The sequence below is a fragment of the Phyllobates terribilis genome, unplaced genomic scaffold (genome assembly GCF_046119375.1).
Source record: "Phyllobates terribilis strain yellow unplaced genomic scaffold, ASM4611937v1 Scaffold_13__5_contigs__length_258822181, whole genome shotgun sequence".
Classification (NCBI taxonomy): domain Eukaryota; kingdom Metazoa; phylum Chordata; class Amphibia; order Anura; family Dendrobatidae; genus Phyllobates; species Phyllobates terribilis.
In genome coordinates, this window is record NW_027362773.1 from 30,238,951 (window position 1) to 30,383,129 (window position 144,179).

The following is a 144,179-nucleotide window of genomic DNA, read 5'->3' on the forward strand; positions in this document are numbered from 1 at the left end:
ATGATCCAAGGCTACCAGTTCCAACGGTTGCCGGGTGACGATGGACTGCAGGGGAGTCTTCTGGCTGGCCCGGTCCTTCCTTCTCAGATTGCACGGGCCACAGTCTCTGCACCACTTCTCGATGGTTCCCCTCATGCCTACCCAGTGGAACCGCTCGCGCAGCAGGAACTCCAGCTTTTTCCACCCGAAGTGTCCAGCTCCGTCGTGGTATGCCTCCATCACCATGGCTGCGTCTCTTCGTGGCACCACTACTTGCCAGAGTAGTTCATGCGTCCGGGAGTTGACCATTCTGCGGCACAACTTCCCCTTGTAAAGGAATAGTCGACTCTTCTCCGCCCATAGTTGTTTGGCTTCCTCCGGAGCGTCTGGTTCAAGGCGAGCCTCCGGCCGAGTCAGCATCTCCTTCACCAGTCGGACGGCAGGGTCGCTGTCTTGCGTTTCCGCCCAGTTGTAGTGGGGTAAGGGGTTCAACGTAGCAGCCTGCTTACCCCTTACCCGGTGGGAATACTGGATAGTCCCATGACGGTGGAACGCAGGGAGTTCAACTTCTTCCAGTCCCTCCGGATCTTCTCCTTCGTCCGGCAGGTTGGGCATCCTGGACAGGGCATCCGCGTTAGTATTGGAGCGTCCTGCCCGGTATTTGATTGTGAACTCGTAGTTGGACAGACGGGCCATCCACCTCTGCTCCAGGGCACCGAGTCTTGCCGTGTCCAGGTGTGTCAACGGGTTGTTATCCGTGTATACGGTGAACCGGGAAGAAGCGAGGTAATGCCTAAAGCGCTCGGTGACTGCCCATACCACGGCCAGGAACTCTAGCTTAAATGAGCTGTAATTCTCGGGGTTCCTTTCGGTGGGTCGCAGTTTTCGGCTGGCATAGGAGATTACTCGTTCTCTCCCCTGCTGAATCTGGGACAGTACGGCTCCTAGCCCGATGTTACTGGCGTCGGTGTAGAGGATGAAGGGCTGGCTATAGTCCGGGTACGCCAAGATTTCATCCCCCGTGAGGGCCATCTTCAGCTGGCGGAAGGACTCTTCTTCTAGCTCTTCCCATTTGAAGGGCGGCTTCTGGTTCTTGGCCTTTCGGGACTGGCCTATCAGGAGGTCCTGCATAGGCGCTGCCTTTTTGGTGAAACCGGGAATAAACCTTCGGTAGTAGCCTACCAACCCTAGGAACTGCCGCACTTCTTTTACGCTGGAGGGGCTTGGCCATCCCTTAATTGCGGTGATCTTATCGGGGTCGGGAGCCACTCCGTCAGCGCTCACCACGTGTCCCAGGTATTGCACCTTTGGTTTCAGGAGGTGACACTTGGAGGGTTTCACCTTTAGGCCGTAACTCGCCAGAGCTTCGAACACCTCCGCCAGGTGTTTCAGGTGGTCCTCATAAGTTTTGGAGTATACGATGACATCGTCCAGGTACAACAGGACCGTCTCGAAGTTTCTGTGGCCCAGACAGCACTCCATTAATCGTTGGAAGGTTCCTGGGGCGTTGCAGAGTCCGAACGGCATGCAGGTGAACTCGCTAAGTCCCATCGGGGTGGTGAATGCGGTCTTCTCCCGGTCCGCCTCTGCTACAGGAACCTGCCAGTACCCGCTAGTGAGATCCAAGGTAGAGAAGAAGTTAGCAGATCTTAAAGCAGCCAATGACTCCTCTATCCTTGGTAAGGGGTACGCATCCTTGTGTGTGATACGGTTGATTTTCCGGTAATCTACACACATCCTCATGGTGTTGTCTTTCTTTTTGACTAAAACTAGTGGGGCTGCCCAGGGGCTACAGCTATCCCTGATTACCCCAGCCTCCTTCATGTCTCTAAGCATCCCCTTGGCGTGTTGGTAATGTGCAGGGGGTACGGGTCGATACCTCTCTTTTATGGGAGGATGATCTCCCGTGGGGATGCGGTGTTCTACCCCCTTGACTCGCCCGAAGTCTAACGGGTGTTTACTAAACACTCTCTCATACTCTTGAACCACCCGATAGACTCCTTCTTTCTGATGTGAGGGAGTGGAATCAGTACCCAAATGTAGTTGCTGACACCAGTCCTCCATGTCTTTCTTAGAGCCGTTACCTTCCTCCGGGTGAGATGGAGGCAAGGGTTCCACAGATTGTATAGAATTTTGATTAGTGGTATATAATTTGGCTAGCGTGGCATACCGGGGCAGGTACACTTCCCTCTCCCCGATATTTATTATGCGAATGGGCACCCTCCCATGGCGTACATTGACCACCCCCCGTGCTGTCAAAATGGTGGGCCTACTGTCTGAGTAAACTGGTTCTACCATTGCCTGGTAATCTCTACCTCTCAGACCAATAGCTGCCCGGCACCAAATCATCATTTCACTTTTTGGGGGCATGGCAATAGGAAAAGGGTCACACATTCTTACGCTACCAATCTCACCGCCGGAGAGTTCCACTTGTTGCCGTTGCATCAGTGCCCGGATCTCTTTCTGGAGCACCCGCTGCTCGCCGGAGCTGGCGTTCTTGGCAACCTGCTGTAAAAGGAAAATCACCTCTGCAAGACAATTTTCAATTACGTTAGTTCCTAGAGTTATTTTTGGGTGACTCTCATGTTTATCAATATCTACAATGATCAGTCCCTGTGCGGCCAGTTCGACTCTACCGATTTTGAGGGTCACCTCTTTAAATCCGATCTGTGGCACGGGCTGGCCATTGCTGGCGATGATACTCAAGTCGTCGTCAGGGTAGCGGGTAATATCCGAGTCATTCCAGTACTGCTTGAAGAGCACGTACGGGATGGTGGTGACCTGTGACCCGGTATCCAGTAGGGCACTCATGGGAATGCCATCCAGTACCACAGGCAAGACTGGACGTCCTCCCACATATCTGTCGCGCCAGTTCGATGGGCCTGGTGATCTTTTTCCTGGGGGTTGGCCCTCTACCCCAGGTTGTGCCCGTTTAAAGAACAGTACCTTTCCATATGTCCGGGTTGATTGCAGCGGCGGCAGATGGGTCGTCCGTCCTCGCTGTATCGGTCACTGGGTCTTCCTCTGGCCGGTGGGGTCCTCCTTGGTCGACGCCACGGGATGTCCTCCGGTCCGGATGCCAGCTGGATCTTCCCTGGGGTGGAAACCTGTAAAGACTGCACAGTTCGGGTTAGCGCAGCAACGCTCTTAGCTAGCTCTTGGACCTGATGGTGTAGGTCTGGAGCCGGGTCATTGTCCAAAGCCTGCGCATCAGCTCCCACAGGCCCTGCCGACAAGGGCGCCGCCTCCTGGTGGTAAGTGATAGCTGGGCGCCTGTGGGTAACAACGCCACCCGGTGCTGGTTCTCGGAGCACCCGGATAGCTCTATCCTTGAACTGTGCAAAGTCCAGATGGGGATCCTGTAAGGCCATTGCCCGCAACTGGGTTCGGTGGGCATTGCAATATAAACCCTCTATAAATTGTTCAGTCAATAGCCTGTCCTCGTTTCCCACCCCATCAGGGTCGGTCTGCTTTATGGCCCTCAGGGCCTCTTGTAGGTTTAGTGCATAGTCCCTTATACTCTCATGCGCTCGCTGCTTGCACCCGTAGAATCTAAGCTTAATCTCGGCTGAGGTGCGGGTATCAAAGGTGTCCTTCAGCCGGGTTAGTATCCCTGCGACAGTCTTCCTCCCAGGTGGCCAGGATTTTACTTCCCTTTTGGCTGCCCCGGTTAGTTGGGCCAACAGGATGCTCACTTTTTGCTCTTCTGTGAGGGGGTACACCTGGAAGAGGCTATCCAGCTTTTCTCTAAAGTCATGCAGGGTATGTGACTCCCCTGAGTACTGGGGTAGCCAAGCTGCTCCCGGGATATAGGGCATGGTGAAGGGCATAACTGCAGCAGCGGTAGCGCTGGCGGGGGTTGAGGCAGTGAAGCTCTCCTCCGTATCCGACATCTTCCTCCCCCCTAGTGGACCGTGGCCTACCTTGCGATGATCCTCTTCCGTAGGCCGCGGCTCCGCAGTGGATCGTCAGGGTTGAGGACCTTCCGTCGCGCTCCTGTGACGTCGGCGTCTGCTGGGCTCCTTCCAGGACCTTACGCAACGTCCGGACGTGAGGCGGGGCTTCAGTTCTCGCGCGCTTTCGGAGTCCACGCCCCTCTTCTTCCCCCGCGGCGTCCTCAAGATGGCGTCCAATGGCGGGAAAACTCCACGGATGGCGGGAAGAAGGTCGAAGATGGCGCCGGATGGCGGGAAAACTTCGCGGATGGCGGGAAGAAGGTAGAAGATGGCGCCGGATGGCGGGAAACCTTCACCACTGGTAAGTTTGAACAGTCTTTGCTTTTCAGGCACGCAGTACCCGGTGGTTGCGGGCACGAAATCCTGCCGACTACGCCAAAGTTGACACGCCCCTGGGCCTGTGTCGCGCTGCGTTGCGCACGCGGGAGCCTACCCGGAGCCGGATCAGTGGAGGGTTGTAGTCTCGTGGCGGTGACCCGGTCCGTGCCCAGGGAGTCAAACTAGACGGCAGTCTATTAGTAGTAAATAGTTGATGACTACGCCACCCGTTGAGTGCAGCCAGGAAGCTGCTGCTGCAGGGCAGACCGCTGAGGCCGGTGGTAGGATTGTGCAGCGTGATAGTATAACCCCCAACGGGAGGGGTATGGCCTCAGGGCAGCCGACGTGGATGATGGGGGTAGCAGGAACCACTCAGAGACGGTACGGTGTAGTTCAGGGTCTTTACTGGTAACAACGACAGACCCTCCCGGAGTACTTGCTAGCAAACGGGGCCTGGTCAGTCTTTGAGCAGATGGGATCTCCCCTGGCCAGGCGTAGTTGTAGGCCTCCCAAACTGACTGTACTCTTCTGGCTACCTTGCTAGAAGCTGATGTAAGTAGCCCACGTCCCTGAGTGTACCGTGTGGTGCTTACCCGTATGGCCGGTGACTCGGGGCCTTCTAATGGCTTCCGCTCCACGATGGCGCTGCTGGTCCCACGCGTGTGACCGTGCCTTCGGGCTTCTGGGCCAGAGGACCTGAAATCCCCTGCCTGACGGATTCTGCTGCTGGGTAGGAGTTAGTCCCCACAGCCTCGGACTCCGGGTCCGGTAAAGAATCTTCTTAGTCAGGGCGAGCTCTGCAGCTGCCAGCCCCTGACTCCTTGTAACTCTGCTGTTTCCTATGCTGCTTCTTGTCTCCACTCTCCTTGTCTGACTCTCCCTGCCTCAGCCCCGGGTTTATACAGGGGAAGTTCTTCCCCTCCCAAGACTGGGCAGGAGGTGTGGCATGCACAGGATCCCTGACCAAAGGACCTCCCACCTGCTCTCAGACATAACATTACATTACTGTGGAAAACCAGACCCCTGGGGTGCCACATTAGCAGATGGTTGTAACTAGAAGGAATATTTCCTATTGTCTGTATATAGAGAGGAAGGGATGGGGGAAGACATAGGTATTTGAAATGCCACAACTTGGCTCATTGTCCATTCACAGACAACATCTTTTAAATGGACCATTCCTGATCATCTTGGAAAAATGAGCCTATGGTCAGGACAAGTTTTTGCATTGCCATATTTTGTGAGCTTTCATTTTTCTATATTTCTGCCGACAGAGTCATGTGAGGGCTTATTTTTTGGAGGACGAGTTGCCGTTTATTTTGGCAACATTTTTGGGCACATCACATTTTTTTATTGTTTTCTATTCCAATTGTTGAGATGCAAAATGAACAAAAATCAGCAATTCAGGAATTTTTTTTGTGAGTATTTTAATGCCGTTCACTGTGTGATAAAAGTGATAGGGCAGCTTTATTCTTCAGGTCAGTACGATTATCTCGATATCACATTTATGTCTTGTGTTTATTTTTTGCAGCTTTCACACAATAAAAACAATGGCACAGTTTTATAGATCGGTCCAAATATGTGTACTTTGTTTATTCTTGTTTTCAAATTAATATATGTATCTATCGGTATAATATTTTTTTATGTTCTGAAGGTAAAGAGTGGTCACAACAAATATTAATTTCAAACTTTTCTTTTGTTCATTCACTACATTTTTTAATTGCTAAAATAAACTATTAACTCTTATTTTTGAACTCTGCTCAATTTTTTCCCCACACCTGCCTAAAACTTTTGTACAATATTTATATGTCCTTCGGTCATTTAATAGTGGAAACTTTAAATTTTACCAGTTTTTTTTCTTAGAAATTTTACTTAAAAGGGTTGTCTACTTATGGACAACCCCTTCCTATACACTATAGTGCCCCATGAAAAAAAAAACAAAAAAACTGCCGATTGTTATGTGACATGGTTATATCACATTAACTTTTTTTCTTTCATTTTACATCGGGGACTTTAGAGTTTAATGAAGCATAATTCAGTGGTGGACAAACCACTTTAATATGACAGGTTTTTATTCTTATAGATTGAATACCTTACTTTTTCATCAGTTGTTAAGTACATTTAGATTAGTTGTAACTTTTTTGTTACAACTACTTTTTTTTTTTGTTACAACTACTTTTGTTACAACTACTAGTAGTTTTTGTTACAACTACTTTTTTTTGTTACAACTACTTTTTTGTAAAGTGCAAAGATGATCTGTTGCTATATCTTTCCTTTTATTTGTATTTTCCTTTCCCTTCCCCTCCCCTAATCTTCCTTCTTCTTTCCCTTCCCTTATTAACCTGATCTTATTTCTTTCCTATTTCTTACTTTCCCTTTATACTCTTACCCCCCCTTTTCCCTTAACTGATTTCTCTCTTATCCCTTCCTTTCTTATCCTCCCTCCATCACCCTTGATTTTCCATGTTACAATCCTCTCTCCCCTTGTGAAGTTTATATTCAGAAATTAATACGTAAATGTAAATTTTGTTATTATTACCCCCCCAACCCCTCTTATATTGTAAAAAATACCTCAATAAAAAGAAAAGAAAAAGTAAAGTGCCACAAAAATGCAAGCACAAATCCAGTCTAACAATTTTTTCTATCAATGCTTTCCAATTCCTAGAACCTGGCATGGACATTAGCTCCGTTTCATATATTACAGGAAAAATTGATTATGCATTCCACTGCCACATGACCCAGATATGTGAGTGGGGGGAGGGTGACTGGTAACTATGGAAAGGTGCTGTATGCAAGACACATATCAGTATTGATAGGTTCAGCAGGAAAAACATGTAGGCTCAAAATGGAGAGCAGAGGACAAAACAGGATTTGTGAAATGTGCTTTTTGTTAAGAGCAATAGTCAGCTTCTAACCCCGGAAATGTGAGTTCCAACTTTTTTCTACCAAAAGTCATGTCTCCAAATTCTATTAACCTGCAGATAAGGGGTTAATCTATATATTAATAGCATTCTAAAGCCGTATGGCCGCTGCACTGAATGAATTTTATTCGTCAGGCAGCCTCCGGCTTTCAGTCAGAGGCGCAGCCGACAAGGATTCAGTTATCGCTCAGTATACAGTGAGCGGCAGCTGTAAGCACGCCCCGACACTGACTGTTAGTCGGCTCAGCTGCTGAGACTGTCAGTGCCAGGGTGCGGTTACAGCTGCTGCTTACTATGTACTGTGATTGAAGCTGCACCAGTCGTGCCTCTATGACTGAAAACTGGCGGCTCCTGGGAGAAATAAAGTTCCATTTCCTCCGGTAGCCGTTCTTTGAGTATGTTGGCTGGGCAACTTTAGAACTCTCTTGACCTGCAGTTTAACCCCAAATCTGCAGGTTAATATAATTTGGGGGCATGACAGGTTCCTTTTAATCTTATTTATTAGAGATGAGAGAATATATTAGACTGGAATTTAATTCTCGAAATTTACAAAAATCGGCATTCGCCAAAATGCAGACTTTTTAAAATTCGTTTACACACGGATTCATCAAAATGGCAGCTGCTGACCATAATTTTTCTGAACTGTAAAGGGCCATCAAAAGCTTAAAAAGAAAAAAAATACTTATACTCACCTTACCGCTCACCTCTCTGGCCGCTTTGCTCCTCACCATCACCTGTCCAGTTCTCATTGCTTCTTTTGATTCCCACCGCTAGCTCTGAAATCTCTGTGCTTTTCACACTGAGCCAGAACTTCCAGCCATGATGAGGCCTGGAATGGTTCTGAGCATGCGTGTGCAATGTCGTGACCTTTCGCATGATTGAGCAGAGCCCTCCTGGACCTCATCACAGTTGGATGTCATTGCTCAGTTTCAGAGACCTTTATTATTTTAGTGCGAGTGATGGGGATTTCAGTGCAAGTGGCATGGATCTGACCGATGTTGGTAAGGCACGGAGGAGATGGAGAGGTGAGTGGTAAGGTGAATATAAGGCTTTCTTTATTTTTATACATATTATGTTTATTATGGTATGGGATCTGGAGAGACCCCAGAGCATTACAAGGGACATTAAATTCACAGAGAGTGTGAATTGAATTACCTGGGAAAACGCTCAGTCAAATTGCAATTTTTAACTCATTCGCTCATCTCTATTTTTTATTAGAATTCTTGTACCCATATTCTCCATTGAGACCTCCAAAACACTACCCCTTTCAGTAAAGACCACTGGATTACCCATATAAAGTTTTCTGTAACATGATTTCCATTCCTTATAGACTTAATAAATTAACCTCTTCTTAAAGGGAACAATCCCTGTAGATTTGAGTGGTTGTCTTCTTAGGTCACGTGCACACATTGAGTATTTGGTGAGTTTTTTACCTCAGTATTTGTATGCCAAAACCAGGAGTGGGTAAAAATGCAGTAGTGGTGAAGTGTTTCTATTATACTTTTCTCTGATTGTTCCTCTTCTTGTTTTAGATGACAAACACTGGGGTAAAAAACTCACCAAATACTCAACGTGTGCTTGTGGCCTTACAGAGGTTTTACTGTATATGGCATCATGAATGGTGATATTTTGGCAATTGCAGTCTCTATTATGGTTGTTATTGCGTTCTTGTTACTGAAGATTGGTAGATGATTGCCACTAAGGTCACCTTCCTGTCACTTTGTTGTCAAATATTTTTCTAACAAGAGACAGAAGAAGCAGAAGAATCTTGTAATTTGAGCCAGTCAAATACCTTTAGTAGATTTGTCGTGCTGGGATTGGCATAGACATGTGGTCTGAGAAATTTTACACTTGACCGGGCAGACCTGCGTTGCTCGTAAGCAGGGGGTGGTCCAGAGACATTTTGCCATTTCTTCATGTGAAATAAACAAATTAATTAATCTTCTAAAGTGAGTGGTGGCACCTGTTTTCTTCTTTGGAGTAAGCAGGGGGTGGACATAACATATCTCCAACCTGTATGTCTACATAACAGCTTAGTAGGTTTAGGTGCCCACTGGCACTCTACAAGAAGTAGACAGCTGCCTACTGTCAGGTTGCTTGCAAGGGATTGAGCTCAAAAGTTTAATAACTCACAATTTCTCGCTGCCATTACACAAGGACCATCTGCAATCTGTGTGTGCCTCTGTAGAAAGTAATTGATTTCTTATAAAGTTTAACATATACATTTGATTTTTCTTGAGGGGATAGTATGTCAAGACTTGAGGGTCTTCATTGTTTTAAAAGGGGAGAAAGGATTAAACTGGTTGAATTTAAACCTTTCTTGGCAGAAGAGAAAAGATTCAATAGAGGCAGCACGGTGGCTCAGTGGTTAGCACTGCAGCCTTGCAGAGCTAGGGTACTGGGTTCAAATCCCACCAAGGACAACATCTGCAAGGAGTTTGTATGTTCTCATCGTGTTTGCGTGGGTTTCCTCCGGGTTCTCCGGTTTCCTCCCACACTACAAAGACATACAGATATTAGGGAATCTAGATTGTGAGCCTTAATGGGGACAGTGCCCATAACGTCTGTAAATTATCTGAATTGTAAAGCGCTGTGGAATATGTTGGCGCTATATAAATAATAATAAAAAAAAAGATTATTATTATTTTATTCTTAGGTGATAAAGGTCACCAGAGGTCCTCTACACCAGTGCTACCTGAAGAAAAATTAAGCAGTACACAGTGTCCATTTCAGTCAGTGGGTTGTCTGGGTAATGCAAGGAAATGCTAGATCCTCTGGAGCAAGGGAGTCTCTTTGTACTTGCTCTCCACTTTGGCTAATCATTGAGGGTCCTAATTAGGGGTTCATAGCCGTTCTTTATGACACTGATTAACAATACCACATCTATAAGCATCTGGGAAATTAATAATTGGTTCCTTACATCCACTGTCTAATTTTCCTGATCTTCGGGTAAAGTCCCTGCACCTTTGTAGGACTTGTGAACTGCATAGGTTCTTCCCAACCATTATGATTAGAGATATGGCCTACTCAGGAGTGTAGCTGGATGGGCTTCATCACCATATGCCGCAGGTGCTAGGTGCGTGCGAACATGCAACTTTGTCTGGTCCAGGATGCCCAGCTAGGGATAAGGACAACTAATCTTTGGCTTCAACCAAACATTGTGACTCATACTCTCTCCTGGGAACCCACAGTAACTGCTTGCTCTGTCTTTATGGTACATCCTCCATTGATTTTGTCTAAATTATTTGATAGTATATGGGTCATATAAATTTTAGGAATGTAATTGCTTGGTCAGCATTTGGAAAGTGAGTTGTACGCTCTCAGACAGAACAAGGATCAGCTTCTTAGACAATCGTCTAACCGGCTGATGAGTCATCCACAAAAGCATACTTGCCAACATTTGGTGATATTTGTGAGGGACGTGTCACGTGTCTGAGTGTGGTGCTCAATGCATCTTGGCATACATTTTTCCCCTAAGCACACCCCTTTTTCCAGGCTTTTCCCTCTCCTCCTTCTCCCTTAATATGTGTTTGGACGTTAGGACTCCATCTGACGAATTACAAACAGGAAACTGACTTCTGGGAGATTTTGGGAGGCTTTGGTGTACCGCTGAGAGTTTTCCTAGTGGCTTTTCCCTTTTTCTGGAGCTTTGCCGATGTTTCAGGAGATTTAGCCAGTGTGGATAGAAGTCCTAAGAGCCTTTGCTCCTCGTTAAGACTCTTCAGCATTCGGAAACAGCAGAATAGCCGTGATGGTAACCAACTATAGCAATTCGACAAGACTAACCTCAAAATCCTCAAGAATTTGCAAAGGAATGATAAGTGGTGTGAGAATGAAAATGAAAGTAAAACTACAGTGCTGTCATCATCTTGAGCCCAGGAGAGTAAAACAGTGTGTGAGGAATCCCTGCTGTGTTATTTGAAGGGCATTCAGTGAGCGAGTACAATTCTCCCTTCCCTCCCTCCATGTAGAGGAAGAGGTAGTCACGTGGGGATTTACGAAGTAGAGGAAAGGTCGATCCTCCTTATAAATCCACATACAAAGAAGACAGAAGCGGCTCTTGTCACCCTGCTGGGACTTTTATCCGATTTCGGTACCAGAATATTTCCTTGCAATGCAGTGAGCAGTCGGAATAACTAAGTATTAGGTTTTATTTCCGCAGGCTCCGTGATGGTGCGCCTAGAACCTCATTATTGTCAGCAGACCTGTAACTCATTGATCTGTAACCACATGTCAATACAAGGACAGGATGGTTGACACAGGGTCACTCCATGAGAGCTGATAGCTGATGTTACACTACAAGCAAAAATTGACTCTGCATAAATAAACCTAGGTCAACGAGACTACTGCTGCCGATGTGGAAGAGTAAATCTAAAGGGCCCTATTCGATGGTTGATGGTTCGGACCATCATTTGGCTGGCCGCTATCTTTCACAATTCCTCCATACCCAGGAAATGTCACTCTACTAAGTCTAAGAGCTCTATGAGAGAGCCGCTGCCAGACATCTCTGGTGGTGGCTTATCTTCACTACAACAAAAGCGTCAGCAGTCCGAAATCGGTTAGGCCGGATCATTATCTCCACCGACATCATTTGTTGGGGGGAGAGTCAGGAGGCCCCCATGCACCTTAAACTGCCATATCAGCCCACCGACTTCAGTGGATTCTTTAGTCTAATGTGTATGGAGGCCTTAAATTGCTTTTTATGTGATGAGAAAATGGTTGTCTTTGTGAAATTGGAGAGTGGTTAAAAGAAATAGGGTGCGACCCACAGGAAACCCACTGATTTTAAGGGGCACTGTGCAATTCTTTATTTTCACTTTGGTGGCCCTGCAAGAAAATTGAACACTTGCTGCCAGGTTTTTACACACATTATAGCTGATTTCTATGAGTCCCAGTAGGTGGACAATTTATGATCAGCTTATTTTTCACTTACACTTGTAACAAGTACGGTATGTATTATACAATGCAGGGAACCCCTTTAAAAACGTACTTCAGTCAAATTAGATTTTAAGAATTTGTCAGAAGTACAATACTTTAGCCCAATACCCCATACCTGCATTATACAGTATTTTTCTTTGTTTCAGTATTTTCAGAGTCTTTCTTCTGAATTTCTGCAGTGACTAGGCTTCACCTTGCTGCTTCTTGACCTGTAACATGGCTAGTCTTCTATATGTAGGGTAATAACTGAGCCATCAGAATATACAAAAGTGGATACTGAAAGGACAGAGGTTTGTTGCAAGTAGTTTTATTTGACTCTTTTGTTTTACTCTTTAATAGAAAAATGTATCCTGATTACAGATGAGCAAAATAAATTTTCAGGACCCTAGTCCAGCATCCATGTCGGGTTCTCCATGACAGCCGGACTTGGATCCTGCTGACTTATTTGGCCGGCACTAGAATACCTTCATCCTGGGTGCCTTTGCAAGGTCTCTGGTGTACTAGTGACAGGTTCTCCAGAGTTAGAGATGTTTCTTGTAACCACTCTCCTCTCTGGACTAGACAACCACTTTCTTGCTACCTAAAAGGTATCAGCTTAGCAAACTCACAGGATCCAGGTCCTGCTGCTACGGTGTACCGACATGGATACCAGACAAGTGTACTGCAAATATTTTTGCTTATCTCTAATCTTAATAGTATTTGAAGCTTTAGACTTATATTGCATGATGGTATTCAAGTGGCTGTGGAAGGTTAGGAAAAAGGGTCCACCTTTTTCCCACAAAGTGCCACCTTTGCCCATGGGCTGTGTCTGGTATTGCAGCTCATCCCCATTTAAGTGCATGGTGAGCAATTACAATTCCAGTCACAGTGTTGGATTGATTGGCAGTGTTTATGGAGTTAAAGCGCCACTTCAGTATTTTTTTATTTTACCGAGTGGTGCTTCTAATCTATGTTCTCTGCACTTAGTCTTATTTTTCACCATTCCCTTTGACCTCCAGCAGTTTTGACCTGTCAGATCGCTTCAGTGTTTGCTGGAGCAAGCCGGAGATAACTTTTCAATGTAAGCTGTAGGGATTCACGAGCTCGGGTAGCTGCTAGGAACACGAAGCCACAGGGTTTTGATTTAAAAAGATGGAATAATGTTTATCTTCAATGATTTGAACAGGAGCTGGAGAGCAAAAGAGAGTATTAGGCCCTTAACTGGTGATAAATGGTAAATTAATAATTAGTACTTGCTCACCTGGTAAAGTTGTGTAATTGAAGGGAGGGGGGGTGGCAGGGCCGGTGTATTGTGGGCTGGAACTGAGTTCTCTTTGCCCTGAAACCCCTTTTCTAAACAGGAATTTGAGTATAGTGTGTTGTGCTGTGGAGTGCGTTCTTTACCCACTTGTAGTATGGGAGTCATGTTACCTCCCCATCGATGGGACCGATTCTGGCTACAGACAAGACAGGAGACCTTGGGTCCGGGTTAGCAAGTTCAACTTTACTGTGCAATTCGGTTATACACGGCTGCAGCATACAGATTGAGACAGAGTCCTTTCTTGGTGATGTTCCCTTTGTACTGTGGACTATCAGTCCTTGTCTCCATTCTGCTCTGCCTATTCCTAGTCCAACTTCTTCTGCTGACCCCAGGGACTTCCTACCGGACATAACAGCTTACCTAAGGCTCACCAACCTTCTCTTCATCTGCGACCCAGCTGACATCTTCCTCACAGGGGAGACAGGGGTATGACTCTCAATACCTCTTCTGGACCTTAGGCCCAAGCCTGTCCCGGTGTCCAGACAAAGCTCCAGATGTGCCCTCATGCTGTATGGAGATTTGCCACTGACAGCACCCTTCCAGCTCTGCTGCATCTACTTTCTCAGAACCTGCTATCACTGTGATGTCTAGCCTTCCTTCTAAACACCACTCTGAACTTGAAATTGACTGAGTCCTAGACTCGACTAACCTGGAAAAAACCTTTTCTATAAAAACTCCTCTAACCCCTTCCAACTAGTGGGCTAATCCCAACTGTTAACTATCTACTTCCTGTGTAGTGCAAACTGTACCCCTATGTTCTCTATGGTTTCCCTAGTGGACAGACCTCCTGCATTCACAGGGATGGCCTTAAGGCAAAGCCTAGAGGAGAACCGAAACACAAAATGGCCATATGGATAAAATACAACTTTTTTTTATCACACCAATAAATAATCACACATCAACATATCATGTGTCCTGGATCCTTCTTGTGGGCTTCTACCTGCAGCGCAGAAAAACCACTCAACACTCCACCCCAGTATCTTTACTGGTTGCACAGTGCCAAAACAAAAACATAAGCATAAAATCCCTAGCCTTGTCCAGGCATTAACTAAACAATACAGACCCTGGCTACTCATACATGGCTGAGCTAGTCCCAGTTTGGCCACACAAGACAGCTATCGTCCATAGCAACTAGTAATACTTGCAGTTTGGTGCCCATGACCTGTGCAGTTTCTTTTTAGAGAGATTCTGACTTGTCTCTCTTCAGCTCCAACACAGCTCACTCTGCTCAGCTTCTCCAGCTGACTGACCAATGAAGATGTGACGCTCGCAGCCCTGCCCTGGGAGATGGGGGTACTCGGAGCCGGGTCAGATGTTTGGCGGGTTGTAGCCGTGGCCTGGACCCGGTCCGTGCCCAGGGAAGTCACATTAAAAAGGGTGGTACGGGCTATCAGGATTGAGTGGTTGCTATCGACTACGCCACCTGTGGTACCTGGTGAAGGCCACCAGCGCTGCTGCAGTCCTCTGAGGCAGGATGTTGTGGCAGCCGACGTTGATACTACTCCCCACAGGCGGAGCAGGGCCTCAGGGCAGAAACGAGGATGGAGGGAGTTGTAGTGTAGGAGGTCAGGTGCTGCGTGGTGCGGTGCATTGCAGAAATAAAGAGTCTGGAGGCCACAGGGGTTGACTTCCAGGGTTTTTACTCACGGTGGAGAGTACAGCTGCAAGGCTTCTCCCTGCTCCTCACGGAGTTCTGCGGTCACCAGGGACGGGGGTCCGGCAACCTCCGAGTAATTCAAGTGCTTAATCAGGGCCCCGCACCAGAGTGTTCCTAGACTTCAGACTGAGTCCTCTCCTATCTGTGTGTGTGTAGATAGGCCGGGTCTCCCTCTGGACTACGCTCAGAAAAAGGGTACGGGTGGCGGCTCCGCTCCTTCCGTTACCCGTTGGGATCGTCTGGGCCTGCCGGGCTTCCCTGACTAGGACGTGGAGTAGCAAAGTCAGGTGTCAGGGGGCCGGTACCCCTCTTGCAGCCGGAATCCCTCTGACTAGGCCAGAATAGCGAGGACAGGTGACGTATACCGCTCCGTCTGCATCCCCCTGGGATCCTTGTGCGGTGGAGCTACACTCCTAAGCTCCAGGCCTTCTTGGGTATGGTCCTTGACCGGGTTGAGACATACGTTAACTCCAACCTGCCCCTCGACTCAAGGCCAGAGTATGAGAGCCGTGTCTCCATCCACTGCAGGTTCATCCAGAAGCCACGTTCAGGGATGGAGATCACAATCAAAGAACCATGAGCCCAAGATGGCTGTTTATTAAATATGGAATATTGAGTGTAAACTAAATGTGCGTCCTCCACCCTCACCCACTACATGGTTCCCCCTATCTCTTGGTTCCCCAGTCTCCCATTTTCCAGTAGGGGCAGCACACTAGTGCCTACTAGCCCCCTCTGGTGGGAGAAGTGTGGTGTTGGATGTGGAGGGTGGGTCCTGACCATTGCACCGTTCTTACCTCGAAGGAGGAACACCACACCCCATTAAAGAGGTGCAGCATCCCTGTGGCGGTCGAACCCTCAGGGTCGCCACAAAGACATGGCCTGGTTCTACTCATAGCTGTCCTGGTACACCTAAACAGAACCTATATGCTAGGAATTAACCCTAGCCTACCTGGCTTTCCTACAAAGCCTATGAGAGCCTCAGTCTTGCTCTCATAGACTTACACTGAGAGCCTGTGACCATTACCTCACAAGATGTTGCCACAGGACTGGAGCGGCACCAATAAAAGGTGGAAGACACAGGCAGATGAGTATATTACTACGGTCAGGGACCACTCCAGCACTGAAAAAAAAAAAAGTGTAGTGGTGTTATAGAAGACTTCCTCAAAACTTGTACAAAGACAAATGGGGCATTTTAGCTAAGTAATTGCTCAACACTAGTGTGCTAGTTTCTACTGATGCTGTAAAATCTGGAATTTATAAACTACAGATTTCTTAGAGTCAGATTTCCTGTTCTTAAGCAGGTGGAGAACTTCATGTAGACTTTGTACTAACAACTAAGGTCTCTTCCACATCAACAGTTTTCCTCAATGCATTTCATTAAGAGAAACACGACAGGATAGAGTTCAAGTATTTCTCCCATGGACTTCTCATGCTGTGCTCCAGAGAGACCTTTCTGTCAGTATGAGATATAAATCTTGGTACTATGTTCTGATTTTCTGCCATCTTCGGGTAACATTTGTATGTTCTGTTATTCGATATCAGGACACATGCACAGAACCAAGAATGGGGTACACTTTGAGATGGGACTAATGATATATTTTTGGGAGAGTTGGCATCACTAAAATAGTAGCTTCGTTGGTTTTTTTAAATTACTGATCATCCTGTGTAAAGTTTGAAATTTTTATAATATACTCAATTACCTTATTTTGCCTCCTTCTCTCCAATCAATCCCAATGTTGTAGTGTTGTTTTAGCTGTTTTACCTGCAACTTCCTCCCTAATCATACTTTACTTACAATCTGTGCTAGCAACTTTCCGCTTGTCAGACAGGGAACCTCCGATACTCTGTAAATAGTATATGGATTCTTACTAAACAGCAGTTGAAAAGATATTTCTAAGAAGCTTGAACTAGGTGGTTAAATTAGCACTGCAACATGGTGTTAGGGAAAGGAGGCAAAATAAGTTATTGAAGCCTATTACAAAAATTCATATCTTTTTAAAGGCTGAAAGAAAAAAAGTTTAGTTACTCTTTAATGTGTGACATTATGTTACCTTCCCCTATGGCCAGTTTCCTTTGTACTAGTCCCTGTGTTAACCTGGTCAAACGCTGACACTTTCACCCAAGACCTTTTAAAGGATAGCTCCAGTACTTTTATACAATTGACCCATCATGTAGGATATCAAATCAATCCATCACTCCGGTCTGGTGGCGGATGGATGTTAGCAGTTGCGGAGCTGAAAGGCACTGCTCCATCAACTATAGTGGCCACTGACAGGTACTGCAGATCGAATTGAGGCAGTTTGAGACTCCTCTCAAACGAAATGTCACAGATTAAGTAAAAAAAACACTTAGCAGGATAGGGAGAAGTGTGGAGTATTTTATAATAGAGCTAATGACATAAGTGCTTAAGGTGTAAAAATAGATATTGAGAAAGGACATTTTAGGTATAGGACTACCCCTTCATTGATTGCTTTGATAATCTTCAAGAAACCTGAGCTGTCATTTTGAAATATATTTTCAAATTAAGCTTTTGTTCAAGCTTTAAAAAACCCCAGATCATTGCATGAAGGTTCTCATGACTTTAATTTACAGAAGTACCTAGTGCAACAATTTGGCTACTTGCTTTTTTACAATATAAATGTGGACATATGAGAATTCCGAACTTGAATTTTGAGTATTTTTTGGCTGTAAAGTTTTGTTTAGGCGAGTTTTTGAGTCAATCACCCTAATTTAAACTTTTTAGTGTTCTGGGGTATGTAAACTAAGTAGATTCTTCCATTCTTCAGATTCTTAAAGAAATATAGAGTGTTAAAGGTTGTTTTTCAAGTTTTTTTTTTTTAATATCTTACTACTGTTAAAAGTGCAGCTGAAAGTAGATCTGTCACCAGATTTTTCAATATAAACAGCATAGATTACCCCATATATTTTTAGACCTGATGACACTGGTGTACTTGCTATTAAACATATCAGAATACCTGTATAATCCTTTTAAAAGTATTACTGAATGAAATTGTGAACATTCCAGACAAAATTGCTAAAAATCCATGAAATGAGTAAGGCCTTGCACCAATATGTGCAGTCATAAGTGGAGACGTGGAGGTTATACCCTGGATACAGTGTGAACTAAAACAGGAGGCTCATCGTGTCTCATGGGCAATGTAGCTGGGCTTATGATCTACTGACAGCTGTACAGACTGAAGTTCAATAGCCTGATTTGGGTGAAAGTGTCAGTTTTAACAAGATTAATCAGTTCCAAGATTTAGTTAATAAGAAAGACTTTTTTGCCTGAACTAACCCTTCTATGAGCTGTATTGTGTATTTTATTGACATCTAGTGGAACTTAGCAGCATTACAGCACTAAATGGCAACTCTAGAACGAAGTGTCTGCAGTGCTTTACAGCTCTTCTACATACTACCACCCAGACCCTGTGTACAAACATAAATCAATGGACAAAGTACCTTGTGAACAGAGGCATAGTATCACAGAACAACTTAAAGAGAGCCTGACATGACATTCATGCAGCCCAAACCTTGGGTAGCAAGAATCAGACACTGTATTATTACTATGTTGTAATCTGAAACGGTTGATAAAAAAGCAAGACAGGAGAAGATGCGATGCCTTGATGATGTTATAAATACCATGGATGGTAAGAAGAACAAACTGATACATTTTGGAACAAATCAATCCAGACATGCTGAAGCAAGGATCACCAAACTACGACTTGCCTACTTTGGAGTCATTATGCGAAGAGAACAATCACTAGAAAAGGATATCATGGTTGGAGGAATAGAAAGCACAAAATCAAAGAGGAAAACCAGCAACCCGATGGCTTGGTACTATCAAGATAACGGCGGAGAAGACCCTGGTGGACTTATCTAGGCTTGCAGAAGATTGATCTTCCAACAGATTGTTTCATTCATCAAGTCTTCATGGCTCGAGATCAAGCCAAAGGTTGCAAAAAATAATTCTGAAACGATGCAGCGTTTCAAAGAAAATATACTTAGATACTTAGTAAAACATGGAATATACATCTCGGATGACTGGTTCAAAAGGCCAGGACCCGGCAACATTTCTCCGGCCCACTGTCTTACTCTTGATAGGTCTCTCCTGATTAGTGGTGAGTGACAGTGTGGCAAATCTGGGATGTTCATGGGCGGAGCCGATTTTTTGGTGCAAACAAGCCGGAACCCCGAACACGAACCCGAATTTGAAATGCCAAACAAATTCGCTCAACACTACTCCTGATACACACACTGGGAAGAGACCTGCCATTCTAGGGCTGAGGGGCAGAGAAAAACTGAGAAAGGGATGAGGGCTGGCCTCTTGGACTAACTAACAAATAAAAATGCACTCTGTAACGCTATAGCATGCAAACATGAAATATCTGAAATTGGAATTGTATTACTACTCTAGAAAATAGGAAAAAACTAAGATACTTAGCGCTTAAATTGGCCAATTCATGTACACCTAGCAGACATGATAAGGCGATCCTCTTTGCTGGGAACCTAACCTAATGTGATTCCTCTCCTGGGCTGATAGTCTAAATTTATATGGGTAAGTAGTATCCTGCTTTGATTAAAACCAACATAGGCTGATGGGTGGAGTGCTTGGTCAGAGAGCCTGTAGCATCGGCGTCTCTGCCCCCTGCTAGGCAGAGACGCCGTCCCTCTCACCTTCCCGCTCCTGGCGTGGTGTCCTCCAGCGCTCCTCTCCCCGCTGCTGCCGGCGCGTGCTCCTACCCCGGTACTGTGCTTAGGGCGCGTCCTAGGGAGTCCCCGGCCAATAGCCGGAGGACCTCACATATATAAGGCACCTCCTCCAAAATGGAGGTGCCCGAGCAAAGTTGTTGCACAGTTACTTATCTCTGCTTCAGCCCTCAGGTTCTGCTGCTAGCCTGACTCCTCATCCTGCCTGCCAGCCTGTTATCTGCCCATTACCTGCCGAGCCTGCCAGCCCGCTCTCCTGGAGTTCTCACCTGACACCTGCCTGTTACCTGCCTTGTCTGACAGCCCGCTCACCTCGGAGCACCCGCCTGCTACCTGCTGTGCCCGTCAGCTTTTGTAACAATATAACTATCTTCCCTTTATGGGAGGTACTTTCTTAAACGTTGCAGATTAAATAGTACAAATGTATAAAACTTTAAGAGACATTATGCATGCATGGAAGACATTAAAGAGACATTATGCACGTAGACGGATTGGTAGAAAAGTAGAAAAAGAGTCAGTTCAGCAGCAAGAGGGACCTGTCCCAAACCCTCAACGTGGGCCCTGGGGAGGCTGCAGGGCATGGAGATCCCGAGTTGAACCTCCGGTAGAGCCACTCCAGACAGGTTTTGCTTCTGAGGTCTGAGGTAGTAGTAGATGCGGTTTTGCATAAAACCAATAGGGAGCACCTAAATAGATGCATAAACTATATACAAGATGTAGAAGAGTCTGTCTACTGCCAGTGTCCGCAGGGACAAATGTCTCTTTTAAACGGGAGGGAAAAATAACATATTTAACAAAACTGACAACATGTTAAACATAGAGGTGCAACCTCTGGGGCTGCTCAGTCCAGGTATCCCCACTTGGGAAAAGGCTCGTTTTTCCCTACGGAGCCTGACCGGTCCTCTTGTGGCAGGCGCGTGGGGGTCTCTCCCTGAAACACCCTGTGGACGTCCAGGGCGTACCAGCCACGCACCCCGTGGTGGCGGGTGTATGTCACCAGATCACACGGGTAGAGGTTTCGACCAGGGTGTCCCTTCTTCAATTGTGGCTCGACGTCCCGCCGGCTGACGAAGACGTCCTGCTCAAACTGGGGACCCCGTATGAAGCCCCATCCCGCCTCCTGGTGGAAGCGGACTATCAGCCGTTCCTCCTGGGGGCTTGGATGGGCGGCCTCCTCCTGGCGGGCCCTTGACTTTGCAGCTTTGGCGCGCACCTCCAGACGTTCGCAGCGGACTCTCCTCTCCCACCGTTCCTTATCGAGTTGGAGGAGCTCCCTTTTACAGAACTCCTTCCTCCTCTGCGCTTCAGCCCGGGTCTCCTGGGGGAAGCCTATCAGGTCGCCCCCCTGGTTATCCCAGGCCATCTCTTCCGCCGCCGGGCAGGCGACCGGGGGCGCAGGTAGCGGCGACAGCAAGGGTTGCTGCAGGTCCTCTGCTGGTGCGGACCAGTCCGGGTTGGGGCTGATGGTCTCCCCTGTGAAGGCGGGTTGTAGACCAGGAGTCGGGAGGCATAGCAGACCTCTGCTGGTGGCAGTTACTTGGGCCTCCCGCTCCGGAGCTAGGGGCTGCTCCCACACGACAGCGCCCGGGGACAGGGGTGCTGGCATCAGATCCAGGAGGGCCTCCGTGGGCCCGGCGCTCGGGACAGGGGTTTGCTTCTTACCCGATCCTGGGCTACACGCGGCCTCCGGGGTTTCCTCTGCCTGGGTTGCGGTCCTCGTAGTTAGGGCTGCAGAGCCCTGGCGGCGGGCCCGGATTTTGCTGAGCACCTCTCCCCACCGCTCCGCGGCGGCTTGTCGTTGAGCCTCTGCGACCCTCCGGGTCAAGTCCTGTGCCTCTCCACGGAGGAACTCGGCCTCCTCTGGGGTCAAGTGGATTCCTGTTACACCGAGCGGGATAGCAGCTCATGGGCCAGCATCGGAGGGTTCCTCATGCGCTGCGTCCATCTTCGCTGCCAGGTGTGGTGTGTCTCGGATTGTTGTGGCCACACCTTGTTGTTGCTTTTGTCTCCTCCTACTTTCGGGGCGGCTCCAGGGCGGCTGGCCGACGGGCACTCCCAGGGACATCCCATCCGCTTTGACGGACATCACCTTGCGGACTGTCTCTGCTGAAGGGGGCGGTCTGCACTTTTGGCACCATGGGGAAGCCTGGCCCACGATGGGAGGTGCTGGGTGGCTGTCTTTTTTGCACATAATGGCATCCGTTCTTCTTGGGCGGCGCCACTAGGAATGTAAAACGACAGTCTGTTGTAAAGGGCGCGCAGTACCCGGTAGCAATGGGGACAACTTCTTCCGTTGCTGCGGGCACACAATCCTGCCGACTACGCCAGGTCTGTGACGCCTCGCTCTCCCGCTCGCTAACCCTACCCTGAGAGATGGGGGGTACTCGGAACCGGGCCTCCTGGTGGAGGGTGGATGCAGTCGTGGCCTAGGCAAGGCCAGTGCCCAGGGTTGTCACAGTAAAAATAAAGGGCTAGGAGGGATGATGGTAATCGAGTGGATATAATGACTACGCCACCTGTGGTTTCTGGTGATCCTCCACCAGCGCTGCGTTCAGTCCTCTGAGGCGGGATGTCGTGGCAGCAGCAGATGGTACTACTCCCCACAGGCGGAGCAGGTCCTCAGGGCAGAGAAGAGGAGAACAGGGGAGTAGTAGTGGGTGGTGTGGTGAGGTGTGGTGCCATGCTGAAATAAGGAACCGGAGGCATTGGATGCAGTCTTCCAAACTTTACTCACGTTGTTAGGTGTCAGCTGCAAGGCTTCTCCTTGCTCCTCACGGCGCGCTGCAGCCACCAGGAAGGGGTTCAGCACACTCCGGGTAGTTCGGGTGCATCAATCAGGACCCCCGCACCAGAGTGTTCCTAGACTTTCCCACTAGTTCCTCTCCTGTCCGTATGTGGTGCGTGTTACAAGGCTGGGTCTCCCTCTGGCTATACACAGAACAAGGGTACGGCTGGCGACTCCGCTCCGTCCGTTACCCGGTGGGATCCTCTAAGCCTCCGGGCTTTTCCGATTGAGACGTGAAATAGCAAAGACAGATATCGGGGGCCGCTACCCCTCTTGCAGCAGGAGTCCCTCTGACTAGGCCAGAATGAAGGTAGCAGGTGGCGTATGCTGCTCCGTCCACATCCCCCTGGGATCCTTTTGCCTGTGGAGCTTTTCTCCTCTACTCCCCTCCAGGCCTTCTTAGGTAGGGACCTTGACCGGGTAGAGACAGCGGTTAACTCTAGCCTGCTCCTCGTCTCAAGGCCAGAGCACGAGGACCGTGTATCTCCAATCAGCTGCAGGTTCTAAAAGAAAGCCACGTTCAGTGATGAAGATGACAATCAAAAGACCTTGAACCTTAGATGGCCGTTATTTAAATATGAATTAGTAAGTGCAACCTAAAGGTGCGTCCTCCACCCTCACCCACTACATGGTTCCCCCTATCTTTGGTTCCCTCCATCTCCTCTATCCCGGCTGGGGCAGCACTATGGTGCCTTTAAGCCCCCCTCAGGACAGGAGTGGTGTAGTGTTGAATGGATGGCTGAGTCCTGAGAGATGCTCCATCCTTACCTCGGAGAGGAGATACCACACCTCGGTCTGAGGTGCAGTACCCCTGTGGCGACTGAACCCTCAGGAGCGCCACAAATGCATTCACCAGGAAATGTCATTTTAACATTTTACAACCTTATCTGGCCTTGTGGTGTGTGAGATATCATCAGACACATCGTGTTCCATTTATGAAGGAGGGACTCTGAAAGTCACAAAGCCTATTTTTATAGGGTCATTAGGCGGCCTTTACTATTCTTAAAGGGCCAGCAGTCGGCCCTCACTATTCTTAGAGAGCCATCAGTCGGCTATGTTTTATTGTTCCCATTACTAAAGAGTGGGTCTCCTTTACTGTTACTGCATATGCAGTGAGTGGCAGGGTTGCCCAAAATTTGGATGTGACTTGCCCCCTGGGCCGTGGGGCACTCGGATCCGGGCAGTAGGGGAACGATGGGAGTAGTTGTGGCAACCCGGTTCCGTGGCTCAGGGTGGTCAGACCAGTGGTAGTCCGTTATGTGCTGATGATAATGTCCGACTAGCCACCCATGGATTGCGGTTATTAGGAAGCGCCGCTGCATGCAGACCGCTGGGGCTGATGAGGTGTGCAGCTAGGGTAGTGTGACTCCCCACGGGAAGAGTGCGGCCCCAGGGCAGTATAATGGATGGTGGGAGTGATGGTAGTGAGAATCCCAGTGCTGATAGTGCTGGAGGAGCAAGGAGCACACAGACAACAGGTTGCAGTCCAGGGTCTTTACTAGAACAGGTAAATTGACCCACAAACAGTCCCAGCTAGGAGGGGACCTGGATGTCTGAGAGCAAAGGGGAAATTGGCCCTGGTCAGGGTGAGGGTATAGGCCTACCGTGCTTTCTGCGCTCCTTCTGGCTATCTCCTCGTTATAGGGTAACAGCCCACGTTTCCGAGCTTTCCGTATATTCTCGCCTGTATGACCTGCGACGTGGGTTACTTTCTGCTCCCAGCCTTGTACGGCTTTACTGGTCCCTTCTGTTGTGGCAGAGCCTCCAGGCTTCTTAGGCCAAGGAATATACAGTCCCCTGCGAACTGGTTATCTGCTGGAGGATGTAGAATCCTCCCAGCCTCAGACACCAAAGTCTGGTAAAGTTTAGTCCGTTATCTGCCAAGACAGGCTCTCTTCGCCTCTTGTCTCTGGCTTATGGCTCTCCTCCTGCCACACTTCCTCTTAGGTGCAGTGCAACTGTCTGTCCCTGTTCTGCTCTGGGACAAGTCTCAGTGCTGAGACAGGCCATCAAGTTCTCTCTAACCCTGCCCCCAGCACCAGCTTTTATAGGGGCAGCCTGCTCCCCCTACTGGCCTGAGACAGGAGGTACTGCATGCTAATGTTCCCCTGACTAGAGAACCTCCCCCTTGCTCTCAGACACAGCTTTAATTACACTTGTGGCATCCAGGCCAGGGTGACACATTCTCCCCTAGTGAAATTTAGTACTCCGGGACTAAACAGTAACAAGAACAATATGCATGACCATAAAACATTAGTATACAAGCGACGCACAGATTGAGTTCTTAAGGTCACAGTGTGGCCTGTGACCGGGTGTCCATATCACCAGCACACCGGGGAGCCTTAACCAGGTGGGGGTCTGTCCTACCCCAAGTCCTTTACAGTCTTAGTTCATTCCTGGGTTAGGCTCCGAACGCAGTCCATACAAGGTCCCGGTTATAAAAAGTCCATAACCTTTGAGTCCTTACGATAGCTGCAAGAAACTGAAACACAGAATTACCAAACATGCATGTAACTTTGCAAACAATTCAACATTTGGCAACAGGGTTATTTACAATCTTAGCGCGCTCTATATTTTCCAGCGAGCGGGTATCTGTCCCTTTGTGCTCCTGGTTGATCTACGTAGCCCACTGTCTGGTGGTGGACCAACCTGGCTTTCCCCACTAGCGTTAGGGGTACAGCTATCAGCTGGGTGTACAGGTAGGGCAGGCAGCTGTCTGCGGGTCCTTTGGCTTACCGCAGGCATGGCAGGCTCACTGTCAGCAGAGGGTTGACTCTCCTGGGCTGCTGGTACAGGCTCTTCTGCCTCTGGAACCGCTTGCTCCTCTTCACCTTCCGGCTCTGGTGTTGGTTGCTGCTGTGCCGGTTGCAGGAAATGCAGGACGGGTACCACTATGGCATCGTTTATGCGAGTCCAGGACTGAGGGAACTCTCCGAGAACGGTGCTGATCATTTCTTCCTTGTCCTCTGCGGGTTCAAGGTCACTCTGATCCTCTTCTGCACTACGGAGTTGCTCGGGGCACCTTTTGAGGTGGTCTCTGGAGACGACACTAGTGGTTTCTCCTCCGTCCTTGGTGATTACGCACACCTTTGGGTTGTCGTGGTCAGACTGCAGTACGGTGTAGGGTTCCCTTTCCCACTGGTCGTCCAACTTATGTAGCCTTCTCTTCCGCTTCAGGACTTGCTCACCAGGTTCTAGGGGACCAGCAGGGGCGTGTTGATTGAAGAGTTTTTCTTGCCTCTCTCTCACCTGGGCCAGGCTCTTCTCCACACTCTCCTGTACCTTCTTGTACTGCAGTTGCCTTTCCGTATCCCAGTCCGCATCCGGGGAGGTGTCCTCAGGTATTAGGACTCCCATCTCCAGGTCTACGGGTAGCTTACCTGGTCTGGCTCGCATCAGGTAAGCCGGGGTGCAGTTTGTAGCATTCACCGGGATATGATTGTATAAGTCTATCAGATCCGGCAGTTTTTCTGGCCACAGGCTGCGTTCCTCCAGGGGCAACGTCTTCAAGAGATCAATGACTATATTGTTCATCTTCTCACACATCCCGTTGGTTTGTGGATGGTAAGGCGTTGTACGAATCTTCTTACAGCCATAGAGGTTGCAGAACTCCTGGAAGATTTCAGCCTCGAACGCTGGGCCCTGGTCTGTCAGGACCTGCTCCGGATACCCGTGTGGACGGCAGAAATATTGCTGGAAGGCTCTGGCCGCTGTTTGGGCTGTCAAGTCCTTTACCGGGACCACCACTAGAAAACGGGAATAGTGGTCCACGATTGTCAGGGCATAGATGTATCCAGACCGGCTTGGAGCCAATTTGACGTGGTCCAGAGCTACCAGCTCAAGAGGCTGCGTGGTGACAATGGGCCTCAAGGGTGTCTTCTGGCTGGTGCGGTCCTTCCTCCTCAGGTGACAAGGGCCACAGTCTCTGCACCATTTTTCTACAGCTCCTCTCATGCCGACCCAAAAGAACCTTCCTCTTAGCAGGAACTCCAATTTCTTCCAACCGAAGTGTCCCGCTCTGTCATGGTAAGCCCCCAGGACCATAGCTGCATCCCGCCTTGGGACCACGACTTGCCAGGTCAGCTCGTGCGTCCGGTGGTTAACAATCCTTCTGCACAACTTGCCTTCGTAGAGGAACAGCTTGCTCTTCTCCTTCCATAGCTGCTTGGCTTCCTCTGGGGCATCTGGATCTAGGCGGGCGTCTTCCCGGGTCAGCAGATCTTTCACCAGGCGGACTGCAGGGTCACTATCTTGGGTCTCGGCCCAGCTGTGGTGAGGTAGGGGATTGATCATCACAGTTGTTAGATCCTCCTCCTTCACGCGGTGGGAGTATTGAGCGGCTCCATACCGGTGAAACGCGGGGAGTTCTACCTCCTCCAGCTCTTCTGGGTCTTCGTCACCTTCAGGTAAGTGAGGCATCCTCGATAGGGCGTCAGCGTTGGCATTGGTTTTGCCGGCCCGGTATTTGATCACGAAGTCATAGTTGGAGAGACGGGCCATCCACCGCTGTTCTAGGGCACCCAGTCTTGCATTGTCCAGGTGTGTCAACGGGTTGTTGTCCGTGTACACGGTGAACTTTGCGGAGGCCAGGTAATGCTTGAAGCGTTCCGTCACGGCCCACACCACTGCCAAGAATTCTAGCCTGAAGGAGCTGTAATTCTCCGGGTTCCTCTCGGTGGGCCTCAGCTTCCGACTGGCGTATGCGATCACCCGTTCTCTGCCCTGTTGGTTTTGGGACAGTACGGCTCCCAGTCCCACATTACTGGCGTCTGTGTGGAGAATGAAAGGCTGGCCATAATCGGGGTAGGCCAGGATCTCATCCCCCGTGAGGGCCATCTTCAACTGGCGGAAGGACTCCTCTTCCGGTTTATCCCACTTGAAGGGTGGCTTTTGACTTCTGGACTTAGACTGTCCGATCAGGAGGTCCTGCATAGGAGCTGCCATCTTAGTGAACCCGGGGATGAACCTTCGGTAGTAGCCTACCAACCCGAGAAACTGTCTCACCTCTTTGATGTTCGAGGGGCTTGGCCAGCTCTTGATTGCCGTGACTTTGTCAGGGTCGGGGGCCACTCCTTCCGCGCTTACCACGTGCCCTAGGTACTGGACCTTTGGTTTCAGCAGGTGACACTTCGATAGTTTCACCTTCAGGCCGTAGCCTGCCAGGGCTTCGAACACCTCGGCCAGGTGCTTTAGATGGTCCTCGTAGGTCTTCGAATAGACGATCACATCGTCCAGGTAAAGGAGGACCGTCTCGAAGTTTCGGTGCCCTAGACAGCATTCCATCAGCCGCTGGAAGGTCCCTGGTGCGTTGCAGAGCCCAAAGGGCATACAGTTGAACTCACTCAGTCCCATCGGGGTGGTGAAGGCAGTCTTCTCCTTGTCAGCCTCTGCCACAGGAACCTGCCAGTACCCGCTAGTAAGGTCCAAAGTAGAAAAGAAGTTAGCTGATTTTAGTGCGGCTAAAGACTCCTCTATTCTAGGCAGCGGATATGCGTCTTTGTGGGTGATACGGTTGATTTGTCTATAATCCACGCACATTCTCATGGTGCCGTCTTTCTTTTTGACCAGAACCAAGGGGGCTGCCCAGGGGCTACAGCTGTCTCTAATGACCCCAGCTTCTTTCATCTCTCTTAGCATGCCTTTGCGTTCTGATAATGTGCAGGGGGTACAGGTCTGTGCCTCTCTTTTATTGGTGGGTGGCTCCCGGTGGGGATGTGATGTTCTATCCCCTTTACTCTGCCGAAGTCTAGCGGGTGCTTACTAAAGACTCTCTCGTACTCCTGTACCACCCGGTAGACTCCTTGTTTTTGGTGCAGGGGAGTGGAATCAGCACCCACATGGAGTTTCTGGCACCAGTCCTCCTTTTGTTCCTGGGAGCCATTACCCTCCGCCTGAGGAGATGGAGGCAAGGGTTCCACGGCCCTGATAGCTTTGTGTTCGACCACAAACAGCTTGGCGAGTGTAGCGTACCTGGGTAAGTGTACCTCCCTCTCCCCAATGTTGAGGATGCGAACGGGCACCCTCCCATGACGGACATCAACCACCCCCCGGGCTGTCAAAATGGTGGGCCTGCTGTCTGAGTACACGGGTTCTACCATGGCTTGGTAGTCTCTACCTCTCAACCCGATTGCAGTCCGACACCAGATCATCATTTCACTTTTGGGAGGCATGGAAATGGGGAATGGGTCACTCAGTCTTACGCTACCGATCTCACCACCAGACAGTTCTACCTGCTGCCGTCTCATCAGGGCTTTTATCTCCTTGTTGAGGACTCTCTGTTGGCTGGAACTAGCATTCACCGCCACCTGTTGTAAGATTACAATTACCTCTGAAAGACAATTTTCAATTACGTTAGTACCCACAGTTATTTTAGGGTGACTTTCACGACGGTCAATGTCCACAATAATCACTCCCTGTGCCGGCAGTTCAACTTTACCAATTTTAATGGTCATCTCCTTGAACCCCATCTGCGGCACGGGTAAGCCATTACTGGCGATGATGCTCAAGTTACTGTCTGGATACCGTGTGATATCAGCATCAGTCCAATACTGCTTAAAAAGTACATAAGGGATAGTGGTTACTTGTGACCCAGTATCCAGCAAGGCGCTCATGGGGATACCGTCCAGCACCACGGGTAAAACCGGGCGCCCCCCAACGTACTTATCACGCCAATTATAAGGGCCTGGTGATCTTATGCCTGGGGGTTGGCCCTCTGCCCCAGGTTGGACCCGTTTAAATTACAGTACCTGGAAATGTGTCCGGGCTGGTTGCATCGACGGCAAATGGGCTGTCCATCCTCTGTGTAGCGGTCTGTGGGCCTCCCTCGGAACGACGGGATCCTCCTCTGTCGACGCCACGGGACATCCTCCGGACTTGAAGCCAGCTCGATGGGTCTTGACGGGTCCACTTGCAACGCCTGGACGGTCCTGGTCAACGCCGCAACGCTCTTGGTCAGCTCCTGGACTTGGTGGTGCAGGTCTTTCAACGGGGCTTGGTTCAGGGCCTGTGCATCAGCCCCCACGGGGTCCATAGAGGAGGGCGCCGCCTCCTGGTGGTATGTGAGAGCAGGGTGCCGGGGGTTTATAGCGCCACTGGTTGCAGATTCACGGATCACCCTTATGGCCCTGTCCTTAAATTGGGCAAAGGTCAGGTCGGGGTTCTGAAAGAACATGAGGCGCAGCTGGGCACTGTGGGCGCTGGACAGCAGACCTTCTATGAATTGTTCTGTTAGTAGTTTATCCGTTTCCTGCACACTGCCAGGGTCAGTTTGTTGAATAGCCCTCAAGGCTTCCTGCAGATTTAGGGCATAGTCTCTGATGCTGTCCTGTGCCCGCTGCTTACATCCATAGAACCTCATTTTAATTTCAGCGGAGGTACGTGTGTCAAAGGTACCCCGCAGCCGGGCCAGAATACCCTTCACAGTCCTTTTCTCCTCAGTGGGCCATGATTTTACCTCCCTCTGGGCTGCGCCAGTTAACTGCCCTGTTAATATGCTGACCTTCTGTTCCTCTGTCAGGGGGTAAACCTGGAACAAACTGTACAGCCTTTCCTTAAAGTCAGTTAGTGCATGGGGCTCCCCTGAGTACTTGGGCAGCCAGGCCGCTCCAGGGATGTAGGGCAGGGAAAAGGGCATCACCGCTGCTGCAGCTGCGTTGGTGGTAGTGGGGGCCTCTGTGTCCGACATCTTCCTCCCCCCTAGTCAAGCGTGGCCTACCTTCCGACGATCCTCTTCTGTAGGCCGCTGCTCCGCTGCTGCTGCTATGGACGAGGACCTGGCGTCGCGTCCTGATGACATCAGCGTCGCTCTCTCTCCCTTCCAGGACCTTGCGCAGCGTCGGTGCGTGGGGCGGAGCTTCGAATCTCGCGCGGTTTCGACGTCCATGCCCCTCTTCTTCCCGCACGGCGTCCTGAAGATGGCGTCCGATGGCGGGAAACAGCTGCGGATGGCGGGAAGACGGCAGAAGACAGCGGGAAACGGTCCAAGATGGCGTCTGATGGCGGGAATCGGCACCGGATGGCGGGAAACGACTCCGGACGGCGGGGAACTTCGCCACAGGTAAGTACAAAAGTCTCTTTCAGGCACGCAGTACCCGGTGGTTGCGGGCACGAAATCCTGCTGACTACGCCAAAGCTGACTCGCCCCCTGGGCCGTGGGGCACTCGGATCCGGGCAGTAGGGGAACGATGGGAGTAGTAGTGGCAACCCGGTTCCGTGGCTCAGGGTGGTCAGGCCAGTGGTAGTCCGTTATGTGCTGATGATAATGTCCGACTACGCCACCCGTGGATTGCGGTTATTAGGAACCGCCGCTGCATGCAGAGCGCTGGGGCTGATGAGGTGTGCAGCTAGGGTAGTGTGACTCCCCACGGGAAGAGTGCGGCCCCCGGGCAGTATAATGGATGGTGGGAGTGATGGTAGTGAGAATCCCAGTGCTGATAGTGCTGGAGGAGCAAGGAGCACACAGACAACAGGTTGCAGTCCAGGGTCTTTACTAGAACAGGTAAATTGACCCACAAACAGTCCCAGCTAGGAGGGGACCTGGATGTCTGAGAGCAAAGGGGAAATTGGCCCTGGTCAGGGTGAGGGTATAGGCTTACCGTGCTTTCTGCGCTCCTTCTGGCTATCTCCTCGTTATAGGGTAACAGCCCACGTTTCCGAGCTTTCCGTGTATTCTCGCCTGTATGGCCTGCGACGTGGGTTCCTTTCTGCTCCCAGCCTTGTACGGCTTTACTGGTCCCTTCTGTTGTGGCAGAGCCTCCAGGCTTCTTAGGCCAAGGAATATACAGTCCCCTGCGAACTGGTTATCTGCTGGAGGATGTAGAATCCTCCCAGCCTCAGACACCAAAGTCTGGTAAAGTTTAGTCCGTTATCTGCCAAGAAAGGCTCTCTTCGCCTCTTGTCTCTGGCTTGTGGCTCTCCTCCTGCCACACTTCCTCTTAGGTGCAGTGCAACTGTCTGTCCCTGTTGTGCTCTGGGACAAGTCTCAGTGCTGAGACAGGCCATCAAGTTCTCTCTAACCCTGCCCCCAGCACCAGCTTTTATAGGGGCAGCCTGCTCCCCCTACTGGCCTGAGACAGGAGGTACTGCATGCTAATGTTCCCCTGACTAGAGAACCTCCCCCTTGCTCTCAGACACAGCTTTAATTACACTTGTGGCATCCAGGCCAGGGTGACACAGATGCACCCCAATAACCCTTTGAAGAGACTTAGAGGAGGGTCTCCTGAAAACAATGCTCCAATTATTAGGAAGTAGGTCTCCCATTGTGTTTGCCTATGCAGTGAATGCAAGGGTTGCCAAAAATTTGGAGGCACTCCAATGCCCCTTGGAAGAGACATGGAGGTCAGAGGGCCTCCTGAAAACAATTTTCCCATTATTAGGAAGTGGGTCTACCATTGTGTTTGCCTATACAGTGAATGCAAGGGTTGCCAAAAATTTGGAGGCACTCCAATGCCCCTTGGAAGAGACATGGAAGTCAGAGGGCCTCCTGAAAACAATGTTCCCATTATTAGGAAGTGGGTCTCCCATAGTGTTGGCCTATGCAGTGAATGCAAGGGCTGCCAAAAATTGGGAGGCACTCCAATGCCCCTTGGAAGAGACGTGGAGGAGGGCCTCATAAAAAGGGGTCTCCTATACTTGTAATGCCCATGTACTAAGTGTATGGGCTGACAAACATTTACCCCTGGGGGGTATACATGAACATACTGTTTAAATTTTTTTTTACAGGCATCATAAACACCCTTTAAAAAAATTATGTGGGTGTTGCACCACGGACCACGTTCACCCTGGTGATATGGTGGTGGAGGATGAGCATAAGGAGGAGGAAAAGAGCAAATAGTCAAAATCAGGAAGCATATACCTATGTGTGGGTGTGAAGAGGTGCATGGGAATACACCTCTCAAAATAAGACACTGTATTTGAGTTTATGTTACGCTGCTATCATTCGGTGCTGTTGAGAAGTCTGGCCCAATCCAGCCCTTGTTCAATTTTATAAGAGTCAGCCTGTCAGCATTTTCAGTTGACAGGTGGATGCGCTTATCAATTATAATTCTACCAGTGGCACTAAAAACCCACTCTGATAAAACGCTGGCGGCAGGGCAGGCCAGGACCTCCAAGACTTAGAGAGCCAGTTCATTCCACATATCCAGCTTGGATACCCAATAATTATAAGGCACAGAGGAATCACGGAAGACGTTGGTATGGTCGGCAAGGTACTGCCTCAGCATCTTCCCAAACTTTGAACTCCTTGTGAGAGTACCCCGCGCCTCAGGGCTTGTGCGATGGGAGGGGCTGAGAAAATTTTCCCAGAACTTTGACAGTGTTCCCCTGCCTCCGCTGGATTGAAGTTGTGTCTCCATCACCTGTACTCCTTGGTTGTCCAACGGACTGTGACCTCTGCCGCCAGCGTCTTCAGATGGGAATTTTTTTAATAGTTACGCAACAAGGGCCTTCTGGTGCTGCCCCATTTTTGTAGACCTGTCCGCCTCAGGAATAAAAGATATAAAGTTCTCCTTGTTGCATGGGTCTAGAAGTGTCACCAACCAGTAATGACTGTCACCCAAAATTTTGAGAACGCGAGGGTCATGGGAAAGGCAGCGTAACATAAACTTAGCCATGCGTGGCAGACTGCTAACAGGCAAGACTTCCGTGTCCTCACCAAGAGGATGACTGAACATGCTCTCCTCCTCCTCCTCCTCCTCTCTGTCCTCGGGACATCCACGCTGAACAGACGGTATGACAGTTGTGCAGGTAGTACCATCTATAGCGCATGAAACTAGCTCCTGTTCTTCCTCCTCCTGCTCCTCTTCCTCATTGTCACCCAATCCACGTTGGGATGAGATGAGGCTGGGCTGTGTGTAATTACCCTGTATGGTTCCTTGCTCCATCTCATCATGCTCCGCCTGCAATGCATCCTCTTTGATTGTGAGCAGAGAGCATTTCAGAAGACTGAGAAGCGGGATGGTGACGCTAAATATGGCGTCATCGCCGCTCACCATCCTGGTGGAGTCCTCAAAGTTTTGGAGGATGGTACAAATGTCTGACATCCATGTCCACTCCTGAGGTCTTAAGTGTGAAGTCTGAACTGAATACTGACGGCCTTGTTGATGCTGGTACTCAGCAACTGACCTCTTCTGCCCACAAATCCTTCCCAACATCTGCAGTGTAGAGTTTCGACGCGTGGGGACATCACACACCAGTCTGTGAGCCGGAAGCTGCAAACGCTGCTGAAACATGCCAAGGGTGGTGGAAGCTGTAGGTGACTTTCTAAATAGGGCACACAGGTGGCGTACTTTAACAAGCAGATCCGGCAGCTCCGGATAGGATTTGAGAAACCGCTGAACCACGAGGTTAAGCACATGGGCCAGGCATGGTACGTGTGTGAGCTCGCCTCGCCTCCTAGCCGCCACCAGATTCCGGCCATTGTCACACACGACCATGCCTGGCTGTAGGTTCAGCGGTGTGAGCCACAGATCTGCCTGCTCTTTCAGAGCTGTCCACAATTCTTCAGCATTGTGCGGTTTGTCACCTAAGCATATTAGCTTCAGCACAGCCTGTTGCCGCTTGGCCGAGGCAGTGATGCAGTGCTTCCAGCTTGTGACTGATGTGGTCATTTTGGAGATGGAGGCTGAAGAGGTGGAGGAGGATGAGGTGCAGGAGCTGTAAACTGTGGGGGCTACTCTGATTGACCTAGCGCCCACAATCCTTGGCGTCGGGAGGATATGTTCCGTCCCAAGGTCCGACTGGGTCCCGGCTTCCACTATGTTAACCCAGTGTGCCATCAGCGAGATGTACCATCCCTGCCCACAAGCACTTGTCCATATGTCCGTGGTTAGGTGGACTTTTCGGGTAACTGCGTTGTTGAGGGCACGGCTAATGTTTTGGGACACGTGCTTGTGTAATGCGGGGACGGCACACCGGGAGAAATAGTGCCGGCTGGGGGCCGAGTACCGAGGGACGGCCGCCACCATCAGGTTGCAGAATGCTTCCGTCTCCACGAGCCTAAAAGGCAACATTTTGAGCGCAAACTGTCGTGAAATGTGAGAATTTAGTAGTGTGGCCTGTGGGGCGTTGGCTGTGTATTTGCGCTTGCGTTCCAAGGACTGGGGTATGGAAAACTGAACGCTGCGCTGGGACAAGGACGTGGACGTGCTTCCTGATGCTGCTACTTGAGAGTGTGCAACGACAGGTGCAGGGCAGGAGGCATCTTTGCATGCACCATGGACAGGGGATTGTTGCCACCCACAGACACTGTTCCTGGACCCTGGGGTTCGGCCCACAAAGTCGGGTGCTTTGCTGCCATGTGCCTGATCATGCTGGTGGTGGTCAAGCTGCTAGTTTTGCCACCCCTGCCACCTGGCAGGTGGTGCAAATGGCCTTTTTGGGATTATCGGCAGAGTCTGTAAAAAACAACCAGACTCGGGAAGACCTAATAGTTGTACTGGCAACTTCCTTCGTGTTGTTGTTACGGGGAACGGTTGCCTGCCTTCTGTCTATGACCACCACACTGCTTCTTCCTGCCTGTTGGGGTGCTCTGCCTCCCTCCCCCTGTGTGCTGCTGTCCTCGCTCTCCATGTTCTCCTGCCAGGTTGGGTCAGTTAACTATATCATCCACCACCTCGTCTTCCACTTCCGCACCATGGTCCTCCTCTTGACTTTCTGGCAATTGTGTCTCATCATCGTCCACCTCCTGTGACACTTTCCCACCGTCGCCTTCATGTGACCGTGGCTGCTCAAATATTTGGGCATCGTTACATGCGATCTCCTCTTGCCCCGCTTCAAGTGGACCGGGCTAGAGGCCCGAATCTATAAATGGAAAAGTGAACAGCTTTTCAGATTGTCCAAGTGTGGGATCAGCTGTCTCCGGGCACTTGGCGTGGTGGGAGGAAGGAGGATCAGGTTGAAGAATATGCAGTCCAGACTCACGGTAACTGAGACTTGACCATGTGGAAGACAGGGTGGTGGTGGTGGCTAAGTGACTGGAAGCATTATCCGCTATCCAACCAACAACCTTTTGACACTGCTCTGGGTTCAATAGTGGTGTGCTGCGGTCCCCTAAGAATTGGGACAGGAAGGTCGGACGAGAAGATGTAGGTGTTTGTTGTGGCACAATTTCAGCTTGCCCACGGCCTCGGCCTCTGTATGCACCATCACCATCACGTCCAGTTCCCTTTCCCTTGCCACGTGCCTTGCCCATTTTAAATGGAGGACAATATCTTCCACGCTCACTACAAATGGCTGAATTTGGAGCGAAGTTATATGTAATCCGTGTGATGGAGAAACCACAGTTTTAAATACCTGGCCTGTAGGTAACAATTTTGAACAGCAAACCGGTGCCAAAAACTTTGCTGACACACTGAAAAAAAATTAGAATGGAGGCCAGAAATGGCAGAATTTTCAGAAAACATATGTGATCTGGGTGACAGAAAAACCACAGTTTTAAATACTTGGCCTGTAGGTAACTATATTGAACAGCAAACCGGTGCCAAAAACTTTGCTGACACACCGATAAAAAATTAGAATGGAGTCCAGAAATGACAGAATTTTCAGAAAACGTATATGTGATCAGTGTGACAGACAAACCACAGTTTTAAATACCTGGCCTTTAGGTAACTATTTTGAACAGCAAACCGGTGCCAAAAACTTTGCTGACACACTGAAAAAAAATTAGAATGGAGGCCAGAAATGGCAGAATTTTCAGAAAACATATGTGATCTGTGTGACGGAAAAACCACAGTTTTAAATACTTGGCCTGTAGGTAACTATATTGAACAGCAAACCGGTGCCAAAAACTTTGCTGACACACCGAAAAAAAATTAGAATGGAGGCCAGAAATGGTAGAATGTTCTGAAAACGTATATGTTATACGTGTGACGGACAAACCACAGTTTTAAATACCTGGCCTGTAGGTAACTATTTTGAAAAGCAAACCGGTGCAAAAAACTTTGCTGACACACTGAAAAAAAATTAGAATGGAGGCCAGAAATGGCAGAATTTTCAGAAAACGTATTTGTGATCTGTGTGACGGAAAAACCACAGTTTTAAATACTTGGCCTGTAGGTAACTATTTTGAAAAGCAAACCGGTGCAAAAAACTTTGCTGGCACACTGAAAACAAATTAGAATGGAGGCCAGAAATGGCAGAATTTTCAGAAAACGTATATGTGATCCATGTGACGGAGAAACCACAGTTTTAAATACCTGGCCTGTAGGTAACTATTTTGAACAGCAAACCGGTGTCAAAAACGTTGCTGACACACCAAAAAAAAAATTGATTGGAGACCAAAAATGGCAGTATTTTCAGCGCAATTATATGTGATGCGTATGACGGACAAACCACAGTTTTAAATAGCTAGATTTTTAGCGTTGTAATATGGAAAGGACCTGACTGTGCCAACAAGCAAAGGGCGCAGAAAAACGGTGTTCTCTGGATTGCTTTTTAAGCAAATATTGATTAAGATCCCCAAAAAATTATTCCTGGCCCCTGAGACCTGGCCCTATGTCTAGAAATGTCTAACAGCAGCAGAAGGCAGAACTGGAATGGAGCCTCTTGTGCTATATGCACTGCAGTCTGCTGTATACACTGCCTGCCTATATACACTGTCTGCCTGATATCTCTGCAGATGGATTAGTCTTCAGAAGGACTGTTTGTTGAGATGGATATGTGTAATGTACTTGTTTTCTCCCTACACTACCTAATACACAACCAAATATCTCCCTAGCTCAGCAGCACCTCTCCCTACACTGCCTGATTGCGGAGTAGACTGACGAGCAAAGCGGCACTAGGTCTGATATAGACCTGATGACGCTGTGCGGCCAGCCAATCACTGTAATGCCACAACCAACATGGCTGCAGCATTACAGTGAGTGGCAGGCAATCCCTGCATGCTGATTGGCGCTCTAAAGAGAGCCAAACATGCAATCATGCAGGGAGGAGACCCGAGCATCCGCCCGAGCGTCTCGCAAGTACTCGGCGAGCTCCGAGCATCTCGAGTACTGAGATGCTCGGGCAAGTACCGAGTACTTGCGAGTATGCTCACTCATCACTAGTAGCCATCTCTATATATAACTAACAAATAAAGTTGCACTCTGTAACGCTATAGCATGCAAGCATGAAATACATGAAATTGGAATTACAATACTGCTCTAGAAAATAGGAAAAGACGAAGATACTTAGCACATAAATTGGCCAACTAGGCTCTGTGACCTAGCACTCCACCCATCAGCCTATGGCGGTTTATTTACCATGTTCACTATATGATAAAAATGATCTGGCAATATGATTCTCAATGTCAGTATCATTACGGAGACACTAAACGTGTATAATTTTTTTTATTTAAGTGGCTAAAAAAATGTGGAAATTTGTAAAGCAAAAAAAAATTTTTGCTTGGGTTACCATTTACCAAGACGTGTAACGTTTTAAATTTTTGGTTGATGACCCTGAGTGAGGGCTTGTTTTTTACATTCTGAGCTGACTTTTTTTATACCATTTTGGGGTAGATGCAATGTTTTGATCGCCTCTCATTGTGTTTTCTTGCAGTGTTGCAGTAGTGATGTACAGTACAGACCAAACGTTTGGACACACCTTCTCATTTAAAGATTGTTCTGTATTTTCATGACTATGAAAATTGTACATTCACACAAAACTATGAATTAACACATGTGGAATTATATACTTAACAAAAAAGTGTGAAACAACTGAGAATATGTCTTATATTCTAGGTTCTTCAAAGTAGCCACCTTTTGCTTTGATGACTGCTTTCCACACTCTTGGCATTCTGCTGTCTGCTTTATCTTAGCTGGTTATCAAAAATACAGGGGCGCTCACGCCATTTTTTTAAAAAATGATTTAAATAAATAATTTTAGAAAACAGCATGGGTTATCCCCATTTTTGATAACCAGCCAGGGTAAAGCAGACAGCTGCTGGCTGGTATTCTCAGGCTAGGAAGTTCCATGGATATTTGGCCCTCCACAGCCTAAAAAAGCAGCCCGCAGCCGCCCCAGTAAAGGTACAACCTTTAGATGCGCCAATTCTGGTGCTTTGCTCTTCCCGCTTGCCCTGGTGCGTTGGCAAGTGGCATTTGATGCCAGCTGTGTAATGTCAAGCCCAAAGGTTAGTAATGGGGAGATGTCTATGAGACACCCCCATTACTAACCTGGTAAGTGAATAGTTAAAAAAACCACAGACACACAGGCAAAAATATTTTATTTGAATAAAGACTCCCCCACACTTCCTAGTTTAGCCATTTATTAATTAAAAATAGATCCAGGAAGTTCCGACTGTAATCCAATAGTGAAATGTCCCACGATGCCCATCGAATCTCATGGAATCTTGTTGTGGTAAAGTTCTCAGAACGAGACTTCATAGTTCACTCTCATTCAGTGGCAGGCATGGAAATTCTCATGCTCCTGCCTGCCGCTGACCGTGAGTAACCCTCGTTCTGTTGCAACACCTGGAGGCTGTGAACTAAAGTTACCAGAGTTCACAGCCTCCAGATGTTCCAGCAACTGGAAACTCCATTAATCTTAAAGTCTCCTTTAAAGGCTACCTTAAGGTTTTTGGGCCTCACAGCTGCTGGGAGACCCGGTGGCTGTGAACTCTGGTAACCCTAAAGGGCCTCAGTTCAATTCCATAGTTCACAGCGATCGGTTCTCATGAGGGCAGTGTGAGTGCCGGACTGATGAATGCCGAGTGCCGGACTCACGGTCGCTTGTCAGTCCGCCACTCGCGCTGCCCTCGTGAGAACCAGCCGCTGTGAACTGAGATAACCTTACTGACGTCATCTCAGTTCACAGCAGCCAAGTCTCGCGGAACACAGTGCGAGACCAGGCAGTGACTGCTGCTCCAGTCTATGGAGCTGCATTCTCTGCACGGAGCTCCATAGACTGGATAAAGAAGACTGAGATAGTTGTGGGACATCCATATTATGGTGGACCCTGTGGATTATTATTTTTTTTATCATTTTTTTTTAATAAATGGTAGAAAGATGGAAATTGTTGGGGAGTTTTTTCTCAAATAAAGATTTTTTTCAGTGTGTTTTCTTCTATATTTACTTACTAGGTTAGTAATGGGGGTGCCTGATAGATGCCTGTCCATTACTAACCTATGGGCTTGATGTCTGCGGACATTACACAGCTGACATCAAACCCACATTCCCATTACCCCAATTGCTACTGTCCCAGGGCAATCGGGAAGAGCTGATGCTAAGTGCCAGAATTGGCGAATCTAATGGATGCGCCATTTCTGGAGCGGCTGAGGGCTGATCTTATTAGGCTGGGAAGGGGCCAATATCCATGAACCATCCCAGCCTATTAATATCAGCCTCCAGCTGTCTGCTTTGCCACGTCATTTTTTGGGGTTCGCTCCATTTTTAATAACCGGCAAAGCCAAAACAGACAGCTGATGTGCAATACAAGACAGTAGTAATCATTATTAAGCGCTGGATCTGATCTGCTCAGGATGCCCACAAATGCCCTTATTTTTCTTACATCAGCTGTGGGGGCATCATACTGTACAGAGGTTGTGGAGGCATCATACCGTGTAGGGAGGGATTGTAGAGGTATCATACTGTGTTAGAGTAACTGTGGGGGCATTATACTGTGCGGGGAGATTATTATTATGATTTGCTTAAATAGCACCATCATATTCCAGGGCGCTTTACAGACATTATCATCACTGTCCCCAATGGGCTCACAAACAAAATTCCCTATCAGTAGGTCTTTAAAGTGTGGGAGGAAACCAGAAAACTCAAAGGAAACCCACGCAACATACAAACTCCTTGCAGATGTTGTCCTTGGTGGGACTTGAACACAGGATCCTATCTCTGCAAAAAAACAATGCTAACCATTGAACCACTGTGCTGTGTGTGGGTGGAAATACTATATTGTGTACTGTATGATGTGTGCGGCTGTGGATGCATTATAGTGTATGAGACTGTAGAGGCATCAAACTGTATAGGGAGGGGTCTGTAGGGGTATCATACTGTGCGGAGGCACTATACTGTATGTGGAGGGGTCTGTGGAGGCATCATACCATACAGGGGCTGTGAAGGCTTACCGCATGGGAAAGGGGCTATCATACTATGCCGCTGGCCACAAATGACCCTATTGAGCCTCGTTCTCAAAATGTTCTGAGAGCAAGGCTCAATAGTGTTACTCGCGGCCACTGGCAGGCAGGAGCGTGAGAATTTCTGTGCCTGCCGCTCAATGGGAGTGAACTATGAATTTTCGTTCTGATAACGTTCTCACAACGAGTCTCCATAGGATTCGATGAGCATCGTGGAACATTTCACTCTTGGAATACAGTCGGAAATTCCTTGATTTATTTTTAATTAAGAAAAGGGTAAACAAGGAAGTGTGGGAGAGTCTTTATTCAGATAAAGTATTTTTTTCCTTTGTGTCTGTGTTTTTTTAAGTATTCACCCAGATATCCAGAGCACAGGTTGGTCCCCACGATGAACTAAAGACAACAAGGGAGACAAACACAGGGGGAAAAAACTTAGCTTGAGCTGACTTCAGAGAGATTACACCAAACAAGCGTCCTCCAAGCATCAGAAAGGAAGTAAGCAGACTGCAATAGCTACAAGCCTTCACAAGGGAACATGTGAATATCACCGACACCTCCCTGCAGCAAATTGAAAGTATTTAAACACCCAGGCCAGGGTGTCAATCAGAGCAGGAGGGAGGTAGCCGCTGGGTCCTAAAGTAAGACAGATTTAAGAAGGCTGGGAATATTCCCCCATGATGAAGTGGTCATTTATACAAGCGAAACATGCGTAGGGGATGTGGGGAATTTTCTCACCAGGTTGACGGTCCCATAGGCGTCCATCTCCAACTGCTGGGTATGTTCATGAGTCCAATTATTTAATATGTATTCTCCCTTGAGCCTATTGATAACTACCAAGATGTACTAGGTACTATACCTTCCCTTTGGCTCAGGGTTTAACTTATGGACTCATTAGATACTATCAGTATGTACTATGTATAGGAATGCCCTTGTGGCATAGTCACTATTCATGATATCACATTGTAATTGGCGCCACTGGCTACTCACAGCTTGAGGTCTGTGTTGATCACATTTTTGTGCATAAATGTTATATGGCTGTTTTTTGTTCCTGATTTTAATCTGTGTATGCAATAAAATTTGAATAATCGTTCTAAACTATTGAAGGCTCCATTTTTCTCTTTGGTATAAATTATGGCATGTATATGGAGTTGTTTTTGGGGGACAAAAGGGGCACTGTTCCCACTTTTGAACCTCTAATCATGATGTTTGTGATCGAAATGGGTTGTTGTATAAGATTTAAGAAGGCGTCTGTAATTCCAAACGAAGTGACATTCTGCAACCAGCTGCAGAACGACTGTCTGCTACATCTGACACACCTGTGACACTCAGAGCAGAACAAAAAGCTTGCTTGTCACGTGGATATCGTGTGGTCTAAATTGCTTTGCTAAAGCAACTATGGTTTCCTAAGGAGTTATGGAGTTACTATACGCCCTAGCTGTACATCGTGTATATTTCCGAGATCCCTTAACTGGACCGGACGCCTTTCAAAGTCTCTATCCATTCTGGCCTCACAGGGTGGGGAGATACATAGAATAGTTAGTAGGAAACACATAGCAAAGCTGTGTTTGGTCTTAACGTGTATCAGGGGCACAGCTGGATCTGATGGCCCCAGAACCACCTTCCTAAGAAGTTATGACCCATCTGGAGTTTTGGAGTTTTTAGCTTCCAGAGGCACAGGGAGAGGACTTAAGTTCAGCCCAGAGGGCAGGAGGGGAGTGACCCAAAAGGGGATAAAATCTAGTGTAATGCCATGTGGTCTCTCTGTCTGATGCATGCGGTCCACTTCGAATGGGGGGTCACGTCGAGTAACATGCTGTGAAGGACCTGCGACCGAGCTGGAAGCCGATGCCCTTGAGGCCCAGCACACACATGGTCAGACATCACACCGGTAAATGACATGATCCATCTGCTTACATCTGTTGTACTTCACTTGTATTTGCATATCTGATGATTGTATATGTATAACCATCTTGTATACAGGGTATTGTCTAGTGTGCCCTTAAGGTGATTAAATATATAATTTAACCTTGGGCTGCTCAATTATCTCAATCCACGAATCCACACGTCTGTTTCTCAGTTTAAATTTCCATGATAACAGGGCTGGTTTCTGGCCCGATATAACCCTGTTAATGGACCAGGCGTATATCGAACGAGGAACTCGTGGCAGTCCTACCGGGCTGACCAGGCGCTTTTTCACTGGTGATAGTGAAAATGGCCTCTCAATCTGTCAAGGTTGTGAACAAGTGTGGTGCCAGATCAGTGCCTGCGTGGGCCACATTCTCTCACTCTCCATGCCTCCCTGGGCCCGTGTGGACAGGGGGTGTCTGTGTAAAACTGTACCAATTTAACCTTACGTGTCCCCAGAGGGTACGGAATGTCACATTGGTGGAAGAGGGGAGACTGCATTACGTGATCCTTCTGACGTAATAGTGACGTCAGGCGGGGTGGCGAGGCGCGGATGCTTCACAGGAGCATATTTAAAGGAAGCATACTGTGTAGGAAGGACACTGTTGGCATTATATTGTGTGTGGGAGCTGTGGGGATATCATATTTTGTGTTTAGGGCCATTATATTGTGTCGGGGGACATCTTTGGGGGCTTCATACTGTATGTGGTAAGGACACTGTGGTGTGGGAACACTGAGGGGCTTTTCTAGGAGACTAGTTCTGAATGGGCACACAAAAATGGATGGGCAAGGTTATGGGTGTGTAAAAAAAGGGTGGTGCACACAGAATGTGTCCATCTGCTGACTTTCTGTCTTTCAAAGTTGGTAACATCTCAGTATGATGCCACAAACATGTGGGCCTGAACAAATTGAAATTCTATCGACAACTACTCAGATCAAGAACTGATGAGGGCACCGATCAAAGGACCCTTGTAAAAACATAGATGATTAATCTGAATAGGAAAAATGGTAATTTAATGCAAATTAAAAGGGATTTTCTGGGTCTTTAACATTGATGTTTGAGTGTTAAGGGCCTGACTTATGTTATTAAAGTAATATTCTATAATAATATAGTCATTTGTCAAATAGTTCTACTGCTACTGCTAATAATAATAGGAATAATAATGTAGCAAATAGTTATGATAAATGTTTGCTATAATCATTACCCTGTAGCAATTCTGCTTAATAAGACATGGTTTGAGACACAAAATGCAAGCTCATCACAACATATGGCTTTCTTCTGTACTCTTGCTAAGCTCTTTTAAGGAGTACTGTCTGTATATATTATATTATTGTATCTACTGTTAACTAACACTTAAAATCATTATTAATTTAGGTGTAATTTTATAATTTAACTAATAGTAATGTTAATAAAACAAAATCTGTGAATTATGCCTTTATAGATCTCACCCTTCAAAAATATCAGGTGATTTCTATTTACACCACCAGGTGGCAGACAAGCACTATTTTTATAAAGTGGGATTCTGCTATCAATTAATATTGCTAATATCTCCGCAACTGAGAGGCAAAGTTAAAGAAAAAAAAAAAGAAAAGATTTATTCCATTCTGCAGCTACTATTACAGCCTGTGTGCAGTTCCACATGAAAAATTTGGTGAAAGATCTTCTTTAAAGGTATTTTGCGCTTTGCAAAAACATGGCCCCAAATGCTTTTATACTTATAATATAACGAACACAGCATATACTCACCTTCTTCGGGTCCAGCAATGACTCTCCACCTCTGCTACAGTCTCTGCAAAGGTGACATCACGGGTACTGCACACATCTTTGCTGCAGCCAATATCTTAGTACAGTGGTTCTATTGATGTAGACGATACATCACCACTGAGCTCAGTGATTGACTGCAGCGGTGATGTGCGCAGTAGTTGTGACATCATCTGTGCAGCCAGATACCTGTGTTTGTTATATTATATATAAATGTGTTTGGTGACAAGGTTTTTTTTTATAGTGTTATATCCCTATCACTATATATCTCCTGAAAGGATCCATACTGCAGAAATCAAGCTGAAAACCTGTCTTTTGGTCTTATATGGCAACAGAAGCAGCTCACATGGCTTTGAGGTTAACTTCAGAGAAATCCTATATACACGTTCAAGGGTCAATAATCTGGCGTCTTTCATGCACTGAGCCTTAGTGTTGACATCACCATCACAAGTGCATAACCCCTAGGGCTGTCCTATAGAGAGCGTATATAGGGTTTCCATGCAGTCAGCGCAGGAATTAAATGGCCAGTTTATATAAATAGCACAAGAGCCCAGAACTCTGAAAAGCTGGAGTTACACTTGTCTATGCTGATACCTGTGTTATATCTTTATTCCTGAATGTTTGCTCTAGATTGATGGCTGCTACTGATATTTTCATTATAAGCCAATCACTTGTGTGAACATGAGTCTCCCCAAAATGTCTGTGCCTGAAGACTATTTTAAATGGCGTTTTCTGGTTCCTGAAATGTCATTTTAAAGGGGATGTCTTCTACTTAAACCTATTGAGACCAGGGTTGTGTAAGAAATTAAAAAATTATGTACTCACCTCCTGGACCGGCGATAGTCTTCTACGCTCGGTACTATGTCCCTTACTGAACTCTTGACATCAACATTTGGCAGGGATGTCAAGTGAACGCCGTAGCTGATCAGTTGCAGCCTTCACATTTTATCTAACCAGGAAAAGAGAGATTTTTTTTCTTTGCATGTAATAAAAAGGCTGCAGGAAATCATTAGTTGCTGTTTGGCAGCAGCAGTCACGTGATGCAACCGAAGGATGTTGCTGCCGCAAGATCGGTGGGTGACACAATATGAAGTGCAGAGGAGCGGTGCTGGTCCAGGAGGTGAGTGCTAGAACTCTCCTGTTAGGTTTTTTCTAGTTTGCTGGTCACATGACCTTTTTTGCCTATTTAATCCTGCTCCGCCCTCCTGGCCTTGCTGGACTTCATTGTAATTTCTACTCTTGAGCTAGCTTGGTGCTCTATTACCTTTCTCAGTCAGTTTTGCTAGGTCTTCGGACCTCTATGTTCTATGTTGTTTGTTTGTCTTATTTCTGCTACAATTTCTGCTAGGAGGTGTCCATCTTTCTCCCAGTCCCTAGTTCTTGTAGGGATCCCTTCCTCATATCTATAGGTCGTCGTTCAGACTAGCCGAGGACTTTAGCGGGTCTGATCGCAGGATCAGGTTCCCCGTTAAATCGTAGGGATCCAGCTTAGTTCTATTGTAGGGACAGATCTCCTGTCTTTCCTTAGTGCTTGTAGCAGATCATAACAGTAAGTCCAGCCCAAATATTTCTCTAAGGAAAGACCTCCAGTTTCCATCATGGTCTCGATTCAGGATTTGGCTCAACGCTTGCAGGGACTCTCTCCGGAGGTGGCCGAGCTCCAACAACACGTGAGTAGCTGTTTTGGAGCGCATTTTGTGGAGCCAAAGGTACGTCTGCCTGATCTATTTTTTGGTGAACAACAAGATTTTTTTTCCTTTAAAAATGCTTGTTTGCTGTATTTTCGTTTGAGGCCCAGATCCTCTGGTGATGAATCACAGCGCATAGGGTTCATAATGTCATTTTTGCGCAAAGAACCTCAGGGATGGGCCTTTTCTCTCCAACCTAGTGATCCGTGCTTTAGATCAGTGGATAGTTTTTTTTCTGCTTTGGGGTTGTTGTATGATGATCCTGATCGTGTCTCATCTGCTGAGTCTGAATTAAGACGTTTGAGGCAGGGATCAGGTAATGTGGAAAATTATTGTACTCACTTCCGTCGGTGGTTTGCTCAGGTGGGGTGGAACGATTCAGCTTTGAAAAGTTTGTTTCTTGCGGGGCTAGGTGAAAGGGTTAAGGATCTGCTGATTGCTTATCCTTCACCTGGAAACTTGCAGGAGGCAATGCAATTAGCTATACGGGTGGACAGGAGACTGCGTGCAAGGGTTAATGAGAGTAAATCCTCTGCCATGTCAGCTCCAAGTCTTGAGAGGGTCTGTACTGACATTGGAGAGCCGATGGAGATTGGGGCGATGTCACCCCGCTCTCAGGAAAAAGACCGCAGATTTTCTGAAGGTTTGTGCTTTTATTGCAGTGGATCTGACCATTTCATTAAGAACTGTGTGCTTCGTATGAACAAAGAAAAAAAAAAGGTCAGTTACGCCCGTATAGCCTGTTTAAATACTAAGGGTGTACTTCTTTCTGCTACTACCACTGCTCAGGAAGAATTAATTGAATTTCGGGTATTTGTGGATTGTGGTTCTACTCTGAATGTGATTGATGGGGGATTCTTGGAAAAACTTAAATTAAAACCCAAACCTTTGTCATCCCCTATTGCCGTGGTTTCTGTCGATGGCTCTCCCTTAAAGAGTGTTACTCACAAGGTCTGTGAATTTCCCCTCACTATTAATGGTATTCACCAAGAGAATTTGGATTTGGTAGTATTAAATAATTTGCCTTCTCCAGTAGTGTTGGGGTTACCCTGGTTAAAATTGCGCAATCCTGTACTGGATTGGTCTACCAATGAAATTAAGTCCTGGAGCCCTAAGTGTTATGACAAGTGTTGTAACGGGCACATTGCTGCTGTGGATAAAGGGGAATTACCTGTACCTATTCAGGATTTTTGGAAAGTTTTTTCTGAGAAGGAATCGCAAATTTTGCCTCCCCATAGAGACTATGATTGTACCATTGAATTTGTCCCTGGAGCGACTGTTCCTAAAAGTCGTTTATTTAATCTTACTATTCCTGAGAGAAAGGCTTTGGAGGAATACATACAGACAAGCTTGGCCGCCGGTCACATTAGGCCTTCCAAGTCTCCTGTGGCTGTTGGATTTTTTTTTGTTAAAAAAAAGGACGGCGGTTTACGTCCTTGTCTGGACTTTCGTGAGATTAATAAAATTACTGTACGCAATCCTTACCCACTGCCATTGATTCTTGATTTGTTTAACCAGTTAGTGGGGGCCAAATGGTTCTCTAAAATTGATCTCCGGGGGGCATACAATTTGTTGCGCATGAAGGAGGGTGATGAATGGAAGACTGCTTTTAACACTCCTGTGGGTCATTTTGAAAATCTGGTGATGCCTTTTGGTCTTGCCAATGCTCCAGCATTTTTTCAGAATCTTATTAATGACATCCTTAGACCTTTGATCGGCAAAAATGTGGTTGTCTATTTGGATGACATTTTGATTTATTCGCCTGATCTGGAGTCTCATTGGCGGAGCGTACGTGAGGTATTACAGTTATTGATTGACAATTCGCTTTTTGCTAAGCTAGAGAAATGTGAGTTCGCTGTACAGAGGATTATTTTTTTGGGCTACATTATCTCCAGTGAAGGTTTTGAAATGGATCCGGTTAAAGTTCAAGCTGTGCAGGAATGGCCTAGGCCTATTGGTTTGAAATCGATACAGAGGTTTTTGGGTTTCGCCAATTATTACAGAAAATTCATAAAAAAAAATTCTATTATTGTCAAACCACTGACCGATCTCACCAGGAAGGGTGCTAATGCGGTTCAGTGGACTTCTGAGGCCATTGAAGCTTTTGTGTTTCTAAAGGAGAGGTTCACCTCTGCTCCCATCCTTATGCAGCCTGATGTGACTAAGCCATTTTTGGTTGAGGTTGATGCTTCTTCTGTGGGGGTCGGTGCGGTGTTGTCTCAGGAAAACAAGGATGGAGTACATCTCTGTGCCTTTTTTTCTAAAAAATTTTCTGAAACTGAACTTAATTACGATATTGGTAATCGGGAATTGCTGGCTATTAAACTCGCATTTGAACACTGGCGTCATCTCTTGGAAGGTGCTGAATTTCCCATTCAGGTTTTCACTGATCATAAAAATCTGATCTATCTTGATGCTGCCAAGCGCTTGAATGCCGTCAGGCTAGGAGGGCACTTTTTTTCTCGTGGTTTAATTTTTCCGTTACTTACATCCCGGGTACCAAGAATGTTAAAGCTGATGCTTTGTCTCGCAGCTTTTCTCCCATGGTCGGTGCTGAGAAGGAGGAAAGCATTTTACAAGAAGGTGTTGTGATTGCTGCTTTGGACTCTGTTTTGGAGGATGAGATTCTTAAAGCTCAGGAGAATGCCCCATCTAACACTCCCCATGGGAGGTTATTTGTGCCTAGGACCTTTAGGAGAGATTTGTTTGTTGAGTGTCATGAGTCTCGGTTGGCAGGTCATCCAGGAATTTCTGAGACCAAGAGACTTGTGGGTCGCAGTTTTTGGTGGCCTGGATGGCAGAAGGAAGTCATTAAGTGGGTGCGTCAATGTACTGTGTGTGCTAGATCTAAGTCTTCGCATGCTCCTACTGCGGGGTTGCTTTGCCCTCTGGAGGTTCCTAGTGCACCTTGGACACATCTGGCTATGGACTTTATTACTGACCTTCCCCCCCTCTGAGGGTTTCACGGTCATCTGGGTGGTCGTGGACTGTTTTAGCAAGATGTGTCACTTGGTTCCCTTAATCAAACTGCCCTGCGCTAAGACACTCGCTAAGGCCTTTGTCAAGGAAATTGTCAGACTACATGGCGTTCCTACTGACATTGTTTCTGATAGGGGACCTCAGTTCGTGGCTCGTTTTTGGCGTGCCTTTTGTGACAGGTTGGGAGTTCATTTGTCGTTTTCATCCGGATATCATCCTGAGTCTAATGGCCAGACAGAAAGAAAGAACCAGGATGTTGAGCAGTTCTTGCGTTGTTTTGTGGCAGACAATCAAGAGGGGTGGTCTGAGTTTCTGCCACTTGCTGAATTTGCTCTTAACAACCATACATCCTCTTCTGCTGGGTGTTCGCCTTTTTTTTGTTGTTCTGGGAGACATCCGTCTTTTGGGTCATTCTCCAAATTGGTATCGGCTGTGCCTGAGGAGGAGAGTTTTTCCGGTGATTTGGAGAGAGTTTGGACGGATGTGCGTGGTAATCTTCAGGAGGCTAACAAAAAATCTAAGAGGTACTTTGATAGGAAACGGCAAGTGGTTTTGTTTGCTATTGGTGACATGGTTTGGTTGTCCTCTAAGAATCTGCGATTGAGGATTCCTTCTAAAAAATTGGTTCCCAAGTTTGTAGGGCCCTTTAAGGTGCTTCAGATAGTTAACCAATCTGCTGTTAGGTTGGAGGTTCCTACCTCCTGGAAGATTAATCCGGTGTTTCATGTTTCTCTGTTAAAAAGAGCTGATGTGTCGGATGGTGATGCCTCTGCCACTGTTCCTCCGGTGGTGGAGGATGGGGAATATGAAATTTCCCGCATCCTAAATTCTAGACGGTATAGAGGGAGTTTGCAGTATCTCGTCGCTTGGAAGGGTTTCGGACCCGAGGATAACTCATGGGTGAGGGCGGATGATGTTTCTGCTTCCAGACTTGTCAGAGCGTTTCACAGGAGGTTTCCTGATAAGCCCGGGCCTAGGGGATCCGGAGGATCCTCTTAGAAGAGGGGGTACTGTTAGAACTCTCCTGTTAGGTTTTTTCTAGTTTGCTGGTCACATGACCTTTTTTGCCTATTTAATCCTGCTCCGCCCTCCTGGCCTTGCTGGACTTCATTGTAATTTCTACTCTTGAGCTAGCTTGGTGCTCTGTTACCTTTCTCAGTCAGTTTTGCTAGGTTTTCGGACCTCTATGTTCTATGCTGTTTGTTTGTCTTATTTCTGCTACAATTTCTGCTAGGAGGTGTCCATCTTTCTCCCAGTCCCTAGTTCTTGTAGGGATCCCTTCCTCACATCTATAGGTCTTCGTTCAGACTAGCCGAGGACTTTAGCGGGTCTGATCGCAGGATCAGGTTCCCCGTTACATCGTAGGGATCCAGCTTAGTTCTATTGTAGGGACAGATCTCCTGTCTTTCCTTAGTGCTTGTAGGAGATCATAACAGTGAGTATAATTTTCCATGCCGCTTCTTCTTTTTTTTCTTCTTTTTTTTAGATATACAGTGGTGTGAAAAATGTTTGACTCCTTCCTGATTTCTTATTCTTTTGGATGTTTGTCACTCTTAAATGTTTCAGATCACAAAACAAATTTAAATATTAGACAATGATAACACAAGTAAACACAAAATGCAGTTTTTAAATGAAGGTCTTTATTATTAAGGGAAAAAATAAATCCAAACCTGTGTGAAAAAGTGATTGCCTCCCCTCCCTTAAAACATGAATTAACTGTGGTTTATCACATCTTTGGGAAGCTGAGTTCAATTTCCCTAGCCACACACAGGCCTGATTACTGATGCACCTGTTCTCAATCAAGAAATCCCTTAAATAGGACCTGCCTGACAAAGTGAAATAGACCAAAAGATCCACAAAAGCTATACATCATGCTGCGATCCAAAGAAATTCAGGAACACACAAGAAAAAAGTAATTGAGATCTATCAGTCTGGAAAAGGTTATAAAGCCATTTCTAAATCTTTGGGACTCCAGCGAACCACAGTGAGAGCCATCATCCACAAATGGCAAAAACATGGAACAGTGGTGAACCGTCCCAGGAGTGGCCAGTCGACCAAAATTACCCCAAGAGTGCAGTGACGACTCATCCAAGAGGTCATAAAAGACCCTGTTACGCTCGCGCCCGGACTGACTGGCGTGAGCGTGATTAGTGATCCCACTGTACCATGAACTGAGGAGTGCCTGGAGGGGCGTAACTAAGTATCAACCCGATCCGACCAAGGTCGCACGGCGGCTCAGTCGACTCCGTGAACCAGGAAGGAACCAAGCAGTGGGACCAGGTGCTACTCCAGGTCAGACCCCGGTCACAGCTGTTGACCCACACCGGGAAATGCAGGAACAGGCAGGTTAGCCTGGCATGTAGACAGGTGGGTACCAAACACGGCTGGAATGCAGACAGGTGGATATTGACAGGCACAGCTGGTATGCAGACAGGTGGGCACTGGCAGGCACAGCTGGCGTGCAGACAGGTGGGCACAGGCAGGCACGGCTGGCATGCAGAGAGGCGGGTACTGGCAGGTAGAAACGCAGGCAGGATAGGGACCAGTACAGACTGGGATACAGGAACGGAGCCGCAGGTGCGGTAGACAAGCAGAGCGGAGCAAAACCTGCAGATGCGGTGAACAAGCAAAGCAGAGCAAAACCGCAGATGCGGTGAACAAGCAAAGGAGAGCAAAACCCACAGATGCAGTGAACAAGCAAAGCAGAGCAAAACCGCAGATGCACTGAACAAGCAAAGCAGAGCAAAACCGCAGATGCGGTAGACAAACAAAGCAGAGCAAAACCCGCAGATGCGGTGAACAAGCAAAGCAGAGCAAAACCGCAAATGCGGTAGACAAGCAAAGCAGAGCAAAACCGCAGATGCGGTAGACAAGCAAAGCAGAGCAAAACCCGCAGATGCCGTAGACAAGCAAAGCAGAGCAAAACCTGCAGATGCAGTGAACAAGCAAAGCAGAGCAAAACCGCAGATGCGGTAGACAAGCAAAGCAGAGCAAAACCCGCAGATGCGGTGAACAAGCAAAGCAGAGCAAAAAAGCAGATGCGGTAGACAAGCAAAGCAGAGCAAAACCCGCAGATGCGGTAGACAAGCAAAGCAGAGCAAAACCGCAGATGCGGTGAACAAGCAAAGCAGAGCAAAACCCGCAGATGCGGTGAACAAGCAAAGCAGAGCAAAACCGCAGATGCGGTAGACAAGCAAAGCAGAGTAAAACCCGCAGATGCGGTAGACAAGCAAAGCAGAGCAAAACACGCAGATGCGGTGAACAAGCAAAGCAGAGCAAAACCGCAGATGCGGTAGACAAGCAAAGCAGAGCAAAACCCGCAGATGCGGTGAACAAGCAAAGCAGAGCAAAACCGCAGATGCGGTAGACAAGCAAAGCAGAGCAAAACCGCAGATGCGGTAGACAAGCAAAGCAGAGCAAAACCCGCAGATGCGGTGAACAAGCAAAGCAGAGCAAAACCGCAGATGCGGTAGACAAGCAAAGCAGAGCAAAACCTGCAGATGCGGTGAACAAGCAAAGCAGAGCAAAACCGCAGATGCGGTAGACAGGACAGGGCTCTGTTTACATGGAAGAGACTGGAGAACACAAGAAGATAGCTAGAACACAGGAGTTAGATACAGAGGCAGGGAAACAGAACAAATAGAACCAGAAACATACAAAGTACTTGCAATGAAGTAGCGAGTGGACACAAAACTCACAAACAGAAGTACAGATACTGCAGGAAAAGGTACAAACATAGAGACAAACAGGTAACGGACTAGGACACTGTTCAGACAGGATCTGAACCAGGAACAAGATACAGGAACGAGCCTGGGAACTCAGCCCCCAGGGTGGCGGAAACTGACTAAAGTCACAAGTACAGGTAACAGGCCTGGGTATACAGCCCCCAGGGTGGCAGAAACAGACTAGATACAGGACAGGACCTGACAACTCAGTTGCAAGGACAAACTGAGTGAAGGTGTTGCTCATGCACCTCCTACTAGGTGGAGGGGGTTTAAGTATCCAGTGACTCACAGCAATAGGCTGGGGATGCATTAGGACTGTGCACACAGTAGCTATAAGAAACAAGCAGAAAGCCGCGCCGACGCCCTAAGCAATCATACAAGAGACATGGACACAGCAGGAACTGAAACAAAGAGTGCAGCATGGACTGACAGGTAAGATCGCGGTCTTGCATGGTGGGAGGTGGTGCACCATGCAAGCACGCCGCCAGGAATGTTACAGACCCCACAACATCAAAAGAACTTCAGGCCTCACTTGCCTCAGTTAAGGCCATTGTTCATGACTCCACCATAAGAAAGAGACTAGGCAAAAATGGCATGCATGACAGAGATCCAAGACAAAAACCACTGCTGAGCAAAAAGAACGTAAAGGCTCATCTCAGTTTAGCCAGATGATCTTGATAATCACCAAAACTTTTGGGAGAATACTCTGTGGACTGATGAGACAAAAGTTGAACTTTTTGTAATTTGTATGTCCCATTACATCTGGCGTAGAAATAACACAGCAGTTCAAAAAAGGAACATCATACCAATAGTAAAATATGGTGGTGGTAGTGTGATGGTCTGGGTCTGTTTTGCTGCTTCAGGACCTGGAAGACTTGTTGTGGTAAATGGAACCATGAATTCTACCGTCTACCAAAAAATCCTGAAAGAGAATGTCCGGCCATCTGTTCATGACCTCAACCTGAAGCGCACTTGGGTTATGCAGCAGGACAATAATCCAAAACACACCAGTTCACCTTTGAATGGCTTAGGAAAAACAAAATTAAGACTTTGGAGTGGCCTAGTCAAAGTCCTAACCTTCATCCGATTGAGATGCTGTGGCATGACCTTAAAAAGGCGGTTCATGCTCAGAAACCCTCAAATGTGGCTGAATTACAACAATTTAGCAAAAATGAGTGGGCTAAAATTCCTCCAGAACGTTGTAAAAGACTCATTGCCAGTTATCCCAAATGCTTGGCCCAACCAGTTATTAGGTTTAGGGGGCAATCACTTTTTCACACAGGGCCCTGTAGGTTTGGATTTATTTTACCCTTAATAATAAAGACCCTCATTTAAAAACTGCATTTTGTGTTTACTTGTGTTATCTTTGTCTAATATTTAATTTTATTTTGTGATCTGACACATTTAAGTGTGACAAACATGTAAAAGAATTAGAAATCAGGAAGGGGATTTTTCACATCACTGTAAAAGAATTTTAGTATAAAACTCCTTAAAATGTGTAACGTATCTGGTAGTGGAACCACTGTGCCGTGAACTGAGGAGAGTCTGGAGGGGGCGTGACTAGACTTGGCTCCAGATGGACGCCAGGTGCTACTTCAGGACAGACCTTGAACACACGGCAGCTGACCCCCAAAGGGGTAGTAAGTTGGAATGGGTGGGCACGGCAGATAGAGGCAGGTACGGCTGATATACAGGAAGGCACAGCAGTTGTACAGGAAGACACAGCAGATACTGGCAGGCACAGCTGGTATACAGGAAAGCATGGCAGATGCAGGTAGGCACAGCTGGCATACAGGAAGGCATGGCAGGTGCAGGCAAGCATGGATGGTATACAGGAAGGCATGGCAAATGCTGGCAGGTACAGCTGGTATACAGGCAGGTATGCAAGAACAGGGGACCTGACAACTAGCAAGTTACAGACAAACTGATGGAACACATTGCTCAGGCACCTCCCAGCAGATGGAGGCGCCTTAAATAATAAGTGTCTCCCAGCCATTGGCTGGAAACACTTTAGGATGGTGCGCACTGTCTCTTTAAGAGACCGGGAGTGCGCCTGAGCCCTAAGCTCAGTGCCCAGGGATCTGCCAGATGTGTGTAGACCCCGGGACACCGAAGCAGGAGGAAGCGCGGGCTGAAGGTCGCGGCGGTGAGTAAGTCTGCGTCCCTGGTGGGGGAGAAAATGATTGGAATCACGCAGGGACGCCGATGCTACAAAATGTTGGAAAAGTTGTGTGACTTCTGGCTGAGTTTTTATTCCAGTCCTGGCCAGCGCAACCAAAGTTGGCAGTGTGCTGAGGTGGAATGGGAAATAGCCAGGCCTGCCCAACAAAATTATAATAATTTACACCAAAATAGTGGCAGAAATTATCCCAGAAATGTAGTTGGATTATATTCAGAGTATGTTCACACATGCAGCAAAAAAAGCGCTGACAGGAAAAATGTAATGTAAAATACACGCTTTTTTTTCATGTCTTTTTTTATGCGTTATTACTTGCTTTTTTTTCCCTCATTCATTAGAACAGGTGAAAAACACTGCAGCAAAAATGCTGAAAGAATTGACATGCTACAGATTTAAAAAAGTGTCCAGGAGCTCAAAAAATGCAAAGAAAAAAAAACAAGCTTGTGTATGAAATTTTTTAAATCTCATTCACTTTGTAGGTATTATAAAATGCTGTTATCTCGGTTATGCATTGCATGAGAAAGTAAACATCTAGGAAAAACCAGCATATATCTCTAACTTCTTAAAATATAACCTTCAAGAGCTGTACAATCGTCATCTAAACTAACTATTGATATCACAGTAGGGACATCAAAGAAAACAGAATCACAAAAGGAAAAATAAGACACTAAAGGGGAAATTACAGGGGTAATCCGTGATCATCATAATAATCAGATCGCTTCATCCGAAGGCCACGGCACCATTATCAGTATTTGGTCAGTATTCGGTCAGTATTTTTTCTCAGGAGTGGGAGCCAAAACCAGGAGTGGAACAATCAGAGAAAAGGTATAATAGAAACAAATCACCACTTCTGTATTTATCACCCACTCCTGGTTTTGGCTCCCACTCCTGAGATAAAATACTGACCGAATACTGACCAAATACTGATAGCGGGGCCGTGGCATAAAAGTGCTAATAAAATCAGCAGGAAAAAGAAATATGGCCTTCAAGACATTAATTCTATACACCACGGTTGGCCAGCTTATACTTACACCATGCTTGGCTCAGAAAATAAAACTTTAAAGTAGTGGAGGGACAGCTCCTTTAAATAACTTTTTAGAGGTTTTCCCTTCTTAGTGATTTATGGTTTATTATGTAGGGGATCGGCTCTTTTATTGGACATTGAGTACACTGTGACTTTAAGGCATCATGCTCCCCTCTGTGTCTTGTGTTTGGACTAGTCGCCTCCCCCTGCTGTGGTTGGTATGTGCTGAGAGAGAAGAACCAGGAAGTAGAGACCTCCTGTTTGTCTGAGGTAACAGGGAGAGACTCCTGCAGGATTCTAATCACAGAGACTATAAAGAAGACACTGTTAGGCTGGGTGCACACGATGCGTTTTTCATGCGTTTATGTGCGGAATTTCCGCAGCGGAAACGCATCAAAAACGCATGGTAATCCGCACCCCATGGTCCCCAATGGCATTCCGCAATGTCAATGCACATGCTTCGGATTTTTCCGCAGCGTTTCTGCAGCGCTCATAAATCCGCAGCATGTCCATTAATTTTGCGGAAGCGCAGCGGAAGCGCCGCCATTGACTTGTATTGAGACGCATAGAATCCGTGTCTGTACATTTGTACAAGCGGCTTCTATGCGTTTCAATGTGCGGATGGTACCCAGTTCTGGAGGAGAGAAGACTCTCATCCAGACCTGGGTACCATTGTACCTGTAAAAAAAGAATAAAATAACAAATAAAGTTTATATTCACCTGTCCGGCGGCCCCTGCAGCGCTTCTCCTTCCAGGACCTGAGATGACGTCGCGGTCATGTGACCGCAGGCTGTCTCGCGAGATGCCGGCAAGCCAGGAAGGAACCAGGAAGGAGCGCGACAGCACACGCGGCGGCATCGGAGGTAAGTATAGCTTTATTTTTTTATTTTTACGGTCACACTGTATAAATCCATGCCGTTTGCATGGATTTATATAGTGTGACCTAGTTGCCAAGCACTTTCCAGGTGATGCTATCGCCTGGAAAGTGCTTGTCAGTCCTCATGTGGAAACGCATGTATTCTGCAGGAAAAACGCATGCACAATCTGCATGCATTTTTTCTGCCAGGGAGATGCAGAAATGCTGCAGAAATTTTCTGCTTCATTTCTGCATCGTGGGCACATAGTCTCAGCCTTTTGCATGGATTTATATAGTGTGACCAAGTTGACAAGCACTTTCCAAGTGATGCTAAAATCGCTTGGAAAGCGCTTGTCAACCCACATGCCGAAATGCATGTGAAGAACACTTCACATCCGCTTGTCCCTGGCAGGAAAACGCATGTACAATCCGCATGTACAATCCGCATGCGTTTTTTTCTGCCAGGGAGATGCTGAAACGCTCAGGAAAAAATCCTGAGCATTTCTGCATCGTGGGCACATAGCCTAACACTGGAAACTGCACTGATAGGACTGGTATTATTAGTGCAGTTTCCACTTGTAATTGCTGGGGCCCTAATGGGGATGGAGGCCAAGGGCAATTGCACAGTGTGCTTCTCCTCCTAATGCCAACCCTGGCTGCAGAGAAATAAAAGGTAATCTCCATCCCTCCACTTTCAAAGAACTGAAAACTATAAGTTTACAGCGTCTACAGAGGAAAAAAATGAGGAAACATTCAGAATATAATTGAAATAATGACCAGAAATGGTAGGATTCCTCATCTAGGCCTATATGTCCATGTTCCTTGCTAACCCACTCTACATACATTAGCATACTGTAGAAGTCTGACAGAATGAAGAAAAGCAGCATAGTCAGACTACTCTGTATGTAGGTTGTAAACATGAAGATGCTGAATTGCATATAAGAAAATGATAGGAGATTTTTATTCAGTAGTTATAAACTTTTCTTTTTTTCAGTATTTTGCAATAAAAAACTGGATGCAAAGGTGTACTTGACATTTTATCCTATCCTCTTTTAGAGTCGGGCATAAACTCTGGTCCAGCGGCCACATCAGTAGTCCAGAACCGAGAATCCTGTGAACTTTTTTCTACCTGCCAGCAACCCCGGTGCCTTTTCTGATTTGTTGCCGGCAGGAAAGAGGAGGTTCACAGAGCTCTAGTCCAGTGGTCAGACTACCCACGAGGCCAATAGACATGGGTCCTGCAAATCTCTTTATTATGTATCTACAACTCATCACATGACAAAGCAGCTTATGGCAGCCGGGTGTGTATACAGGGAGTATACAGAAGAAATGCTTTATGCAGTGAGGCAGATCTTTTTGCTACTGCAGTGTAAAGAGACCAAGGGCGGTAGCTGTGGACAAGCTGCTGCTCCATAACACCCTGGGACTTTACAGGAAAGTCATGTCCCAGTCTGAATGTTCTGTAATGTGTGGGGTGGATCACACTCACTCAGGGCCGCCATCAGGGCATTACTGCCCTTACTGCTGTATGGGGCCCGGTGAGCAGCAGTACAGAGGTGGGGCCCGGGCCCAATCAGGGCCTCCCTCTTGTGCTTCTGCTCACCGGGCCCCATGCTGTAACAAAGTGCTGAGCGCTGAGAAGCCGCCTTAGGCGGCGCACACCTCGGTGCTGAGTGCCTTACTGGAGCGCCGCAGCCACACAGCTCCAGCAGCGCCCTCATACTTCTCCTGACTTCTGGTCAGATGACAGCGCGTATGTGCCGTCACCTGACCAGAATTCTGGAGAAGTATGAGGGAGCAGGAGCTGCGTGGCTACGGAGCTCCGGGAAAGCACACAGCACCATTACCAGGACACTACACCTGCGCCAGCAGGTGATGGTAAGTATGATCAAACTTTTTTTTTCCCTTCTTCTTTCTAAAATTAATTAAATAGGTGAGGGGGGCTGTGAGTGAGGGGGATCTGTAAATTATGGAGTGAGGGGGCTGTGAGTGAGGGGGGACTGTAAATTATGGAATGAGGGGGGGTTGTAAATTATGGAGTGAGGGGGCTGTGAGTGAGGAGGGGCTGTAAATTATGGAGTGAGGGGGGGCTGTAAATTATGGAGTGAGGGGGGCTGTGAGTGAGGGGGCTGTAAATTATGGCGGGAGGGGGGCTGTGAGTGAGGGGGTGCTGTATATTATGGAGTAAGGGGGGCTGTAAGTGATGAAGTGAGGGGGGGCTGTAAATTATGGAGTGAGGGGGGCTGTAAGTGATGGAGTGAGGGGGGGCTGTAAATTATGGAGTGAGGGGGCTGTGAGTGATGAAGTGAGGGGGGCTGCAAATGATGGAGCAAGGGAGGCTTCAAATGATGGAGCGAGGGGGAGCTGCAAATGATGGGTGAAGGGGAATGCAAATGATGGAGTGGGGGGACGAGGGACTGCAATTGATGGAGTGAGGGGGGCAAGGAACTGCAAATGATGGAACAAGGGGAAAGAGGGACTACAAATGATGGAGTGGGGGACTGCAAATGATGACATGAGGGGAGGCTGCAAATGATGGAGCGCGGGGGGCTGCAAATGATGGAGCAAGGGGGGACTGCAAATGATGGGGAAGGGGGAAGCAAATGGAGTAAGGGGGAACGAGGGACTGCAATTGATTGAGTGAGGGGGGACAAGGAACTGCAAATGATGGAGCTGGGGGGGAACGAGGGACTGCAAATGATGGAGTGAGAGGGACCTAAAAATGATGGGAGAGGGAGAGCTGCAAATGTTGGGGTGAGGGGGGAGGTACAAATGATGGAGAAGAGGGGGCTGCAAATGATGTAGTGGGGGGCTGCAAATGATGGAGTGAGGGGGGAACGAGAGACTTCAAATGATGGAGTGAGGGGGACAGCAAATGATGGAGTGAGGGGGGAACGAGAGTAGAGATGAGCGTTGTTCTACTCGAACTGTTCGCCAATCTCAAATTCGAGCTGTTTTGGGCGGTGTTCGAGCCGTTCGGCGAACACGAACAATTTGAGAAAAATTCGGCTGTTCGAGGTTATGTTCGATAACTGTTCGTGCACCAAAATCATAACTGGATTTTTTCTCAGTAATGATGAAAATTAATGTTAATACGCAGTTTGAGTGTACAGCGGGGTGGGGGGAGGGGCAGGGGATGGATCTCTGCAGGAACAATGAAGATCTCCATTTTTTTTTCTCTTTCCCGCATTTACAGTGGGGAGGTGCAATCTGTCAGCCTATCAGCAGCGCACACACGGAGCGAAGTGCTTTTTTTCACACAAGCAAGGGCATGTGTCATTGGCAGTGTATGTCACATGTCCTTGCCCTATAAGACCAAGCCATTTTCCCCGTCGCCACCATTTTCTCACTGCTGCAGCTGCGTGTTAGACGGCACCGCTGTTGCTGTGTGCGCTATACCTTGTTAATTTCAAGCCAATTTTCGCACAAATATACAGATAGCTTGGGAGTAGGGAATAGTTGTGATTGCAGTCCTTTTAAGGACTAGGTTACAGCATTTCCTACGACTTTTATCAGGGAGGTCTGTGCTCTTAAATAGATAGGTTGTGGGAGTAAAGACTAATTGTAATTGCAGTCCTTTTCAGGACTAGGTTACATGAGTTCCTATCAGTTTTTGCCAGGCAGGTCTGTGCCAGTGCTGTGCAAGTTTTTTTCACAGCATTTGGCTGAATCTAGCAAAGCTAATCCTTTTTGGCCTATTGCAGAGTGTGTTAGTCAGTGGAGTAGCCTATCTGTGTTGCAAGATATACCACCTGTGTATAGAATACCAATTTTTTTACTGCACCTAGTGAAGTAAAATCTTTTGGGCATAGCATCATTCTATTAGTCCATCTATACTGACCTCCATCAGGTTGCAAATTAAAACTAATTTTTATCTGCATCTACAGTACCTCTGAAAAAATATTTGGGCTTCTAGCTGTGTGTGGGATTTGTTGTATTAGTCCATCTATACTGACCTCCATCAGGTTGCAAACTGAATATATTTTTTTCTGCATCTACCTCTGAAAAAATATTTGGCCTTCTAGTAGTGTGTCGGACTTTCTCTATTAGTCCATCTATACTGACCTCCATCAGGTTGCAAATTAAAAATAATTTTTATCTGCATCTACAGTACCTCTGAAAAAATATTTGGACTTCTAGCAGTGTGTGGGACTTGTTGTATTAGTCCATCTATACTGACCTCCATCAGGTTGCAAACTGAATATATTTTTTTCTGCATCTACCTCTGAAAAAATATTTGGCCTTCTAGTAGTGTGTCGGACTTTCTCTATTAGTCCATCTATACTGACCTCCATCAGGTTGCAAATTAAAAATAATTTTTATCTGCATCTACAGTACCTCTGAAAAAATATTTGGGCTTCTAGCTGTGTGCGGGACTTGTTGTATTAGTCCATCTATACTGACCTCCATCAGGTTGCAAACTGAATATATTTTTTTCTGCATCTACCTCTGAAAAAATATTTGGCCTTATAGTAGTGTGTCGGACTTTCTCTATTAGTCCATCTATACTGACCTCCATCAGGTTGCAAATTAAAAATAATTTTTATCTGCATCTACAGTACCTCTGAAAAAATATTTGGCCTTCTAGCAGTGTGTGGGACTTGTTCTATTAGTCCATCTATACTGACCTCCATCAGGTTGCAAACTGAATATATTTTTTTCTGCATCTACCTCTGAAAAAATATTTGGCCTTCTAGTAGTGTGTCGGACTTTCTCTATTAGTCCATCTATACTGACCTCCATCAGGTTGCAAATTAAAAATAATTTTTATCTGCATCTACAGTACCTCTGAAAAAATATTTGGGCTTCTAGCTGTGTGCGGGACTTGTTGTATTAGTCCATCTATACTGACCTCCATCAGGTTGCAAACTGAATATATTTTTTTCTGCATCTACCTCTGAAAAAATATTTGGCCTTCTAGTAGTGTGTCGGACTTTCTCTATTAGTCCATCTATACTGACCTCCATCAGGTTGCAAATTAAAAATAATTTTTATCTGCATCTACAGTACCTCTGAAAAAATATTTGGCCTTCTAGCAGTGTGTGGGACTTGTTCTATTAGTCCATCTATACTGACCTCCATCAGGTTGCAAACTGAATATATTTTTTTCTGCATCTACCTCTGAAAAAATATTTGGCCTTCTAGTAGTGTGTCGGACTTTCTCTATTAGTCCATCTATACTGACCTCCATCAGGTTGCAAATTAAAAATAATTTTTATCTGCATCTACAGTACCTCTGAAAAAATATTTGGGCTTCTAGCAGTGTGTGGGACTTGTTGTATTAGTCCATCTATACTGACCTCCATCAGGTTGCAAACTGAATATATTTTTTTCTGCATCTACCTCTGAAAAAATATTTGGCCTTCTAGTAGTGTGTCGGACTTTCTCTATTAGTCCATCTATACTGACCTCCATCAGGTTGCAAATTAAAAATAATTTTCATCTGCATCTACAGTACCTCTGAAAAAATATTTGGGCTTCTAGCAGTGTGTGGGACTTGTTGTATTAGTCCATCTATACTGACCTCCATCAGGTTGCAAACTGAATATATTTTTTTCTGCATCTACCTCTGAAAAAATATTTGGCCTTCTAGTAGTGTGTCGGACTTTCTCTATTAGTCCATCTATACTGACCTCCATCAGGTTGCAAATTAAAAATAATTTTTATCTGCATCTACAGTACCTCTGAAAAAATATTTGGGCTTCTAGCTGTGTGCGGGACTTGTTGTATTAGTCCATCTATACTGTCCTCCATCAGGTTGCAAACTGAATATATTTTTTTCTGCATCTACCTCTGAAAAAATATTTGGCCTTCTAGCAGTGTGTCGGACTTTCTCTATTAGTCCATCTATACTGACCTCCATCAGGTTGCAAATTAAAAATAATTTTTATCTGCATCTACAGTACCTCTGAAAAAATATTTGGGCTTCTAGCTGTGTGTGGGACTTGTTGTATTAGTCCATCTATACTGACCTCCATCAGGTTGCAAACTGAATATATTTTTTTCTGCATCTACCTCTGAAAAAATATTTGGCCTTCTAGTAGTGTGTCGGACTTTCTCTATTAGTCCATCTATACTGACCTCCATCAGGTTGCAAATTAAAAATAATTTTTATCTGCATCTACAGTACCTCTGAAAAAATATTTGGGCTTCTAGCTGTGTGTGGGACTTGTTGCATTAGTCCATCTATACTGACCTCCATCAGGTTGCAAACTGAATATATTTTTTTCTGCATCTACCTCTGAAAAAATATTTGGCCTTCTAGTAGTGTGTCGGACTTTCTCTATTAGTCCATCTATACTGACCTCCATCAGGTTGCAAATTAAAAATAATTTTTATCTGCATCTACAGTACCTCTGAAAAAATATTTGGGCTTCTAGCTGTGTGCGGGACTTGTTGTATTAGTCCATCTATACTGACCTCCATCAGGTTGCAAACTGAATATATTTTTTTCTGCATCTACCTCTGAAAAAATATTTGGCCTTCTAGTAGTGTGTCGGACATTCTCTATTAGTCCATCTATACTGACCTCCATCAGGTTGCAAATTAAAAATAATTTTTATCTGCATCTACAGTACCTCTGAAAAAATATTTGGGCTTCTAGCTGTGTGTGGGATTTGTTGTATTAGTCCATCTATACTGACCTCCATCAGGTTGCAAACTGAATATATTTTTTTCTGCATCTACCTCTGAAAAAATATTTGGCCTTCTAGTAGTGTGTCGGACTTTCTCTATTAGTCCATCTATACTGACCTCCATCAGGTTGCAAATTAAAAATAATTTTTATCTGCATCTACAGTACCTCTGAAAAAATATTTGGGCTTCTAGCAGTGTGTGGGACTTGTTGTATTAGTCCATCTATACTGACCTCCATCAGGTTGCAAACTGAATATATTTTTTTCTGCATCTACCTCTGAAAAAATATTTGGCCTTCTAGTAGTGTGTCGGACTTTCTCTATTAGTCCATCTATACTGACCTCCATCAGGTTGCAAATTAAAAATAATTTTTATCTGCATCTACAGTACCTCTGAAAAAATATTTGGGCTTCTAGCTGTGTGCGGGACTTGTTGTATTAGTCCATCTATACTGACCTCCATCAGGTTGCAAACTGAATATATTTTTTTCTGCATCTACCTCTGAAAAAATATTTGGCCTTCTAGTAGTGTGTCGGACTTTCTCTATTAGTCCATCTATACTGACCTCCATCAGGTTGCAAATTAAAAATAATTTTTATCTGCATCTACAGTACCTCTGAAAAAATATTTGGGCTTCTAGCTGTGTGCGGGACTTGTTGTATTAGTCCATCTATACTGACCTCCATCAGGTTGCAAACTGAATGTATTTTTTTCTGCATCTACCTCTGAAAAAATATTTGGCCTTCTAGTAGTGTCGGACTTTCTCTATTAGTCCATCTATACTGACCTCCATCAGGTTGCAAATTCAAAATAATTTTTTTCTGCATCTAACCCAGCCAATAGTTTTGGCCTAATACCACAGTTTGGCCACTCAGCTCTGCTCGGTTACCATCCATTGTTTTTTTGTGCAAACAACTCCAGAGTTGTGAATTAGTTAACCACCAAAATGAGTGGAAAAAGGCCTGCTGCTGGTGGAAAGGGGAATAGGCGTGTTGGGAAGGGGAAAAAAGGTTGTGTCCGTGGGGTAGGTGTTAAAGCAACAGTAACATCTGCAGAAGAAAGACCATCTTCCAGCCAAACTAAAATGTCTACTTCTTTTAGCGGACAATGTGATAAGATCCCTTTCTTACGGCCACGCCAATCGCTACAAATTCCAGATGAGGCACAAAAACAGCAGGTGCTTCAACGGATATCAAGTGCTCCTTTAAGTGGGCTCTCCTCCACATCAACTTCAACATCACAAATACTCCAGTCCTCAAAGGTGTCACCCAAATCGCACTTGCTTCCTCACAGCTCCCAAATCTCCAGCTGCCCGTCTGAGTATGAGGTAGAACAGATGGTTGAGTCTGCAGAGCTGTTTACTCATACTATAGCCTGGGAATCAGAGGTCGACTCCAGCGCTTCTGTGAATCCAGACGAGGAAATGATCTGCACTGATGCCCAGAATCTTTATGAGTCGGATCCAGGACCAGACGCAGAAGGTTCTGACCATAATGTAGACCCTCATTCCAAAACTGTAACTCCTGTTGGTGGAGACAATGAGGAAGACGATGATAAGACTCAAATACCTGATTGGAGCGACAACTTTAGTTTTTTGTCAGGGCAGGAACAGGTTGGCTCTGAGGACGACGGGTGTGATAACGCACAGGGTGATGATGATGAGGTCGGAGATCCCACTTACTGTCAACCCACAGTCAGCCAAGAGATGAGGTCAGCAGAGGAGGTGGAGGAAGATGCTAGTGACGACGAGGTCAGGTTGCGCCTTCCTGGACAGAGACGTAGTACTGCAAGCACGTCAACAACTGCATCCTCAAACACAACTCTGCCTCTCACCACAAGTCGTGGTGGCTCTTCAGGTCGCATGGGTGCTAAGCCTTGCATAGCCTGGGCATTTTTTCAGATCGATAAAGATGACCCAACTCGTGTTATCTGTAACATTTGTCAGCAAAAGCTAAGTAGAGGCCAAAAAATACATAGTTTGAGTACTTCATGCATGAACTGGCACATGGACATGAAGCATAAGTTGCAGTGGGAAGCTCAGTGTGCTACAATGCGGCCTAGCCAGCCGGGCCAACCACCGTCTGCCATATCTTGTGCATCCGCGGCCTCTTCATCCTCTGTGACTGGGGGGACAGCAGTCACACCTGTTTTGGGGCGCAGACCTGCCACCTCTTTACCCGCAACAGCCAGCGTGATTGGCAGGTCATCATTTTCTTTGGAGGTGGTAACACCAGCTGGTGTTGAGCGCTGTCCGACATCGATAGCACCACCTTTGGATGAAGGCAACCTAACATGTCCGCCTGCATCTTCCTCACAGACCGGCAGTTTGCCGGGGACACCCTTATCAACCCCGTCTAAGCACAATAGCCAGCCCTCGGTCCCTCAGATGTGGACAAGTAAAAGACCATTTCCTCCTAGCCATGAGAAAGCTAAGAGGTTGAATTTCACCATCTGCAAGCTCTTGGCTACAGAAATGCTGCCTTTCCGCCTGGTGGACACAGAGGATTTTCGAGACCTTATGTCCGTCGCAGTGCCCCAGTACCAGATGCCCAGTCGGCACTACTTCTCAAAGAAAGGTGTGCCTGCGCTCCACCAGCATGTCGCACACAACATCACCGCTTCTTTGAGAAACTCTGTGTGTGACAGGGTGCATTTCACCACAGACACTTGGACGAGTAGTCATGGACAGGGGCGTTACATGTCGCTGACTGGGCACTGGGTAACTATGGTGACAGCAGGACAAGGGGCTGCTGTCCAAGTCTTGCTGTCCCCACGAGTTGTGCGTCAATCCTCTTTATGTCAAAGTTCCTCCACTGCTTCTGCCTCCTCAACCTCCTCTCGGTCTTCCACCTGCACCCAAAGCCTGTCTGGTCATGCCACAAGCTTTCTAACTGCGCAGAAGGGATCCTGCACACCTCCTTACTATGCTGGCAGTAGGGCTCAACGTCATCAGGCGGTTTTTACATTGAAATGTCTGGGAAATGTGAGTCACACAGCTGAGGAGTTGTGGTCAGCTCTGGAGAACCAATTTCATGAATGGTTGTCTCCACTGGACCTGAAACCAGGGAAGGCCGTGTGCGACAATGCTGCAAACCTGGGTGCGGCCCTTCGCCGGGGCAATGTCACACACGTGCCTTGTATGGCTCACGTGTTGAACCTGGTTGTCCAGCAATTTTTAGCCCACTATCCCAGACTAGATGGCCTTCTGCAGAGGGCACGGTCGCTGTGTGCTCACTTCCGCCGTTCGCATCCCGCAGCTCAGCGACTTACATCTCTACAGAAGTCGTTGGGCCTGCCACTTCACCGGCTAAAATGCGATGTGCCTACCCGGTGGAATTCAACTCTGCACATGTTGCAGCGACTGTGGCAGCACCGACAAGCCCTGGTGCAATACGTTCTGACGTATAGCCTGGGCCAACGAGATTCAGAGGTGGGGCAAATCACGCTGGAGGAGTGGTCTCAGATCAGGGACCTATGCACCCTTCTGCACAGTTTTGAAATGGACACGAAGATGTTTAGTGCTGACGATGCCATTATCAGCATGACTATTCCGGTGATTTACATGCTGGAGCACATGTTAAACAGAATTCGGAGTCAGGTGGTGGCACAAGAGGAGGTGGAGGAAGTAGAGGAGGAGGAGTTGTATGCGGAAGGGCTAACATCTGCAAGGTCCAGAAGGTCGGCAGCACCAAGGCGGCAGGCATGTGAGGGTGGGGGAGATGGTTTTACCAGGGCGCATGGTAGCAGCCAAACTAGTGAGGAAGGTGCAGGAGCCCAGGAAGAAGTGGAGGACGAACTGATGGAAGACTCATCAGATGAGGGAGACCTTGATCACATTTCTGTTGTGTGAGGTTGGGGGGAGAGGACAGAGGAAGGAAGCATGATTGTTACCTCGCCACCAACACAACAGGGACTTGGTGCTCCTGGATGCGCAACACACATGAGTGCCTTCTTGCTGCACTACCTGCAACATGACCCTCGAATTGTGAGAATTAGAAATAATCCTGACTACTGGGTTGCCACACTGTTAGATCCCCGGTACAAAAGTAAATTTGCAGAAATTATTCCTGCCATAGAAAGGGATGCACGCATGCAGGAGTATCAGCAGAGACTGTTGCAGAATCTTACATGTGCTTTTCCACAAAATACCAGTGGTGCACGTAGTGAATCTCACAGTTCCAACTTGCCAACCGTGGGACCGTCAAGTGTTCAGCACTCAAACCGTAACAGAACCACAGTATCTGCTGGTAACATCAATTTTGCGGAATCATTTCACCACTTTTTTAGCCCATCCTTTGCAAGGCCACAGGAGACAAGAAGTCTGACACATAGTCAACGCCTAGAGACGATGGTACAGGAGTATCTCCAAGTAAACATTGAAGCCACGACTGTGTCACTGGACCCTTGCTCTTTTTGGGCTTCCAATCTGGATAAATGGCCGGAGCTAGCCACTTACGCCTTGGAGATCTTGTCATGCCCCGCAGCCAGCGTTCTGTCTGAACGTGTGTTCAGCGCTGCTGGTGGTGTGCTGACAGATAAGCGCACGCGGCTCTCCACTGATAATGTAGACAGACTCACGTTCATAAAGATGAACAAATCATGGATCCGAAACAACTTTTCTACCCCTGTGTCATCCTGGGGAGAGTAAAAGCTTGATGATTGGTTAAAATCACCCTACCAAACGTTTTAAGCTTTCAAATTACTAATCATGTTTATCTGTATCTTGACTGGAAAATAATTTGGGCTTTGTAGCAGTGTGCAGCACTGATCCTATTAGGCCATCTATAATAAGCTCCACCAGATTTAAAATTAAAAATAATTTTTAGCTGCATCTAGCCCGGAAAATAATTTTGGGGCTCCGAGATGCGCAAGACACATAAGTGCCTTCTTGCTGCACTACCTGCAGCATGACCCTCATATTGTCAGAATTCGAAGTAATCATGACTACTGGGTTGCCACACTCTTAGATCCCCCAAACTTTTCAATCAACCTTTTCATTTTAATAAAGACCAAAAAAATGGTCATTTTTGAAATTATAAGCATTAGCAGGTTGTTAGAAACTGAAATCAAACAGTTTTCAACTCAAAACTTTATTCTAGGTGATGTTACATTTTCACATAGGACCCCTTGTTCGAAAGGAGCTTCTGAACTCTCTCGTCCATTGAATTTGTCAGGTTTTGGATGGTTTCTGCTTCAATTGTTTTGCATGAGGACAGAATACCCTCCCAGAGCTGTTGCTTAGATGTGAACTGCCTCCCGCCATCATAGACACTCCTTTTAATGATGCTCCAAAGGTTCGGAATGGGGTAGAGGTCAGGGGAGCATGGGGGTCACACCATAAGTTTGTCCCCTTTTATGCCCATATCAGCCAGAGATGCAGATGTTTTATGTGCAGCATGAGATGGTGCATTATCATGCAGAAAAATGATCTTGCTGTGAAATACACGGTTCTTCTTCTTGAACCATGGCAGGAAGTGCTGTTTGAGAAAATCCACATACATTATGGAGTTCATCTTTAGCGCCTTCAGGGATCCTAAAGGGGCCGACAATCTCTCTCCCCATGATTCCAGCCCAAAACATTACTCCACCTCCTCCTTGTTGGCGCTGTAGCCGTGTTTGCGTGGGGTGTCCATCAACCAGCCATCCTCCACTCCATCCATCTGGACCATCGAGCGCTGCACGGCACTCATCCGTGAACAAAACAGTTTTGAAATCAGTCTTCATGTAATGTTTGGCCCACTGGAGCCGTTTCTGCTTGTGTGAAGTGGATAGAGGAGGTCGACAGGATGGCGTATGCACAGCTGCAAACCTCTGAAGGACCCTGCATCTTGTTGTTCGGGGGACGTTGGAGGCACAAGCAGCTTCAAAAACTTGTCTGCTGCTATGACAAGGCTTTTTTGCCGCTGCTCTTTCAACCTGACGTAATTGCCTGTAGGAAAGAGTCCTCAATTTGCCCTTATCAGCACGCACACGTGTGTACTGTGAATCAGCTACATACTTCTTGATTGCCAAGACACTTCATCCTGATCATCGCACAATGTTGATTGTAGTCATGCCTTGACCTAAACACTCCACAATTTGTTGCTTCTCAGCAGCCGACACATCCTTTTTCTTTCCCATTTTGGCAGAAAATGTAGGCTGCTGAATAAAGTGAGAGAGCCTTCTTAAGTAGTCTTGCCTTTCATTGGACACACCTGACAAACTAATTAGCACTGGTGTCTGCAATTGCTTACAGTGATATAAAGAGCCCTGACACACATCACCATCAATGAGTTTAACTGACAAACAAACAAATTCTTCCCTTATCACTCCTAAACACTTTTTGCATAATAATTTGGAACACAGTGTACATGTGCTTTTCCACAAAACACCAGTGGTTCACGTAGTGAATCTTACAGTTCTAACTTGCCAACCGTGGTCTGTATGGAGTTGTTCAATAAAGGGCCCAAAATTAAGATAACATAGATGGGAGAGGTCTCTATGAATAGGAATTCCTAAGTATTTGATACCCTGTGAGGGCCAGGCAAAGGGAAAGTTGGACTGGATGGAATCCTATATGGATTTGGGGAGGGAGACATCGAGGGCCTCAGACTTCGCTGCATTGATTTTAAAATTTGACCATGTAACAAAGTGATCTATTTCAGCCATAACAGCATGGATGGATATATGTGATTGAGTGATATATACTAGGACATCATCAGCAAATAGAGAGCACTTGTACTCGGTGCCTCCCACCTCAATCCACCTAATATTGGGGTTATGGCGAATTGATGAGAGCAGGTGCTCCGTCACTAGGATGTATAAGAGAGGGGACAGAGAACATCCCTGCCTTGTCCCATTGGTGATTGTGAAAGGTGATGAAAATGTTCTGACGCGCCCCCTGGGCCTTGGTACACCCGGAGCCGGACCCTTTTTGGTGGATGCTGGTGGTTGTAGTCTTCGTGGCGGCGACCCGGTTCCGTGGCTCAGGGCGGTCAAACCAGTGGCGGAACTATTTATGTGGTTTTGATGTTTAAATGTCCGACTACGCCACCCGTGGATTGCGGTCAGAGTGAACCGCCGCTACAGGGCAGACCGCTGAGGCTGGTGTTGTGGGTGCAGCAGAGCGTAGCATAACTCCCCACGGGAGGAGTATAGCCTCAGGGCAGTGTATGCGGAGGATGGGGGTGATGGTGCAGGGCAGCAGCAGTAACGACACGGAGTCAGTGATGCAGTCCAGGGCCTTTACTCACAGTTCTTATTATCCAGACCACGTCTGCAGGTAACGGCTGCCCACGTCGTACTGTGCTCACCAGGTGAGGGGCTCAGACAACTCCCAGATAACTTTGGAGCACTTCACAGGACCTCCTTTGTGTGTCCTTTGTCTGGCCTTTCTTACCAACACTTCTGTCCGGCTGCCTCGGGCCTCCTCTTGGTAAACTTGGCGCCAGTTTCCCTGACCCTATGTGATGCCTTCCTAGCGGGTGTAGCGAGGGGCTGCGCCACATAAAATGTCAGAGCCTCCGGTTTCTAGCTGAGGGTCGTTTCCTGCCTCCACTAGTTCGGGGACCGGTCTCCCCCTTTGGCCTGACCCCTCCACGCAGGTGGATTCGGGCGTGCGGTGGCGACTCGCCCGTCCGCACCCCTGGGATCCCTTCATTCCTCGTTCCTGGAGCCTTCTCCGCTCCTCTTCCTTCCTTCTCCCTCTTCCAGGCCTGGGCCTCTGTTACTAGGCCCGCCTCTGGAGCAGAGCTCATGCAGAGCCCCTGCTCCCTCTCACTTCTGCTCAGGCTTCTCTGCACTGAACTAAGATGGTGCCCACCTTTTATACTCCCTTCTCAATGCACCCAGGAACTGCTTCCTCCCTGCTCCTGCACTACAGGGTTCCCCTTCCTCAGTGTTCCCTCCCCCCACTCCAGCCAGGGACAGGGACTGTCGTGCCCATCTCAGGGGCATATTGGTCGCCCTGCCCCACGGCAATGTGGTGTAATGCATGCAGGTGTCGGGGTCCTGATCCACACTCCATCCTTACCTGAGAGTGAGATATCACACCTCTGGGTGAGGTGCAATACGTCTGTAGCAACCGAGCCCTCAGGGTGCTACAGTTCCATTTATCTTCAGCCTAGGTGACGTATTGCGATACAGGGCCGTGATTTTGGCTATAAAAGGGTCCCCTAGACCCCTACCCCAAGCTTTTTAAGAGAATCATATATGGCGTGCCAGGAGACTCTATGGAATGCTTTCTCAGCATCCAACGAGAGTATCTAATTACAAATTTTTAACTGCATCTAGCCCAGGAAATACTTTGTGCCTAGTAGCAGTGTCTGCTAGTCAGCGGATTATCCCGGCTGTTAAGCAAGCTACACCACCTGTAGTTTAAACACTTAATTTTTTCAAAGGAAATGCTTCGGGACCATGGGATACTCAGTGAAGAGCATCAGGAGGCACCCCAAGGCATAGGGGCTGGGACTGGCAGTAGGATGCCTTGCGGTGGACAGCCGAGCTCGATCCTTATAAAAGCTTTTTAACTGCAGCAGCTTTAGTGGACGCTACTGGAGCTGGAATTACGCGGCTGCTGGCATGAGACTTGCCCTCCAATAGATCCTTGTAAATGGATTTAAAGTGTATTCATTCAAATTAGAGAGACAATTTAAATTAAAAAGCTTAGAGCTGCCTCCACCACAGGGGGGCTCGCTCGACCCACCAGCGGACAGGCACCAGTATTGGGAGAGGGGGGCTGGCCATCAGGGTTCACCGCGGCTCTGGCACAAACCCGGCGACACGGAGGTGGCACGGGCAGGAGCGGACTGGCCGTGTCGGCTTCTCGCTTTTTGGATTTTAGAAGGGCATGACATGCCTATATCTGTGTCTCCCCCTCCTTTTACTCCTCCACCTCTTTTCTTTTCGCATGACTATATGTACTTGTCACTTTTCCATGTGTTAGTTGTGTCTTCTGAGCAGTTTGTCAGCTTTTGGACACCTTTGAAGGTGTTTTCTATGTGTTTCTATGTGTTTTTGTTTGCCTGCCATTGGTTTTAACGGTGTTCGAAGGTGTTCGACGAACAGTTCGACGAACAGTTCGGCGAACACACGGGTGTTCGACGAACCGAACCGAACTCGAACACTACGGGGGTGGCTCAACACTAAACGAGAGACTTCAAATGATGGAGTGAGGGGGACAGCAAATGATGGAGTGAGGGGGAGGGGGAATGCAAATGATGAAGTGAGGGGGAGGGTGACTGCAAATGATGAAGTGAGAGCGGGACTGCAAATGATGAAGTGAGGGGGAGGGTGATTGCAAATGATGAAGTGAGAGGGGGAGGGTGACTGCAAATGATGGAATGAGGGGGGACAGGAGACTGCAAATGATGAAGTGAGGGGGGACAGCTAATGATGAAGTGAGGGGGTGTTGGGAACTGCAAATGACGTGAGGGGGGTACTGCAAATGATGAAGTACAGAGTGAGGGCGTTGAGGTTGCAGGTGTGTGACCGATTGAATTGGTGGAAAGAGTATGGGTGCTAACTAATTTACATATTAAGTGGGGAAAGTAGCTATTTATAGTTAGTGGGGGCACAGTGGTGGATTTCAATTCATATTTGGAATTGTGAGTTGCATAATAACTAATGATATATTAATGGTGGGTGCATGTCTGTATTCAGCTGAGTAGAAGGGGAAAAAGTGGGAAATATGCTCTAGATAACGATGTTATTTTATGCACAGACGAGTTCTGTCTGGAAGAAGTGATAGCGGTCTTCACTGGATGAAAAAGAAAAGTGGAGATGAAGGACTTCCACTAGAGACATCACTGGTGAGTCATAGTGTTTTACCTGTAGACTTACACTATACACTATGCACTATATACAGTATAGAGCGCCCATGTATAATGTCCCTGGTGATCCCTGTATTACCTGTACACTGACACTATACACTATATACTATGTACAGAGCTCCTGTGTATAATATCACTGGTGTTCACTGTATTACCTGTACACTATATACAGAGCTCCTGAGTATAACATCACTGATGTTCACTGTATTACCTGTACACTATACACTATATACAGAGCTCCTGTGTATAATGTCACTGGTGATCCCTGTATTACTTATATACTGACACTTACAGAGCTCCCGTGTATAATGGCACTTATGTAATATTAGTATTGTGTTTTTTTTATTAATTATCAGTATTGTAATATTCGGTCACTATGTGGTGGTAATATGTGGTCTGATAATCGTGTGGCAGTATTTGTTCCTTGTATGTGGTATTATTCAGTTACTATGTGGTGGTAATATGTGGTCTGGTCATGATGTGGTGGTATTTGTTCCTTGTATGTGGTATTATTCAGTTACTATGTGGTGGTAATATGTGGTCTAGTCATGGTGTGATGGTATTTGTCCCTGTATGTGGTATTATTTGGTTACTATGTGGTGGTAATATGTGGTCTGGTCATGGTGTGGCGGTATTTATTCCTTGTATGTGGTATTATTGAGTCACTATGTGATAGTAATATGTGGTCTGGTTATGGTGTGGCGGTATTCCTTGCATGTGGTATTATTCTTTCATTATGTGGGGGTACTATGTGATCTGGTCATGGTGTGACGGTATTTCTCTCTTGTATGTGATATTATTGATCATTTTAAAAAATGTACGTGAGACAGTTCCTTAAAGAAAAATAAATGAAAATATACCTAAAAAGAGTATTGGATATTTTAACAAATGTTTAATAGGTTAGAGGCCCGGCCAGAAGAGTCTCCTTGTCCTGGTGGCGGCTTAAAAAAATCTTTTGGCCAAAACAAAAGCTGCTGGCTGTGTATGTGATCTGGTGTTCAATGGGAACTGTTAGTGTGTGATTGGTGAGGACGTGGTGCCGAAGTGGAGTTTTTCCAAGAGTTACGGGTGGGAATGTAAAAGTTTCGATGTGTGGAGGCAGAGCTGGGGTGGAGCCTAGGCAGAGTATAAAGGGGGCCCGAAAATGTTGCCAGTATGGGGCCCTGAAATTCCTGGTGGCAGCCCTGAACTCACTTATAAGCCACAAACCTTTGCCGTCTCCAGGCCTCCATCTTCAGGAGCCGCCGCACATAGATCATGGGACACCCGGTTCATTTTAACATCCAAAAGTTTACTGGACAGTTCAAGTTAGACAGTTCAAGTTCATCAGATTGTAACATGCAGTATTAGGCACAACACTTCTTGTTTCTCATTTCCTTAACATAGTACGCTCTCAGCATCACTATCAGTTCCTCCTGGACTATCCCCACGTCCGCTGGATCTTTCAGCCCCTGGGATTTCCCTATACTTCCCAATCTGATTTCTACCAGGAAGCAGTCCCTTTTTACTGGGGCTTTTCCCCCACACTATGGGCTAGTCCCAAACTTGAACTATGTATTATACCATTTATCTTTACACTATAAAGAATTCCTGCTACACACTCTATACAATAAATATATTACACTTATAATGCCTGCCCTATAGTCCCTATGTATCCTGTGTCCTAAATCCTACACTGTATACTAAACCCATTACTTATGCATTACACATTACCATATATAAAAGATGCATAACCTTACTCACATCATATTATAACGCGATTGGTGACTTCAGGGGCAGGAACATATTGGTACAGTCTTAGGCCATGTGCCCACGTAGCGTTTTTGCGGCGCTTTTACGGCCACGAAAACGCAGCGAAAACGCTTGTAAAACCGTCTGCCATGCAAAGCAATGTGAATTCGGATGTGCTGTGCGCATGATGTGCTAATTAGTGCACCGAATTCGCATTGCTTTGCAAAACGCAGCATGACCATTTCTCCCGCGATTACGCTGCAAATTCGCAGCCATTGAGTAACATTGAAACACAGCAAACCCGCAGGTATAAGTGGATTTGCTGCGTTACAATTAAATTCAATGGCCGCGAATTTGCAGTGTAATCGTGGTGCGTGTGGTACCCAGGATGAAGAGGAGACTACAACTCCTCTTCATCCCGGCTACCACGCGGTGAAAAAAAGTTAAAAATAAAAAAAACCTGTATATTCACCTCTCTGGCGGCCCCCGGTCTGCTCCCGGCGGTGATCCTCTCTCCTCGGCGTCCCGCGGTGTACTTGCAGGACCTGCGGTGACGTCATTTAGTCAGCTGATGCTCATGTGACCACTGACGTCAGCGGTCAGGTGATGGTCGCGTGACCATCAGCTGACTAAATGACGTCACCCCAGGTCCTGCCAGTACACCGTGGGACGCTGAAGAGAGAGGACGCTGCTGGGAGCAGACCGGTTGCATGGATTTATATAGTGTGACCAACTTGTCAAGCACTTTCCAAGTGATGCTAAAATCGCTTGAAAAAACGCATGAGAAAATGCTTCTCTCTGCAGAAAAAACACATGTAAATCTGCATGCGGTTTTTCCTGCCAGAGAGAGGCAAAAACGTTCCGCATCAAATCTGCTACATGAGCACATAGCCTTACTGCAGCATCTGCATAGTATGGATGATTTCTGTTAGCAGAATCAGACTGCACAGAGCTCCAGTATATGTAGCCTGTAACCAGGTTGGCACATGGGTTTGCATGAGAGCTTCTGAATATAAATAAATGGTAGGAGATTTTTAATAAACAGTATTTGAAAAATCTTCATATTTTTCACAATGGAGCAATAATAAAAAAAAATGTTTGCAAAGGGATACATTGCTTTATGCGTAACATCATGAAATGTTATTATTTTCGTGCAACTCATTACATGCCAAAAGTTGCTGGTTAGGCTTTACCCTAAATCAATTTGCTGTACACAGCAGCATAGACTATAGATAGCAATATACTGCAGAACTGTTGTACGCAGCAAAGGTGCAGAGCTTTTTGTTACTGCAGTAGCTAAATGGCATGGGTGAATTTACTGATCAAATTAATTAAATTGCATAAAAATATCCTGTACTGTAACTGTTTGGGTCAATGCAGCATTGAACTGTGCTGGAGTCGTTCTCTGACTCATGAGTTTTGGCAGAGCATTGTGTTCCCTGTAATGTAAGTGACTGGAGCTTACTGAATAACATTTTTATTTTAGTAATCGCTATGTCAGTCATTTTTTATTGCAATGTCAAATTTTTTCCCAACCCATTGTACATCAAAATGATGATTACTGTGTCTGTTAGTAATGAAAGCTGCCAGCGTTTTATTTGATGAGAATATAAGGACAGGTCAGATGAGGTATATGGAAATAGTTTAATAGTTTTTATTTGTTCATTAAAAATATTCTTATTAATATTTTAAGTAATGTTTGCATTAAGAAATTACATTTTATTAAAGGGAACCTGTCACCTGATTCATGATGCCCAAACCATGGGCAGCATGAATCTGAGCCTGGCTACATGATTGCAGCCAGGTATATTTTAATCTGAAATGCTCTGGCATTTTAGAGGGAATATAGTTTAAAGAGGAGGCAAATCTAGGTTTTTCTGCAGCTGAGATAAAAATTCAGTTTGGCATCTCCTCCGATACACAACTTAGGTGGTTTGAGTATTTGTCATGTGATCGTTCATATGCGATTTGCACACTATTACAGTCATGTGCTGACAAGATTCTTTTATTGATTCTCTCAATATTCAGGGAAAAACTACAACCCCTACTTCATTGAAAGAAGCAGGAAGAGAAGCTAGTTGACAAGTGACCATAATGAAAAACGCATATGAGAGGTCAAGTGTTGACTGCTGGAACTGGCAAGCAGAGCTAAATCCTGACCCCTTTAAATTTTTCACTCTTTGTTTCATTGCAGTCATTTGGTAAATTCTAAAAAGTTATTTTTTTTCTCATTAAAGTACACTCTGCACCCCATCTTGACTGAAAAAAAACAGAAATGTAGAAATGTTTGCAAATTTATTAAAAAAGAAAAACTGAAATATCACATGGTCATAAGTATTCAGACCCTTTGCTCAGACACTCATATTTAAGTCACATGCTGTCCATTTCTTTGTGATTCTCCTTGAGATGGTTCTACTCCTTCATTAGAGTCCAGCTGTGTTTAATTAAACTGATAGGACTTGATTTGGAAAGGCACACACCTGTCTATATAAGACCTCACAGCTCACAGTGCATGTCAGACCAAATAAGAATCATGAGCTCAAAGGAACTGCCCAAGGAGCTCAGAGACAGAATTGTGGCAAGGCACAGATCTGGCCAAGGTTACAAAAGAATTTCTGCACTACTCAAGGTTCCTAAGAGCACAGTGGCCTCCATAATGCTTAAATGGAAGAAGTTTGGGACCACCAGAAGTCTTTCTAGACCTGGCTGTCCAGCCAAACTGAACAATCGTGGTAGAAGAGCCTTGGTGAGAGAGGTAAAGAAGAACCCCAAGATCACTGTGGCTGAGCTCCAGAGATGCAGTAGGGAGATGGGAGAAAGTTACACAAAGTCACTGCAGCCCTCCACCAGTCGAGCCTTTATGGCAGAGTGACCTGACGGAAGCCTCTTCTCAGTGCAAGACATATGAAAGCCCACGTAGAGTTTGCTCAAAAACACATGAAGGACTCCCAGACTATTTGAAATAAGATTCTGAATCCTTATGGCCATGTGATATTTCAGTTTTTCTTTTTTAATACATTTGCAAAAATTTCTGTTTTTTTTCAGTCAAGATGGGGTACAGAGTGTACTTTAATGAGAAAAAAAAAGAACTTTTTAGAATTTACCAAATGGCTGCAATGAAACAAAGAGTGAAAAATTTAAAGGGGTCTGAATACTTTCCGTACCCACAGTATTACAAGCTGTTAGGATTTGGCATGCTACAGTGCTTTATTTTATAATAATGCTCCTAACATAAATACTGATGCAGTAATCCTTGTCAGGCGGCACAACTTTATTAGTATTGCCATGTGTCACGTTATCTGACAAGTTATTGATTACTACTCGTGTACAAGATCAGAACCAATAACAGTGCAGGAATATAGCACCAGAAGCATCATTAGTACAGGAATACATTACCAGAACCACCATAAGTACATGAATACATCATTAAAAGCTCCATTAGGACATGAATGCAAATCCAAAAGTACCATCAGCAAAAGAATACATCACCAGAAGTACCATCACTACATGAATATGACGCGCCCCCTGGGCCATGGGGTACTCGGTGCCCGGCCGGTCGTTGCTAGGGGAGATGTCACAGTGGCGCTGACCCGGTCTGTGACCCAGGGCGGTCAATCCAAAGGAGAATATTATTTACAGGGGATTTATAGTTCTCACATACAGTTTGTGACACCACCTGTGGTATGCGGCTAAAGGGAGCCGCCGCTGCGGAGCAGATCCTCTGGAGCGTTTTTTAATGCAGCAGAGTTGGTTTAGCTATCCACAGGTACAGCTTAGCTCCAGGGCTGTGCTGAGATGTTATGGATGTTGCTGAAGCAGTTGTAGTGCAGGGGGTGATGGTGCGGCCGGAATAATTCACAGAGATAGTGGGGTGCAGTCTTCAGGGTTTACTCACAGTTGTTAAGTTCCTCAGGTTACACTTTCCGGACTACGACCTCCCACGTCGCACTGCGTTCCCCAGGCAGGGGTTCAGCAAACACCCAGGTGTTTCAAGAGTACCTGACAGGACCCCGTTCTATATGACCTTCTCAGCCGTCTTTCTGCACTGGCCCTCACCCTTCTTGCCCTGCGCCTCGCCAAACAATGTCCCAAGCCGGTATCCTCTGATCTTTCTGGGCAACCTGGAGTTCCCTGGATCCTATGTGGTTACCTTTTTGGCGACTTGAGTGCGGATGTGGCAACTGCACCTTGAAAGTACAGAAGCCTCCGGTTTCTAGTTGAACTTTGTAATTCTCACTAGTTAGGGGCCGGTCCCCTCTGCGGCTCAATCCCTCCACCGCCTGGCAGATTCAGGCGTACGGATGGCCTCCAGCACTGCCTGTACCCCTAGGATCCTTTCTTCACTCCTGGAGCCTTCTCTCTGCTCCCGTTCCTTCCTCTTCTCCTTCTCCTGGGCCTCCTCGCTCAGGCCCGCGCTTCCCCTGAGCAGAGCTCCAGCTCCCAACTCTTCCTCTGACTCAATCTCCTCAGAACTCTGACTGACTCTAGAATGTTCCACCCTCTATTTTATATCATTTCCTACTGAGCTCCCCTGAACTTCTTCCTCCACCCACACCCACTACATGGTTCCCCCTACTTTGGTTCCCCCCACTCCAGCCAGGGACAGGGCTCAGCAGGAGAGTGACACATCTTGCCCCTCCTGCCGGTCTGGAGTAGTGTAGTGTTGGATGCAGGTGTTAGGGTCCCGGGCAGTACTCCTTCCTTACCTGAGAGTGAGATACCACACCTCTGGGTGAGATGCAGTACCTCTGTGGCGACTGAACCCGCAGGGGCGCCACAAATACAGCAGCAAAAGCATCATCTGTACAGGAATAGAGCACCAGAGCCACCATTAGTACATCAATACAACACCAGAAACACCATTATTACATGAATACATGACCAGAACCAACATGAGTACATGTGATCAACTGTAATGTCAAGTCAGTCCCATATACATTTGTATCATATTAACCTAAAAGGTCTGGTATGTCCTTAACAATGGTAAGGAGATACTGGGCGTTGTTGTTGCCAGCCGTCATCAGACTTTGGAATACACAGGAACCACAGTACTTATGAGACATAATCAGTATCATAAATGAACTTGTTAGCTATTACCACCACATTGTCTATCCTGACTAGCTATAACCATCACACTGTCCTTATCTTAAGTGCCCTCCCCACATTCCTCCCTTTCCATACTGGGGCCCTCTTCACGCTGTGCCCTCACACTGTGTCCACCCTATATTGCCAAGTGTCTATATTGTGCCCCTCCTCCCGCTTTCCCATTCTGCATACTGTCCCACATACTGTTCCCTCACATTGTCTCCCTATTCTGCCCCCTCTCTATACTGTGCTCCATACTGTCCTTTCCAGTGATAGGTACATCGCCTCCTCACACTTTCTCCCTTCTGCATACCTTACTTCATACAGCGTGGCAAATCATGGATGTTTGTGGGCGGAGCGGATTTTCTGGCGTGAACAAGCCGGAACTCCGAACACGAACCCGAATTTGAAATGCCGAACAAATTCGCTCAACACTACTAGTAACTACAGTACCTGTGGCTGGGCAGAACACAACTCTATTACTAATAACGCACATTATTAAACAAACTAAACATCACATCACATTGCATTGATAAGCAAGTCTTCAAGAGCGAACACGGGCAGGACTTCCATCTTCTTACAGGTACACCTGCGCTTCTTAATCACTCAGGCAGAATATAACGGACAGCACTAAGGGTCATTCGTAAACACGTGGATGAAAAATTCAGGTGATTGTTGGAAGTGATATTAAACCCATCAGGGACTTTCTTTTCAACTACGAATGCTGGCGGACCCAAGAACTCTTCACTGGTCATCTCTGCTACTGTAAGACACTGTTACTCCTTTAGTGCACTGAATACCTCAAAATATATTCTAGCACCGTTCTACTGCAACCATGCATTTAAGATATCTCCCAACTTTTGAAGAGCAAAAGGAGGGTTAAATAATTTGGCACACAACGCGTGTTGCAGCAAATTTGACCACGCCCCTAGCCACACCCCAAGCCACACCCATTTACCATTTCTTTCTCCCCTGGAAGGATGAGATGTCAGAAGGGCGGCGCAGTGAGGGAAATTCTGCAGACGCCCTAGACTGCAGGGCGTAGACCCAAATCCAGGACGTTTGGGACTAGAGATGAGCAGATCAATTCACAGAACTCTGGTCCAGTGTCCAGGCTAGTGGTACGTGGTGGCAGGATGGGAGGTCCACGAATCTCTTACCATCCGTTGTCCCCGCGGCTGAATTTAATTAGCCAGGGCTGGTGCCACCTCATCTGTGCATCCAGCTAATCTCTAGTTGAGACCTGTGGATTTATGTTTTCTTCATTCATTCATTCATAGCCGTAGCAGCCAGAACTTTTGCATTTTTTTGTAAGCTTCACTATATGACATCTGCCTTTTTGATGTCTTTGAGGCCGTGTTCACACATTGCATAAATACTGTGTTTTTTGTTTTCTGCAGGTGTCCGCACCAAACTACACAATAACAATCTTCTCTGGTTACTACATCTTTGCTGCATTCTTTATGCCTTTTCCCCTTATTTGATCTGTTCTTGTTGCAGATGTGAAGCCACGTTTTTAATTGTTTTTATAGTACAGAAAAGCTTTGATTCAGCACTTAAAAAGTATGTGTAGTTTTTTACATGTGTTTTTTTAGGCTCCACATAGAAGCCTCCAGAGAAAAAAATAGCACCAAAACCACACGGTTCAGCCGTATGTTTAGACCACAGGGGGCGCAATTCTCATAAAATCACATCTACTTTGCTTGGACAGTTAAACGCAGCAGAATTTTTGTGCAAAAAAGCAGCTGAAAAAATGCTGCATTTACCCTACATGTGAACACGGCTTAAATGTCCAAGCAAAGTGGATGTGATTTAATGAAATCTGCTGCCCTTGCTGCGTCCAAGAAGATACTAAATTGTGCCGTTTTTGTGCTTTTTTTTCTCTAGAAGATGTATGTGGAGCCTGAAAAAACCTTGTAAAAAAACACCTTTGCATTTTTAAGTGCAGAACCAAAGCTTTTCTGTGCTATTAAAAAAGCATTAAAAACGTGGCTTCACATCTGCACCAAAAATTAATCAAATAAGGGTGAAGACGCTTAAAAGTAATGCAGAAAATGCAATAATCAGAGAAGATTGTTATTGTGTTGTTTGTTGCGGTCACCTGCAGAAAACAAGGAGAAAAAAACAATAGAAAAAACACAGCATTTAGATCATGTGCCCATGATGCAGAAATGAAGCAGAAATTTTCCGGAGCATTTCTGCATGTCCTTGGCAGAAAAAACTCATGCGGATTTTACACGCGTTTTTTTAAGCGTTTTTACTTGCCATGCGTTATTCCAATGCATTGTATAGGCAAATCCGCATGTGCAAACACACAAGAAATGGTCAGGCTGTGTGCCCACTATGCGTTTTTGATGCGGAATTTCCGCAGCAGAAACGCTTTAAAAACGCTTGGTAATCCGTGCCCCATGATCCCCAATGTAAATCTGCATGTTCTATGCCCATGCTGCAGATTTTTCCGCAGCGGATTTTCCTTGCAGAAAAATCTGCAGCGTGTCCATTATTTGTGCGCTTCTGCATGCGGATTTGAGGTCCCAATGGACTTGAAAAACGCAAGTCAAATGCGCATGTAAAAACGAGTCAAAAACGCATGTAAAATCCGCAAGCGTTTTTGACTGCCAAGACCATGCAGAAACGCTGCAGAAATTTTCTGCTTCATTTCTGCATCATGGGCTCATAGCCTCATGCTGCGTTATTTTCAGCACCTAAAATCCGCGCAGAAAAAATCCTGACCATGTGCACAGAACTTGCAAAATGTCATAGGAAGTCATGGTATAAGATGTTCAATGCGTTTCTGCTGCATTTCCACACGGAAAAAAATACACAAAAAACCCACCAAATCCGCATCGTGTGCACATAGCCTTATGCTATATTTGCTAAATGAACTGTGTCTCAATTTTTTTGGTTTTTGTTGCATTTATGCTACATGTGTACACAGCCTCAGTGTAATACATTTTATTTAATTTTTTATAAGTTTAATAGAGAAAAAAAATCAATCACGCCATTTACCAATCACCATAAGTAATCTGATCTCTGTGTTGTGCGGTTTTACAGGGACATAAATATGTCTGTTATTTGCTGATTTGTGATGTTTATTATTTTTTTGAAAGTACAATATAAATGACATTATTGTAATTTTTTTGTTATTATTTCTTAGTCATTTTAAAGGAAGAAAAAAAATCTCTTTTATTTTCCCTCTAGAATATACATAGAAATACACTGCTATGTACAGATGTATCTCTATGTATAAGTATCATCTGTATTTGGAGTCAGGTGCTGCAATACAGCTCAAGTATACAAAATTCTCCCAGTAACATCATTCGAGCTTGTGACTATTGGCTTTAGCTATTGTCTGCAATTATAGAGGTTATGGGTTCAAGTCCTGAGGAGACTCACAAAAAAAGAGAAAATTACACTTTTGTAATTATTTTCTATTATTTTTTAGTATTTTTATAGGAACAAAAAAATCTGACTTTTTCTTCACCTCTAGAATACAGGCAATTAGAGATACACTGCTGTACATTGTATTTCTATGTACCAGTATCATCATCTGCTTCTGGGTTCACTGCCTGCAATACAGCTGAAGATTACCAAATTCTTCTAACTACACCAATGTGGGCTGTGGCTCACAGCTAGAGCTGCTGTCTGTGAATATGGAGCTTTAGAGTTTGATTCTCCTTGGGGAAGATGAGAATTGTTTATTTAATTTATGTACCTGTGAGCAGAGATGCTGGCCCTGCCCGCCCTCAAAGGAGAAGTCAAGACAAAATTCCTGATGTGCCGGGACAGTCCCACTGAATCCGGGATGGTTGGGAGCTATATATTTAACCAGAGACCCTTACTTTATCTATAATGCTTGCAGTCATGTATTTATATACATAGTATCTTAAAATTTAAAAAGGCTTTATCTTATCATCTTACAACGGTAACATTGTTACAAGTGCTTGTAAAGACAAGGAACTTTGCAATTTACTTGCAATTAAAAATCATTTGTTTTCAAAGACGTTAGGATTTGTAATTTTATTGTTTACTTTCTGTTGCCCCGGTTTCTGGCCACCACTGCAATTCATTAGTGGTGGCCGATCTCTTAGTCAAGGAGTGCAGTGCTAACAAGCTCTTTTAAGTGACACGGCCAGCTTTAGTGCCGCTGCATTCCTCTAATGCAGCTGAGTCAAAGTTGCCTTTGCTTTCAACATTAGAGAGTGTACAGTTTGGGCCAACAGTGCAATGATGCCGCTGGTCCTAAATGTCAGTTATTCAGGAGTGTACCCACCCAGAATGACGAAAGCTGGGAAGCTGGGGAATGATGGGCTCCTGAGTCTCCTGGTGTCTATCAAAAGGTAGAATATATAAAAGTGCTGATGGATTTTCATTGTAAAGACCTGCATGCCCATGTATAAGGTTTGGGGAAGGGGGTGATGTTACTGATAGATTCCCATTAAAAAAAATAGTTTATAAACCGAATGTAGATTTTTTCTCCTAATACCAAAAGAGACTGAGCAACAAAAAGGAAACGAGCAGTAAGCCCCCTTATTCTTTCTATAGGAATTTCTCATACAGAAACACCACTGTTCTGTAAATCTACTAAGAAATGGAAACCCAGTCAGGAAATCAATTAGTGTAACTTGCCAGAAAGCCATTTTAATTATTTAATGTCAGTGTTACCTTTATGATGTTGCATAATGTGCTGAGCCATATACATTAATAATTCCATTGGCAGCAGAGGCGTAAACTGTTCTCAACTCTTTGGCAGTTGTGCAAGTGACAGAATACTGCAATTCTTGTGATGAAGTCTCTTTTCTTAAAGAACCTCAGAAAAATTACAAATAGACTTGTATTACACAAAAACTTTTGCAAAGTCATCTAAAGGTGTATAGATGCATAATTAAATTATGGTATATACAGTATATATATAGATAGTACATTTCAGTCGGGACACAGCCTATTCTGAGTTTTACTATGGGACCCTATGAATTTTTTGTTTTACCATTGAAAGTAAAGGAGAATAATGAGAAAAAAAAAAACACCACAAAAATGACAAAAATAGGTCATGACAGCTTATGGACATCAATGACTGTCCATATTGTTGGTAAGAATACTTCAAAACACTCTGTAATTCTTGCAGTAATTAATACTGGTAGTATAAATTGTAATTGAATGTGAACCTTAGTTTTTCTTTTTAGCATATTCAGTTTTTTCTGTGATATGGAAAATGACTGATCATCATGACGTGTTTAACATATGGACGTATATAGAGATTGCAGTCATACAGTGTAAAAATATGTTTTATTGACATTCAGAAATCATCATCCACTTAGTTTTATTACAGCAGCCTTAATATAGCCTGGGGACTATGTTGTGTTACTTTAGCTCTGTATTTCCGGAGACATACAGTATAGATAGATGAAGGTACTCGGCAGCATGTCCATCATCTATTATTAGAATGCAAATTATTAGTATTCACTTACATTACAGTTACAATTTTTTTCTTTGTATGTATGCAATAAGTGTCTTAAAGGGAGTTTGTCACTCCCAAAATGCATTTTAAATGGGCTATACAGTATTGTAGGGGGCTTAGCCCCTATAACAACGATACTAGCACTATACCTGTTACTGGTACAGTGCCTGAGAAAATAACTTTTAATTCATATGTAAATGAGAAGGCTTTAGTGCACCCTTGGCTTGGCCAGGAGTTTGGTGCGCTGTTATGGCTATGTGTGCACAATGTGTATTTGAAGCAGAAGCTTCCTGAGCGTTTCTGCATCTCCTTGGCAGGAAAAATGCATACGGATTTTACATGTGTTTTTGACGCGTTTTTTACATGCGTTTTGTGAAGCATTTTTGTAAATCAATGAATTCTTTTTGGAGCTAAATAAAGTTATTTGGTGGGACATTGCTTATACCTTGGATTACCATAAGAACTGGGGTGAGTATATTGGTTCATTTAAGTGATTAAAGAATGTGTCTGTTGTATTTCAAATAAAGTGTTTACACTGTATATGTGTGTTTATTTAACTCTTTACTTTACTTTAATTAAGTTTGTTCATGAAAAAGGTCTGATTGACACCTTGTCATCACCAAACAAAAGAGCTGGGTGTCAGCTAGTCCCATTCACTCAATCTTCATTAGCATTTCTGTTCATGTAATTTATGCGGCTACTGTGAGCTGCTATTTTTAGCCTGGGAAGGTGCCATTAGGCAAACATGGTCCCTGGCCAATATTAATAGCTCACAGCTGGTTCCTTATCCCCTACATCCCCCCGAACACCAAAAGCAGCGCTTTGGATGCAGCGTATTTTTGTTGCATCCAAAACGCGGTGTTCTAATACCGCATTTTTGTTGTCGGTGCATGTGAATCCACCGCATATAATGACACTTCAATCGGTCAAAATCTGCAGCGAAGACTAGCGTGGCCGCTACAGAAATTGACATGCTGCGGGTGAGTTTGAGTACGTGGCCACGATCAAGAGCCGCTGCAGGTTTGACGCTGCGTGTTTATACAGTGTCAAACCCGCAGCGTCCAGATGTTACAGCATGGTGGATGGGATCTCTAGAAATCCCATGTCCACTATGCGTGCATCTGAGACTGTGGATCACCAATAGACACTGATATGCATGTCTTTCAGCACCGCAGCATGTGAAATTCTCTTGCGGAGTCGCTAGTCTGCGCAACAGAAATTTGACCACTAGAAAGTATTGAATGCGTCAAATACGCATGGTTCAGTGAACACATGTGGATTTACCTGCGTTCAATAGAATGCAATGTTTTGGACACAACAAAAAATATGTGTCCAAAGTGCTGCTACATCCAGATCGTGGGCACAAAGCCTAAAATTAAAAAAAAAATGGCGTGGGCTCCCACGTCATTTTTATAACCAGCAGAGGGAAAGCCGACCGCTGGGGGCTGATATTAGTAGCCACGGAAGGGGCCATTAGCCCAAAATGTTCCCTGGTTATTAATATCAGCCCACAACTGTTTGTTTAGCCTTTACTGGCTAGATTACAGAGGGACCCCAGAAAAAAATTTATGTGGGGTCCCCCTATAAAATCTAACCAGCAAAGGCTAAACTAGACAGCTGCGGGCTGATATTCATAGCCATGGAAGGGGCCATGGATACTAGCCCCCTCCGGGGCTATTAATATCACCCCTCAGCAGTCTCAGAAATGGCGCAGCCATAGGATGCGCCAAATCTGGCGCTTAGCCTCCGCTCTTCCCACTGCCCTGTGGCAGTGGCGAGTGGGGTAATGGGGGTTGCCTTGTATTGGCAGCTGACATGAAGCCCAGGTTAGTAATGGAGGACGTCTATAAGACGTCCCCATTACTAACTGCGTAGTAAAGTGGTCGCCGCTTCTTCAATAAAAACACAGCCAGAATAAAGTATTTTAATGAAATAAAAAACACACTTTAAAAAAAAAAATTATAATTATTGTACGGATCTGCAAAGCCCTCGATCTCCTGAAAAAAACGTAAAATAACAAACAACCATATCACTCACCTGTCTGCCGTCAACGACGCAGTCCATGTAATGCCAGGTGTCCCACGGCAATCTGGGTCACTTTTACAGCTGTGACATCAGCAATCACTAATGTCACAGCTGTAGAATACAGCACTGTTATAATGACAGGGGTGTAAAATCACCCCTATCAGTATATATGCTGCAGGAGGTCACTGGGGTTCATCAGCTGAAGATCAGCTGATCAGCCCCGGCGAGCTCACCACAGTGATTGGTGATTGCTGATTGGTCGCGTGACTGATCCCTGACTTCACCGTAGGTCCTGGCAGCTCAGTATTCTGTGGGGCGCAAGCCCACGCCCCGCAGTATACCGCCGGCCACCAGGACAGCGCATCACCGCCGGGTGACCAGGAGGATACCGGGTGCGCTGGACAGGTGAGCATGAGAATTTTTTTTTACATTTTTACTTAGTAGTCCTCCTCCACCTGCAGCGCGTTTCCGGCGCAAATTTGCGCCCATTGGCTTTCATTGAAACGCAGCAAATCCACAGGTTACCTGCGGTTTTGCTGCATTTCAATTCAAGTCAATGGGCGTGAATTCGCAGCGGAAACGCTCGAACAATGGTCCTGCTGCGATTTTTAAGGCAATGCGAATCCGGAGCGGAAATTTCCGCATCATGTGCACAGCACATCCGGATTCACATTGCTATGCATGGCAGACCTATTAACAAGCATTTTAGCTGCGTTTCCGCCGCAAAAACGCATAAAAAACGCTACGTGTGCACATAGCCTTAGCCTCATCATTTTCATATTGGGGAGAGATATTCCAGTGAGCACTGTCTGAATTCTGCCACTTGGTGCACTAATACAGCCGGCAGTGCAGCACATCCAAAGAAAGGAGACTGGGAGAAGAACGTGTGCAAATGAGGAGGCTTTGTTGCAGTCTTGAAGTCGTCAAGAGTTTGGTGCACTGTTATGCACCATATGGGGGTGATGGACACCCTTTAAAAAACTTCATTTATTCTACTGTGATTTTGAACTGGTGCAGAGATTATTTCAGTGATACACCGAAGGGTTTTTTTTCCAAGTAATTGCTCTGTGCATGCCCCCATGGTAGTCAGTGACCCACGGGAGGATATAAATTAAGTTTCTCCTGGTAGCTGGGCTTTCAGTATTGTGCTCGGGCAGCACTTTAACACTATTTACCTGCAGATTAACCTGATATTTGCAGCTAAACAGCATTTTTGCACATGACCTTTTACACTATTTACCTTCAGATTAACCTGATCTCTGCAGCTAAAGAGTATTTTTGCACATGACTGATTCCCTTTAAAGTATGGTCAAAATTAAACATAATGCATATTTATAATTGTTATAATTGTTAATACTTGGGCAGAGACATGTCATGGAAGGATCCATTGTTGAGGAAAGTTATGATTGTACTTGTAAGGTGCCCCAGCGAGGTAGTCGTGGGCGAGCTGTAGCCCCCTCCCGCTATGGCACCCTACAGACAATACGTGTCCTCCCTCTGAAGTGTGGCTGTGTATGTAGTGCTCTTCACTTACTTCAAGCCATCCGATCGCGGCTGTCTCCAGGCATTTCTCTTCTGGGACCAGGACAGCGATAAATTCAGAGGACACGAGGTTCTTAACCAGAACTTGGACTTTACTTGGGGAAGAGGAATATGTACAATATTTACAGGCAGATATAATGGATAAGGCCCGACAGGTTATCATCTCTCTCACAGGTGCTGGTAACTCCTTCAGCCCTGGCTCCCTCTTTAAGCGAAGCATCTCTGTGACCCTAATCTCTGGTCCAAGAGACTCTTCTGTACTGACAGCGTTCTGGATCCGATATCTCTCCCCCACGTCTTAGCCTGGAGTCCTATTTATCTTCCTCTGCTTCCTGCAGACTAGAAGTGCCCCGTGTCCTCACCACGTTTGATGAGTTTCTCCGGCAAGCTAACAGGACTCGTGCTCTTGTGTGGGGAGACTTGCACACTGGGGATCCCACTGTCTGAGGGTACGGAGCTCCCGTCTACCCTAGCAGTCACTATAGTCAGGCTGCCTGAACGATTTGCTGTCCAATCTCTTACTGAAGAATCACTTCCTGATTCTGGAAACTAAACAGAGATTTTCCTAATGTGCCCACCCTCAGTGAGCTGTCATCACACAGCATTAACTCATCCCTGTCTGTAACACTGCTAGCAGACTCAACCTGACATCTGCACCCAGGACAGTGGCATCTTGTGGCTGTTTACAGGTACTGCAGCCCACAATGAATTATGCCAGGAACAAGCTCTATATCACTCAAGGCTTGATCCGGGCACTAAGTTCCCCCTCTACTCTACTGACTGGACCACTGAAGCTAACCCCTTAGCTTGGCCTACCACAGTTCAGAGAGGATTAACTAAGGGAACATTTTCCTTAACTACTTCAGTGCCTAGGGAAGGCTACATCCTTCCCCACTATTACATTCTGCTTTGACAAAACTCAGAAATATGCCAGCTCCTGAGTGGGCATGTAAGGTCCAAGAGGGCGATAGCTGTGTTGTCTGGTGTAGGGTGCATTACACTCACTTTTAGGCCTCAGGCATCTGCTATCTTCAATTTTCCATATTCAGGAACAGCCGCACATAGATCAGGGGACACCCTGTTCGTTCCAACACATAAAAGTTTATTGGACAGTTCAAGTAAATCAGATTGTAACACTCAGTATTGGGCACAACACCTCCGTTTCTTGTTTCCTTAATACAATACAATTCCAGCTTTCTTTTCCGTTCAGCTTGGACTATCCCTACGCTTATTGTTCCTGTCAACCCCAGGATTTCCTGTTCGGCTCCACAGTATCGCCGAGATTCGTTACCTTTCCCTCACATGATTCCTCATCCATCTTTCTCTGTACAGAAGGGGTTAAGGTGCTCTCCATAGCACCTGTTTCGAGCCTTAGGCTACAGACATTGCAGGAATGTCCGCAGAGTCTTGTACGGCCTCATACCACCCTGAACAATTTGTACTCACTTCTGCTAATAGCCCACTTCACCTTGAACTTGACCTTGTCACTGTCACCAACGAACTCTCTATCTGCCCAACTATCAGGAAGTAATCTCTTTTTATTAGCACTAGCTCCCTTTGAATATGGGCTAGTCCCAAACATTAACTGTATCTTGTCCTAATGTCCTGGTTTACCTACAGTCAATATCAATCTTCATCCTAATCACTAAACTATGTCTTATTCTGTGCCTACCTTTTGCACATTCTGCACTATACACTACTCACATTGTACATTAACTCTTTACATTTACTTATGCGCTGTACATTTCTATAACACAATACTTGGCAATTCACATCATATGACATGACTACCTAACATACTGTATACCAAGAACCACAGGTCATAATTCACATTTAACATGACACAACATATCTACCGTATTTTTTGGACTATAAGACGCACTATCTTCCTCCAAAATTTTTGGAGGAAAATGGGGGGTGCGTCTTATAGTCCGAATGTTGGGGGGGTGTATATATATGTGGGTGTGGGGGGAGCGGTAGCGGTGGAGGAGCGGGACACAGAAGGCAGCAGCCGCCTGCTGCAGCCTACACTGTCCCCGCTGCTAAAGAAAATGAATATTCACTGCTCCCCACGCCCATGGGGTGTGGGGAGCTCTGAATATTCATGCTCCTTAATAGCAGCACACAGTGTAGCCGCAGCGTGGCTCCTGCTGCTGCCGGAATCGCCTATGCCCACTGTTAAAGGGCATGAATATTCAACCTCTCTCCACGCCCATGGGCGTGGGGAGGGGGTGAATATTCATGCCCTTTAATAAGCGGGCACATGCAATAGCCCGGCAGCAGCAGGAGCTGTGCTGTGGCTACACTGTGTGCCGGCTATGAAGGAGCATGAAGTCACTGCTCCCCGCGCACACAGTCTCGACGTGGGGAGCAGTGACTTCCGGCAGCTGATCTCTCCTTGTGAGCCGCGCATGGCAGTGACGTCATGCGCGGCTCACATGAGAGATCAGTGCGGGCAGACCGGAAGCAGCGCTGGAGGAGAGAAGAAGGGTGAGTAGGAGTGTTTATTTTTTTTATGTGCAGCATGATGGGGATTATGGGGACCATGCATACTAGGGTAAGGATGAGGGGGCCATACATACCAGGGTAAGGATGAGGGGGCCATACATACCAGGGTAACGCTGAGGGGGGCATACATAACAGGATAAAGATGAGGGGGCCATACATAACAAGATAAAGATAAGGGGGCCATACATACCAGGATAACGCTGAGGGGGGCATACATAACAGGATAAAGATGAGGGGGCCATGCATACCAGGATAACGCAGAGGGGGGCATACATAACAGGATAAAGATGAGGGGGCCATACATACCAGGATTAGGATGAGGGGCCATACATACCAGGATAAGGATTAGGGGTGCCATGCATACCAGGATAGGGATTAGGGGTGTCATGCATACCAGGATAGGGATTAGAGGTGCCATGCATACCAGGACAGGGATGAGGGGTGCCATGCATACCAGGACAGGGATGAGGGGTACCATGCATATCAGGATAGGGATGAGGGGTGTCATGCATACCAGGATGGGGATTGCTGTGCCATGCATACCAGGATGGGGATTGCTGTGCCATGCATACCAGTATAGGGATGAGGGGGGGGTGCCATGAATTCCATGATGGGGATTGCTGTGCCATGCATACCAGGATAGGGATTAGGGGTGCCATGCATATCAGGATAGGGATGCCATGCATACCAGGACAGGGATGAGGGGCGCCATGCATACCAGGACAGGGATGAGGGGTGCCATGCTCATCAGGATAGGGATGAGGGGTGCCATGCATACCAAGATGGGGATTGCTATGCCATGCATACCAGGATGGGGATTGCTGTGCCATGCAGACTAGGATAGGGATGAGAGGTGCCATGCATACCAGGATGGGTATTGCTGTGCCATGCATACCAGGATAGGGATTAGGGGTGCCATGCATACCAGGATAAGGATTAGGGGTGTCATGCATACCAGGATAGGGATGAGAGGTGCCATGCATACCAGGACAGGGATGAGGGGTGCCAGGCATACCAGGACAGGGATGAGGGGTGCCATGCATGCCAGGACAGGGATGAGGGGTGCCATACATACCAGGATAGGAATGAGGAGTGCCATGCATACCTAGATAGGGATGAGGGGTGCCATGCATACCAGGATAAGGATGAGGGGTGCCATGCATACCAGGATGGAGTGGTTCCATGCATACCAGGATGGAGGGATGCCAGGCATACCAGGATGGGGATGGAGACCACGTATAAAAGCAAGGGGGGGACATATATACCAGGATGGGGGATATTGTCAGAATTGGGGTACATTACCCTTATACCAGTGTCAGCAGAAGACCCCCTCCCCCTTAAAAGTGCATCATGAACACATTTTTTGCTTACATTTTTTTTTATTTTTCTCCTCTAAAGCCCAGGTGCGTCTTATGGTCCGGTGCGTCTTATAGTCCGAAACATACGGGATACAGTTACATGAAAAAGTTTGGGCACCCCTATTAATCTTAAGCTTAATGTTTTATAAAAATTGGTGTTTTTGCAAGAACTATTTCAGTTTGATATATGTAATAACTGTTGGACACAGTAATGTTTCTGCCTTGAAATGCGGTTTATTGTACTAACAGAAAATGTGCAATCTGCATTCAAACAAAATTTTACAGGTGCATAAGTATGGGCTCCCTTATCATTTTCTTGTTTTAAATACTCCTACCTACTTTTTACTGACTTACTAAAGCACTTTTTTTGGTTTTGTAACCTCATTGAGCTTTGAACTTCATAGCCAGGTGTATGCAATCATGAGAAAAGCTACTTAAAGTGGCCACTGTTAGAACCTTGCTGTTAGGTTTTTTTTCCTTTGCTGGTCACATGACCTTGTTGGCCTATTTAGTCCTGCTCCGCCCTTCTGGCTTTGCTGGACTTCATTGTATATCTACTTTCTAGCTAGCCTGTGCTCTGTATCTAACTCTGTTAGTTTGCTTGGTCTACGGACCTCTATGTTCTATCTATTTTGTTTGTTCGTCTGTCTGCTACTATTTCTGTTAGGAGGTGTCCCATATTCCTCCCAGTCCTTAGTACTTGTAGGGATTCCCTCCCCACATCTATAGGTCTTCGTACAGTCTAGATTAGGACTTTAGCAGGTCTGATCGCAGGATCAGGTTCCCTGTTACATCGTAGGGATTCAGCTGAGTCTCATAGTAGGGACAGATCTCCTCTCTTTCCTTAGCTTTGGTAGCAGAACATAACAGTAAGTCCAGCCAGCAAATTCTCTAAGGAAAGATTTTTCTGTTCCATCATGGTGTCGGTTCAGGATTTGGCTCATCGCCTGAAGGGACTCTCTCTGGAGGTGGCCGAGCTCCGTCAGCACGTGAGTAACTGTCCTGGAGCACATTTCTTGGAGCCTAAGGTATGTTTGCCGGATTTATTTTTTGGTGAACACCGAGAATTTTTTTCATTTAAAAATGCTTGCTTATTGTATTTTCGTTTGAGACCTAAGTCCTCTGGGGATGAATCCCAGCGCGTAGGGTTCATAATGTCACTTTTGCGCAAAGAGCCTCAGGAGTGGGCCTTTTCTTTGCAACCTAGTGATTCATGCTTCAGATCAGTGGATAGTTTTTTTTCTGCTTTGGGACTATTATATGATGATCCTGACCGTGTCGCATCAGCTGAGACTGAGTTGAGACGTCTAAAACAAGGATCGGGTAATGTGGAAAAATATTGTACACATTTTCGTCGTTGGTCCACTCAAACAGGGTGGAACGATTCTGCTCTGAAAAGTCTATTTCTTGCTGGGCTCAGTGAAAGGGTTAAAGACCTGCTAATTGCTTATCCTACACCTGAAGATTTGCAACAGGCTATGCAATTAGCTATACGGGTGGATAGAAGACTGCGTGCTAGGGTTAATGAGAGCAAATCGTCTGCTATGTCAGTTTCTGGTTATGATAATGTGTGTACTAACAGTGGTGAACCGATGGAGATTGGATCGGTGGCACCTCGCTCTCAAGAAAAAGACCGTCGTTTTTCGCAAGGCTTGTGTTTCTATTGCGGAAAATCTGGTCATTTGATTAAAGGCTGTGAGCTTCGTATGAAGAAAGAAAAAAAAATGGTCAGTCACGCCCGTATTGCCTGTTTAAATTCCAAGGGTATATTTTTAGCTGCTTCCACGATTGCTCAGGAAAAATTAATGGAATTTCGGGTGTTTGTTGATTGCGGGTCTACACTGAATGTAATTGATGGGGGATTCGTGGAAAAACTCAATTTAAAACCTGAACCTTTGTCATCCCCCATTGCTGTGGTTTCTGTGGATGGCTCCCCTTTGAAGAATATTACTCTCAAGGTCAGTGAATTTCCTCTCACTATTAATGGTGTTCACCATGAGAAATTGGATTTGGTAGTGTTGAATAACTTGCCTTCTCCAGTAATATTGGGTTTGCCCTGGTTAAAATTTCACAATCCTGTACTGGATTGGTCTACCAGTGAAATTAAATCCTGGAGCCATAAATGTTATGACAAGTGTTGTAACGGGCGTATTGCAGCTTTGGATAGGGGAGAATTGCCTGTTCCTATTCAGGATTTTTGGAGAGTTTTTTCTGAGAAGGATTCGCAGGTTTTGCCTCCCCATAGAGACTATGATTGTTCTATTGAATTTGTCCCTGGAGCGACTCTTCCTAAGAGTCGTTTATTTAACCTTACTATTCCTGAGAGGAAGGCTTTGGAGGAATACATACAGACAAGCTTGGCCGCCGGTCACATTAGGCCCTCTAAGTCTCCTGTGGCGGTTGGATTTTTTTTTGTAAAAAAAAAGGACGGCGGTTTACGTCCTTGTCTGGATTTTCGTGAGATTAACAAAATTACGGTACGCAATCCTTACCCACTGCCATTGATTCCTGATCTGTTTAACCAGTTATTGGGGGCCAAGTGGTTCTCTAAAATTGACCTTAAGGGGGCATACAATCTGTTGCGCATGAAGGAGGGTGATGAATGGAAGACTGCTTTTAACACTCCTGTGGGTCATTTTGAGAATCTGGTTATGCCTTTTGGTCTTACTAATGCTCCTGCATTTTTTCAGAATCTGATTAATGACATCCTTAGACCTTTGATCGGTAAAAATGTGGTTGTGTATTTGGATGACATTTTGATTTATTCGCCAGATCTGGAGTCTCATTGGCGGAGCGTGCGTGAGGTATTACAGTTATTAATGGACAATTCGCTTTTTGCTAAGCTGGAGAAATGTGAGTTCGCTGTACAGAGAATTAGTTTTTTGGGCTACATTATCTCCAGCAAAGGTTTTGAGATGGATCCGGTTAAGGTTCAGGCTGTGCAGGAATGGCCTAGGCCTATTGGTTTGAAATCGATACAGAGGTTTTTGGGTTTCGCCAATTACTATAGAAAGTTCATAAAAAATTTTTCTAGTATTGTCAAACCTCTGACTGATCTCACCAGGAAAGGTGCTGATGCGGTTCAGTGGTCTTCTGAGGCCATTGAAGCTTTTGTGTATCTCAAGGAGAGGTTCACCTCTGCTCCCATCCTTATGCAGCCTGATGTTACTAGGCCGTTTTTGGTTGAGGTTGATGCTTCCTCTGTGGGGGTTGGCGCAGTATTGTCTCAGGATAACGGGGATGGATTACATCCCTGTGCCTTTTTTTCAAAAAAATTTTCGGAGACTGAATTGAATTACGATATTGGTAATCGGGAATTATTGGCTATTAAACTCGCATTTGAACACTGGCGCCACTTTTTGGAAGGTGCGGAATTTCCCGTTCAGGTTCTTACGGATCATAAAAATCTGATATATCTTGATGCTGCCAAGCGCCTGAATGCCCGTCAGGCTAGGTGGGCACTGTTTTTCTCGCGGTTTAATTTCTCCGTTACTTACATCCCTGGTACTAAGAATGTTAAGGCGGATGCCTTGTCTCGCAGTTTTTCTCCCATAGTCGGTGCTGAGAAAGAGGAAAACATTTTACAAGAAGGTGTTGTGATAGCTGCTTTAAGAATCTCATCTTCCAAAACGGAGTCTAAAGCTCAGGAGAATGCCCCATCTAACACTCCTCATGGGAGGTTGTTTGTGCCTGAGACCTTTAGGAGAGATTTGTTTGTTGAGTGTCACGAATCTCGGTTGGCAGGTCATCCCGGAATCTCTGAGACCAAGAGACTGGTGGGTCGCAGTTTTTGGTGGCCTGGATGGCAGAAGGAAGTCATTAAGTGGGTGCGCCAATGTACTATATGTGCTAGATCTAAGTCCTCACATACTCCTGCTGCGGGGTTGCTTTGTCCTTTGGAGGTCCCCAGTGCTCCTTGGACACATTTGGCTATGGACTTTATAACTGACCTTCCCCCCTCTGAGGGTTTTACTGTCATCTGGGTGGTCGTGGACCGTTTTAGCAAGATGTGTCACTTGGTTCCCTTCGTCAAACTGCCCTGCGCTAAAACTCTCGCTAAGGCCTTTGTCAAGGAGATTGTCAGACTTCATGGCGTTCCTACTGACATTGTTTCTGATAGGGGTCCTCAGTTCGTGGCTCGTTTTTGGCGTGCCTTTTGTGACAGGTTGGGAATTCATTTGTCGTTTTCGTCCGGATATCATCCTGAATCTAATGGCCAAACAGAAAGGAAAAACCAGGATGTTGAGCAGTTCTTGCGTTGTTTTGTGGCAGACAATCAAGAGGGGTGGTCTGAGTTTCTGCCACTTGCCGAATTTGCTCTGAACAATCATACATCTTCTTCTGCTGGTTGTTCGCCTTTTTTTTGTTGTTCTGGGAGACATCCGTCGTTTGGGTCGTTCTCCAAGTTGGGATCTGCCGTGCCTGAGGAGGAGAATTTTTCCGGTGATTTGGAAAGAGTTTGGACGGATGTGCGTGGTAATCTTCAGGAGGCCAACAGAAAATCTAAAGACTACTTTGATAGGAAACGACAGGAGGTTTTGTTCGCTGTTGGTGACATGGTTTGGTTGTCCTCTAGGAATCTGCGGTTGAGGATTCCTTCTAAGAAATTGGGTCCCAAGTTTGTAGGGCCCTTTAAGGTGCTTCAGGTTGTCAACCAATCTGCTGTTAGGTTGGAGGTTCCTACCTCCTGGAGAATTAATCCGGTCTTTCATGTCTCTCTGTTAAAAAAAGCTGTTGTGTCGGATGGTGACGCCTCTGCCTCTGTTCCTCCGGTGGTGGAGGACGGGGAATATGAAATTTCTCGCATCCTTGACTCTAGACGGTATAGAGGTAGTTTGCAGTATCTTGTGGCCTGGAAAGGTTTCGGACCCGAGGATAACTCTTGGGTGAGGTCAGATGATGTTTCCGCGTCCAGACTTATCAGAGCGTTTCACAGGAGATTTCCTGATAAGCCTGGTCCTAGGGGATCCGGAGGATCCTCTTAGAAGGGGGGGTACTGTTAGAACCTTGCTGTTAGGTTTTTTTTCCTTTGCTGGTCACATGACCTTGTTGGCCTATTTAGTCCTGCTCCGCCCTTCTGGCTTTGCTGGACTTCATTGTATATCTACTTTCTAGCTAGCCTGTGCTCTGTATCTAACTCTGTTAGTTTGCTTGGTCTACGGACCTCTATGTTCTATCTATTTTGTTTGTTCGTCTGTCTGCTACTATTTCTGTTAGGAGGTGTCCCATATTCCTCCCAGTCCTTAGTACTTGTAGGGATTCCCTCCCCACATCTATAGGTCTTCGTACAGACTAGATTAGGACTTTAGCAGGTCTGATCGCAGGATCAGGTTCCCTGTTACATCGTAGGGATTCAGCTGAGTCTCATAGTAGGGACAGATCTCCTCTCTTTCCTTAGCTTTGGTAGCAGAACATAACAGCCACTTGCAAGTTGTTCTCTTGTTTAAATCTCCTCTGAAGAGTGGCATCATGGGCTCCTCAAAACAACTGTCAAATGATCTGAAAACAAAGATTATTCAACATAGTTGTTCAGGGGAAGGATACAAAAAGCTGTCTCAGAGATTTAACCTGTCAGTTTCCACTGTGAGGAACATAGTAAGGAAATGGAAGAATACAGGGACAGTTCTTGTTAAGGCCAGAAGTGGCAAGCCAAGAAAAACATCAGAGAGGCAGAGAAGAAGAATGGTGAGATCAGTCAAGGACAATCCTCAGACCACCTCCAGAGAGCTGCAGCATCAACTTGCTGCAGATGGTGTCACTGTGCATTGGTCAACTATACAACGCACTTTGCACAAGGAGAAGCTGTATGGGAGAGTGATGCGAAAGAAGCCGTTTCTGCAAGCATGCCACAAACAGTGTCGGCTGAGGTATGCAAAAGCACATTTGGAGAAGCCAATTTCTTTTTGGAAGAAGGTCCTGTGGACTGATGAAACCAAGATTGAGTTGTTTGGTCATACAAAAAGGCGTTATGCATGGCGGAAAAAAAACACAGCATTCCAAGAAAAACACTTGCTACCCACAGTAAAATTTGGTGGAGGTTCCATCATGCTTTGGGGCTGTGTGGCCAATGCCGGCACCGGGAATCTTGTTAAAGTTGAGGGACGCTTGGATTCCACTCAGTATCAGCAGATTCTTGACAATAATGTTCAAGAATCAGTGACAAAGTTGAAGTTACGCAGGGGATGGATCTTTCAGCAAGACAATGATCCAAAACACCGCTCCAAATCTACTCAGGCATTCATGCAGAGGAACAATTACAATGTTCTGGAATGGCCACCCAGTCCCCAGACCTGAATATCATTGAACATCTGTGGGATCATTTGAAGAGGGCTGTCCATGCTCGGCGACCATCAAACTTAACTGAACTGGAATTGTTTTGTAAAGAGGAATGGTCAAAAATACCTTCATCCAGGATCCAGGAAATCATTAAAAGCTACAGGAAGTGACTAGAGGCTGTTATTTTTGCAAAAGGAGGATCTACTAAATATTAATGTCACTTTTCTGGTGAGGTGCCCATACTTATGCACCTGTCAAATTTTGTTTGAATGCAGATTGCACATTTTCTGTTAGTACAATAAACCTCATTTCAAGGCAGAAACATTACTGTGTCCAACAGTTATTACATATATGAAACTGAAATAGCTGTTGCAAAAACACCAATTTTTATAAAACAATAAGCTTAAGATTAATAGGGGTGCCCAAACTTTTTCATATAACTGTACATAAAAATGCATAACACTGTTCACATGATGCGATTGTTGTCTCCAGGGGCAGAAACGAGACAGTACAGTCCACACCCTTACAGGCACATGAAGCAGAGGCAAGGGAATAGAGTCTCTGAAAATGATTACTATTATTGTATGGGGGATCAGGGAAGGGTAACCTCAGCGAATATCTTCACAACATTGACTGCAAAGAATAGTTTTGATAACCACCACTGAAACCCTATTGATGCAGCAGCTGTTATTGACTTTTGGGCTATGACTATGTACAGTCTACAGAGCACTTTTAAAGGGCTTCTTATACCAAAATGTACACTGCAAACTTCATATATTGTTAAATAAATTATTGAACTTGATGAGGCTGCTGTACATATGTTGAAAATCCATACCTGCATCTAAACCTATACAAGTAGCGCGACTCAATGAATAAGGCCTGGATGAGGCCGAAACGTCTTCAGTCGCCAATCACTGTCGCAACTACAACTATTTGGTTTGATGTTATGCCTCATTAATAAACGAACACTGCATTTGAACCTCTGAGTGTGCGATGATATAATTTACTGTACGTATTGGGCACAACGTGTCCCTTCATCAGCACCTCCCTCTTTCTGACGAGAGTGCACGCTAACTATCTATTCTACATTTTATGGGTAGAAACAGTTATTTTTTGTTACTGGCTCCCTTGTCTTACAGCAGCTTTCTTTTGGATTTATCCACATAATCCAAAGAACACTTCTGACAACATCATCCTAGGCTTTTTAAGGTCGGCTTTGGCTGAGGCAGGTGCCTGAGTATAAAGTATCAGTTTGTCAAGAATTTTCTGCTATTTCACTTGGTCCAGCACCAGACAGGTTACTATCATCTCCTCAACTTCTCCTGTCTTACATGCAGCAACCAGAGATACATCCAAGCTCAGACCAGTGTACTTAGATGTTGTCCACATCAACTTCACAGCAAGTTAAAAACTTTTCACAATTGTTTACACATTGTTTCTGCAATCAAGGTAAAACATCCCTTCAAGCTAATGTCCAGTTTGTGTATACTTCATTGCATTCCAGAGATAAATCCTTGCATTGCTGGCAGATACCAGACTGCATTAACTGCTCTGTTACACTGATGCTATTAACTATTACCCCCCTGGAAGATACCCGACAGCATTTATGTAATGGAAATCTGCCATTGGTCACCTGACAGCTCTAAATTAGGCATCCATGGACAGGCTTTACATTAGCTAGTCTGACTATCAGGTCCAAGGAGAGCCCAAGCCCTCCCTCTTTGACCCCTCTATAGGGATGTGGACTTACACAGGGGCCCTAGATTGAGCCCTCCAAGTAGCCACTGGTGGGTAGGGCAATCTCACAAGAATGGTCAGTTCTACAGGTCCTTACCAAGAATGAAGACAAAAGATGAAATCTGAAGACAGAAGAATTGTCAATAAATGGGTTCAAGTCAGAAGAAGGAGGTAATAAGAGGGATAACATTGGAAGTCACAAGTTTTGTTAGTAACCAGGCCAAGGTAAAAATGAGAAAGAACAGGCTGTACAAGAGCTGAACCATAAAAGGAAACTAGAGCTAGTATAAACTATAACTGGCAACTCTCATCAGTAATTTGGGATTTTTAGTAGAGCTTGGTGCTGTCCTATTAGCAACAGAAAGGAGCTGATTAAAGATCCAGGGATCTTTCAACGGGTCAAAAATCAAAGTTCACCACCTGATATAACTTGTTTAACACAAAAAGAAGTATGCCTGCGTCTGAGCAAATTAAACATTGACAAATCCCTCGGCCCAGATGGTATTCATCCACGGATACTGAGGGAATTGAGCTCAGTATTTGACAGAGTGCTGAATCGCAACACTGAGAGCTTCACTGGAGTAGAAACTCGTGGAGATGTGACAATTTAATTTGCTAATACAATGATGTGATTAACCATTGCCCTGCTGGAAGATACCAGACTACATTTACTTCTTGGTTACTTCTGTGTTTAACCATTTCCCTCTGGAGAATACCAGACTGCAGTCCTGTGATCAACTCCTCCCTTGTTGGAAGTGTTGGAAGATACCGTTTTCATATACGGCTTCTTTGTGAAACCAGACACATGGCTGGGCTTCATCCTTGCTGCCTGCTCTGCTTGTTTGCTTGCCGTCCTGAATGCCCTGCTGTCCTGATCCTTGCTGATCCAAGTGTCTTCCGTAAAGACTACTGCCCTGTCACCTCCAGTCCATGCTGCTCACCCAGACCTACAGGTTAGAGAATAAACCTTAGCAGCTGAGTACTGAACTCTTTCCTCAGGTACCATTCCCTTTTCTTAGTAAAACCTACAAAAGACAAAAGACAAAAATATATCTCATACCCTACCATCATTATATATAAATGTAAAGCAAAGTTGCATAATAAATATAGGGTACTTAGTGAACTATTTTTGATCAAAAAAAGTATACAAGCCGTCCCACCAGCGGCAAGGTGACCCTAAATTGGGACGGTACCTATACTGCCTATATTAAAAACCTTACTGTATATCAAAGTTGAAGTAATGCATATAAAAGGGTAGACAAATAGGACCGGGTCCCAACTCCAGACCACCCAGGCCCGTGGTAAGCTACATATATACCAGTCAGCTCAACAAAGGGGATGCCACACCCTTAAATTGCACAGAATGCAAACAAGACAAAAAACCAAGCAATGTGAACTGAGGTCTAAGATGGTAGACATGCAAGAAATAGGAGCATGTTCACACTAGCAAAAAGAAACAAAACCTACAAAAGACAAAAGACAAAAATATATCTCATACCCTACCATCATTATATATAAATGTAAAGCAAAGTTGCATAATAAATATAGGGTACTTAGTGAACTATTTTTGATCAAAAAAAGTATACAAGCCGTCCCACCAGCGGCAAGGTGACCCTAAATTGGGACGGTACCTATACTGCCTATATTAAAAACCTTACTGTATATCAAAGTTGAAGTAATGCATATAAAAGGGTAGACAAATAGGACCGGGTCCCAACTCCAGACCACCCAGGCCCGTGGTAAGCTACATATATACCAGTCAGCTCAACAAAGGGGATGCCACACCCTTAAATTGCACAGAATGCAAACAAGACAAAAAACCAAGCAATGTGAACTGAGGTCTAAGATGGTAGACATGCAAGAAATAGGAGCATGTTCACACTAGCAAAAAGAAACAAAACCTACAAAAGACAAAAGACAAAAATATATCTCATACCCTACCATCATTATATATAAATGTAAAGCAAAGTTGCATAATAAATATAGGGTACTTAGTGAACTATTTTTGATCAAAAAAAGTATACAAGCCGTCCCACCAGCGGCAAGGTGACCCTAAATTGGGACGGTACCTATACTGCCTATATTAAAAACCTTACTGTATATCAAAGTTGAAGTAATGCATATAAAAGGGTAGACAAATAGGACCGGGTCCCAACTCCAGACCACCCAGGCCCGTGGTAAGCTACATATATACCAGTCAGCTCAACAAAGGGGATGCCACACCCTTAAATTGCACAGAATGCAAACAAGACAAAAAACCAAGCAATGTGAACTGAGGTCTAAGATGGTAGACATGCAAGAAATAGGAGCATGTTCACACTAGCAAAAAGAAACAAAACCTACAAAAGACAAAAATATATCTCATACCCTACCATCATTATATATAAATGTAAAGCAAAGTTGCATAATAAATATAGGGTACTTAGTGAACTATTTTTGATCAAAAAAAGTATACAAGCCGTCCCACCAGCGGCAAGGTGACCCTAAATTGGGACGGTACCTATACTGCCTATATTAAAAACCTTACTGTATATCAAAGTTGAAGTAATGCATATAAAAGGGTAGACAAATAGGACCGGGTCCCAACTCCAGACCACCCAGGCCTACAAAAGACAAAAGACAAAAATATATCTCATACCCTACCATCATTGCCGCTGGTGGGACGGCTTGTATACTTTTTTTGATCAAAAATAGTTCACTAAGTACCCTATATTTATTATGCAACTTTGCTTTACATTTATATATAATGATGGTAGGGTATGAGATATATTTTTGTCTTTTGTCTTTTGTAGGTTTTGTTTCTTTTTGCTAGTGTGAACATGCTCCTATTTCTTGCATGTCTACCATCTTAGACCTCAGTTCACATTGCTTGGTTTTTTGTCTTGTTTGCATTCTGTGCAATTTAAGGGTGTGGCATCCCCTTTGTTGAGCTGACTGGTATATATGTAGCTTACCACGGGCCTGGGTGGTCTGGAGTTGGGACCCGGTCCTATTTGTCTACCCTTTTATATGCATTACTTCAACTTTGATATACAGTAAGGTTTTTAATATAGGCAGTATAGGTACCGTCCCAATTTAGGGTCACCTTGCCGCTGGTGGGACGGCTTGTATACTTTTTTTGATCAAAAATAGTTCACTAAGTACCCTATATTTATTATGCAACTTTGCTTTACATTTATATATAATGATGGTAGGGTATGAGATATATTTTTGTCTTTTGTCTTTTGTAGGTTTTGTTTCTTTTTGCTAGTGTGAACATGCTCCTATTTCTTGCATGTCTACCATCTTAGACCTCAGTTCACATTGCTTGGTTTTTTGTCTTGTTTGCATTCTGTGCAATTTAAGGGTGTGGCATCCCCTTTGTTGAGCTGACTGGTATATATGTAGCTTACCACGGGCCTGGGTGGTCTGGAGTTGGGACCCGGTCCTATTTGTCTACCCTTTTATATGCATTACTTCAACTTTGATATACAGTAAGGTTTTTAATATAGGCAGTATAGGTACCGTCCCAATTTAGGGTCACCTTGCCGCTGGTGGGACGGCTTGTATACTTTTTTTGATCAAAAATAGTTCACTAAGTACCCTATATTTATTATGCAACTTTGCTTTACATTTATATATAATGATGGTAGGGTATGAGATATATTTTTGTCTTTTGTCTTTTGTAGGTTTTGTTTCTTTTTGCTAGTGTGAACATGCTCCTATTTCTTGCATGTCTACCATCTTAGACCTCAGTTCACATTGCTTGGTTTTTTGTCTTGTTTGCATTCTGTGCAATTTAAGGGTGTGGCATCCCCTTTGTTGAGCTGACTGGTATATATGTAGCTTACCACGGGCCTGGGTGGTCTGGAGTTGGGACCCGGTCCTATTTGTCTACCCTTTTATATGCATTACTTCAACTTTGATATACAGTAAGGTTTTTAATATAGGCAGTATAGGTACCGTCCCAATTTAGGGTCACCTTGCCGCTGGTGGGACGGCTTGTATACTTTTTTTGATCAAAAATAGTTCACTAAGTACCCTATATTTATTATGCAACTTTGCTTTACATTTATATATAATGATGGTAGGGTATGAGATATATTTTTGTCTTTTGTCTTTTGTAGGTTTTGTTTCTTTTTGCTAGTGTGAACATGCTCCTATTTCTTGCATGTCTACCATCTTAGACCTCAGTTCACATTGCTTGGTTTTTTGTCTTGTTTGCATTCTGTGCAATTTAAGGGTGTGGCATCCCCTTTGTTGAGCTGACTGGTATATATGTAGCTTACCACGGGCCTGGGTGGTCTGGAGTTGGGACCCGGTCCTATTTGTCTACCCTTTTATATGCATTACTTCAACTTTGATATACAGTAAGGTTTTTAATATAGGCAGTATAGGTACCGTCCCAATTTAGGGTCACCTTGCCGCTGGTGGGACGGCTTGTATACTTTTTTTGATCAAAAATAGTTCACTAAGTACCCTATATTTATTATGCAACTTTGCTTTACATTTATATATAATGATGGTAGGGTATGAGATATATTTTTGTCTTTTGTCTTTTGTAGGTTTTGTTTCTTTTTGCTAGTGTGAACATGCTCCTATTTCTTGCATGTCTACCATCTTAGACCTCAGTTCACATTGCTTGGTTTTTTGTCTTGTTTGCATTCTGTGCAATTTAAGAGTGTGGCATCCCCTTTGTTGAGCTGACTGGTATATATGTAGCTTACCACGGGCCTGGGTGGTCTGGAGTTGGGACCCGGTCCTATTTGTCTACCCTTTTATATGCATTACTTCAACTTTGATATACAGTAAGGTTTTTAATATAGGCAGTATAGGTACCGTCCCAATTTAGGGTCACCTTGCCGCTGGTGGGACGGCTTGTATACTTTTTTTGATCAAAAATAGTTCACTAAGTACCCTATATTTATTATGCAACTTTGCTTTACATTTATATATAATGATGGTAGGGTATGAGATATATTTTTGTCTTTTGTCTTTTGTAGGTTTTGTTTCTTTTTGCTAGTGTGAACATGCTCCTATTTCTTGCATGTCTACCATCTTAGACCTCAGTTCACATTGCTTGGTTTTTTGTCTTGTTTGCATTCTGTGCAATTTAAGGGTGTGGCATCCCCTTTGTTGAGCTGACTGGTATATATGTAGCTTACCACGGGCCTGGGTGGTCTGGAGTTGGGACCCGGTCCTATTTGTCTACCCTTTTATATGCATTACTTCAACTTTGATATACAGTAAGGTTTTTAATATAGGCAGTATAGGTACCGTCCCAATTTAGGGTCACCTTGCCGCTGGTGGGACGGCTTGTATACTTTTTTTGATCAAAAATAGTTCACTAAGTACCCTATATTTATTATGCAACTTTGCTTTACATTTATATATAATGATGGTAGGGTATGAGATATATTTTTGTCTTTTGTCTTTTGTAGGTTTTGTTTCTTTTTGCTAGTGTGAACATGCTCCTATTTCTTGCATGTCTACCATCTTAGACCTCAGTTCACATTGCTTGCTTTTCTTAGTAAAGTGGATTCTTTTTAGTGTTTCACATAATCAGAACTTGTAATAAAGATGCTTTTTCTTGTAGTATACTAGAAATGTAGAATATCTTAAACTAACATACAAAAAGATACCATGTCATGAGGCAAAAAGTTAACACTTAATACAATGAAAGTAATTGAACTTTTATAATTAGGCATCAAGTTACACCTTTCTACATGAAGATATTTTGCTGCATTGTGATATCTTTATAATTTTACGAAATGCTACATATGCAGACAATTTAGCAAATGCATCTTTGCTCTTATAGCAGTTTCCTCGGGGGCCTGAAGATGTCACTGCTAGGCTTAGTAACTGTTTGCCTTTGTCTTTCTCTACTGCAGTTTAGATAGAATAATCACAAAAATGAGTTCCTTTTATTGGTAATACACATAGTAGTTAAGAAATGAGCTACTATCCATCTCAACATTTTGCAACTCTGCGTTCATATTATACATGGGTGCATAACCCTTTCAGGTCCAAAGGCCATGTTGTCAGATTGTACTGCTTCCAATAGCTGGAATAAAATACTGTAAATTAGTCTATAATAGACAGCTGACATCCTGTTGCAATGACCAAGATCAGAACTAGCTCCATTCCTGTGCTCTTAACCCCTTAGATGCCACAGGCAATAATGACTGTGCCACTTAAAACGTTTCACAAAAAGAGAGGAGACTGTCTCAATAAGCCCGAATGTCCCCCCCAGGACAGAATCATGGCATGCCAATTGACGGAAGCCTGCATATTGGCTATTGATGTGAGCCGATGAGGTCCTCAAGAAGTAGGCCTGCAAGGGGTGCTTCAAGTAGTGTGCCCCTTTAAATTGTATGGCTACATTGGACCTCATAGGATAGAGTGATTTCCCCACTACATTATGGTGAAAGCAATATAGACAGACACTAACAAACAGTTCAAGTGGATTTTACTCCCTGAAAGAGCACAAGTTTAACCACTTAATGCAAAATGAATTATAGGTAACATCATTGCTGGGGTGTCCAAGTGTGAAGAGGGCTCAGGAGCTGAGCTTTCTCCTCATGTAGGAGATGCCGGCTGTATCACTTAGCCGGCATCTGTGTCTAACAGCAGCTGCCAGAGCTGAACTCCAGTCTCTGCTGTTAACTATTTAATGTCCATCGCCGTGCAGAAAACGAGCCCTCACACCTCACAAAAGAAAAATAAAAACTTTCCGGGTCTCGGAAAATGGTGACACAAATCAACATTTTTTTTAACACTACAGAATTTTTTTTCACCACTTAAATATAATCTTTCCAAGTTTGGTATTGCCGTAAGCATACTAAGGCCATGGCCCCACTATCAGTATTTGGTCAGTATTCGATCAGTATTTTTTCTCAGGAGGGGGAGCCAAAACCAAGTGAGGAACAATCAGAGAAAAGGTATAATTAAAGCAAGTGCATCAATTCTGCATTTATCATCCACTCCTGGTTTTGTCTCCCACTCCTGAGAAAAAATACTGACCAAATACTGATAGTGGGGCCGTGGCCTAACCTGGAGAATTATTTTTCCAGTTCACTTTACCACAGAAAGAATGCCATAAAAACAAAACACAAAAAACTAAGACGTAATTGCATTTTTTTCACCATTTCATCCCACTTAGATTCTCATTTTCCAGTACATTATATTGTAAAATGAAAGTAGTCATTTAAAACTACAACTTGTCCTGTAAAAAAAAATCATTCACACGTCTGTCAATGGAAAAATAAAAAATTGATGGCACTTAGAGGAAGGTAAGGGAAAAATGCAATTGTAAAAACAAAGATTGGCTGCAGAGGTAAGGAGGTTAATGGTTACAAAGTCCCTTTAAGATGTAACTAGCTTACTAGAGGTGTGAAGACCCGGGGTCTTCCATGGGCGTAACGCTGCTCAGGCAACACAGGGTGAGGGTAAAACAGTGAGGCAATACTTTATTGAGCCACAACACGGACAATAAACACATAGAACTGTCCCAGCAAATACTCAAGATGGTACAACATTACACAATCTCACCCTTCCTTTTCCGCCTGCCTGCGATAGAATAGCTGTGACTTTGGAGACTTCCAGGGCTGACTACCTCAACCAGTGGCCCCCCGCTTCTGGCGGGTACCCACAGAGTAGCGACAAGCTTAGGAAGCTAGCAGTCCATCGAGGTACAATACAAGGAGACCCAAGGGTCCCAACCTAGCTTCTCTGAATGTCTCCATGGGTTCCAGGCGATCGGTGGATCCCTCCTGGCAACCCCAAACAACATATTCATGGGGCCAGGTGACTTCTTCGTCCCAACCTGGTCTCCCCAAAAGTATCCATGGTCTCTCTGATGATTAATGGAGCAGATCCGAATCTCCCCTGTCAGGGCCGATACCCTTAGGCTAGAATCATGTAGAATCCAAATCTATGTATCTTTAGGTAAAATCCATGCTTCCAAGCTGATGGTCTCAGAGTCTGTGTGTCCTCTTTCTTCTCCTTGATTCTATGCTTGCAGCACTGCATACATCCCTGTTTATATTTACATCTGTGTAAGGTCATCAGTCACAGGTTGGGGGGAGAGGGCAACCTCATGTCTCATTGTTTGAGCTAATCAATTTACATAGTTGGTATCACAGGGGCTATTGTAAATAAACTTTCAGCTGACTTAGTATAATATGTAATTAGCATAGTAACAAACAACATTGTTCACCTAACCAAGAGGAGATCGCAATCAGGGTTATACAAATACTGGTCTTTCCTTTAGAAATACACAAAAATATACAAGTCAATTTAAACACAATAGTGTATTTCTCTTGGTTTAATTAATCTAATTGTCTGGTTTAAGATTTTAAGCTGTATCGTCACAAGAGGTATAAATGGTCAGTATACAGTAATGAGCTAACCCTGGTGACACTTTGTTCGTAATTGCGACAGATTGATGGCAAACACCTCAGCAGTACTCAGTCACTGTATCTGTTTTTCTTCACAATGTAGTGCAGCACACATCTACAGCACTGCTCACTACCCCTTTTCACAGTAGTTTTTCTCTGACACTTTGTGGCTTACTCTTTCAGTTGCTGAATGACAGTTCCTTACACGCAGGCACTTATTTCAGGCTGTCTCTGATGTGGTAATTCTCTTCCCACTCAGGCTTCAGCACTTAGATGCCTGTGTGGCAATCCTCACAGTATTCTCCCATCTGCTGTGGCTGCTCTTCACGCTTATGACATCTATTATTTGCCCTTTTGGTTGGGTACAATCTTCTCTCACAAGAATAAGTTTTATGTCTTCCTTTGTGGTGGCAATCCTTACCCTCTTTCAGTAATGGCAACTTTATCATCAAGGAGGGCTATACTCTTTTTCCTGGGGAAAAACTACAAGAACTGCAGTGCAGAATGGAACTTCTTACATGCTCCTGCAGAGCCCTAATTAGTTACCTAGGGTGGCATACCAATTGGCATTTGTTCCTCATTCCTTACTTGCACGCTTCCTATCTGGGCTTTTTTCTTAATTCCGCCTGCAGCTTCTCTGAAAATCATTCAAAGCTCAAGCAAAATTAAAACAGGAGAATTCAGTCTTGGTACACATCTAGTTGGTGTCAGCAGACATGTTAATGCTAACTCCAGGCTCCCCAAGACTCATCGTTTCACACAGCAGCTCAGTGTGTTAGCTCTTTATGCTTTGTAGCCATCACTCCAGACATTCCTTCTCCTTTTCAGTGGTATCCTATCTGGTCATGCTAAACCTGGCACATATCTCCTAGAAAATGTATTGATGCACACAACACTAATATACCGAAAAACATATGAATTGAAGTTTATTACATCAAAGAACAAACTGTGAAGTCTCAAAGTGAAAAAAAGTGAGAAAAAGTTTTAGAAAATACAAAATTAAAAAATCCATGTAAGAAATAGAAATCACCTTTTTTCGCTTTTTAAGCAAACTATTATTGGAAAAAGAATAAAAAACATAACAACTTGAATTATAAAACTAGTATGTTACGTAACCTGTAAAGAACAGGCAGAACTGCTGTTTTAGGTCACAATAAATATTATGTTGTACCGCATATATGACAGATAATTCAGAATTTGGTATGCGCTCACAACTACAGTAGGTCAGAAAGTGTGTAACAAATTTGTGGGTGTTTTTCTCCTATTACGCCTTGTGAAAATGGAAACTTTTTGACTAAACCAACATTTCCGTGGAAAAATTGTATTTTTTTAAAATTTTTCATTCCACATTGTGTTAATTGCTGTGAAATATCTGAAGGGTGAACAAACTTTCTAAATACCATGTTAAGTACAGTAAGAGGGCATTTTCTAAAATGGGGTGATTTGTGTGGAGTGGAGGTTTCTAAAATGTAGGGCCCCTCAAAAATTATCTGAGAACTGAATCAGTCCACAAAAAATAGGCTTCTGAAAATTTCTTGAAAATGTGAAAAGTTTTGGCTAAACTTATAAGCCATCTAATGACCCCCCAAAATAAATTGATTTATAAACAGTCAAATCTAATGGCAGAGGTTATTGTAACCCTTATCTCTCTTCTCCTGAAAAAATCTAAACTGATTTACGACCAAATGAAAGATTAAACTTTGATGTGGTCATTGATCAGCATTGCAGAAGGAAAGATAAAAGTTAAGGGACCCTGTTGTCAAAAGGAACTCGCTGATGTATTTGTTAACTCATTTACACAGGCCGCTATGTACGGTGATACATAAAGGTTGTAGAAGCTAAAAAGGTCCAAAAATTGTAAAGAAACCCTAAGGCAGAAATTATTTTCTTTTAGGCTAAAGTGTTAATGCAAGTTAAAAAAAATACCCTCAATATTGTCTATATCTCTTAGGCAATTCATCCATAAAGATTGTGGCACATTTTCTAGAACAGAAGACACTCTCACATATAACGAGTCCCATTTGTAATTAATATCAGTTGACACAAGTATCTTTAAAACGAAGAGAGAAATAATTATGGAAAGCTGAATACAGAAATATGATAACTGCAGACCGAGGTCTGGTTGCTTTGTAGATTAGAATTAGGCATTGAGATGCAGGAAAAGTCTAAAATTAGTTCAGCCAAACCTTGTAAAGGACTTCCCATTCCATTCTAGGGCTACACTCTTAAAAGAAGCGCTTGCATAATTACCATTGGAATCCTGCCATGCACCTGGTATTTTAAAGACATTACTTACTTCCACTCGGATTCGGTGGCCGGCGGAAGCATTTCTAGGGTGTAAACAATCTATTGGACCAGATGAGGTATGTTTATTTTTGGACCTTGGAATTTATGTCCAAATTATTCATCACATTACAATGAGGATCTGCAAACCCACCTGAAAAATCCTTCAACTTCTAAATGTTGACTTCTGGATTTGAGACCAAAGTGATTTAGAGAAGTGTATTGCTTGCAGCCCGGCACCTGATCATGTTCCCATACCCCAGTGAAGCGGAGTTTATTTATAGGTCGTAAAACAAGAAACAATTTTGTTTCCTGCTGCATTAAATGACATCTCTTAGGAGGGTTTCCCAAACAGTGTGGAACATATGTCTTGGTTAATATTTTCTCCTGTCATCTCATACAAAGTGAGGAGCAAACTTATTTTGGAAACTGCTTTAAACTTTTAATGAGTAAAGGGGAGTTTACGGTATTCAGCATAATGCAAAATTAAAAAAATGTCAAAAAATGGAAATAATTTACCCACATCTGTCATTCAGAATGCTGATTTAATTTTTACAGCAAAGGTCACTATGGAGGAATCCACATATTGATTTCTATGTATACACTTCACTACATGCCTCTTAATGAGTCAGGAGCATCTGACAAGGCTTGTGCATCTCCGTGCGCCTTGTCACAATTCTTACTCCCAGCTCATCATTAATTAGACAAGCTGTGGCTTCACGCCCCCGTAGCGCTCCGGTCCCACCCCAGTTCTGTTCATTTTGATGGATCTGACACCATAACTAAAAAAAATTGTGACTTTTTAAAGTGACTTATGTCAGTATTCTGGCATAACAGCTTTGATGAATTGGGGCCTTAGACTCTTTTTGGATGGCAATCCCCATAGTAAGGAGAAAGAATATAAGCTATCTTTATTTGTGGCAAATTCTCATCCTTAAAGCAGCTAATCTTTGCCAAGTTGGCTAATGCATACTTCACTCACAGGAATAAGTCCCTATGCTCAGTTCTGTGGCGCTAATTATTGTGGTTTCTCAGCATGGTTAGACACAGACAGACAGGGTCCCTATGCAAGAACAGGATATGGGCCCTTTGCAATCCAATAATGCACTCCTTTATGTATCTGTAACAGAAGCTGCTTGATGCTTTAGAGGTGGAAGTGGGTCACCTTACCTCTTGGGACCCTGTCGAGCTGCACGTGTTGCACCAATGGTATGTTCACTCCATATTTTCAGTAATGGTAATACTCTCATGCAGGTGGGTTGATCACAAACTACATCAGCATGTAACTCATGCTGAAACTCTTAATGTGTTTCTTTTGACCCTAAAAACCTTGCATGATGCATCCTAAGGGCAGCTGCAAACGATCGTGTATTCTCGGAGTGAGGTTCAATGTTTTACACGGACCCATAGACATGAATGGGCAAGTGCCATCTAAGTATCCGAGGCAAATCGTGCATGCTGTGATTTTTTCCTTTGAAAAAATTCAGACATGTGCTTAACCCCATGGAATAACATATGGACCAGTGCTATCTGTCAAACCCATGGATAGCACTCATCCGATTATTACAGTCGTGTGCACTTGCCAGCTAGCTAACTTAGCATTAATGTGATGCTAGTCATTACTCACGGACTAGCCGCAAGGCAGAGTGGTCAAGAGGTCCAAAGTCAAAAGCCAAGAAGGTACGTCAAAGACAGAGGGAGAAGATAAATGGATAGTCAGGGGCAAAGTCTGGGTTTTGGTAACTAAAGTCAGAATACGTCAAAAGCAAAAGGGGTGATACAAATGGGTGGCCAAAAGGCAAATCCAAAGTCTGACAACAAAAGATCAGAATTTAAAAATACAGAGCACAGAGTAATCACACCACTGAGCTGAAGCTATGATTGGCGATAATCTAACATTACCAGCCAGTTAAATAGCCTGGCAATTATCTGGAAAGGAAAACACCTGGAGGAAGCCCAACACAACACTGACAGCCTGACATGCTCCTGCTCTCCATAGGGTGGATGAGCTGTCACTCACAGCACTGACAGCCCGACACGCCTCTGCTCTCCATAGGGTGGCTGAGCTATTACTCACAGCACTGACAGCCTGACACGCCCCTGCTATCCATAGGGCGGCTGAACTGTCACTCACTGCACTGACAGCCTGACACGCCCCTGCTCTCCATAGGGAGGCTGAGCTGTTACTCACAGCACTGACAGCCTGACACGCCCCTGCTATCCATAGGGCGACTGAGCTGTTACTCACAGCACTGACAGCCTGACATGCCCCTGCTCTCCATAGGGAGGCTGAGCTGTTACTCACAGCACTGACAGCCCGACACGCCCCTGCTATCCATAGGGCGGCTGAATTGTCACTCACTGCACTGACAGCCCGACATGCCCCTGCTATCCATAGCGTGGCTGAGCTGTTACTCACAGCACTGACAGCCCGACACGCCCCTGCAATCCATAGGGTGGCTGAGGTGTTGCTCACTGCACTGACAGCTCGACATGCCCCTGCTATCCATAGGGCGGCTGAGCTGTTACTCACAGCACTGACAGCCCGACACGCCCCTGCTCTCCATAGGGAGGCTGAGCTGTTACTCACAGCACTGACAGCCCGACACGCCCCTGCTATCCATAGGGCGGCTGAATTGTCACTCACTGCACTGACAGCCCGACATGCCCCTGCTATCCATAGCGTGGCTGAGCTGTTACTCACAGCACTGACAGCCCGACACGCCCCTGCAATCCATAGGGCGGCTGAGGTGTTGCTCACTGCACTGACAGCTCGACATGCCCCTGCTATCCATAGGGTGGCTGAGCTGTTACTCACAGCACTGACAGCCCGACACGCCCCTGCTATCCATAGGGCGGCTGAGCTGTTACTCACTGCACTGACAGCCTGACACGCCTCTGCTACCCATAGGGAGGCTGAGCTCTCACTCACAGCACTGACAGCCTGACACTCCACTGCTATCCATAGGGCGGTTGAGCTGTCATTCACAGCACTGATAGCCTGACACGCCTGTAACGGGTCCGGGAGGCGGAACCTCTGAGCTATTATACAAGGGGGCGGCCCTTGTAAGGGAGCGGGTGGCAGTCTCTGGGTGAACGGACAGGGAGTTACGGCAAGTGATCAGGGCAGTCTCTGGGTAAGGGGTAGGTACGACCTGTGATGGCAGAGCCTCCGGGTAGGCTAGCAGGCAGATGGTAGATGTGTGCTCCCAGGTGAGCAAGCGAGAGTCTCTGGAATAGCAGGTGGTCACGGCACGTGACGGCGGAACCTCCGGGCTGGCAGGCAGGTAGGTAACGGAGAAGCGCTCCCAGGTGAGCGGGCAAGAGTCTCTGGAATAGCTGGTGGTCACCGCACGTGACAACGGGACCTCCGGGCTGGCAAGTAGGCAGGTAACGGAGATGCGCTCCCAGGTGAGCGGGCAAGAGTCTCTGAGATAGCTGGTGGTCACAGCACGTGACAACGGAGCCTCCGGGCTGGCAAGCAGGCAGATAACGGAGAAGCGCTCCCAGGTGAGCGGGCAAGCTGGTCCATAGACAGACTGACCGGAGTAGTAAGGCAGACCGTCGGACCTCAGGCAAGCAGGCAGGTAGCTGATATGCGCTCCCAGGTGAGCGGGCAGGCTGGTCCTTTAGACAGACTGACAGGAGTAGTAAGGCAGACCGTCGGACCTCAGACTGGCAGACAGGTAACAAGTATTCAGGCAGGAATCAGGCAGGTAACTAGCAGGAAACTGGCAGGAAACTGGCAGGTAACTGGCAGGTAACTGGCAACGGGACCTGAGGGCTGAAGCACAGGTGAGACACAGGTGCAAACAACATTGCTCGGGCACCTCCATCTTGGAGGAGGTGCCTTATATATGATGAAGTCCTCCGGCCATTGGCCGGGGACTCCTTAGGACGGCGCGCGCGGTCCCTTTAAGAGGAGGGGAGCGCGCGCGCGCGCGCCCTAAGCACAGGGGCCGGGAAGGAGCGCGCGCTGAGAGCAGAGCGGGAGGAGGACGCCGGGAAGGAGCGCGCGCTGACAGCAGAGCAGGAGGAGGACGCCGGGACGGAGCGCGCGCTGACAGCAGAGCGGGGAGAGGACGCCGGGCACGGAGCAGAGCGGTGAGGGGAGCAGCGTCCCTGCCTAGCAGAGGGCAGGGACGCCAGCGCTACAGTACCCCCCCCTTTAGGCCCCCCATTTTTTAGGCCAGACAGAAATTTAGCTAGGATGAGAGGGGCATGGATGTTCTCCCGGGGCTCCCACGTTCTCTCCTCAGGACCAAACCCCTTCCAATCTACCAGAAAAAAGGTCTTTCCTCTTACCCTTTTGGTGGCAAGAATGTTCTCTACCTCAAACTCGTCCTCAGCAGAAACCGGAGCAGGAGGCGTACCTGTAGACTTGGAAAAAGAGTTAAGCACTACAGGTTTGAGGAGAGACACATGGAAGGAGTTAGGGATCCGTAAGTTGGCCGGGAGTTTCAATTTATAGGCCACCGGGTTGATCTGACTGATGACCTCCAGTGGGCCGATGAACCGAGGCCCTAACTTATAGGAAGGGATCTTGAGCCGGACATATTTGGACGAGAGCCAGACTTTATCCCCAGGGCAGAATTGAGGAGGGTCCAGACGTTTTTTGTCAGCGTGTCTTTTCATACGCTCGGATGACAGAAGGAGTGCGGACCGGGTACTCTCCCATATGGAGGAAAATTTGTTAACAAGAGATTCCGCAGCCGGATTGTCCGCCGAGGTGGAGACGGGAAACGGGATCCGAGGATGCTGACCGTAGACTATAAAAAACGGGGATTTGGAGGAAGACTCGCTCTCGTGATTGTTGTACGAGAATTCGGCCCATGGCAGGAGATCCACCCAGTCAGAATGGTGGGCATTAACGAAGTGCCGAAGGTAACTGGTCAGGTTCTGATTGATCCGCTCCACTTGACCATTAGACTGTGGGTGGTAAGCGGAGGAGAAGTCCAGGGTGACGTCCAGCAATTTACAAGTGGCTCTCCAGAAACGGGAAGTGAACTGTACCCCACGATCCGACACGATGTGACGGGGCAGGCCATGAAGACGGAAGATGTGGTGGATAAAGTCTTTAGCCAGCTCGGGTGCAGACGGAAGACCTGGCAGTGGAATGAAGTGAGCCATCTTGGAGAAGCGGTCAGCGACCACCCAAATGACCGTACAACCGGCAGAGACGGGTAGATCAGTAATGAAGTCCATCGCTATATGCTGCCAGGGGGCAGCAGGTACTGGCAGAGGTAGGAGGCGGCCGGCCGGCAGGTGTCTCGGAACTTTGTTGCGGGCGCAGGACACACAGGCAGAAACAAAGTCTATTACATCCTTGTGCAGGTTAGGCCACCAGTAGTGCCGGGTAATAAGCTGGAGGGTCTTTTTCTGACCGGCGTGGCCAGCTAGTTTAGACGAATGACCCCAGTGTAGGATCTTCTCCCGATCAGGTACTGGTACGAACGTCTTACCAGGAGGAAGACGATTTAGACTCACGGGAGCCACCTGCATTACTCTGGCGGGATCGATGATATGTTTCGGATCCTCCTCGAGATCAGACACCAGAAAGGACCGAGACAAGGCGTCCGCCTTGACGTTTTTGTCAGCCGGGCGAAAATGAAGGACAAAATCAAAACGAGCAAAAAACAAGGACCACCGGGCTTGGCGCGGGTTAAGTCTCTGGGCATGCTGGAGGTAAGCCAAGTTCTTGTGGTCAGTGTAAATTATTACCGGGTGAAGAGCCCCCTCGAGCAGGTAACGCCACTCCTCCAATGCCAGTTTGATGGCCAATAACTCTCGGTCTCCTATGGAATAGTTGCGCTCAGAGGAGGAGAAGAGTTTAGAGAAGAAGCCACAAGTTACCATCCTCCCGGAAGATGATTTTTGAGTAAGTACCGCTCCGGCTCCAGAGGAGGAGGCGTCAACTTCCAGGAAGAACTGTTTGTTGCCATCTGGGCGATGCAGCACCGGGGCGGAAGAGAAGGCCTGTTTAAGGGAAAGAAAGGCCTCCTCTGCTTCGGGTGGCCACTCTTTGGGATTAGTACCTTTACGGGTGAGCGCAGAAATTGGGGCCGTCCGGGAAGAGAAGTGTGGTATGAAGAGGCGGTAGTAGTTGGCGAAGCCCAGGAATCGCTGAATGGCCTTCAACCCCTCCGGTCGCGGCCATTTCTCGATGGCAGACAGTTTCTCAGGATCCATTTGTAGGCCGGTCTGAGAGATAATGTAGCCCAGAAACGGAAGCGAGGTCTGCTCAAAGAGGCACTTCTCAAATTTAGCGTAGAGATGGTTCTGCCTTAGCCTGAGCAGGACCTGACGAACGTCCCTCCGGTGAGTCTGGAGATCCGGAGAGAAGACCAAGATGTCGTCCAGGTACACCACTACGCAGGAGTAGAGAAGGTCCCGGAAGATGTCATTGACCAACTCTTGAAAGACGGCAGGAGCGTTACAGAGACCAAAGGGCATTACCAGGTATTCATAGTGGCCGTCCCGGGTGTTGAATGCCGTCTTCCATTCATCCCCCTGACGAATACGAACCAGGTTGTACGCCCCACGAAGGTCCAGTTTGGTGAAGATCCTAGCCCCCCTCAGGCGATCAAATAATTCTGGAATGAGCGGAAGGGGGTACTTATTCTTCACCGTGATCAGGTTTAGGCCTCTATAGTCTATACAGGGACGGAGAGAGCCGTCCTTCTTTTTGACGAAAAAGAAGCCTGCTCCCGCCGGGGAGGTAGATTTCCGGATGAATCCTCTGGCCAGATTCTCCTCAATATATTCGGACATTGACCGGGTCTCAGCAGCGGATAAAGGATAGATACGCCCACGGGGAGGAGTAGTACCGGGTAGCAGATCGATGGGACAGTCGTATGGTCTATGTGGTGGTAATGTCTCTGCCTCCTTTTTATTAAAGACATCTGCATAAGACCAATAAGGAATCGGAAGTCCAGGTAGATTAGCTGGGGTAGGAGAGGGACGGACGGGATGGACGGGAACCAGGCAGGTTTTATGACAGTCTTGTCCCCAGCGAAGGACCTCTCCGGTTTGCCAGTCTAGCACGGGTGCATGTCTCTGGAGCCAGGGCAGACCTAGCAAGAGGGCGTGAGAGAGTCCAGGCAGAACATGAAAGGAGATACTTTCAGAATGCAGCATTCCCACCTGCAGGGTAATGGATTCGGTGATGAGTTGAATGGGGCGAGGTAAGAGGCCCCCATCCACGGCAGCGACAGACAAGGGTACAGCCAGAGGTTTGGTAGGGATGCGGTATTTCTCAACCAGGGACTGTGAAATAAGGTTCCCGGCTGCTCCAGAGTCAAGTTGGGCTAGTTCGAAATAACGGTTCTCCCCGTAGATGATCGAAACTGACAACAGCAGGGATGGAGAGGATTTATTCTTGTCTAGGTGGACCTCTCTGAGCGAACCTAGACACAGGCGTTTTCCGACCTCTCCGGGCAGGCACGGATCCGGTGCTCCTTACTGCCACAGTAGAAGCAGCTCCCCTCGGCACGGCGTGAGTCCTGACGGGTTTTGACCATCTTGGTCTGGTCGACCTGCATAGGCTCAGGAGAGTGTACCTGGGGAGAGATGGAGGGAATGACGGGTTTCTGGAAAGTAGGAGCTAAACGTGGAATCCTTCTCTCACGGGTGACCTCTTTGGCACGCTCCTGGAACCGTAGGTCAATCCGGGTGGCAAGGGTTATTAGATCATCGAGAGAGGTAGGAATGTCCCGACCAGCAAGTTCATCTTTAATACGACCGGACAGACCCTCCCAGAAGACGGATACCAGAGCGTCGTTATCCCAGGCCAGCTCCGAGGCAAGGGTGCGGAACCGTATGGCATATTGGCCCACGGTGAGACCCTCCTGACGGAGGCGTAGCAGAGAGGATGCGGATGAGGTCTTCCGTCCGGGTTCGTCGAAGACTTTCCGGAAAGCCGAGAGAAAAGCAGGCAAGTTGGACACCAGGGGGTCTCCTCTCTCCCATAGAGGATTTAGCCAGGCCAGGGCCTCCCCGGTGAGATGGGACATGATAAAGGCAATTTTGGCCCGGTCGGAATTAAACTGATGGGACAAAAGTTCAAAGTGCAGGGTGCACTGATTTATGAAGCCCCGAGCCTGGACGGGGTCGCCTCCGAAGCGAGGAGGTGCAGAAAGCCGGGGTCCGGGGTAGGATACCATAGTATTAGTGGGCAGCGGAGCTGCCGGATTGCAAGATATGGCACTGGCGGAGGTTGTTGGTGGATCAGACAGGGTGTTCAGGCGAGTATTAACATTCCGCAGATGACCCAGGATGGCCTCCTGTTGGGACTTCTGACGGGACAGTTCAAGACAGAGGTCCGAGAGCGAGGGAGCTTGGGTGCCACCGGGTTCCATGGCCCGAGCAAACTGTAACGGGTCCGGGAGGCGGAACCTCTGAGCTATTATACAAGGGGGCGGCCCTTGTAAGGGAGCGGGTGGCAGTCTCTGGGTGAACGGACAGGGAGTTACGGCAAGTGATCAGGGCAGTCTCTGGGTAAGGGGTAGGTACGACCTGTGATGGCAGAGCCTCCGGGTAGGCTAGCAGGCAGATGGTAGATGTGTGCTCCCAGGTGAGCAAGCGAGAGTCTCTGGAATAGCAGGTGGTCACGGCACGTGACGGCGGAACCTCCGGGCTGGCAGGCAGGTAGGTAACGGAGAAGCGCTCCCAGGTGAGCGGGCAAGAGTCTCTGGAATAGCTGGTGGTCACCGCACGTGACAACGGGACCTCCGGGCTGGCAAGTAGACAGGTAACGGAGATGCGCTCCCAGGTGAGCGGGCAAGAGTCTCTGAGATAGCTGGTGGTCACAGCACGTGACAACGGAGCCTCCGGGCTGGCAAGCAGGCAGATAACGGAGAAGCGCTCCCAGGTGAGCGGGCAAGCTGGTCCATAGACAGACTGACCGGAGTAGTAAGGCAGACCGTCGGACCTCAGGCAAGCAGGCAGGTAGCTGATATGCGCTCCCAGGTGAGCGGGCAGGCTGGTCCTTTAGACAGACTGACAGGAGTAGTAAGGCAGACCGTCGGACCTCAGACTGGCAGACAGGTAACAAGTATTCAGGCAGGAATCAGGCAGGTAACTAGCAGGAAACTGGCAGGAAACTGGCAGGTAACTGGCAGGTAACTGGCAACGGGACCTGAGGGCTGAAGCACAGGTGAGACACAGGTGCAAACAACATTGCTCGGGCACCTCCATCTTGGAGGAGGTGCCTTATATATGATGAAGTCCTCCGGCCATTGGCCGGGGACTCCTTAGGACGGCGCGCGCGGTCCCTTTAAGAGGAGGGGAGCGCGCGCGCGCCCTAAGCACAGGGGCCGGGAAGGAGCGCGCGCTGAGAGCAGAGCGGGAGGAGGACGCCGGGAAGGAGCGCGCGCTGACAGCAGAGCAGGAGGAGGACGCCGGGACGGAGTGCGCGCTGACAGCAGAGCGGGGAGAGGACGCCGGGCACGGAGCAGAGCGGTGAGGGGAGCAGCGTCCCTGCCTAGCAGAGGGCAGGGACGCCAGCGCTACAACGCCCCTGCTCTCCATAGGGCGGCTGAGCTGTCACTCACAGCACTGATAGCCCGACACGCCCCTGCTATCCATAGGGCGGCTGAGCTGTTACTCACAGCACTGACAGCCTGACACGCCCCTGCTCTCCATAGGGCGGCTGAGCTGTCACTCACAGCATCCCTAGGACGCAGCGAGTAGCAGAATCGTGACAGTTGTATTGTGCACCGAACTAAAATTGACATATTAATTAGCAATAGCACATTACTGACAGTAAGCAGCAGCTATAACATAATATGACCCATAATATGGCATTTAAGTGCAAAATATGACATTAGCATAAGAATAAGGTAACTTACTTAACCAGGTTAAATTTCTACCACAACAGTGTCAATGGTAAACTACAGAAACCAACAAAAAATATCACAGTCTTCTGAGCATAATAATGGGGTTTACGTGGGACTAGTCCATAATAAGTGTATGAGGTTGGCTGATGCATTATTAGCCATGACCTCAAGCCCATTGAACACTTAAAAAAGTGAAATTGTGAGTCAGATCTTCTTGTCCGGAATGAGTGCCAGAATCAGTGCCTAACTTCAAAAATACTCATTAGGCTGTATAGGCAACATTTCTTATGACCAAGAAAAACAAAAAAAAATCTTGGCTGTCCTGCTATTTCCCTGTCAGTATTTCTCTGTTCATCCTGCAGTGTGCGCTCATTCTGACTTCCCAGCAACGGGTTTCCATGGTGACACATCCCTTGATGCTTCCAGCTCCCCACCTCAATCCTGACTCCTCAAATGAGGGTGTGGACTGGAGACGTCAGATGCCGAGCTCTGCACATCCGGCTGTTGGCTTGGCCGGCATAAGCGCCATTTCTGAACCACCACAATGATCATTGGTGAATCTTACTATAAATGGGCATGGCTTCCACCCTGGCTCTAACCCCCCCCCCCCAGGAAGAAGCTAAATGAGAAACGCGCGTTGGGGGGCTCTTACTATTGTCATTCAGGTCTTATTCATTAATCTTTTGATCTTTTTATATGTGCCTGCATATCTCGCTTCTCAATTCTCTCATGTTTTTTGGAATCTGATTTATGGCTATGTTTGGGATCACTCACTTATGTATGACCACAAGGCCTTTTGATTTTATTGTATTATTTATTCTGGATATAGCCTTTAGCCTTCTTCAGTAGTAATATATGAACACCTCTATTTCATGATCATTTGATCATTTACTGTGCCCACTTTTACATAGCATTTGACTAGGGCATTATATAGATACTATATTTTTTAGGATTGGTAGGATTGATATTTAGTCATAAGTCCCCCTGAGTAATATAGTTACTCTGCATATACTCTCTTTTTAATATTTTTGTAATTTGTGTCTTTTTGTAAAATAATAAAGTTATAATTTTTACTTTGGGCTTTTACTTCTCTTGTTCGATAGTTTTTTTGCTGCTATATAGAAGTGCCTGTTATCTGATTTGGGCTATATAGAGAGATTCACTTCTTATGACCAAATGTTGTGGCTAGCCATCATGAAGAGTAGAAGCTGTTCCCGCTGTTACAGGGGCAAAACTTCATATGTTATGTATTTGGAGGTATGACCAGCCAGGAAATCACATATGTATTTGACTTGCCCCCTGGGCCGTGGGGCACTCGGATCCGGGCAATAGGGGGGAACGATGGGAGTAGTAGTGGCAACCCGGTTCTGTGGCTCAGGGTGGTCAGGCCGCTGGTAGTCTGCTACGTGCTTCAGATAATGTCCGACTACGCCACCCGTGGATTGCGGTTATTAGGAACCGCCGCTGCAAGGCAGTCCGCTGGGGCTGATGGTGAATGCAGCTGGGATGGTGTGACTCCCCACGGGAAGAGTGCAGCCCCAGGGCAGTGTAGTGGATGTTGGGAGTGATGGTGGTGAGAGTCCCAGTACCGGTAGTGCTGGAGGCGCAAAGGAGCACACAGACAACAAGTTACAGTCCAGGGTCTTTACTCACAGTTCATGTGCTCCGGGTCACTTCGGCACCGGTAGTGACCGCCCAAGCCGTGCTGCGTCCACCAGGTGTGGGGCTCGGTCAACTCCCAGGCAGTTCAGAAGTATGGCTCAGGACCCCCTTTTATCCTTTCTCTGGCCTGCCTCACCAGTGACCCACTTTTGTCCGGCTGCCGCGGACTTGTGCGGTTAAACGTGGGCCCCGTCCTCCGCTGTCCTATATGGTGCCTTCCTAGCAGGTTTGATGAGGTGTCGCACCAATAGATGTTCACGACGACCGGTCTTTGGCTGAGGGTTGTTTCTCCTCCACCAACTTGGGATCCGGTACCCTTAATCTGCCTGACCCTGCACCCTGGATTCTCGTGGGTTCTTAGGGTCCCTTCCACCTTCTTGTTCCTGAGCCCTTCTGTTTCTCTGTCTCTCCTTCTCTTTCTCTGTTCCTTTCTGTTCTGTTCTCTTGGAGCTGAGATGAGCCAAAATCCCAGCTCCCCTTCACCTCCGCCTCGGCCTCTCACTAGGCCCTCCTGGAGTAGAGCTCCTACAGAGCCTCTACTCCCTGTCTTCTCCTCTGGCTGAACTGACTGAACGAACCTAGATCTAAGATGGTGCCCACCTTTTATACCTCCCTCTGACCATGAGCCCAGGTGACCAGCAACCAATGGGCTCCTACCTACGCTCAGGAACCAACCCCTATCTGCTCCTACAGCACTGGGTGTTCCACCCCCCTCCCCTCTCCAGGCAGGGACATAGTCGGTCGTGCCTGCACTTATGTCTAGTGGGAGCACCGTTGAGCTGTCCCTCGGAAATGGGGTGTGTGTGCTGTATGCAGCTAACTGAGCCCCGGTCCATACTCCATCCTTACCTGGGAGTGGAATATCACACCTCTGGTCTGAGGTGCAATACCCCTGTAGCGGCCGAACCCTCGGGGCGCTACATTCCCCCCTGGTAAAGCACAGCACGTCCTCGGGCTGGAACAGAGCAAAAACAGATAATTACAGGACATGCAAAACTTTTTCAATAACTTTTCACATCAGAAAACAGGTAACATGGTTCAATTCCCTTTATGGGAAACGCTTTCCTTTTCTTGTCACACTATTATAAAACACTTTGCTAATGCCTCTGGAACTCTTTTGTCATATAAAACACCTTGTAAAACATTTGCATTATCACCTAGCAGCATATTAAACTTTCTCATGTAAAACATTCTTAAGTAAAGCACATTCTTGGATTCTTGGATCATGGCCGCGGTGCAACTTGCGACCAGGTAAAGGTGCAACAGTCCAGTAAATCTTGAGGTAGACGTTGCGGTTTTTGTATAAAACCAGTAGGGGGCGCTTTAGGAAGCGCAACTATATACAAGGAATTTGACCGCTCTCAGTCCTCGGCCAGTTTTGGGAAGGGAATGGCTGCTCACAGTCCTCAGCCTGGTAGGGGATGAGGGGCACACAGGTAACAGTTCAATATTTGTCCCAACGGGGACCACACTTTCAAGACGGGAACAGTCCCAAAAACAGTTCTGATACCCTGACGGGTAACTATGTACACAGGTACTTTGCTACTTACTAGTAGCGGTGTCCTCCATATGCTCCTTCTTCCTCCTCATATGGTTCTTCAGACCCGTCCGGGTCCTCTTGGCTCTCCTCATAGCCGCGGTATTGTAGCTCCTCCTCGGTGAGCCGATGGACATGTAGGGCGTATGGTCCTTTTGCACCTACGTGGCGGGTAAAGGCGACCACCTCACCAGGGTATAGGTCACGGCCACGATGTCCCTCAGGTAGATGACTCTCCACATCCCTGCGGGTCACAAAGACGTCGCCTGCGGTTTCTGGGCCCCTGATGAAGCCCCAGCCGTTCTCCATGTGGAACTTGACTATGGTCCCGGTGATTCGGGGACCACGGGCTGCTTGGGGGTCTTGGCGGGCCTTGCGCTTTTGTTCAGCACTCTGGGCTTGGAGCCGTTCCTCCCTGACGCGCCTCTCTCGTCGCTCCCGCTCAAAGGTTGCCAGTTGCTGGTGACAGGCCTCCAGACGACGGACCGCGTCTGCTCGGGTCTCTTGAGAGAACCCCATCAAGTTCTCGCCGGTGGAGTCCCACGCAAATTGGACGTCCTCCAGTGGGGGTGAGGTGACCTCGACGGGTTCAGGAGCCGGTATCAGAGGCTCGCGCGGGGGCTGGGCCTTCCATGGCTGATTGCCGGTCACTTCAGCCGGCCACTCCAGCGGCAGTCCATCCGGACCGGTGTGATGTGCCAATAGGTCCACGCCCAGCGATGGTATAGTGGGGGGACCTAATCTTGGAGCAGCGCCCGGGGGCACTCAGCCTTGCGACCAGGCCGGGGGTCTTGTGGCTGCGCTAGGTGGCAGTCCCATCCGGGACAGGGGCGCAGGCTTGGCGATGGCGCCCGGGTCATCCAGGCCTTGCGACCGGGCCGATGATGCTTCCTGCTTTACGGCGCCCGGGGTCAAGGGGCGTGGCGCCGGGCGGGGCGTGGCCACGGCGCTCGCCGCTTGAGGCCTAGCTGGGAGCAGTAGCGGCGCGGCAACAGATGCGGTGAGTGGGGCTTCTGGTGCTGCGACGGGAGGCTGGGGCAGGCCTGCGGGTGCTGGGCTTGGGGTGGTGACGTCCCCTTCACTTGCCTCAGTCCTCGTGGCTCCCTCCGCGGCGTCGCCTCCGGTCCTCTCTCCTCTTGCGCCATCCTCAGAGGCAGGCGAACCCCGGGGTGCGGCTGAGGCCTGTCGCTGGTGGGTCTCGGCCTGCCGGGCCAGTTCCTCTCTCCACTCGGTGAGTGCACTCCGCTGCGCCCGGACCATCCTCCGCTCCAGGTCCTCCAGTGCAGCTTGCGCAAGCTCCGGGTCTCTGGGGAGCTGCGCTAGGACTTCTGCTAGGCTGCAGAGCGGTTCGGCCTGCAGCAGGCTTCGGGCCAGGAGGCTGGTGCTGCTCAGGGCGTCCATTCCCGGGTGCGGTCTGTCTGGACTGATCCAGACCACCCCCTGCCCCGCAGTTTTCTTCTCTTTCCGCCCCCATGGGGGATGGTCCTGTGGCATTCTGCTGACAATCACTCTCAGGGGCAGCCCCCCCACGTTGACGGACATTTCCACAGCCGTGCTCATGGTTGTTGGGGGCGGGCTTCCTCTTTGGCGCCATTCTGGGACCCGGCCCGCGATGGGAGGCGGCCTCCTGTGGTCTTTTGGCGCGCACATTATGGCGCTCGTTCTTCTAGGGCGGGCGCCATCTTTAGTACAATGAAACAGTCTCTTTTCAGGCGCGCAGTACCCGTGGTTAGCGGGCACGAAATCCTGCCGACTACGCCAAAGCTGACTCGCCCCCTGGGCCGTGGGGCACTCGGATCCGGGCAATAGGGGGGAACGATGGGAGTAGTAGTGGCAACCCGGTTCCGTGGCTCAGGGTGGTCAGGCCGCTGGTAGTCTGCTACGTGCTTCAGATAATGTCCGACTACGCCACCCGTGGATTGCGGTTATTAGGAACCGCCGCTGCAAGGCAGTCCGCTGGGGCTGATGGTGAATGCAGCTGGGATGGTGTGACTCCCCACGGGAAGAGTGCGGCCCCAGGGCAGTGTAGTGGATGTTGGGAGTGATGGTGGTGAGAGTCCCAGTACCGGTAGTGCTGGAGGCGCAAAGGAGCACACAGACAACAAGTTACAGTCCAGGGTCTTTACTCACAGTTCATGTGCTCCGGGTCACTTCGGCACCGGTAGTGACCGCCCGAGCCGTGCTGCGTCCACCAGGTGTGGGGCTCGGTCAACTCCCAGGCAGTTCAGAAGTATGGCTCAGGACCCCCTTTTATCCTTTCTCTGGCCTGCCTCACCAGTGACCCACTTTTGTCCGGCTGCCGCGGACTTGTGCGGTTAAACGTGGGCCCCGTCCTCCGCTGTCCTATATGGTGCCTTCCTAGCAGGTTTGATGAGGTGTCGCACCAATAGATGATCACGACGACCGGTCTTTGGCTGAGGGTTGTTTCTCCTCCACCAACTTGGGATCCGGTACCCTTAATCTGCCTGACCCTGCACCCTGGATTCTCGTGGGTTCTTAGGGTCCCTTCCACCTTCTTGTTCCTGAGCCCTTCTGTTTCTCTGTCTCTCCTTCTCTTTCTCTGTTCCTTTCTGTTCCTTTCTGTTCCGTTCTCTTGGAGCTGAGATGAGCCAAAATCCCAGCTCCCCTTCACCTCCTCCTCGGCCTCTCACTAGGCCCTCCTGGAGTAGAGCTCCTACAGAGCCTCTACTCCCTGTCTTCTCCTCTGGCTGAACTGACTGAACGAACCTAGATCTAAGATGGTGCCCACCTTTTATACCTCCCTCTGACCATGAGCCCAGGTGACCAGCAACCAATGGGCTTCTACCTACGCTCAGGAACCAACCCCTATCTGCTCCTACAGCACTGGGTGTTCCACCCCCCTCCCCTCTCCAGGCAGGGACATAGTCGGTCGTGCCTGCACTTATGTCTAGTGGGAGCACCGTTGAGCTGTCCCTCGGAAATGGGGTGTGTGTACTGTATGCAGCTAACTGAGCCCCGGTCCATACTCCATCCTTACCTGGGAGTGGAATATCACACCTCTGGTCTGAGGTGCAATACCCCTGTAGCGGCCGAACCCTCGGGGCGCTACATATTCTATCCATGATTTTCACATATAAAACATGTATCCATTAAAGTCTACGGATACCTATACGTGTTTTTTTGGAAACCATTTCTCCACAAATCAAGGATCAAGATCTCCATTTTTGATCCAAGTCTGAGAACAAAATTATCCAAATACTTCTATGAGTCTGTGAAAATCACAGACAACACACATTGCCATCAGTATTCAATCCATGTGGTGTGTATTTTTAACATTGTAGTGGTTAGGAGAAGCTTTACATTTTTTTCACATGAAAAAATCACTAATGAAATACTGATGGAAATACAGTGGGGAAAATAAGTATTTGAAACACTGCCGATTTTGCAAGTTTTCCCACTTACAAAGAATGGAGAGGTCTGTCATTTTTATCGTATGTACACTTCAACTGAGAGACAGAATCTTAAAAAAAAACAACAGAAAATCACATTGTGTAATTTTTAAATAATTAAATTGCATTTTATTGCATGAAATAAGTATTTGATCACCTACCAACCAGCAAGAATACTTAATTATTAAATGAGCTATTTAAAAATCATACAATGTGATTTTCTGGATTTTATTTTAGATTCTGTCTCTCACAGGTGAAGTGTACCTACGATAAAAATTACAGACCTCTCCATTGTTTGTAGGTGGGAAAACTTACAAAATCGGCAGTGTATCAAATACTTATTTTCCCCACTGTAACTGACACGCTGACCATACATTGATGAAATTAAGATGAAAAACAATGAAAAACAGTTTATGTTTTTACATGCGAGAAACATTACTGACATCTAAATGAAATTTGCAGTACTAGTATAAGGCACTCCAGAATTATCGGAGGGTGCCTGAGTAGGGTTCCAGTCCGTAATGAATAATATAAGTAGAACTTGGCCCTTAAGTGGGGTATGCAGCAAGGATAAAGTTTTATTTACAATCCAGACAATCTAAAATAACAAATTTGATGTTTCGGTCCAACCTGAACCTTCATAGAAATGAGGTGGACTGTGTAAGATATCAGAATGTATAGCTCCTGGTAGATATGTATTAGTGAAGACATCAGAATGTATGGGCTCCTGGTGGGTATATACACACGTGGTCAAAATTGTTGGTACCCCTCGTTTAATGAAAGAAAAACTCACAAAGGTCACAGAAATAACTTGAATCGGACAAAAGTACTAATAAATTAAAAATTTATGGAAATGAACAAATGAAAGTCAGACATTGCTATTCAACCCTGCTTCAACAGAATTAAAAAAAAATTAAACTCATGAAATAGGCCTGGACAGAAATGATGGTACCCCTGAAAATAATGTGACAAAAGGGACATCACAGGTGTCTACAATCTTGTAATCAGTCAATGGGCCTGTATATAGGGCTACAGATACTCACTGTGCTGTTTGGTGACATGATGAGTTCCACACAAGAGTTGTCTCAGGAGATTATAGAAAATTCTAGACAAGCATGTTAAAGGCAAAGGTTACAAAACCATCTCAAAGCAGCTTGATGTTCCTGTGACTACAGTTCACATATTATTTAGACATTTAAGACACGGCCGCAGGAGGAAAATTGATGACAAATCAAAGAGACGGATAATACGAATGGTAACAAAAGAGCCCAGGATAACTTCTAAAGAGATTAAAGGTGAACTTCAAGCTCAAGGAACATTAGTGTCAGATCGCACCATCCGTCGTTGTTTGATCCAAAGTGGACTTCATGGGAGACGACCAAGGAGAACACCATTGTTGAAAAAAAATCATAAAAAAGCCAGACTGTAATTTGCCAAACTACATGTTGACAAGCCACAAAGCTTCTGGGAGAATGTCCTATGGACAGATGAGACAAAAATGGAAGATTTTCGCAAAGCACATCAGCTCTATGTTCACAGACGGAAAAATGAAGCATATCAAGAAAAAAACACTGTCCCTACTGTGAAACATGGAGGGGGCTCTGTTATGTTCTGGGACTGCTTTGCAGCATCTGGCACAGGGTGTCTTGAATCTGTGTAGGGTACAATGAAATCTCAAGACTATCAAGGGATTCTAGACAGAAATGTGCTGGCCAGTGTCAGAAAGCTTGGTCTCAATCGCAGGTCATGGGTCTTGTAACAGAATAACTACCCGAAAACACACAGTTGAAAACACCCAAGAATGGCTAAGAGGAAAACATTGGACTATTCTGAAATGGCCTTCTATGAGCCCTGACCTAAATCCTATTGAGCATCTTTGGAAAAAGCTGAAACATGCCATCGGAAAAGGCAACCTTCAAACACGAGACAACTAGAGCAGTTTGCTCATGAGGAGTGTGCCAAAATACCTCTCGAGAGGTGCAGAAGTCTTCTCATTGACAGTTACAGGAATTGTTTGATTGCAGTGATTGCCTCAAAAGGTTGTTCAACAAAATATTAAGTTAAGAAGAACCATCATTTCTGTCCAGGCCTATTTCATGAGTTTAATTTTTTAAAAAATTCTGTGGAAGCAGGGTTGAAAAGCAATGTCTGACTTTCATTTATTCATTTTCATATCCTCTTTTTCTCTGAAGAGGCAATTTGCATATTCAGTTTCCCATAGGAGCATTGCATGGCGAATAAGCCTCCTTACCTTGACGTGCCGGAGCTGGTGTGTCACTCTCCATAAGGAGAAACGCTACCCCTTAGACCTCAGTCCAGAGCCTCTCACCTAGCCAAATCAGTACTCATACTTTGCACTGACGAGGGCCAACAGCCCGAAACACCGTGTCTGCAAATTGAGATTCTGATTTGGCTTTTGTCCTAAGTCATATTGCACGACTCGTTAAAGGGTTGACTGTGACTTGTAGGATTGCTACTTCCAGTAGGTGGCGCTATAGAGTACAAGTCCTCTTTTTCTCTGAAGAGGCAATTTGCATATTAAATTTCCCAGAGGAGCATTGCATGGCGAATAAGCCTCCTTACCTTGACGTGCCAGAGCTGGTGTGTCACTCTCCATAAGGAGAAACGCTACCCCTTAGACTTCATTTTCATAGATTTTTAATTTATTATTACTTTTGTTAGATTCAAGTTACTGTATTTCTTTGACCATTGTGGGTTTTTCTTTCATTAAACGAGGGGTACCAACAATTTTAACCACGTGTGTATGAGTGAAGACATCAGAGTGTATGGTCTTTTAGTAGCATACATTAGTGAAGGCATCAAAATGTATGAGCTCCTGGTTGATATATATTAGTGAATACATCAGAATGTATGAGCTCCTGGATTAGTAAGGACATCAGAATGTATGAGCTCCTGGTAGGAATATATTAGTGAAGATATTAGAATGTATGGACTCCTGGTAGGTACAGTTGAAACCAGAAGTTTACATACACTATATAAAAAGACACATATGCATGTTTTTCTCAATATTTTACATGAAATCAGACTAAACCTTTCCCGTTTTAGGTCACTTAAGATTACCATAATTTTTAACATTTGCCAAATGCCAGAATAATGAGATAGAGAGAATGTTTCAAGGCATTTTTATTACTTACTGCAAAGTCAAAAGTTTACATACATTTCATTAGTATTTTGTACCATTGCCCTTAAACTGAATGACTTGGGACTAATGTTTGGGATATCCTTTGTAAGATGGCCGCCGGACAGGTCCTTGAGGGGAGATATGTATCGCTGAGGTTCATAGCTACGGTGATGTAAACCCGGGAAAGCATGCTCCAGCACACGTAGTGCTGAGAGGGTTAATAGGGCTTATCAGGGCCGGTTTTTACGAGCAGTCATAAGAGATGGGAGGGAATGGATGGTCACATATTCACACCCCAGGGCATGGTTTTGGTAAGTAACTCTGACTGTCAGGGCACAATGGGTGCACCACTGGGCCTATTGCAATGACAAACGTCCCCTGTCCCAGATGTTCGACCTCCTACACCTGGTCCAAAAGTGGTTGCAACCTGAATATTCATCTGCAGCACAGATGGTGGAGAAAGTTGTCATGGACAGGTTCATACATTCCCTTCCAAGTTCGGTGCAATCCTGCGTTGCCCAGGGAGATCCCCGTAATGCTGATGACCTTATGGGGTTGGTGGAAAGGTACCAGGCGGTAGAGAGTTTCTTGGGGAAGCAAGGGTTCGTAGCACCTTCATACTGGGGTTCCCAAAGGGGGTGGACACCCAAAAGAGGGGCACTAGAGCCACATCTGGGGGGTCGTCCTAGAGCCCAAGAGGGGTCCGAGTTGCTGCCAAAGGCCCCATCCAATAACGTAATTTGTTGGAGGTGTCACACCCCAGGTCACATAGGCGCCTGTTGCCCCATGACCATCGAGCCAATGGACTACAGCGCAGGACGGCGTTGCTCATACTTTACATATCCTGCCTGCAGTGCTGTTCCTCAACCAGGCGAGGTACCGCAAGCATGCCCCGTGTCAGTAAATGGAGTGCAAATGACTGGTCTGTTGGACTCGGGGAGTTTGGTAACCCTAGTGAGGGCCACAATTCCTCATCGCCTGATTCTGGGGAAAAAAATTGGCATCCGTTGTATCCATGGGTACGCTAACTATTACCCTGTGGCCCGAGTGGTTATAGACACAAGCTGTGGCACCGAGTCCCATGAGGTGGGTGTAGTCAAGGACCTGTTGCACTCTGTGATAATAGGGCGGGACTTTGCCTTGTTTTGGGACTTGTGGGAGAAAGGAAGGATGCCGACTTGTTCAGACAACAACCAGGTCGCTCCTAAAGAAAACTCATTGCAGGCCACAGCCAATGGGTTTCCTTATTGTGTGCTTGTCGGGGATGAGAAGGAGGCAGCATTCCAGGAGGCCAACATCCCTGAGCTGGAGAACTTTGGAACCACCCAGCTCAGAGACTTAACTCTAAAAAGGGGCGTTTGATAATGTCACTGTTCTGAATGGTGTGGCCCAAGAGCCGGGGGCTGACACCCGATATCCGTGCTTTGCCGTAAATGGGGAGTTACTATATCAGGTCACCAATCTCAGAGGAGAGGTAATAGAGCAGTTACTAGTGCCAGGGCCATACAGATGCAGGGTGTTAGATATGGCCCACGTACATGTCTTAGGTTGTCATCTGAGGGTAGAAAAACCCAGGAAAGGATCCTCCAGAGGTTCTACTGGCCCGGGTGTCACCAAGAGATAGTGAATTATTGTAGTTCCTGTACCATCTGCCAGCTGACCTCCCCAGTGGCTCACTTCCGTAGACTTTTAGTGCCACTGCCTATCATTGAGGTCCCGTTCTATCATTGATAATGTCACTGTTCTGAATGGTGTGGCCCAAGAGCCGGGGGCTGACACCCGATATCCGTGCTTTGCCGTAAATAGGGAGTTACTATATCAGGTCACCAATCTCAGAGGAGAGGTAATAGAGCAGTTACTAGTGCCAGGGCCATACAGATGCAGGGTGTTAGATATGGCCCACGTACATGTCTTAGGTTGTCATCTGAGGGTAGAAAAACCCAGGAAAGGATCCTCCAGAGGTTCTACTGGCCCGGGTGTCACCAAGAGATAGTGAATTATTGTAGTTCCTGTACCATCTGCCAGCTGACCTCCCCAGTGGCTCACTTCCGTAGACTTTTAGTGCCACTGCCTATCATTGAGGTCCCGTTCGATCGCATTGCCATGGATCTAGTATGACCCCTAGTCAAGTCCGCCAGAGGACATCAGTATATCCTGGTGGTACTGGACTATGCTACAGGAGTGTAATCGAACATGTGGCCCAGATGCAAGAGAGGATTGAAGAGATGATGCCCATCATGAAAGAACACCACCTCAAAGCACAAGAGGCACAGTCGAGAGTGTACAATAGGTCGGCGAGGGTGAAACACTTCAATCCTGTGGATCACATACTAGTACTGGTACCTACGATGGAGAGCAAATTCCGGGCTAAGTGGCAGGGCCCCTATGAAGTAGTGGAAAAGGTTGGCGATGGCAACTATAAAGTCCATCAGCCAGGGAGAAGGAAGCTCTACCAGGTGTACCACATCAACCTGATTAAGCCATGGCGAGATAGGGAGCCCGTGAAAGCTCCGTGTTTGGTGGCGAGATCTGAAGCCAACATGGGAGAGGCTAAGGTGGCAGAGTCGCTGTCACATGCCCAAAAACAACAGTGTCAAGAGTTGATACAGCGGAACAGGGACCTGTTCTCAGATCTACTGGGGTGTACTCAAATCATAGAGCATGAGGTGCTTACGGAGCCTCATATCAGAGTAAACATGAAGCCATATCGGATTCCTGAAGCCCACTCTCAAAAGAGTTGAAGCGCATGTTGAGTCTGGGAGTCATTGAAGAGTCCAAGAGTGGCTGGTCCAGTCCCATAGTCTTCGTGCCGAAACCAGATGGAGAATGGTGGTTTTGCAATGACTATAGGAAACTGAATGAGGTCTCTAAGTTTGATTCGTACCCACTGCCCAGGGTAGATGAACTAATTGAAAGGCTAGGGCAGGCCAGGTACATTACCACTCTTGACCTAACAAAAGGGTATCGGCAAATTCCTATGTCTCAAGACGGCCAGATGAGTGTTTTCAGTACACAAAGATGCCGTTTGGGTTGCAAGGAGTTCCTGCAATCTTCGAGAGAGCCATGGTCTGGATCCTAGCTCCCCACAAAAAGTATGCAGCAGCCTACCTGGGTGATATCGTGATCTACAGCCAGGATTGGGGAAGCCATCTGAGCAAAGTCCAGGCGATATTCGATGCTCTACGGAAGGTGGGGCTTTCCATCAACATTTCCTCAAATGTGCCATGGTCATGGAGGAAGCCAAATATTTGGGCTATGTCATAGGCAAAGGCTAAAGCCCCAAATAATAAAGTTGACACAATCCAGGGTTGCCAACAACCTCTCTCAAAAAAGCAGGTCAGAGCGTTCCCGGGCATCGTTGGCTACTACCCCCGGTTCATCCCTAACTTCACCATGATAGCCTCCCCTTTGACAGACCTCCTTAAAGGGACAAAATCGGCTATGGCTAAGTGGTCTCCAGAAGCTGAGACGGCCTTCCAAGAACTAAGTCAAGCCCTGTGTAAACAGTCAGTGTTGGTGGCACCGAATTTCTCTAAAGAGTTTGTGGTCCAAACGAATACTGGGCTGGGAAATGTCATATCACAAGAGATGAATGGCGAAGAGCACCCCATAATGTATTTGAGCCGAAAGCTGACATCTTGTAAGAAGAATTACTCCATGGTGGAGAAGGTATGTTTGGCCATCAAGTGGGCGTTGGACTTGCTAAGATACTACCTCTTAGACTGGAAGTTCAGGCTGCTGTCAGACCATGCCTCACTAAGGTGGATGAGCGAAAACAAGGGGTACAATGCCCGAGTGACCAGGTGGTTCCTAGCCCTTCATGATTGTAGCTTCCATGTAGAGCATAGCAATCCAATCATGAAAAACGAAGTATAGATGCAAATAAAAACACTATTTATTTAAATTTTTTAAAACAGTCAGTAAAAGTACATTACTAAAAAGGAGAAGTAAATAGAAGGATCCCACAGTTAGTAGGTTGGAAATATAGTCCAACCTCCAGTAATACTGTAGCAATACGTGATCAAGAGGACCCAAGGTATAAGGTCATTCTTGATAGGTTTTTACACCGTTGAGCTTTTTTTGAGTGACCTTATACCTTGGGTCCTCTTGATCACGTATTGCTACAGTATTACTACCATTTTCTATTGCGTGTGACACTTTATTGATTCTGTCTGATTCCTTGGACAGGCTTCTTATGCCTCTACATTACTCCTAGATGTGCTTATGTTTGTCTATTAGCCTGTTGGACTATATCTCCAACCTACTAGCTGTGGGATCCTTCTATTTACTTCTCCTTTTTAGTAATGTACTTTTACTGACTGGTTTGAAAAATTTAAATAAATAGTGTTTTTATTTGCATCTATACTTCGTTTTTCGTGATTGGATTGCTTTAGATTGAAGTGTTGCATTTAATAGGACCTCTTATTTCTTTGGAATATCATGTAGAGCATAGGCCCGGGAGCCTGCATGGGAATGCTGATGCATTGTCGAGGGTCTACTGTTTGCTAGCGGAAGGTGCCAAGCCCCTCGGCTTTGGGCAGAGGGGGGGGGGTATGTAAGATGGCCGCCGGACAGGTCCTTGAATGGAGATATGTATCATCAAGGTTGATAGCTTTGGTGATGTATACCCAGGAAAGCATGCGAGGATTAATAGGGCATATCAGGGCCAGTTTTTATGAGCAGTTGTGACACCCCAGGGGTCTGGTTGCCACAGTGATAGAGATATTATGTCTGAGAGCAGGTGGGAGGTCCTTTGGTCAGGGATCCTGTGCATGCCACACCTCCTGCCCAGTCTTGGGAGGGGAAGAACTTCCCCTGTAAAAACCCGGGGCTGAGGCAGGGTGAGTCAGACAAGGAGAGTGGAGAAGAGAAGCAGCATAGGAAACAGCAGAGTTACAAGGAGTCAGGGGCTGGCAGCTACAGAGCTCGCCCTGACTAAGAAGATTCTTTACCGGACCCGGAGTCCGAGGCTGTGGGGACTAACTCCTACCCAGCAGCAGAATCCGTCGGGCAGGGGATTTCAGGTCCTCTGGCCCAGAAGCCCGAAGGCACGGTCACACGCGTGGGACCAGCACCGCCATCGTGGAGCGGAAGCCATTAGAAGGCCCCGAGTCACCGGCCATACGGGTGAGCACCACACGGTACACTCAGGGACGTGGGCTACTTACATCAGCTTCTAGCAAGGTAGCCAGAAGAGTACAGTCAGTTTGGGAGGCTTACAACTACGCCTGGCCAGGGGAGATCCCATCTGCTCAAAGACTGACCAGGCCCCGTTTGCTAGCAAGTACTCCGGGAGGGTCTGTCGTTGTTACCAGTAAAGACCCTGAACTACACAGTACCGTCTCTGAGTGGTTCCTGCTACCCCCATCATCTACGTCGGCTGCCCTGAGGCCATACCCCTCCCGTTGGGGGTTATACTATCACGCTGCACAATCCTACCACCGGCCTCAGCGGTCTGCCCTGCAGCAGCAGCTTCCTGGCTGCACTCAACGGGTGGCGTAGTCATCAACTATTTACTACTAATAGACTGCCGTCTAGTTTGACTCCCTGGGCACGGACCGGGTCACCGCCACGAGATTACAACCCTCCACGGATCCGGCTCCGGGTAAGCTCCCGCGTGCGCACCGCAGCGCGACACAGGCCCAGGGGCGCGTCAATTTTGGCGTAGTCGGCAGGATTTCGTGCCCGCAACCACCGGGTACTGCGTGCCTGAAAAGCAAAGACTGTTCAAACTTACCAGTGGTGAAGGTTTCCCGCCATCCGGCGCCATCTTCTACCTTCTTCCCGCCATCCGCGAAGTTTTCCCGCCATCCGGCGCCATCTTCGACCTTCTTCCCGCCATCCGTGGAGTTTTCCCGCCATTGGACGCCATCTTGAGGACGCCGCGCGGGAAGAAGAGGGGCGTGGACTCCGAAAGCGCGCGAGAACTGAAGCCCCGCCTCACGTCCGGACGTTGCGTAAGGTCCTGGAAGGAGCCCAGCAGACGCCGACGTCACAGGAGCGCGACGGAAGGTCCTCAACCCTGACGATCCACTGCGGAGCCGCGGCCTACGGAAGAGGATCATCGCAAGGTAGGCCACGGTCCACTAGGGGGGAGGAAGATGTCGGATACGGAGGAGAGCTTCACTGCCTCAATCCCCGCCAGCGCTACCGCTGCTGCAGTTATGCCCTTCACCATGCCCTATATCCCGGGAGCAGCTTGGCTACCCCAGTACTCAGGGGAGTCACATACCCTGCATGACTTTAGAGAAAAGCTGGATAGCCTCTTCCAGGTGTACCCCCTCACAGAAGAGCAAAAAGTGAGCATCCTGGTGGCCCAACTAACCGGGGCAGCCAAAAGGGAAGTAAAATCCTGGCCACCTGGGAGGAAGACTGTCGCAGGGATACTAACCCGGCTGAAGGACACCTTTGATACCCGCACCTCAGCCGAGATTAAGCTTAGATTCTACGGGTGCAAGCAGCGAGCGCATGAGAGTATAAGGGACTATGCACTAAACCTACAAGAGGCCCTGAGGGCCATAAAGCAGACCGACCCTGATGGGGTGGGAAACGAGGACAGGCTGTTGACTGAACAATTTATAGAGGGTTTATATTGCAATGCCCACCGAACCCAGTTGCGGGCAATGGCCTTACAGGATCCCCATCTGGACTTTGCACAGTTCAAGGACAGAGCCATCCGGGTGCTCCGAGAACCGGCACCAGGTGGCGTTGTGACCCACAGACGCCCCACTACCACTTACTACCAGGAGGCGGCGCCCTTGTCAGCAGGGCCTGTGGGAGCTGATGCGCAGGCTTTGGACAATGACCCGGCTCCAGACCTACACCATCAGGTCCAAGAGCTAGCTAAGAGCGTTGCTGCGCTAACCCGAACTGTGCAGTCTTTACAGGTTTCCACCCCAGGGAAGATCCAGCTGGCATCCGGACCGGAGGACATCCCGTGGCGTCGACCAAGGAGGACCCCACCGGCCAGAGGAAGACCCAGTGACCGATACAGTGAGGACGGACGACCCATCTGCCGCCGCTGCAATCAACCCGGACATATGGCAAGGTACTGTTCTTTAAACGGGCACAACCTGGGGTAGAGGGCCAACCCCCAGGAAAAAGATCACCAGGCCCATCGAACTGGCGCGACAGATATGTGGGAGGACGTCCAGTCTTGCCTGTGGTACTGGATGGCATTCCCATGAGTGCCCTACTGGACACCGGGTCACAGGTCACCACCATCCCGTACGTGCTCTTCAAGCAGTACTGGAATGACTCGGATATTACCCGCTACCCCGACGACGACTTGAGTATCATCGCCAGCAATGGTCAGCCCGTGCCACAGATCGGATTTAAAGAGGTGACCATCAAAATTGGTAGAGTCGAACTGGCCGCACAGGGACTGATCATTGTAGATATCGATAAACATGAGAGTCACCCAAAAATAACTCTAGGAACTAATGTAATTGAAAATTGTCTTGCAGAGGTGATTTTCCTTTTACAGCAGGTTGCCAAGAATGCCAGCTCCGGCGAGCAGCGGGTGCTCCAGAAAGAGATCCGGGCACTGATGCAACGGCAACAAGTGGAACTCTCCGGCGGTGAGATTGGTAGCGTAAGAATGTGTGACCCTTTTCCTATTGCCATGCCCCCAAAAAGTGAAATGATGATTTGGTGCCGGGCAGCTATTGGTCTGAGAGGTAGAGATTACCAGGCAATGGTAGAACCAGTTTACTCAGACAGTAGGCCCACCATTTTGACAGCACGGGGGGTGGTCAATGTACGCCATGGGAGGGTGCCCATTCGCATAATAAATATCGGGGAGAGGGAAGTGTACCTGCCCCGGTATGCCACGCTAGCCAAATTATATACCACTAATCAAAGTTCTATACAATCTGTGGAACCCTTGCCTCCATCTCACCCGGAGGAAGGTAACGGCTCTAAGAAAGACATGGAGGACTGGTGTCAGCAACTACATTTGGGTACTGACTCCACTCCCTCACATCAGAAACAAGGAGTCTATCGGGTGGTTCAAGAGTATGAGAGAGTGTTTAGTAAACACCCGTTAGACTTCGGGCGAGTCAAGGGGGTAGAACATCGCATCCCCACGGGAGATCATCCTCCCATAAAAGAGAGGTATCGACCCGTACCCCCTGCACATTACCAACACGCCAAGGGGATGCTTAGAGATATGAAGGAGGCTGGGGTAATCCGGGATAGTTGTAGCCCCTGGGCAGCCCCATTAGTTTTAGTCAAAAAGAAAGACAACACCATGAGGATGTGTGTAGATTACCGGAAAATCAACCGTATCACACACAAGGATGCGTACCCCTTACCAAGGATAGAGGAGTCATTGGCTGCTTTAAGATCTGCTAACTTCTTCTCTACCTTGGATCTCACTAGCGGGTACTGGCAGGTTCCTGTAGCAGAGGCGGACCGGGAGAAGACCGCATTCACCACCCCGATGGGACTTAGCGAGTTCACCTGCATGCCGTTCGGACTCTGCAACGCACCAGGAACCTTCCAACGCCTAATGGAGTGTTGTCTGGGCCACAGAAACTTCGAGACGGTCCTGTTGTACCTGGACGATGTCATCGTATATTCCAAGACGTATGAGGACCACCTGAAACACCTGGCGGAAGTGTTCGAGGCTCTGGCGAGTTACGGCCTAAAGGTGAAACCCTCCAAGTGTCACCTCCTGAAACCAAAGGTGCAGTACCTGGGACACGTGGTGAGCGCTGACGGAGTGGCTCCCGACCCCGATAAGATCACCGCAATTAAGGGATGGCCAAGCCCCTCCAGCGTAAAAGAAGTGCGGCAGTTCCTCGGGTTGGTAGGCTACTACCGAAGGTTTATTCCCGGTTTCACCAAAAAGGCAGCACCTATGCAGGACCTCCTGATAGGCCAGTCCCGGAAGGCCAAGAACCAGAAGCCGCCCTTCAAATGGGAAGAGCTGGAAGAAGAGTCCTTCCGCCAGCTGAAGATGGCCCTCACGGGGGACGAAATCCTGGCGTACCCGGATTATAGCCAGCCCTTTATCCTCTACACCGACGCCAGTAACATCGGGCTAGGAGCCGTACTGTCCCAGATCCAGCAGGGGAAGGAACGAGTAATCGCCTACGCCAGCCGAAAACTGCGACCCACCGAAAGGAACCCCGAGAATTACAGCTCATTTAAGTTAGAGTTCCTGGCCGTAGTATGGGCAATCACTGAGCGCTTTAAGCATTACCTCGCTTCTTCCCGGTTCACCGTGTACACGGATAACAACCCGCTGACACACCTGGACACGGCAAGACTCGGTGCCCTGGAGCAGAGGTGGATGGCCCGTCTGTCCAACTACGAGTTCACAATTAAATACCGGGCAGGACGCTCCAATACCAACGCGGACGCCCTGTCCAGGATGCCCAACCTGCCGGACGGAGGAGAAGATCCGGAGGGACTGGAAGAAGTTGAACTCCCTGCGTTCCACCGTCATGGGACTATTCAGTATTCCCACCGGGTAAGGAGTAAGCAGGCTGCTACGTTGAACCCCTTACCCCACTACAACTGGGCGGAAACGCAAGACAGCGACCCTGCCGTCCGACTGGTGAAGGAGATGCTGACTCGGCCGGAGGCTCGCCTTGAACCAGACGCTCCGGAGGAAGCCAAACAACTATGGGCAGAGAAGAGTCGACTGTTCCTTTACAAAGGGAAGTTGTGCCGCAGAATGGTTAACTCCCGGACGCATGAATTACTCTGGCAAGTAGTGGTGCCACGAAGAGACGCAGCCATGGTGATGGAGGCATACCATGACGGAGCTGGACACTTTGGGTGGAAAAAGCTGGAGTTCCTGCTGCGCGAGCGGTTCCACTGGGTAGGCATGAGGGGAACCATCGAGAAGTGGTGCAGAGATTGTGGCCCGTGCAACCTGAGAAGGAAGGACCGAGCCAGCCAGAAGACTCCCCTGCAGTCCATCGTCACCCGGCAACCGTTGGAACTGGTAGCCTTGGATCATGTAAAACTGACCCCAAGCAGAAGTGGCTACGTCTACGCGTTAACCATCGTGGATCATTACTCCCGGTTCTTGGTTGTCGTCCCCGTCAAGGACTTAACGGCTCAAACAGCAGCTAGAGCCTTCCAGCAGCACTTCTGCCGTCCACACGGGTACCCGGACCAAGTGCTGACGGACCAGGGACCTGCCTTTGAAGCGGAGGTCTTTCAGGAATTCTGCAATCTGTATGGCTGCCGGAAGATAAGGACGACACCCTACCATCCGCAGACTAATGGACTTTGTGAAAAAATGAACCAGGTGGTAATGGATCTTCTAAAAACGTTGCCCCTGGAAGAACGCAGTCTGTGGCCTGAAAAGTTGCCCGATCTGGTGGACCTATACAACCACATCCCGGTAGGTTCCACCAACTGTACCCCGGCTTACCTAATGAGGGCAAGACCTGGTAAGTTACCTGTTGACCTGGAAATGGGAGTCCTGACCCCCGAGGACACTTCACCAGAAACAGACTGGGACACAGAGAGGCAGCAGCAGTACCGGAGAGTACAGGAGAGCGTGGAGCGAAGTCTCTGTCAGGCTAGGGAAAGACAAGAGAAAACTTACAACCAGTATGCTCCCGCTGTTCCCCTGGTACCCGGAGAGCAGGTCTTGAAGAGGAAGAGACGGCTCCACAAGTTGGACGACCAGTGGGAGAAGGACCCGTACACCGTACTGCCCTCAAGCCACGAGAACCCGAAGGTCTGTACCATCAGTAAAGACGGAGGGGAAACCACAGCCATTGTATCCCGGGACCACCTGAAGAAGTGTCCCGAACAACTGAGGAACCCTGAAGAGGAACAAGAAGACCATCGACCCGTGGAAGAAAGGGAAGATATGGTTAGTACCGTGCTCGGGGACTTTCCTCAGTCTTGGACTCAAGTCAATGGTGCAGTTGTGGTACCCGTACTCACCTTCCTCCAACCATCATCCCAAGAACCTACGGAGCAACGGGTAGAGCTGGAAGAACAGCCGGTCCAGGAGGCAGAAGACTCCACACAAGCAGAACAGGAGAATCAACCCTCTGCTTATAGTGAGCCTGCTGTACCCCTAGTGAGACAAAGAGCCGGTAGACAGCTGCCCAGTTTACCCTTGACAGCTCCTACACCCTGTAGTTCAGGGCCAGACAGTCAGCTCCGTAGGTCCACTCGGGCCACTAGAGGCCAGTTACCCGCACGCTGGAGAATTTAAAGTGTATAAATTGTTTTATCTATGTTTTTCTGTGTCTTGTTGCTTGTGTATAATTTTGTGTTTCTAGTTATTTTTAGGAAACCTTGGTGGATTTACCGGGAATCCTTGTATATAGTTGGAGCGTAACCCAGGATGGACTAGAGACTGTTAAGGACTCGGGGTAGGACAGACCCCTACCTGGTTACGTCTCCCTGTGTTGGTGAAATGGACACCTTTGCTTTTCTTCAAAGACTGCATCCGGTTGCGGACACGCCGTAACCATCTTATGTGTTTTTCTTATAGTATTGTTATTGTTATACTTTGTTATGTTTTTCTAAATGTGTTTAGTCCCGGAGTACTAAATTTCACTAGGGGGGAATGTGACACCCCAGGGGTCTGGTTGCCACAGTGATAGAGATATTATGTCTGAGAGCAGGTGGGAGGTCCTTTGGTCAGGGATCCTGTGCATGCCACACCTCCTGCCCAGTCTTGGGAGGGGAAGAACTTCCCCTGTAAAAACCCGGGGCTGAGGCAGGGTGAGTCAGACAAGGAGAGTGGAGAAGAGAAGCAGCATAGGAAACAGCAGAGTTACAAGGAGTCAGGGGCTGGCAGCTACAGAGCTCGCCCTGACTAAGAAGATTCTTTACCGGACCCGGAGTCCGAGGCTGTGGGGACTAACTCCTACCCAGCAGCAGAATCCGTCGGGCAGGGGATTTCAGGTCCTCTGGCCCAGAAGCCCGAAGGCACGGTCACACGCGTGGGACCAGCACCGCCATCGTGGAGCGGAAGCCATTAGAAGGCCCCGAGTCACCGGCCATACGGGTGAGCACCACACGGTACACTCAGGGACGTGGGCTACTTACATCAGCTTCTAGCAAGGTAGCCAGAAGAGTACAGTCAGTTTGGGAGGCTTACAACTACGCCTGGCCAGGGGAGATCCCATCTGCTCAAAGACTGACCAGGCCCCGTTTGCTAGCAAGTACTCCGGGAGGGTCTGTCGTTGTTACCAGTAAAGACCCTGAACTACACAGTACCGTCTCTGAGTGGTTCCTGCTACCCCCATCATCTACGTCGGCTGCCCTGAGGCCATACCCCTCCCGTTGGGGGTTATACTATCACGCTGCACAATCCTACCACCGGCCTCAGCGGTCTGCCCTGCAGCAGCAGCTTCCTGGCTGCACTCAACGGGTGGCGTAGTCATCAACTATTTACTACTAATAGACTGCCGTCTAGTTTGACTCCCTGGGCACGGACCGGGTCACCGCCACGAGATTACAACCCTCCACGGATCCGGCTCCGGGTAAGCTCCCGCGTGCGCACCGCAGCGCGACACAGGCCCAGGGGCACGTCACAGTCATAAGAGATGGGAATGGCTGCTCACATATCCCCATGCCAGGGCGTAGTTTTGGTAAATAAAATGGAGACCGAGTGTCTCATTCAGTGTCTGTGGCTAAAGGTGTGGAGACCTCCAGCGTGTTTGTGCTAAAGGACACTGACCGTGAGCGGGCGAACCCGCCATATTGTATGGACTGTTTATTTTCTGTTTATTACTCTGTGCTAGACAAGACTGTGTTTCGTTTACTTCTAAGAGTGTGGTTTATGAAGTTGCAATAAACCTGCCTTGGACATTTTTAAAGAAATCGCTTCCTGTGCCTATCTCAAAAGCAGCTGAGTGAGTACAAACTCTACACCTTTCACAAGCTTCTCAAAATAGTTGGTCAGAATTTGGGCCCATTCCTCCTTACAAAACTGGTGTAACTGATCCAGGTTTGTAGGTCACCTTGCTCGCATCTGCCTTTTCAGCTTTGCCCATAAATTTTCAATAGGATTGAGATCAGGGCTTTGTGATGGCCACTCCA